Source organism: Salvelinus namaycush, unplaced genomic scaffold, assembly GCF_016432855.1.
Source record: "Salvelinus namaycush isolate Seneca unplaced genomic scaffold, SaNama_1.0 Scaffold419, whole genome shotgun sequence".
Lineage (NCBI taxonomy): Eukaryota > Metazoa > Chordata > Actinopteri > Salmoniformes > Salmonidae > Salvelinus > Salvelinus namaycush.
The window spans coordinates 55,393-199,571 of NW_024061108.1; the positions used below are offsets into that span (position 1 = coordinate 55,393).

The window sequence follows — 144,179 nt, forward strand, 5'->3', positions numbered from 1 at the left end:
CCGCATCGGCAGTAAAACGGGTCCGGATAGGTGATTGTAGCCCAGGAGTGGCTGATGGAACTCTTCAGCTGGCTAGCTCCGGAATAATTGATGTTTGCTCCGGGATCGACGTAAGCCAATAGTCACACGGGTAGCAGCTAGATAGCTGCGAAATCCAGGTGTAAATGTCCAGAGCTTGCAGTTGAAATCCGGGGATATGAAGAAAAATAGGTCCGGTATGTTCTGGTCTGAGTCGCGTTGTACAAAAGTGCCGATAGAGTTTCGAGCTAAAGGAATAGCTGATGACCACAAACCGTGGTTAGATTAAATACTAACGGATCACCACCTCAAGCTGAACCTCGGCAAGACGGAGCTGCTCTTCCTCCCGGGGAAGGACTGCCCGTTCCATGATCTCGCCATCACGGTTGACAACTCCATTGTGTCCTCCTCCCAGAGCGCTAAGAACCTTGGCGTGATCCTGGACAACACCCTGTCGTTCTCAACTCACATCAAGGCGGTGACCCGTTCCTGTAGGTTCATGCTCTACAACATTCGCAGAGTACGACCCTGCCTCACACAGGAAGCGGCGCAGGTCCTAATCCAGGCACTTGTCATCTCCCGTCTGGATTACTGCAACTCGCTGTTGGCTGGGCTCCCTGCCTGTGCCATTAAACCCCTACAACTCATCCAGAACGCCGCAGCCCGTCTGGTGTTCAACCTTCCCAAGTTCTCTCACGTCACCCCGCTCCTCCGCTCTCTCCACTGGCTTCCAGTTGAAGCTCGCATCCGCTACAAGACCATGGTGCTTGCCTACGGAGCTGTGAGGGGAACGGCACCTCCGTACCTTCAGGCTCTGATCAGGCCCTACACCCAAACAAGGGCACTGCGTTCATCCACCTCTGGCCTGCTCGCCTCCCTACCTCTGAGGAAGTACAGTTCCTGCTCAGCCCAGTCAAAACTGTTCGCTGCTCTGGCACCCCAATGGTGGAACAAACTCCCTCACGACGCCAGGTCAGCGGAGTCAATCACCACCTTCCGGAGACACCTGAAACCCCACCTCTTTAAGGAATACCTAGGATAGGATAAAGTAATCCTCCTAACCCCCCCCCTCCCCCTTAAAAGAGTTAGATGCACTATTGTAAAGTGGTTGTTCCACTGGATATCATAAGGTGAATGCACCAATTTGTAAGTCGCTCTGGATAAGAGCGTCTGCTAAATGACTTAAATGTAAATGTAAATGTACTAACGTTAGCCACTAAACTGGCTAGCTTCTGGTTAGCTTCTATTGTGGATTTCAGATTTGAGGTAAATAATAATAATACTTTTTTTTAATTGGCGGGTTGCAGGAAAGTGTTTTGAAGTTGAGTTTTTGGGAAAAGAAAATATATAAAAGATATGCAAAGAAAGGTGTAAATATATATACGTGTATATACGGGACACGACAAGACGAGGACAAAAGACGTCTGACTGCTATGCCATCTTGGACTAAGAAGAATCACAGACGTGTTTGAGGAATTTAAAATAGGCCCTAACTCTGTCATTGTGAAAGTAATTTCCCCGACCCCCTGACCCCCTCCTTGACTTTTCCTAAATAAGTGTTTATAACATCAGTGTTAGAATTTCAATATCACAAACTAAACATTTTATAAGGAATTTTGGTTAAAAAACATTCTGCCCTTCCTTCTCCCGACAGTTGCCTGCTCAGCCAATAGACACATTCTCCAGATGAGCCTTTACCTGTTGGTTAGAATGTTTACTGATATTCATTATTATACAACAGAAATGTGTATTTATACTACCACAGTACCCTCTGATATGTGTATTTATACTACCACAGTACCCTCTGATATGTGTATTTATACTACCACAGTACCCAACCATCTGATATGTGTATTTATATTACCACAGTACCGTCTGATATGTGTGTTTATACTACCACAGTACCCAACCATCTGATATGTGTATTTATAATACCACAGTACCCAACCCTCTGATATGTGTATTTATACTACCACAGTACCCTCTGATATGTGTATTTATACTACCACAGTACCCTCTGATATGTGTATTTATACTACCACAGTACCCAACCATCTGATATGTGTATTTATAATACCACAGTACCCAAACCTCTGATATGTGTATTTATACTACCACAGTACCCTCTGATATGTGTATTTATACTACCACAGTACCCTCTGATATGTGTATTTATACTACCACAGTACCCAACCATCTGATATGTGTATTTATAATACCACAGTACCCAAACCTCTGATATGTGTATTTATACTACCACAGTACCCTCTGATATGTGTATTTATACTACCACAGTACCCTCTGATATGTGTATTTATACTACCACAGTACCCTCTGATATGTGTATTTATACTACCACAGTACCCTCTGATATGTGTATTAATACTACCACAGTACCCTCTGATATGTGTATTTATACTACCACAGTACCCAACCCTCTGATATGTGTATTTATACTACCACAGTACCCAACCCTCTGATATGTGTATTTATACTACCACAGTACCCTCTGATGTGTGTATTTATAATACCACAGTACCCAACCCTCTGATATGTGTATTTATACTACCACAGTACCCAACCCTCTGATATGTGTATTTATACTACCACAGTACCCTCTGACATGTGTATTTATACTACCACAGTACCCTCTGATATGTGTATTTATACTACCACAGTACCCTCTGATATGTGTATTTATACTACCACAGTACCTTCTGATATGTGTATTTATACTACCACAATACCCTCTGATATGTGTATTTATACTACCACAGTACCCTCTGATATGTGTATTTATACTACCACAGTACCCTCTGATATGTGTATTTATACTACCACAGTACCCAAACCTCTGATATGTGTATTTATAATACCACAGTACCCAAACCTCTGATATGTGTATTTATACTACCACAGTACCCTCTGATATGTGTATTTATACTACCACAGTCCCCTCTGATATGTGTATTTATACTACCACAGTACCCTCTGATATGTGTATTTATACTACCACAGTACCCTCTGATATGTGTATTTATACTACCACAGTACCCTCTGATATGTGTATTTATACTACCACAGTACCCTCTGATATGTGTATTTATACTACCACAGTACCCTCTGATATGTGTATTTATACTATCACAGTACCCTCTGATATGTGTATTTATACTACCACAGTACCCTCTGATATGTGTATTTATACTACCACAGTACCCTCTGATATGTGTATTTATACTACCACAGTACCCAACCATATGATATGTGTATTTATAATACCACAGTACCCAATCCTCTGATATGTGTATTTATACTACCACAGTACCCTCTGATGTGTATTTATACTACCACAGTACCCTTTGATATGTGTATTTATACTACCATAGTACCCATCCATCTGATATGTGTATTTATACGACCACAATACCCTCTGATATGTGTATTTATACTACCACAGTACCCTCTGATATGTGTATTTATACTACCACAGTACCCAACCCTCTGATATGTGTATTTATACTACCACAGTACCCTCTGATATGTGTATTTATACTACCACAGTACTCTCTGATATGTGTATTTATACTACCACAGTACCCTCTGATATGTGTATTTATACTACCACAGTACCCTCTGATATGTGTATTTATACTACCACAGTACCCTCTGATATGTGTATTTATACTACCACAGTACCCTCTGATATGTGTATTTATACTACCACAGTACCCAACCCTCTGATATGTGTATTTATACTACCACAGTACCCTCTGATATGTGTATTTATACTACCACAGTACCCAACCCTCTGATATGTGTATTTATACTACCACAGTACCCTCTGATATGTGTATTTATACTACCACAGTACCCTCTGATATGTGTATTTATACTACCACAGTACCCAACCCTCTGATATGTGTATTTATTCTACCACAGTACCCAACCCTCTGATATGTGTATTTATACTACCACAGTACCCTCTGATATGTGTATTTATACTACCACAGTACCCTCTGATATGTGTATTTATACTACCACAGTACCCAACCATCTGATATGTGTATTTATAATACCACAGTACCCAACCCTCTGATATGTGTATTTATACTACCACAGTACCCTCTGATATGTGTATTTATACTACCACAGTACCCTCTGATATGTGTATTTATACTACCACAGTACCCTCTGATATGTGTATTTATACTACCACAGTACCCTCTGATATGTGTATTAATACTACCACAGTACCCTCTGATATGTGTATTTATACTACCACAGTACCCAACCCTCTGATATGTGTATTTATACTACCACAGTACCCAACCCTCTGATATGTGTATTTATACTACCACAGTACCCTCTGATGTGTGTATTTATACTACCACAGTACCCAACCCTCTGATATGTGTATTTATACTACCACAGTACCCAACCCTCTGATATGTGTATTTATACTACCACAGTACCCTCTGACATGTGTATTTATACTACCACAGTACCCTCTGATATGTGTATTTATACTACCACAGTACCCTCTGATATGTGTATTTATACTACCACAGTACCTTCTGATATGTGTATTTATACTACCACAATACCCTCTGATATGTGTATTTATACTACCACAGTACCCTCTGATATGTGTATTTATACTACCACAGTACCCTCTGATATGTGTATTTATACTACCACAGTACCCAAACCTCTGATATGTGTATTTATAATACCACAGTACCCAAACCTCTGATATGTGTATTTATACTACCACAGTACCCTCTGATATGTGTATTTATACTACCACAGTCCCCTCTGATATGTGTATTTATACTACCACAGTACCCTCTGATATGTGTATTTATACTACCACAGTACCCTCTGATATGTGTATTTATACTACCACAGTACCCTCTGATATGTGTATTTATACTACCACAGTACCCTCTGATATGTGTATTTATACTATCACAGTACCCTCTGATATGTGTATTTATACTACCACAGTACCCTCTGATATGTGTATTTATACTACCACAGTACCCTCTGATATGTGTATTTATACTACCACAGTACCCAACCATATGATATGTGTATTTATAATACCACAGTACCCAATCCTCTGATATGTGTATTTATACTACCACAGTACCCTCTGATGTGTATTTATACTACCACAGTACCCTTTGATATGTGTATTTATACTACCATAGTACCCATCCATCTGATATGTGTATTTATACGACCACAGTACCCTCTGATATGTGTATTTATACTACCACAGTACCCTCTGATATGTGTATTTATACTACCACAGTACCCTCTGATATGTGTATTTATACTACCACAGTACCCTCTGATATGTGTATTTATACTACCACAGTACCCAACCCTCTGATATGTGTATTTATACTACCACAGTACCCTCTGATATGTGTATTTATACTACCACAGTACCCAACCCTCTGATATGTGTATTTATACTACCACAGTACCCTCTGATATGTGTATTTATACTACCACAGTACCCTCTGATATGTGTATTTATACTACCACAGTACCCAACCCTCTGATATGTGTATTTATTCTACCACAGTACCCAACCCTCTGATATGTGTATTTATACTACCACAGTACCCTCTGATATGTGTATTTATACTACCACAGTACCCTCTGATATGTGTATTTATACTACCACAGTACCCAACCCTCTGATATGTGTATTTATAATACCACAGTACCCAACCCTCTGATATGTGTATTTATACTACCACAGTACCCTCTGATATGTGTATTTATACTACCACAGTACCCTCTGATATGTGTATTTATACTACCACAGTACCCTCTGATATGTGTATTTATACTACCACAGTACCCTCTGATATGTGTATTAATACTACCACAGTACCCTCTGATATGTGTATTTATACTACCACAGTACCCAACCCTCTGATATGTGTATTTATACTACCACAGTACCCAACCCTCTGATATGTGTATTTATACTACCACAGTACCCTCTGATGTGTGTATTTATACTACCACAGTACCCAACCCTCTGATATGTGTATTTATACTACCACAGTACCCAACCCTCTGATATGTGTATTTATACTACCACAGTACCCTCTGACATGTGTATTTATACTACCACAGTACCCTCTGATATGTGTATTTATACTACCACAGTACCCTCTGATATGTGTATTTATACTACCACAGTACCTTCTGATATGTGTATTTATACTACCACAATACCCTCTGATATGTGTATTTATACTACCACAGTACCCTCTGATATGTGTATTTATACTACCACAGTACCCTCTGATATGTGTATTTATACTACCACAGTACCCAAACCTCTGATATGTGTTTTTATAATACCACAGTACCCAAACCTCTGATATGTGTATTTATACTACCACAGTACCCTCTGATATGTGTATTTATACTACCACAGTCCCCTCTGATATGTGTATTTATACTACCACAGTACCCTCTGATATGTGTATTTATACTACCACAGTACCCTCTGATATGTGTATTTATACTACCACAGTACCCTCTGATATGTGTATTTATACTACCACAGTACCCTCTGATATGTGTATTTATACTACCACAGTACCCTCTGATATGTGTATTTATACTATCACAGTACCCTCTGATATGTGTATTTATACTACCACAGTACCCTCTGATATGTGTATTTATACTACCACAGTACCCTCTGATATGTGTATTTATACTACCACAGTACCCAACCATATGATATGTGTATTTATAATACCACAGTACCCAATCCTCTGATATGTGTATTTATACTACCACAGTACCCTCTGATGTGTATTTATACTACCACAGTACCCTTTGATATGTGTATTTATACTACCATAGTACCCATCCATCTGATATGTGTATTTATACGACCACAGTACCCTCTGATATGTGTATTTATACTACCACAGTACCCTCTGATATGTGTATTTATACTACCACAGTACCCAACCCTCTGATATGTGTATTTATACTACCACAGTACCCTCTGATATGTGTATTTATACTACCACAGTACTCTCTGATATGTGTATTTATACTACCACAGTACCCTCTGATATGTGTATTTATACTACCACAATACCCTCTGATATGTGTATTTATACTACCACAGTACCCTCTGATATGTGTATTTATACTACCACAGTACCCTCTGATATGTGTATTTATACTACCACAGTACCCAAACCTCTGATATGTGTATTTATAATACCACAGTACCCAAACCTCTGATATGTGTATTTATACTACCACAGTACCCTCTGATATGTGTATTTATACTACCACAGTCCCCTCTGATATGTGTATTTATACTACCACAGTACCCTCTGATATGTGTATTTATACTACCACAGTACCCTCTGATATGTGTATTTATACTACCACAGTACCCTCTGATATGTGTATTTATACTACCACAGTACCCTCTGATATGTGTATTTATACTACCACAGTACCCTCTGATATGTGTATTTATACTATCACAGTACCCTCTGATATGTGTATTTATACTACCACAGTACCCTCTGATATGTGTATTTATACTACCACAGTACCCAACCATATGATATGTGTATTTATAATACCACAGTACCCAATCCTCTGATATGTGTATTTATACTACCACAGTACCCTCTGATGTGTATTTATACTACCACAGTACCCTTTGATATGTGTATTTATACTACCATAGTACCCATCCATCTGATATGTGTATTTATACGACCACAGTACCCTCTGATATGTGTATTTATACTACCACAGTACCCTCTGATATGTGTATTTATACTACCACAGTACCCAACCCTCTATGTGTATTTATACTACCACAGTACCCTCTGATATGTGTATTTATACTACCACAGTACTCTCTGATATGTGTATTTATACTACCACAGTACCCTCTGATATGTGTATTTATACTACCACAGTACCCTCTGATATGTGTATTTATACTACCACAGTACCCTCTGATATGTGTATTTATACTACCACAGTACCCTCTGATATGTGTATTTATACTACCACAGTACCCAACCCTCTGATATGTGTATTTATACTACCACAGTACCCTCTGATATGTGTATTTATACTACCACAGTACCCAACCCTCTGATATGTGTATTTATACTACCACAGTACCCAACCCTCTGATATGTGTATTTATACTACCACAGTACCCTCTGATATGTGTATTTATACTACCACAGTACCCAACCCTCTGATATGTGTATTTATTCTACCACAGTACCCAACCCTCTGATATGTGTATGTATACTACCACAGTACCCTCTGATATGTGTATTTATACTACCACAGTACCCTCTGATATGTGTATTTATACTACCACAGTACCCTCTGATATGTGTATTTATACTACCACAGTACCCAACCCTCTGATATGTGTATTTATACTACCACAGTACCCTCTGATGTGTGTATTTATACTACCACAGTACCCTCTAATATGTTTTTTTATACTACCACAGTACCCTCTGATGTGTGTATTTATACTACCACAGTACCCTCTAATATGTGTATTTATACTACCACAGTACCCTTTTAATATGTGTATTTATACTACCACAGTACCCTCTGATATGTGTATTTATACTACCACAGTACCCTCTGATATGTGTATTTATACTACCACAGTACCTTCTGATTTGTGTAATTATTCTACCACAGTACCCAACCCTCTGATATGTGTATTTATACTACCACAGTACCCTCTAATATGTGTATTTATACTACCACAGTACCCAAACAGGAGCTGCCTACAGAGCTCACAGTTCATCACTGTCCCTGGTGGGGTGAAGACCAGAAGAGGGTGATGTCCTTCCTGTCTCAGAAAGTGCTGGGGTGAGTTTTTCCATATTAAATGAAAAGTTTAGAAATGGTAATTTAGTATTTTCTTCTCTCATGATCTATCAATGCCTCAATGTTCACCCAGTGGCGTCCTTTCTAACTAAATTGTTATATATTCTGTGATGATATCTGGGAGAAGATGTGTCCTGTCTGGTATAATTAGTGGTCAAGACTGGACAAGGAGGGTTGGATAAACTCCTCTCTATGAAGATGTGTCCTGTCTGGTATAATTAGTGGTCAAGACTGGACAAGGAGGGTTGGATAAACTCCTCTGTATGAAGATGAGTCCTGTCTGGTATAATTAGTGGTCAAGACTGGACAAGGAGGGTTGGATAAACTCCTCTGTATGAAGATGAGTCCTGTCTGGTATAATTAGTGGTCAAGACTGGACAAGGAGGGTTGGATAAACTCCTCTGTATGAAGATGAGTCCTGTCTGGTATAATTAGTGGTCAAGACTGGACAAGGAGGGTTGGATAAACTCCTCTGTATGTGGAACAGGTGTAACTATTTATCATGTGTAACAATCAAACCTCCCTATTGGCTGTGTGTTCCACATTCTAAAGTAGAACCATCATTTTACTTGCTGAAATATTGTCCAGAAATGACCTCATTGGACAGAAAGGGGAACTCCTCCCCACACGCATGTTGAACAAATATAATGTTTCCCTGAAACAAAGGATTCCTGTAGTTTCATGAAATAAGAAACTGATTCATAGTATATCATACGTTATACAAGCCAACATTCAAGGCAACACCAAATGTAAACAATTAGCAAATAAACATCCACACCTTTAAATCACAACTACAAACGTCATTTTACAAGAAGTGAAATAGAGTGACCTGCTTCATTTTAAAATGTTTTGAGGTTCTCAAGTAAATATACTTGCTGCTTCTCTTTTTGTTAAATTATTGACCTTTGGAACATTCACCTACTGGGTCAATTGTAACATTTAATTCCCTCCACTTTTGGTTGAATTGTAAATGACTGGTACGTCCTAGGCACATACTTAGTGTGTAATGGTAGCTGAGATATGTTTGTTTGCACAAAAATATAATTAATAAACTGAATTCTAAAAGTGTTAGTTTGTTCCCCAGTCTCCTCTACTCTTACTGAGAAAAGGCCTCAACTGAAGAATCTACAGCTGCTGAGTCTGAGGTGTTAAACAGTCCAGTGCTGCTCTGACCACAGTGTTGTTAGGAACCACATTTTCTAACTCTACATACACAGCCTTGTGTCAACTCTTACTGTGAACTACTTCAGTTACTGGAAATAAACTCAGCAGTGTTCAGACCACAATACATCAACATAAACAACACCAATAAAAGAAACCTCCACCCTCACAAAGTCTCCACCCTCACAAAGTTACAAGTTAACAGAGGATAGAGGGGGGGGGGGGGGGGGGGGGGTGCTGAGTTAAGTGTTAAGCCTTGTGGGATATTAATGAATGTGATCTCAGCAACCATAATTCCAGAACAATCCCACTGTTGTAATAGTGTGTTATACATGTAACCTTTTCTACCTGCAAATCAGTAATGAAGGAATAAAAAGGAGAGAGAGAAGGTGGAAGAGAGAGACGTGGAGAGATAAGGGGGAGAGAGGAGGTGAGGGAGAGAGATGGATGATAGATAAGGGGGGAGAGAGGAGTTGAGGGAGAGAGATGGATGATAGATAAGGGGGAGAGAGGAGTTGAGGGAGAGAGATGGATGATAGATAAGCGGGGAGAGAGGAGTTGAGGGAGAGAGATGGATGATAGATAAGGGGGGAGAGAGGAGTTGAGGGAGAGAGATGGATGATAGATAAGGGGGGAGAGAGGAGTTGAGGGAGAGAGATGGATGATAGATAAGGAGTTGAGGGAGAGAGATGGATGATAGATAGGGGGGAGAGAGGAGTTGAGGGAGAGAGATGGATGATAGATAAGGGGGGAGAGAGGAGTTGAGGGAGAGAGATGGGAGAGAGATGGATGATAGATAAGGGGGGAGAGAGGAGTTGAGGGAGAGAGATGGATGATAGATAAGGGGGGAGAGAGGAGTTGAGGGAGAGAGATGGGAGAGAGATGGATGATAGATAAGGGGGAGAGAGGAGTTGAGGGAGAGAGATGGATGATAGATAAGGGGGAGAGAGGAGTTGAGGGAGAGAGATGGATGATAGATAAGGGGGGAGAGGAGTTGAGGGAGAGAGATGGATGATAGATAAGGGGGAGAGAGGAGTTGAGGGAGAGAGATGGATGATAGATAAGGGGGGAGAGAGGAGTTGAGGGAGAGAGATGGATGATAGATAAGGGGGGAGAGGAGTTGAGGGAGAGAGATGGATGATAGATAAGGGGGAGAGAGGAGTTGAGGAAGAGAGATGGATGATAGATAAGGGGGGAGAGAGGAGTTGAGGGAGAGAGATGGATGATAGATAAGGGGGGAGAGAGGAGTTGAGGGAGAGAGATGGATGATAGATAAGGGGGAGAGAGATGGATGATAGATAAGGGGGAGAGAGGAGTTGAGGGAGAGAGATGGATGATAGATAAGGGGGAGAGAGGAGTTGAGGGAGAGAGATGGATGATAGATAAGGGGGGAGAGAGGAGTTGAGGGAGAGAGATGGATGATAGATAAGGGGGGAGAGAGGAGTTGAGGGAGAGAGATGGATGATAGATAAGGAGTTGAGGGAGAGAGATGGATGATAGATAGGGGGGAGAGAGGAGTTGAGGGAGAGAGATGGATGATAGATAGGGGGGAGAGAGGAGTTGAGGGAGAGAGATGGGAGAGAGATGGATGATAGATAAGGGGGAGAGAGGAGTTGAGGGAGAGATGGATAATAGATAAGGGGGGAGAGGAGTTGAGGGAGAGAGATGGATGATAGATAAGGGGGGAGAGAGGAGTTGAGGGAGAGAGATGGGAGAGAGATGGATGATAGATAAGGGGGAGAGAGGAGTTGAGGGAGAGAGATGGATAATAGATAAGGGGGGAGAGGAGTTGAGGGAGAGAGATGGATGATAGATAAGGGGGAGAGAGGAGTTGAGGGAGAGAGATGGGAGAGAGATGGATGATAGATAAGGGGGAGAGAGGAGTTGAGGGAGAGAGATGGATGATAGATAAGGGGGAGAGAGGAGTTGAGGGAGAGATGGGAGAGAGATGGATAATAGATAAGGGGGGAGAGAGGAGTTGAGGGAGAGAGATGGATGATAGATAAGGGGGAGAGAGGAGTTGAGGGAGAGAGATGGGAGAGAGATGGATGATAGATAAGGGGGAGAGAGGAGTTGAGGGAGAGAGATGGATAATAGATAAGGGGGGAGAGGAGTTGAGGGAGAGAGATGGATGATAGATAAGGGGGAGAGAGGAGTTGAGGGAGAGAGATAGATGATAGATAAGGGGGGAGAGAGGAGTTGAGGGAGAGAGATGGATGATAGATACGGGGGGAGAGGAGTTGAGGGAGAGAGATGGATGATAGATAAGGGGGAGAGAGGAGTTGAGGGAGAGAGATGGATGATAGATAAGGGGGGAGAGAGGAGTTGAGGGAGAGAGATGGATGATAGATGAGGAGTTGAGGGAGAGAGATGGATAATAGATAAGGGGGAGAGAGGAGTTGAGGGAGAGAGACGGATGATAGATAAGGGGGAGAGAGGAGTTTAGGGAGAGAGATGGATGATAGATAGGGGGAGAGAGGAGTTGAGGGAGAGAGATGGATGATGGATAAGGGGGAGAGAGGAGTTGAGGGAGAGAGACGGATGATAGATAGGGGGAGAGAGGTGTTGAGGGAGAGAGACGGATGATAGATAAGGGGGAGAGAGGAGTTGAGGGAGAGAGATGGATGATAGATAAGGGGGAGAGAGGAGTTGAGAGGTGGATGATAGATAAGGGGGGAGAGAGGAGTTGAGGGAGAGGGATGGATGATAGATAAGGGGGGAGAGAGGAGAGGAGTTGAGGGAGAGAGATGGATGATAGATAAGGGGGGAGAGAGGAGTTGAGGGAGAGAGATGGATGATAGATAAGGGGGGAGAGAGGAGTTGAGGGAGAGAGATGGATGATAGATAAGGGGGGAGAGAGGAGTTGAGGGAGAGAGATGGATGATAGATAAGGGGGGAGAGAGGAGTTGAGGGAGAGAGATGGATGATAGATAAGGGGGAGAGAGGAGTTGAGGGAGAGAGATGGATGATAGATAGGGGGGAGAGAGGAGTTGAGGGAGAGAGATGGATGATAGATAAGGGGGGAGAGAAGCGTTGAGGGAGAGAGATGGATGATAGATAGGGGGGAGAGAGATGGATGCTCGATAAGGGGCGAGAGAGGAGTTGAGGGAGAGAGATGGATGATAGATAAGGGGGAGAGAGGAGTTGAGGGAGAGAGATGGATGATAGATAGGGGGGAGAGAGGAGTTGAGGGAGAGAGATGGATGATAGATAAGGGGGGAGAGAGGAGTTGAGGGAGAGAGATGGATGATAGATAGGGGCTAGAGAGAAGGGGAGAAGGGGGGAAGAGGGAGAGAGATGGATGATAGACAGGGGCTAGAGAGGAGTGGGAGAAGGGGGGAAGAGGGAGAGAGATGGATGATAGATAAGGGGGGAGAGAGGAGTTGAGGGAGAGAGATGGATGATAGACATGGGGCTAGAGAGGAGTGGGAGAGGGGGGGAATAGGGATGGAGACATGGTTCTGACAGCTGTATTCTTCAATAATCTATAGATTTATCAGTAACTGAAATGACCGTCTAAATATTATTGTCAGGAAATACAATTCTTCAGGAAAGGCAATATGAACTAGAACTGGTGTGACAAATCACATGTAAACCTACTGTAGGTCTACTTCCTGGGACTGGTGTGACAAATCACATGTAAACCTACTGTAGGTCTACTTCCTGGGACTGGTGTGACAAATCACATGTAAACCTACTGTAGGTCTACTTCCTGGGACTGGTGTGACAAATCAAATGTAAACCTACTGTAGGTCTACTTCCTGGGACTGGTGTGACAAATCAAATGTAAACCTACTGTAGGTCTACTTCCTGGGACTGGTGTGACAAATCAAATGTAAACCTACTGTAGGTCTACTTCCTGGGACTGGTGTGACAAATCAAATGTAAACCTACTGTAGGTCTACTTCCTGGGACTGGTGTGACAAATCACATGTAAACCTACTGTAGGTCTACTACCTGGAACTGGTGTGACAAATCAAATGTAAACCACAATGACACATCTTCCTCCATTTCATCAAGTTGGACACGTCTTCCTCCGTTTCATTCAGTTGGACACATCTTCCTCTGTTTCATTCAGTTGGACACATCTTCCTCCGTTTCATTCAGTTGGACACATCTTCCTCTGTTTCATTCAGTTGGACACATTTTCCTCCGTTTCATTCAGTTGGACACATCTTCCTCTGTTTCATTCAGTTGGACACATCTTCCTCCGTTTCATTCAGTTGGACACATCTTCCTCCGTTTCATTCAGTTGGACACATCTTCCTCTGTTTCATTCAGTTGGACACATCTTCCTCCGTTTCATTCAGTTGGACACATCTTCCTCCGTTTCATTCAGTTGGACACATCTTCCTCCGTTTCATTCAGTTGGACACATCTTCCTCCGTTTCATTCAGTTGTAATCATATCTGTAATGTATGTTAATTATTTGAGACCTCATACTAAATATGTTGACTTGCTGGTCAAGGGAAATGCAAGTGTTACTTCTTTGAGTTGCTGACTAAGAGGCGCTAAGCCTTGTGGGATATTAATGAATGTGATCTCAGCAACCGTAATTCCAGAACAGTCCCACTGTTGTAATTGTGTGATGTGTATCTTCTGACAGACTCTATGCTGAGTAAAGTCATGTTTTTATCCTAAAACGTTGTTCTACCAGAACCAAAGTGTGGATGCAGTCACTATTTAGAGCAGTCTAATCTCATTCACCCAGAACTATAATCTTGTGTGATTAAGTTCTGGGTCCATACATGTTAGAAACTACAGGTGAGTCACATGTTATTTGTTACAGCAGTTTCCATGGAAACATACAGAGGGGTTTATGCAAATCAACCCTTTCTGTTTTGACATCTGAAGGAGGAGTCTCTGAAAACCTATTTAAATCAGTCTGTCCTGACTCAGCTCAACAGTCTCCAGTCTACCAACTGGTCTCTGAAATAACTATTTAAAGCAGTCTGTCCTGACTCAGATCAACAGTCTCCAGTCTACCAACTGGTCTCTGTAACTTCATCTTTGTCTCTGTGGAGTACAGTCTTCAGGTGATGATGGGGGTATTGAATCATCTCTCTACTCTCCTCCTTCTCTCTGTCCTTCCTCCTGCTCTCTCTCGTGTAGTGGAGAGGTTTGATCCAGAATGCAAGAAGTTCTTCATGAAGGGGACAACTCCAAATCTCCCAGGTATTTTGGTTGATGGGACAGTCCAGAACCAGGGCCAGAACCAGAACCGCTACAAGCCGATCTGCCAGTTGTTCAACAACATCTACAGGTTTGCAACTCTCTACGACACGTTCAACAGGATCCCTGTGTTCTCAGCCTACACCTTCACTGGTCCTCCTACAGACCCCAGACCAGATGAACCCTGGATGATCGAGCCCCAGGTAGGACTCATGTTTATTCATATAACATAACATGTGTATTTGTTTACTGGTATATATCACAGACAGTTATGTTACAGAATATAGATCTACCACTATGGAGGGTATAGAGACTTGATTGTCTTGATTGTGGATTGTGAACCCCCCCCCCTGAAAATAGAGGTTATTGTACAGAACTAGTGAATGAATGTATGACTGTTGTTTCCTGCAGCTCGAAGGGGAAAATAACAGCCCTATAATGCAGAAAATTGGAGGAGGCCAGTATGAACACCAGGCTGGGAACTACGACTATGGTAAATTAAAACGAAAGAACTCAAAAAATTATAACGCTGTGAACAGAGGTCACCTCTTCCCAAATTCACATGCTCATGACTTGGAAACTCAGGAGTCCACCTTTACCCTGACCAACATCGTTCCCCAGGTGGTGTCCTTCAACGATGGCAGCTGGAGAGAAATGGAGGAAAATGTCAGAAAAAAGCTGATGACGGACTGTTTTAGTGACAACAGGAATATAGAAGCCTATGTGGTGACTGGAGCGGTGCCCAGTAAGAGCAACACACTGAACAAACGAGTGAACATCCCACAGCTCCTGTGGACAGCCTTCTGCTGTTTGGACAAGAACAAGATTGACAACAAGACGAACAAGAAGAAAAAGTGGATGGCCAAAGCACACTGGGGGTGGAACAACAAGGTACAGAAGGAAACATTGAATCAACTAACCTTGGGAGAACTCGAAGAGAAGTTGAACGAATATCACACAGATCCTGTCAAGGTGTTCCCAGAAGATTGTCCAAGAGGTCCTAAACCTACCACTCCCCCCCCAACCCAGTTGGAAGAATTCCTTCCGTAGTGAGGAATCTTTACAATTCCATGAGAAATAGTTCTGGAAGGTTCTTTGGATGATCTGGGTACAGATGCTCTCACCATATCAACAAACTATCATTACTGTTAGACTAATGATTATCAGGGTTATAATGGTAATGAGGGTTGTAATGGTAATGAGGGTTATAATGGTAATGAGGGTTGTAATGGTAATGAAGGTTATAATGGTAATGAGGGTTATAATGGTAATGAGGGTCTATATACCTATAGTCTCTACTCTTCCCTTCTCTTCTATGTCTATATATATCTATAGTCTCTACTCTTCTCTTCCCTTCTCTTCTATGTCTATATATACCTATAGTCTCTACTCTTCTCTTCCCTTCTCTTCTATGTCTATATATATCTATAGTCTCTACTCTTCTCTTCCCTCTCTACCCATCTCTTCTATGTCTATATATATCTATAGTCTCTACTCTTCTCTTCCCTTCTCTTCTATGTCTATATATACCTATAGTCTCTACTCTTCCCTTCTCTTCTATGTCTATATATATCTATAGTCTCTACTCTTCTCTCCTCTCTCTACCCATCTCTTCTATGTCTATATATATCTATAGTCTCTTCTATTCCCTCTCTACCCATCTCTTCTATGTCTATATATACCTATAGTCTCTACTCTTCTCTTCCCTTCTCTTCTATGTCTATATATATCTATAGTCTCTACTCTTCTCTCCTCTCTCTACCCATCTCTTCTATGTCTATATATACCTATAGTCTCTACTCTTCTCTTCCCTTCTCTTCTATGTCTATATATATCTATAGTCTCTACTCTTCTCTCCTCTCTCTGTCCATCTCTTCTATGTCTATATATATCTATAGTCTATACTCTTCTCTCCCCTCTCTACCCATCTCTTCTATGTCTATATATATCTATAGTCTCTACTCTTCTCTCCCCTCTCTACCCATCTCTTCTATGTCTATATATATCTATAGTCTCTACTCTTCTCTCCCCATCTCTTCTATGTCTATATATATCTATAGTCTCTACTCTTCTCTCCCCTCTCTACCCATCTCTTCTATGTCTATATATATCTATAGTCTCTACTCTTCTCTCCCCATCTCTTCTATGTCTATATATATCTATAGTCTATACTCTTCTCTCCCCTCTCTACCCATCTCTTCTATGTCTATATATATCTATAGTCTCTTCTCTCCCCTCTCTGTCCAACTCTTCTATGTCTATATATATCTATATTCTATACTCTTCTCTTCTCTCTGTCCATCTCTTCTCTGTTTATATCAAATATAAAAAGTATGTAAGGGGACAGAATTCTATTTTAATAAATAAAATACAGTTTAATTCCTTGATGATGTGCTGCCATTACTCTTGTTAATGTTAAGAATTATGCTTACAGCAGGGTTGAGGTCAATTCCATTTCAATTCCAGTCAGTTCTAGAAGTACCCTGGAAATCCATTTCTCTGCAATGCTTTTCAATGAGGAACATTTGGAATTGAAATGGAATTAACCCCAACCCTGGCCTACAGTTAGTCAGGTTGTGACTTCCTTGTGACTGTTACCATGGAGATACTATTATATGTTCTGAGTGTAATTCTATCACTGTTACCATAGAGATACTATTATATGTTCTGAATGTAATTCTATCACTGTTACCATAGAGATACTATTATATGTTCTGAATGTAATTCTATCCCTGTATGTATCCATCTTCTTCCCATCTGAAGGAATAAACATCTATAATGAATGAAGCCTGTGAGAGTCTGGTGTTTTGTTCTCATGCTGTTTAAATGTAACCAAGTGACTCCAAAATGTTCCAATTCAACATTAAACCACATTATTTGAGCTAAAAATATAAATTATTGAACGTACTATTTTAGTTTTCAGTTATTCATTCAAACTTTGCCTTAACTATGTGTCCAACCAGTCCAGCATACCAGCTAGCTACCATGTCTCAAAACATACCTGGAGCTGGTCAAGAAGCTACCATGTCTCTAAACATACCTGGAGCTGGTCAAGAAGCTACCATGTCTCTAAACATACCTGGAGCTGGTCAAGAAGCTACCATGTCTCTAAACATACCTGGAGCTGGTCAAGAAGCTACCATGTCTCTAAACATACCTGGAGCTGGTCAAGAAGCTACCATGTCTCTAAACATACCTGGAGCTGGTCAAGAAGCTACCATGTCTCTAAACATACCTGGAGCTGGTCAAGAAGCTACCATGTCTCAAAACATACCTGGAGCTGGTCAAGAAGCTACCATGTCTCTAAACATAACTGGAGCTGGTCAAGAAGCTACCATGTCTCTAAACATACCTGGAGCTGATCAAGAAGCTACCATGTCTCTAAACATACCTGGAGCTGGTCAAGAAGCTACCATGTCTCTAAACATACCTGGAGCTGGTCAAGAAGATACCATGTCTCTAAACATACCTGGAGCTGGTCAAGAAGCTACCATGTCTCTAAACATACCTGGAGCTGGTCAAGAAGCTACCATGTCTCTAAACATACCTGGAGCTGGTCAAGAAGCTACCATGTCTCTAAACATACCTGGAGCTGGTCAAGAAGCTACCATGTCTCTAAACATACCTGGAGCTGGTCAAGAAGCTACCATGTCTCTAAACATACCTGGAGCTGGTCAAGAAGCTACCATGTCTCTAAACATACCTGGAGCTGGTCAAGAAGCTACCATGTCTCTAAACATACCTGGAGCTGGTCAAGAAGTTACCATGTCTCTAAACATACCTGGAGCTGGTCAAGAAGCTACCATGTCTCTAAACATACCTGGAGCTGGTCAAGAAGCTACCATGTCTCTAAACATACCTGGGGCTGGTCAAGAAGCTACCATGTCTCTAAACATACCTGGAGCTGGTCAAGAAGCTACCATGTCTCTAAACATACCTGGAGCTGGTCAAGAAGCTACCATGTCTCTAAACATACCTGGAGCTGGTCAAGAAGCTACCATGTCTCTAAACATACCTGGAGCTGGTCAAGAAGCTACCATGTCTCAAAACATACCTGGAGCTGGTCAAGAAGCTACCATGTCTCAAAACATACCTGGAGCTGGTCAAGAAGCTACCATGTCTCTAAACATACCTGGAGCTGGTCAAGAAGCTACCATGTCTCAAAACATACCTGGAGCTGGTCAAGAAGCTACCATGTCTCTAAACATACCTGGAGCTGGTCAAGAAGCTACCATGTCTCAAAACATACCTGGAGCTGGTCAAGAAGCTACCATGTCTCTAAACATACCTGGAGCTGGTCAAGAAGCTACCATGTCTCAAAACATACCTGGAGCTGGTCAAGAAGCTACCATGTCTCTAAACATACCTGGAGCTGGTCAAAATCCAGGCTGCATCACATCCTGCCGTGATTGGGAGTCCCACAGGATGGCGCACAATTGGCCCAGCATCGTCCAGGTTTGGCCGGGGTAGGCCGTCATTGTAAATAAGAATTTGTTCTTTACCGACTTGCCTAGTTAAATAAAGGTTTAATAAAAATGTTTAAAAATTAAAAATGATTTTCAAGCAGTGTTGTAGAATCATCTCACCAGCAGAGGTCAGCCTTGTTCCAGTTTTCAAACCTCCAATCAATGACCTCTGTGGACAGGACAGGTTTCATTTGATTGATTGATTGATTGATTGATAAATATATTTCCAATTAGTCTCCATCATTTGTGTTTTAGATCTATTATCCATATCATTGATAATTAGCATATTTGCATTCAGTTATGCTAAACCAGCAGACTATAAACAGATTGTCAGACTTTACATCCCTCTTTCAGCCATACTTGAACCAGGAAATGTTCCCCTTTTGTCCAAGTCCACAAACAATAAATACTATTATTTCTCATCAAAATGTCACTGGTTGAGCTGCTGTAAAAATAAATACCAAATGTTTCCCTCCATTCAGTGGAAGGCAACTAAAGACACACCTGACGCTGAGTATAGAGGGACAAACTGACCTGACGCTGAGGTAAGAGAGACAGACTGACCTGACGCTGAGGTAAGAGAGACAGACTGACCTGACACTGAGGTAAGAGAGACAGACTGACCTGACGCTGAGGTAAGAGAGACAGACTGACCTGACGCTGAGGTTAGAGAGACAGACTGACCTGACGCTGAGGTAAGAGAGACAGACTGACCTGAAGCTGAGGTAAGACAGACAGACTGACCTGACGCTGAGGTAAGAGAGACAGACTGACCTGACGCTGAGGTAAGAGAGACAGGCTGACCTGACGCTGAGGTAAGAGAGACAGACTGACCTGATGCTGAGGTTGGAGAGACAGACTGACCTGACGCTGAGGTCAGAGATACAGACTGACCTGACGCTGAGGTAAGAGAGACAGGCTGACCTGACGCTGAGGTAAGAGAGACAGACTGACCTGACGCTGAGGTAAGAGAGACAGACTGACCTGACGCTGAGGTAAGAGAGACAGACTGACCTGACGCTGAGGTAAGAGAGACAGACTGACCTGACGCTGAGGTAAGAGAGACAGACTGACCTGACGCTGAGGTCAGAGAGACAGACTGACCTGGCACTGAGGTAAGAGAGACAGACTGACCTGACGCTGAGGTAAGAGAGACTGACTGACCTGACGCTGAGGTAAGAGAGACTGACCTTGGGGGATGGAAGGAAAAGTGATTTAAGTAAAACCCTGTGAAATAAACAGCCCCTTCCATTTTACTCCCCAAATCTTTTGAATGGGCTTGAACTTTATATCATAACATTTGTGAAAACACAGTCATTTACGATATATATAAAACACATATTTTATTTTTGGATGAATTTACCTCTGCCCAGACCACTTTTATGGATTATTTGGCTTGAAGACCATTGCGATGCGTTTTTGCCCATTGAAGACCATTCAGTAAGACTACAAAAAACAACAATGCTACTTCCTGGAAAATTACGTGTCACTTTAGAAAATTACGTGTCACTTTACTCCTAGAGAGAGATGGAGGCAGAGATAGGCAGAGGTAGATAGAGGCAGAGAGAGTGATGCCGTATATTAATTTGAGACAATTTCACACAGCAAGAAAAGTACCTTGCATCAACAGGAAATTGATTTTGTTCTGTGGTTTATAATTAATTGAAATGTTTTGTAGTGGTTGTTAAAAAAATTGTTGGTTCAAATGGAGTCTGACATTTTAATGAAGAAATACAAACTTTAGAAGCCTTTTTAACCTGGAATGCATTACAAATTTGCATTTCATTCTGTGCAGGAAAATTCCTACAACAACAGGATGATCAAATTAAGATACGGCTCCTGTAGGTTTCACAGCAGTATTTCGTTCCAAGCAGGTTTAGCAGTTTTTGCAGCAAACAAAAAGAAAATACCCTTTTACAAAGTACAAAATACAAAAAGTATCATATCTGGTGTAAGAGATATGATGCAGAACGTATGTTCAGAGTGTCAAGATCCAGACGGGTTTGAGCGCTATCAGGAGTACCTTCCTTGGGTACCTAAATCTAGACAGAGTCACACAGACAGAATGACAGACAGACAGATGCACAGACATGTAGTGGTGAAGTTCAGTGACGTTGCAGACTGTGAGAAGTTCTTTATGGATAAGTTAACTCTTTAGAACCCTTGTCATGTTTTATCAGACCCAGCTCTGCCAGCTGAATTTAACAACACACCACTTATTGTATATAGGAGAGGTCGGGTAAATTTAAGAACCCACCACTTATTGTATATAGGAGAGGTCGGGTAAATTTAAGAACCCACCCGTATTGTATATAGGAGAGGTCGGGTAAATAGAAGAACCCACCCATATTGTATAAAGGAGAGGTCGCAATTTATGCAAGAAATTGGTCCATGCCAAACTTCCAGCCACAAAAGAAACCGAGCCAGGCTCTTTAACGCCCTCTTCTGATTGGTAGCTATAAATGCAGATGCTGAGCCCAGTGCAACAATATGATGAAGTGTGAACGTTTCTGCCACCCACATACAGGAGAACGGTTCCAATAAATGGCATTATTACGTGTTCCACCACCCATGTTATCTACATGATTAAATGTCCATGTGGGCTGTGTTATGTAGGTAAACACCACCCATGTTATCTACATGATTAAATGTCCATGTGGGTTGTGTTATGTAGGTAAACACCACCCATGTTATCTACATGATTAAATGTCCATGTGGGCTGTGTTATGTTGGTAAACACCACCCATGTTATCTACATGATTAAATGTCCACGTGGGCTGTGTTATGTAGGTAAACACCACCCATGTTATCTACATGATTAAATGTCCACGTGGGGTGTGTTATGTAGGTAAACACCACCCATGTTATCTACATGATTAAATGTCCATGTGGGTTGTGTTATGTAGGTAAACACCACCCATGTTATCTACATGATTAAATGTCCATGTGGGCTGTGTTATGTAGGTAAACACCACCCATGTTATCTACATGATTAAATGTCCATGTGGGTTGTGTTATGTAGGTAAACACCACCCATGTTATCTACATGATTACATGTCCATGTGGGATGTGTTATGTAGGTAAACACCACCCATGTTATCTACATGATTAAATGTCCATGTGGGCTGTGTTATGTAGGTAAACACCACCCATGTTATCTACATGATTAAATGTCCATGTGTGCTGTGTTATGTAGGTAAACACCACCCATGTTATCTACATGATTAAATGTCCATGTGGGTTGTGTTATGTAGGTAAACACCACCCATGTTATCTACATGATTAAATGTCCATGTGGGTTGTGTTATGTAGGTAAACACCACCCATGTTATCTACATGATTAAATGTCCACGTGAGCTGTGTTATGTAGGTAAACACCACCCATGTTATCTACATGATTAAATGTCCATGTGGGTTGTGTTATGTAGGTAAACACCACCCATGTTATCTACATGATTAAATGTCCATGTGGGCTGTGTTATGTAGGTAAACACCACCCATGTTATCTACATGATTAAATGTCCATGTGGGTTGTGTTATGTAGGTAAACACCACCCATGTTATCTACATGATTAAATGTCCATGTGGGTTGTGTTATGTAGGTAAACACCACCCATGTTATCTACATGATTAAATGTCCATGTGGGTTGTGTTATGTAGGTAAACACCACCCATGTTATCTACATGATTAAATGTCCATGTGGGTTGTGTTATGTAGGTAAACACCACCCATGTTATCTACATGATTAAATGTCCATGTGGGTTGTGTTATGTAGGTAAACACCACCCATGTTATCTACATGATTAAATGTCCATGTGGGTTGTGTTATGTAGGTAAACACCACCCATGTTATCGACATGATTAAATGTCCATGTGGGCTGTGTTATGTAGGTAAACACCACCCATGTTATCTACATGATTAAATGTCCATGTGGGTTGTGTTATGTAGGTATACACCACCCATGTTATCTATATGATTAAATGTCCATGTGGGCTGTGTTATGTAGGTAAACACCACCCATGTTATCTACATGATTAAATGTCCATATGGGCTGTGTTATGTAGGTAAACACCACCCATGTTATCTACATGATTAAATGTCCATGTGGGTTGTGTTATGTAGGTAAACACCACCCATGTTATCGACATGATTAAATGTCCATGTGGGCTGTGTTATGTAGGTAAACACCACCCATGTTATCTACATGATTAAATGTCCATGTGGGCTGTGTTATGTAGGTAAACACCACCCATGTTATCTACATGATTAAATGTCCATGTGAGCTGTGTTATGTAGGTAAACACCACCCATGTTATCTACATGATTAAATGTCCATGTGGGTTGTGTTATGTAGGTAAACACCACCCATGTTATCTACATGATTAAATGTCCATGGGGGTTCTGTTATGTAGGTAAACACCACCCATGTTATCTACATGATTAAATGTCCATGTGGGTTGTGTTATGTAGGTAAACACCACCCATGTTATCTACATGATTAAATGTCCATGTGGGCTGTGTTATGTAGGTAAACACCACCCATGTTATCTACATGATTAAATGTCCATGTGGGTTGTGTTATGTAGGTAAACACCACCCATGTTATCTACATGATTAAATGTCCATGTGGGCTGTGTTATGTAGGTAAACACCACCCATGTTATCTACATGATTAAATGTCCATGTGGGTTGTGTTATGTAGGTAAACACCACCCATGTTATCTACATGATTAAATGTCCATGTGGGTTGTGTTATGTAGGTAAACACCACCCATGTTATCTACATGATTAAATGTCCATGTGGGTTGTGTTATGTAGGTAAACACCACCCATGTTATCTACATGATTAAATGTTCATGTGGGTTGTGTTATGTAGGTAAACACCACCCATGTTATCTACATGATTAAATGTCCATGTGGGCTGTGTTATGTAGGTAAACACCACCCATGTTATCTACATGATTAAATGTCCATGTGGGCTGTGTTATGTAGGTAAACACCACCCATGTTATCCACATGATTATATGTCCACGTGGGTTGTGTTATGTAGGTAAACACCACCCATGTTATCTACATGATTAAATGTCCACGTGGGTTGTGTTATGTAGGTAAACACCACCCATGTTATCTACATGATTAAATGTCCACGTGGGCTGTGTTATGTAGGTAAACACCACCCATGTTATCTACATGATTAAATGTCCACGTGGGCTGTGTTATGTAGGTAAACACCACCCATGTTATCTACATGATGAAATGTCCATGTGGGTTGTGTTATGTAGGTAAACACCACCCATGTTATCTACATGATTAAATGTCCATGTGGGCTGTGTTATGTAGGTAAACACCACCCATGTTATCTACATGATTAAATGTCCATGTGGGTTGTGTTATGTAGGTAAACACCACCCATGTTATCTACATGATTAAATGTCCATGTGGGTTGTGTTATGTAGGTAAACACCACCCATGTTATCTACATGATTAAATGTCCATGTGGGTTGTGTTATGTAGGTAAACACCACCCATGTTATCTACTTGATTAAATGTCCATGTGGGTTGTGTTATGTAGGTAAACACCACCCATGTTATCTACATGATTAAATGTCCATGTGGGCTGTGTTATGTAGGTAAACACCACCCATGTTATCTACATGATTAAATGTCCACGTTAGCTGTTTTATGTAGGTAAACACCACCCATGTTATCTACATGATTAAATGTCCATGTGGGTTGTGTTATGTAGGTAAACACCACCCATGTTATCTACATGATTAAATGTCCATGTGGGCTGTGTTATGTAGGTAAACACCACCCATGTTATCTACATGATTAAATGTCCATGTGGGTTGTGTTATGTAGGTAAACACCACCCATGTTATCTACATGATTAAATGTCCATGTGGGCTGTGTTATGTAGGTAAACACCACCCATGTTATCTACATGATTAAATGTCCATGTGGGTTGTGTTATGTAGGTAAACACCACCCATGTTATCTACATGATTAAATGTCCATGTGGGTTGTGTTATGTAGGTAAACACCAACCATGTTATCTACATGATTAAATGTCCATGTGGGTTGTGTTATGTAGGTAAACACCACCCATGTTATCTACATGATTAAATGTCCATGTGGGTTGTGTTATGTAGGTAAACACCACCCATGTTATCGACATGATTAAATGTCCATGTGGGCTGTGTTATGTAGGTAAACACCACCCATGTTATCTACATGATTAAATGTCCATGTGGGTTGTGTTATGAAGGTAAACACCACCCATGTTATCTACATGATTAAATGTCCATGTGGGCTGTGTTATATAGGTAAACACCACCCATGTTATCTACATGATTAAATGTCCATATGGGCTGTGTTATGTAGGTAAACACCACCCATGTTATCTACATGATTAAATGTCCATGTGGGCTGTGTTATGTAGGTAAACACCACCCATGTTATCTACATGATTAAATGTCCATGTGAGCTGTGTTATGTAGGTAAACACCACCCATGTTATCTACATGATTAAATGTCCATGTGGGTTGTGTTATGTAGGTAAACACCACCCATGTTATCTACATGATTAAATGTCCATGTGAGCTGTGTTATGTAGGTAAACACCACCCATGTTATCTACATGATTAAATGTCCATGTGGGTTGTGTTATGTAGGTAAACACCACCCATGTTATCTACATGATTAAATGTCCATGGGGGTTCTGTTATGTAGGTAAACACCACCCATGTTATCTACATGATTAAATGTCCATGTGGGTTGTGTTATGTAGGTAAACACCACCCATGTTATCTACATGATTAAATGTCCATGTGGGCTGTGTTATGTAGGTAAACACCACCCATGTTATCTACATGATTAAATGTCCATGTGGGTTGTGTTATGTAGGTAAACACCACCCATGTTATCTACATGATTAAATGTCCATGTGGGTTGTGTTATGTAGGTAAACACCACCCATGTTATCTACATGATTAAATGTCCATGTGGGCTGTGTTATGTAGGTAAACACCACCCATGTTATCTACATGATTAAATGTCCATGTGGGTTGTGTTATGTAGGTAAACACCACCCATGTTATCTACATGATTAAATGTCCATGTGGGTTGTGTTATGTAGGTAAATACCACCCATGTTATCTACATGATTAAATGTCCATGTGGGTTGTGTTATGTAGGTAAACACCACCCATGTTATCTACATGATTAAATGTCCATGTGGGCTGTGTTATGTAGGTAAACACCACCCATGTTATCTACATGATTAAATGTCCATGTGGGCTGTGTTATGTAGGTAAACACCACCCATGTTATCTACATGATTATATGTCCACGTGGGTTGTGTTATGTAGGTAAACACCACCCATGTTATCTACATGATTATATGTCCACGTGGGTTGTGTTATGTAGGTAAACACCACCCATGTTATCTACATGATTAAATGTCCACGTGGGTTGTGTTATGTAGGTAAACACCACCCATGTTATCTACATGATTAAATGTCCACGTGGGCTGTGTTATGTAGGTAAACACCACCCATGTTATCTACATGATTAAATGTCCATGTTAGCTGTGTTATGTAGGTAAACACCACCCATGTTATCTACATGATTAAATGTCCATGTGGGTTGTGTTATGTAGGTAAACACCACCCATGTTATCTACATGATTAAATGTCCATGTGGGCTGTGTTATGTAGGTAAACACCACCCATGTTATCTACATGATTAAATGTCCATGTGGGTTGTGTTATGTAGGTAAACACCACCCATGTTATCTACATGATTAAATGTCCATGTGGGTTGTGTTATGTAGGTAAACACCAACCATGTTATCTACATGATTAAATGTCCATGTGGGTTGTGTTATGTAGGTAAACACCACCCATGTTATCTACATGATTAAATGTCCATGTGGGTTGTGTTATGTAGGTAAACACCACCCATGTTATCGACATGATTAAATGCCCATGTGGGCTGTGTTATGTAGGTAAACACCACCCATGTTATCTACATGATTAAATGTCCATGTGGGTTGTGTTATGAAGGTAAACACCACCCATGTTATCTACATGATTAAATGTCCATGGGGGTTCTGTTATGTAGGTAAACACCACCCATGTTATCTACATGATTAAATGTCCATGTGGGTTGTGTTATGTAGGTAAACACCACCCATGTTATCTACATGATTAAATGTCCATGTGGGCTGTGTTATGTAGGTAAACACCACCCATGTTATCTACATGATTAAATGTCCATGTGGGTTGTGTTATGTAGGTAAACACCACCCATGTTATCTACATGATTAAATGTCCATGTGGGTTGTGTTATGTAGGTAAACACCACCCATGTTATCTACATGATTAAATGTCCATGTGGGTTGTGTTATGTAGGTAAACACCACCCATGTTATCTACTTGATTAAATGTCCATGTGGGTTGTGTTATGTAGGTAAACACCACCCATGTTATCTACATGATTAAATGTCCATGTGGGCTGTGTTATGTAGGTAAACACCACCCATGTTATCTACATGATTAAATGTCCACGTTAGCTGTTTTATGTAGGTAAACACCACCCATGTTATCTACATGATTAAATGTCCATGTGGGTTGTGTTATGTAGGTAAACACCACCCATGTTATCTACATGATTAAATGTCCATGTGGGCTGTGTTATGTAGGTAAACACCACCCATGTTATCTACATGATTAAATGTCCATGTGGGTTGTGTTATGTAGGTAAACACCACCCATGTTATCTACATGATTAAATGTCCATGTGGGCTGTGTTATGTAGGTAAACACCACCCATGTTATCTACATGATTAAATGTCCATGTGGGTTGTGTTATGTAGGTAAACACCACCCATGTTATCTACATGATTAAATGTCCATGTGGGTTGTGTTATGTAGGTAAACACCAACCATGTTATCTACATGATTAAATGTCCATGTGGGTTGTGTTATGTAGGTAAACACCACCCATGTTATCTACATGATTAAATGTCCATGTGGGTTGTGTTATGTAGGTAAACACCACCCATGTTATCGACATGATTAAATGTCCATGTGGGCTGTGTTATGTAGGTAAACACCACCCATGTTATCTACATGATTAAATGTCCATGTGGGTTGTGTTATGAAGGTAAACACCACCCATGTTATCTACATGATTAAATGTCCATGTGGGCTGTGTTATATAGGTAAACACCACCCATGTTATCTACATGATTAAATGTCCATATGGGCTGTGTTATGTAGGTAAACACCACCCATGTTATCTACATGATTAAATGTCCATGTGGGCTGTGTTATGTAGGTAAACACCACCCATGTTATCTACATGATTAAATGTCCATGTGAGCTGTGTTATGTAGGTAAACACCACCCATGTTATCTACATGATTAAATGTCCATGTGGGTTGTGTTATGTAGGTAAACACCACCCATGTTATCTACATGATTAAATGTCCATGGGGGTTCTGTTATGTAGGTAAACACCACCCATGTTATCTACATGATTAAATGTCCATGTGGGTTGTGTTATGTAGGTAAACACCACCCATGTTATCTACATGATTAAATGTCCATGTGGGCTGTGTTATGTAGGTAAACACCACCCATGTTATCTACATGATTAAATGTCCATGTGGGTTGTGTTATGTAGGTAAACACCACCCATGTTATCTACATGATTAAATGTCCATGTGGGTTGTGTTATGTAGGTAAACACCACCCATGTTATCTACATGATTAAATGTCCATGTGGGCTGTGTTATGTAGGTAAACACCACCCATGTTATCTACATGATTAAATGTCCATGTGGGTTGTGTTATGTAGGTAAACACCACCCATGTTATCTACATGATTAAATGTCCATGTGGGTTGTGTTATGTAGGTAAATACCACCCATGTTATCTACATGATTAAATGTCCATGTGGGTTGTGTTATGTAGGTAAACACCACCCATGTTATCTACATGATTAAATGTCCATGTGGGCTGTGTTATGTAGGTAAACACCACCCATGTTATCTACATGATTAAATGTCCATGTGGGCTGTGTTATGTAGGTAAACACCACCCATGTTATCTACATGATTATATGTCCACGTGGGTTGTGTTATGTAGGTAAACACCACCCATGTTATCTACATGATTATATGTCCACGTGGGTTGTGTTATGTAGGTAAACACCACCCATGTTATCTACATGATTAAATGTCCACGTGGGTTGTGTTATGTAGGTAAACACCACCCATGTTATCTACATGATTAAATGTCCACGTGGGCTGTGTTATGTAGGTAAACACCACCCATGTTATCTACATGATTAAATGTCCATGTTAGCTGTGTTATGTAGGTAAACACCACCCATGTTATCTACATGATTAAATGTCCATGTGGGTTGTGTTATGTAGGTAAACACCACCCATGTTATCTACATGATTAAATGTCCATGTGGGCTGTGTTATGTAGGTAAACACCACCCATGTTATCTACATGATTAAATGTCCATGTGGGTTGTGTTATGTAGGTAAACACCACCCATGTTATCTACATGATTAAATGTCCATGTGGGTTGTGTTATGTAGGTAAACACCAACCATGTTATCTACATGATTAAATGTCCATGTGGGTTGTGTTATGTAGGTAAACACCACCCATGTTATCTACATGATTAAATGTCCATGTGGGTTGTGTTATGTAGGTAAACACCACCCATGTTATCGACATGATTAAATGCCCATGTGGGCTGTGTTATGTAGGTAAACACCACCCATGTTATCTACATGATTAAATGTCCATGTGGGTTGTGTTATGAAGGTAAACACCACCCATGTTATCTACATGATTAAATGTCCATGGGGGTTCTGTTATGTAGGTAAACACCACCCATGTTATCTACATGATTAAATGTCCATGTGGGTTGTGTTATGTAGGTAAACACCACCCATGTTATCTACATGATTAAATGTCCATGTGGGCTGTGTTATGTAGGTAAACACCACCCATGTTATCTACATGATTAAATGTCCATGTGGGTTGTGTTATGTAGGTAAACACCACCCATGTTATCTACATGATTAAATGTCCATGTGGGCTGTGTTATGTAGGTAAACACCACCCATGTTATCTACATGATTAAATGTCCATGTGGGTTGTGTTATGTAGGTAAACACCACCCATGTTATCTACATGATTAAATGTCCATGTGGGTTGTGTTATGTAGGTAAACACCACCCATGTTATCTACATGATTAAATGTCCATGGGGGTTCTGTTATGTAGGTAAACACCACCCATGTTATCTACATGATTAAATGTCCATGTGGGTTGTGTTATGTAGGTAAACACCACCCATGTTATCTACATGATTAAATGTCCATGTGGGCTGTGTTATGTAGGTAAACACCACCCATGTTATCTACATGATTAAATGTCCATGTGGGTTGTGTTATGTAGGTAAACACCACCCATGTTATCTACATGATTAAATGTCCATGTGGGTTGTGTTATGTAGGTAAACACCACCCATGTTATCTACATGATTAAATGTCCATGTGGGTTGTGTTATGTAGGTAAACACCACCCATGTTATCTACATGATTAAATGTCCATGTGGGTTGTGTTATGTAGGTAAACACCACCCATGTTATCGACATGATTAAATGTCCATGTGGGCTGTGTTATGTAGGTAAACACCACCCATGTTATCTACATGATTAAATGTCCATGTGGGTTGTGTTATATAGGTAAACACCACCCATGTTATCTACATGATTAAATGTCCATGTGGGCTGTGTTATGTAGGTAAACACCACCCATGTTATCTACATGATTAAATGTCCATGTGGGCTGTGTTATGTAGGTAAACACCACCCATGTTATCTACATGATTAAATGTCCATGTGAGCTGTGTTATGTAGGTAAACACCACCCATGTTATCTACATGATTAAATGTCCATGTGGGTTGTGTTATGTAGGTAAACACCACCCATGTTATCTACATGATTAAATGTCCATGTGGGCTGTGTTATGTAGGTAAACACCACCCATGTTATCTACATGATTAAATGTCCATGTGGGTTGTGTTATGTAGGTAAACACCACCCATGTTATCTACATGATTAAATGTCCATGTGGGTTGTGTTATGTAGGTAAACACCAACCATGTTATCTACATGATTAAATGTCCATGTGGGTTGTGTTATGTAGGTAAACACCACCCATGTTATCTACATGATTAAATGTCCATGTGGGTTGTGTTATGTAGGTAAACACCACCCATGTTATCGACATGATTAAATGTCCATGTGGGCTGTGTTATGTAGGTAAACACCACCCATGTTATCTACATGATTAAATGTCCATGTGGGTTGTGTTATGAAGGTAAACACCACCCATGTTATCTACATGATTAAATGTCCATGTGGGCTGTGTTATATAGGTAAACACCACCCATGTTATCTACATGATTAAATGTCCATATGGGCTGTGTTATGTAGGTAAACACCACCCATGTTATCTACATGATTAAATGTCCATGTGGGCTGTGTTATGTAGGTAAACACCACCCATGTTATCTACATGATTAAATGTCCATGTGAGCTGTGTTATGTAGGTAAACACCACCCATGTTATCTACATGATTAAATGTCCATGTGGGTTGTGTTATGTAGGTAAACACCACCCATGTTATCTACATGATTAAATGTCCATGGGGGTTCTGTTATGTAGGTAAACACCACCCATGTTATCTACATGATTAAATGTCCATGGGGGTTCTGTTATGTAGGTAAACACCACCCATGTTATCTACATGATTAAATGTCCATGTGGGTTGTGTTATGTAGGTAAACACCACCCATGTTATCTACATGATTAAATGTCCATGTGGGCTGTGTTATGTAGGTAAACACCACCCATGTTATCTACATGATTAAATGTCCATGTGGGTTGTGTTATGTAGGTAAACACCACCCATGTTATCTACATGATTAAATGTCCATGTGGGCTGTGTTATGTAGGTAAACACCACCCATGTTATCTACATGATTAAATGTCCATGTGGGTTGTGTTATGTAGGTAAACACCACCCATGTTATCTACATGATTAAATGTCCATGTGGGTTGTGTTATGTAGGTAAACACCACCCATGTTATCTACATGATTAAATGTCCATGTGGGTTGTGTTATGTAGGTAAATACCACCCATGTTATCTACATGATTAAATGTCCATGTGGGTTGTGTTATGTAGGTAAACACCACCCATGTTATCTACATGATTAAATGTCCATGTGGGTTGTGTTATGTAGGTAAACACCACCCATGTTATCTACATGATTAAATGTCCATGTGGGCTGTGTTATGTAGGTAAACACCACCCATGTTATCTACATGATTAAATGTCCATGTGGGCTGTGTTATGTAGGTAAACACCACCCATGTTATCTACATGATTATATGTCCACGTGGGTTGTGTTATGTAGGTAAACACCACCCATGTTATCTACATGATTATATGTCCACGTGGGTTGTGTTATGTAGGTAAACACCACCCATGTTATCTACATGATTAAATGTCCACGTGGGTTGTGTTATGTAGGTAAACACCACCCATGTTATCTACATGATTAAATGTCCACGTGGGCTGTGTTATGTAGGTAAACACCACCCATGTTATCTACATGATTAAATGTCCACGTGGGCTGTGTTATGTAGGTAAACACCACCCATGTTATCTACATGATTAAATGTCCATGTGGGTTGTGTTATGTAGGTAAACACCACCCATGTTATCTACATGATTAAATGTCCATGTGGGTTGTGTTATGTAGGTAAACACCACCCATGTTATCTACATGATTAAATGTCCATGTGGGTTGTGTTATGTAGGTAAACACCAACCATGTTATCTACATGATTAAATGTCCATGTGGGTTGTGTTATGTAGGTAAACACCACCCATGTTATCTACATGATTAAATGTCCATGTGGGTTGTGTTATGTAGGTAAACACCACCCATGTTATCGACATGATTAAATGTCCATGTGGGCTGTGTTATGTAGGTAAACACCACCCATGTTATCTACATGATTAAATGTCCATGTGGGTTGTGTTATGAAGGTAAACACCACCCATGTTATCTACATGATTAAATGTCCATGTGGGCTGTGTTATGTAGGTAAACACCACCCATGTTATCTACATGATTAAATGTCCATGTGGGCTGTGTTATGTAGGTAAACACCACCCATGTTATCTACATGATTAAATGTCCATGTGGGCTGTGATATGTACGTAAACACCACCCATGTTATCTACATGATTAAATGTCCATGTGAGCTGTGTTATGTAGGTAAACACCACCCATGTTATCTACATGATTAAATGTCCATGTGGGTTGTGTTATGTAGGTAAACACCACCCATGTTATCTACATGATTAAATGTCCATGGGGGTTCTGTTATGTAGGTAAACACCACCCATGTTATCTACATGATTAAATGTCCATGTGGGTTGTGTTATGTAGGTAAACACCACCCATGTTATCTACATGATTAAATGTCCATGTGGGTTGTGTTATGTAGGTAAACACCACCCATGTTATCGACATGATTAAATGTCCATGTGGGCTGTGTTATGTAGGTAAACACCACCCATGTTATCTACATGATTAAATGTCCATGTGGGTTGTGTTATGTAGGTAAACACCACCCATGTTATCTACATGATTAAATGTCCATGTGGGCTGTGTTATGTAGGTAAACGCCACCCATGTTATCTACATGATTAAATGTCCATGTGGGCTGTGTTATGTAGGTAAACGCCACCCATGTTATCTACATGATTAAATGTCCATGTGGGTTGTGTTATGGAGGTGAACACCACCCATGTTATATACATGATTAAATGTCCATGTGGGCTGTGTTATGTAGGTAAACACCACCCATGTTATCTACATGATTAAATGTCCATGTGGGTTGTGTTATGTAGGTAAACACCACCCATGTTATCTACATGATTAAATGTCCATGTGGGCTGTGTTATGTAGGTAAACACCACCCATGTTATCTACATGATTAAATGTCCATGTGGGTTGTGTTATATAGGTAAACACCACCCATGTTATCTACATGATTAAATGTCCATGTGGGTTGTGTTATGTAGGTAAACACCACCCATGTTATCTACATGATTAAATGTCCATGTGGGTTGTGTTATATAGGTAAACACCACCCATGTTATCTACATGATTAAATGTCCATGTGGGTTGTGTTATGTAGGTAAAACCTCTCGTTATCTCAGAGAATTAGTGAACATAACAGTTGAATCAGGAGTAACGACAGGGATTATCCAGTCGCAGTACATTGTAATGACCTACAACATGACATTAATACCTTTAGGTTGTGTGACAGAGAGAAAGTCAAGATATCAGACAGGGGAGGTGATATAACACTGAGCTAATGAGAATGTTTGGGGATTTTCACCCTCCAGAAATGATTCCCTAAAGGTCTTAATGATGAAATGTCCATGCATGTTATGTTGTAAATGTCAACATGAATTAATGCCTCCACTTCAGACTACTCTGACGTTTCTTCTTGAACGGAACCCAATGATTTATGAAAACTTACTTGATGTCCCCATTGTGGGTTTACAGACGTGATCAGGGCCAGCCCTCCCATTAGACCGTCGCCTATGGCAGCACCTGAATTTGAGACGATATTTTGACAATTGTCTGCCGCCCTCCGTCGCCCCTGTTCGGTCACTACACCGCCCGTGGCGCCCCTGTTCGGTCACTACACCGCCCGCGGCGCCCCAGCCACCAGCTCATAGTGCTGCTACAGTTCCCTCCCCCACCCCATTCCCCCTTCTCCCGAAGTTCACTCACACTATCCTTGGTAGCTATGGTGAGGTGTGTCTTTATATGGGATTATCCAATTGTTAAACATGAATAAATAAATCTGCCAAATAAATGATTGTATTTTTTTTTAAGTGTGTTTGTGAGAAAGACGATTCGTGATCAAGGCAGTAGCCTAACTAACCTGTTAACGTTAGTTACTAACCTGTTAACGTTAGTGATTAAGGCAGTAGCCTAACCTAACCTGTTAACGTTAGCTAGCTACAACTAGTGGATATCATTTTAGATAAAAGCAATCTATAGACATTTCAAATAATTTGCTACCATGTCTGACAGTCAAAAAATATCAGTAAGCAAATTTATTTTTTAAACAACGAGAAAAGAGGTACAATCTCTAAACCAAAGAAATTCTCTGGTGAAATGTATCAGTGTGCAGCAATGTCCATCAGCCGGTGTGGAGAATTACAAGCCTACGAGGACAGGACATTCATTCGCCGAGAACGACGAGCCCCCGTTAGCTGATTCTAGCAGCGAAGAGGACAAACCGGAGGAGTCCGAGCCATGCACTTCCACCGATGATGACAGCTCTCTGTCTGGACAAGAACAGGTGGTCGCACCAGACCTAGCTACACCTCCAAACAATGCCGGGGAAGACCCTACTATCTTGGACCCAGACTCAGATTCGTCGCTCCCCGTCCACGGTGACAGTGGTGGTGCTGCTGCTAAATCCGACTCTCAGACAAAAACATAGAAGATCCCGGTGAGTGGCCAGAATATATGAATGGATCTTTACGGGATATGTTAGCGCAGGATGGGCCACATCAGGATAAGGAGGGGAATTTACCAAGAGATGAGGGGCAACGAACGTTTTTGGTGGCCAACTACAATAGGAGGATGGCGAACGGGGAGAGAGTGGAGATACCAAGGCTTGTCTTTTCCAAGCAAAACGATGCAGACTTCTGTTTTTGTTGCAAACTTTTTTCACACGTGTGCAAACCTGCGCTGTTCAGGGATGGAACCAGGGACTGGAAGAATCAGTGTCACCTCCTCAGCCTCTCATGAGAAGTCACATGACCACCCAGATAGTTTCCAGAGGTGGAAGGAGCTGGAGATCAGGCTGGTGTCCAAGCAAACTCACATGATTTGATTTCAGGACCCTGGACAGCTACAGAGAGAAAACATCGCTGACTGCAATGCAGCACCACAGCAGAGGAAAGAGGCCACTACACAATAAATACATGATGATGTTGGACAATCACATTCAATATGGAAATAAACGAAAGTCGTTAAGGCCGGGTCATTGACAGAAAGCTTATTTTACACTGCTCCAGCGGAACGAGGCCCACCCATTTATAACGAGGCCCACCCATTTATAACGAGGCCCACCCATTTATAACGAGGCCCACCACCCATTTATAACGAGGCCCACCACCCATTTATAACGAGGCCCACCCATTTATAACGAGGCCCACCCATTTATAACGAGGCCCACCCATTTATAACGAGACCCACCCATTTATAACGAGGCCCACCCATTTATAACGAGGCCCACCATGCATTTATGAAAGCGCTTGTTTCCAAAGCTCAAATGATCTTACTGTGTTTTACAGTTCTACAGGAATATTAAAATATATGTTAAATATGTAATATAAAAGTGTTATTTTTATTGTAATTGTAACAATTATGGGGTCGTACCATGTGTGATAACAGGTGTGATATTATTAATTAGAAACTCGTTTTCCTACTGTAGGTAGTAGGTTACATAGTGACAGCAACATTGTAACTCTCCGATGCAGCGGTTAAAGTGAAACTCCCTTCTGCCTGGTCAGGAACCTCCTATATGTACACGCGTCCACCCAACATGTTAACGGTCAGAAACACACAATTACACAGATCATTGGAGCTTATTTCTTCATCCTCCAGTAAATAAGTGGTAAGACTTCCTGTTTGACGGACACAATTATCCTCCATAGATGTCGGTATAGACAAATACTACAATACTGTCGCATGTACTGATTAAATACCTCCGTGTCTGGGAAGGGCTTGGTGTGTTTGGTTCTGATTAAATACCTCCGTGTCTGGGAAGGGCTTGGTGTGTTCGGTTCTGATTAAATACCTCCGTGTCTGGGAAGGGCTTGGTGTGTTTGGTTCTGATTAAATACCTCCGTGTCTGGGAAGGGCTTGGTGTGTTTGGTTCTGATTAAATACCTCCGTGTCTGGGAAGGGCTTGGTGTGTTTGGTTCTGATTAAATACCTCCGTGTCTGGGAAGGGCTTGGTGTGTTTGGTTCTGATTAAATACCTCCGTGTCTGGGAAGGGCTTGGTGTGTTTGGTTCTGATTAAATACCTCCGTGTCTGGGAAGGGCTTGGTGTGTTTGGTTCTGATTAAATACCTCCGTGTCTGGGAAGGGCTTGGTGTGTTTGGTTCTGATTAAATACCTCCGTGTCTGGGAAGGGCTTGGTGTGTTTGGTTCTGATTAAATACCTCCGTGTCTGGGAAGGGCTTGGTGTGTTTGGTTCTGATTAAATACCTCCGTGTCTGGGAAGGGCTTGGTGTGTTTGGTTCTGATTAAATACCTCCGTGTCTGGGAAGGGCTTGGTGTGTTTGGTTCTGATTAAATACCTCCGTGTCTGGGAAGGGCTTGGTGTGTTTGGTTCTGATTAAATACCTCCGTGTCTGGGAAGGGCTTGGTGTGTTTGGTTCTGATTAAATACCTCCGTGTCTGGGAAGGGCTTGGTGTGTTTGGTTCTGATTAAATACCTCCGTGTCTGGGAAGGGCTTGGTGTGTTTGGTTCTGATTAAATACCTCCGTGTCTGGGAAGGGCTTGGTGTGTTTGGTTCTGATTAAATACCTCCGTGTCTGGGAAGGGCTTGGTGTGTTTGGTTCTGATTAAATACCTCCGTGTCTGGGAAGGGCTTGGTGTGTTTGGTTCTGATTAAATACCTCCGTGTCTGGGAAGGGCTTGGTGTGTTTGGTTCTGATTAAATACCTCCGTGTCTGGGAAGGGCTTGGTGTGTTTGGTTCTGATTAAATACCTCCGTGTCTGGGAAGGGCTTGGTGTGTTTGGTTCTGATTAAATACCTCCGTGTCTGAGAAGGGCTTGGTGTGTTTGGTTCTGATTAAATACCTCCGTGTCTGGGAAGGGCTTGGTGTGTTTGGTTCTGATTAAATACCTCCGTGTCTGGGAAGGGCTTGGTGTGTTTGGTTCTGATTAAATACCTCCGTGTCTGGGAAGGGCTTGGTGTGTTTGGTTCTGATTAAATACCTCCGTGTCTGGGAAGGGCTTGGTGTGTTTGGTTCTGATTAAATACCTCCGTGTCTGGGAAGGGCTTGGTGTGTTTGGTTCTGATTAAATACCTCCGTGTCTGGGAAGGGCTTGGTGTGTTTGGTTCTGATTAAATACCTCCGTGTCTGGGAAGGGCTTGGTGTGTTTGGTTCTGATTAAATACCTCCGTGTCTGGGAAGGGCTTGGTGTGTTTGGTTCTGATTAAATACCTCCGTGTCTGAGAAGGGCTTGGTGTGTTTGGTTCTGATTAAATACCTCCGTGTCTGGGAAGGGCTTGGTGTGTTTGGTTCTGATTAAATACCTCCGTGTCTGGGAAGGGCTTGGTGTGTTTGGTTCTGATTAAATACCTCCGTGTCTGGGAAGGGCTTGGTGTGTTTGGTTCTGATTAAATACCTCCGTGTCTGTGAAGGGCTTGGTGTGTTTGGTTCTGATTAAATACCTCCGTGTCTGAGAAGGGCTTGGTGTGTTTGGTTCTGATTAAATACCTCCGTGTCTGAGAAGGGCTTGGTGTGTTTGGTTCTGATTAAATACCTCCGTGTCTGGGAAGGGCTTGGTGTGTTTGGTTCTGATTAAATACCTCCGTGTCTGGGAAGGGCTTGGTGTGTTTGGTTCTGATTAAATACCTCCGTGTCTGGGAAGGGCTTGGTGTGTTTGGTTCTGATTAAATACCTCCGTGTCTGTGAAGGGCTTGGTGTGTTTGGTTCTGATTAAATACCTCCGTGTCTGGGAAGGGCTTGGTGTGTTTGGTTCTTATTAAATACCTCCGTGTCTGGGAAGGGCTTGGTGTGTTTGGTTCTGATTAAATACCTCCGTGTCTGGGAAGGGCTTGGTGTGTTTGGTTCTGATTAAATACCTCCGTGTCTGGGAAGGGCTTGGTGTGTTTGGTTCTGATTAAATACCTCCGTGTCTGGGAAGGGCTTGGTGTGTTTGGTTCTGATTAAATACCTCCGTGTCTGGGAAGGGCTTGGTGTGTTTGGTTCTGATTAAATACCTCCGTGTCTGGGAAGGGCTTGGTGTGTTTGGTTCTGATTAAATACCTCCGTGTCTGGGAAGGGCTTGGTGTGTTTGGTTCTGATTAAATACCTCCGTGTCTGGGAAGGGCTTGGTGTGTTTGGTTCTGATTAAATACCTCCGTGTCTGGGAAGGGCTTGGTGTGTTTGGTTCTGATTAAATACCTCCGTGTCTGGGAAGGGCTTGGTGTGTTTGGTTCTGATTAAATACCTCCGTGTCTGAGAAGGGCTTGGTGTGTTTGGTTCTGATTAAATACCTCCGTGTCTGGGAAGGGCTTGGTGTGTTTGGTTCTGATTAAATACCTCCGTGTCTGGGAAGGGCTTGGTGTGTTTGGTTCTGATTAAATACCTCCGTGTCTGGGAAGGGCTTGGTGTGTTTGGTTCTGATTAAATACCTCCGTGTCTGTGAAGGGCTTGGTGTGTTTGGTTCTGATTAAATACCTCCGTGTCTGAGAAGGGCTTGGTGTGTTTGGTTCTGATTAAATACCTCCGTGTCTGAGAAGGGCTTGGTGTGTTTGGTTCTGATTAAATACCTCCGTGTCTGGGAAGGGCTTGGTGTGTTTGGTTCTGATTAAATACCTCCGTGTCTGGGAAGGGCTTGGTGTGTTTGGTTCTGATTAAATACCTCCGTGTCTGGGAAGGGCTTGGTGTGTTTGGTTCTGATTAAATACCTCCGTGTCTGGGAAGGGCTTGGTGTGTTTGGTTCTGATTAAATACCTCCGTGTCTGGGAAGGGCTTGGTGTGTTTGGTTCTTATTAAATACCTCCGTGTCTGGGAAGGGCTTGGTGTGTTTGGTTCTGATTAAATACCTCCGTGTCTGGGAAGGGCTTGGTGTGTTTGGTTCTGATTAAATACCTCCGTGTCTGGGAAGGGCTTGGTGTGTTTGGTTCTGATTAAATACCTCCGTGTCTGTGAAGGGCTTGGTGTGTTTGGTTCTGATTAAATACCTCCGTGTCTGGGAAGGGCTTGGTGTGTTTGGTTCTGATTAAATACCTCCGTGTCTGGGAAGGGCTTGGTGTGTTTGGTTCTGATTAAATACCTCCGTGTCTGAGAAGGGCTTGGTGTATTCGGTTCTGATTAAATACCTCCGTGTCTGGGAAGGGCTTGGTGTGTTTGGTTCTGATTAAATACCTCCGTGTCTGGGAAGGGCTTGGTGTGTTTGGTTCTGATTAAATACCTCCGTGTCTGAGAAGGGCTTGGTGTGTTTGGTTCTGATTAAATACCTCCGTGTCTGAGAAGGGCTTGGTGTATTCGGTTCTGATTAAATACCTCCGTGTCTGGGAAGGGCTTGGTGTGTTTGGTTCTGATTAAATACCTCCGTGTCTGGGAAGGGCTTGGTGTGTTTGGTTCTGATTAAATACCTCCGTGTCTGGGAAGGGCTTGGTGTGTTTGGTTCTGATTAAATACCTCCGTGTCTGGGAAGGGCTTGGTGTGTTTGGTTCTGATTAAATACCTCCGTGTCTGGGAAGGGCTTGGTGTGTTTGGTTCTGATTAAATACCTCCGTGTCTGGGAAGGGCTTGGTGTGTTTGGTTCTGATTAAATACCTCCGTGTCTGGGAAGGGCTTGGTGTGTTTGGTTCTGATTAAATACCTCCGTGTCTGGGAAGGGCTTGGTGTGTTCGGTTCTGATTAAATACCTCCGTGTCTGGGAAGGGCTTGGTGTGTTCGGTTCTGATTAAATACCTCCGTGTCTGGGAAGGGCTTGGTGTGTTTGGTTCTGATTAAATACCTCCGTGTCTGGGAAGGGCTTGGTGTGTTTGGTTCTGATTAAATACCTCCGTGTCTGGGAAGGGCTTGGTGTGTTTGGTTCTGATTAAATACCTCCGTGTCTGGGAAGGGCTTGGTGTGTTTGGTTCTGATTAAATACCTCCGTGTCTGGGAAGGGCTTGGTGTGTTTGGTTCTGATTAAATACCTCCGTGTCTGGGAAGGGCTTGGTGTGTTTGGTTCTGATTTAATACCTCCGTGTCTGGGAAGGGCTTGGTGTGTTTGGTTCTGATTAAATACCTCCGTGTCTGGGAAGGGCTTGGTGTGTTTGTATGAAACCAGGGCTCGAATTGACTGAGGGTATCACGTATCACGTAGCAAAAATGATATCTATTGTTTTCTTAATATTTGTAAATAAATACATAAAACGTATCCAGATGATATCAAGCGTTCTAGAACAATGCTTAACTCTGTGACGTCTTATGGTAGAAACAAGCTCTGAAATGCCGAGAAAGACGGGACTCCGATGCACATGGAGATATATTGATTCCTCTCTATGACAATCTGAAGCTGAGCTGCAGCTTATAATATTCGAAGAGATACAAAAAAACTGACTCTACTATTCTGTCCCTATTAATTGATCTTTTCTCTTTCTGAAAAGAGAATATATTTGTTTAAACCCAGGCAGCTTTTAGTGAAGCACTTCTGTTGTTGGGTTTTACAAGGGACGAGAAGCCAGCGGTTGAAGCTTACAGTTTTCTGCGTCAGTGGAGCCTCTGTCTGGGTGGAAAGGTCACTTTTGAAAGTGCCAAGATTAGATCCATAAGGATGTCTAAGATGTAATTATAGTTTCTCGCCTAGGGTGGCAGAACAACCAGGCCACTGGTGATTTTATCAATGTAATCAGATTGAAAATACAAGGCTATTTTACTGACATTGAACTGATTATATACCCTAATAACCAGATGTGTTCAAAATTGTGTTTAATTTGTAGCAGAGGACTATTAATTGGGCTGCTATTATGTTCTGTTCCTCCGACGTTAAGCTGAGAAAAACATGTACCCAAACACATTGGGGGGGGGGGGGGGGGGCTGAACGTCCAGGTCCGGGGCAGAACGTGTTTAATACGTTTTATGTACACACTTTATTAGAAAACTTATGAAATGCACATTGTTATATTTGGTAACACATGTTTATATCCCCTCGACTCCAACCCCATTCGATGCAATGTCTACATAAGGGTGCAAACGACTAACACTCACAAAGCTCTGACGAAGGCCTTGAGGCCGATACGGAAAGCTGAATAAAGAGCAGTGATAATAGCAAGAGCAGTGTGCGGGTTTCTCCTTTTTTATCAGTTTAACAACGTATAAAATACAACATTATTCAGAATATCAGATAACAGGACTTATTATCCAGCTGTGTATTGTTAGGTAGCTCTGGTCCAGGGTGTTATATCCATCAAGACGGTTCAGCACCATCAAGATGCACGTCACACCCTGGACCAGAGCTAATCATTAGGAAGTAGTGCAACAACATATTACAGTTAGATATGTCCCTAATGGTCCCCTATTCCCTTTATAGTGCACTACAATAGGGTCCCATTTGGGACGGAAATAAGTTACTTCTTACAACAAAGAACCACTGGGGGGCGACAGACAACAGTAGACAACTCTGTACAACAGAAAATAAATACATAAATAAATTACATTATAATGCCAATCACTGCAGACAGTGTGTGTGTGTGTGTGTGTGTGTGTGTGTCAGTATGACTCCAGTTACAATGAAAATCACTTTGTTCAACAGACCTGGAGATATTTATTGGTTTCTGATGGATCAGCAAAGTGATTGGTGACAGATTGGTAACATGGCATGTTTTCTCCCAGGTCAGTGATGTATTGCTTCATCCCATATGGAACCCTATTCCCTACTTTAGACCAGGGCCTATTTGACCATTATTCCCTATGTAGTGCACTACTTTAGACCAGGGCCTATTTGACCATTATTTCCTATGTAGTGCACTACTTTAGACCAGGACCTATTTGACCATTATTCCCTATGTAGTGCACTACTTTAGACCAGGGCCTATTTGACCATTATTCCCTATGTAGTGCACTACTTTAGACCAGGACCTATTTGAACCCTATTCCCCATGTAGTGCACTACTTTAGACCAGGGCATATTTGACCATTATTCCCTATGTAGTGCACTACTTTAGACCAGGACCTGCACTACATAAGGAATAGGGTGCCATTTGGGACACAGATACTAAGAATGGTTATTATTCCAGACAATGCAGGGCTGCGTTCAGTACATTAAACTAAATAGTATGTTCAGTACATTAAACTAAATAGTATGTTCAGTACATTAAAACTAAATAGTATGTTCAGTACATTAAAACTAAATAGTATGTTCAGTACATTAAACTAAATAGTATGTTCAGTACATTAAAACTAAATAGTATGTTCAGTACATTAAACTAAATAGTATGTTCAGTACATTAAAACGTAATGGAGCGTTCAGTTGAATAGAAATGGTGCTGTACTGAATAACCAGCTGAAGAAACGGGGAGCGGTTGGGTCGTGGGGTCAAAATGCACCGTTTCCCTTTAAATACGTCCCTCAATGCTTCCAGCCACACCAGGCAGACTCCCTTTAAATACGTCCCTCAATGCTTCAAGCCACACCAGGCAGACTCCCTTTAAATACGTTATTCAATGCTTCAAGCCACACCAGGCAGACTCCCTTTAAATACGTTATTCAATGCTTCAAGCCACACCAGGCAGTCTCCTTTTAAATACGTCCCTCAATGCTTCAAGCCACACCAGGCAGTCTCCCTTTAAATACGTCCCTCAATGCTTCAAGCCACACCAGGCAGACTCCCTTTAAATACGTTATTCAATGCTTCAAGCCACACCAGGCAGTCTCCCTTTAAATACGTCCCTCAATGCTTCAAGCCACACCAGGCAGTCTCCCTTTAAATACGTCCCTCAATGCTTCAAGCCACACCAGGCAGTCTCCCTTTAAATACGTCCCTCAATGCTTCAAGCCACACCAGGCAGACTCCCTTTAAATACGTTATTCAATGCATCAAGCCACACCAGGCAGACTCCCTTTAAATACGTTATTCAATGCTTCAAGCCACACCAGGCAGACTCCCTTTAAATACGTTATTCAATGCTTCAAGCCACACCAGGCAGTCTCCTTTTAAATACGTCCCTCAATGCTTCAAGCCACACCAGGCAGTCTCCCTTTAAATACGTCCCTCAATGCTTCAAGCCACACCAGGCAGACTCCCTTTAAATACGTTATTCAATGCTTCAAGCCACACCAGGCAGTCTCCCTTTAAATACGTCCCTCAATGCTTCAAGCCACACCAGGCAGTCTCCCTTTAAATACGTCCCTCAATGCTTCAAGCCACACCAGGCAGTCTCCCTTTAAATACGTCCCTCAATGCTTCAAGCCACACCAGGCAGTCTCCCTTTAAATACGTCCCTCAATGCTTCAAGCCACACCAGGCAGTCTCCCTTTAAATACGTCCCTCAATGCTTCAAGCCACACCAGGCAGTCTCCCTTTAAATACGTCCCTCAATGCTTCAAGCCACACCAGGCAGACTCCCTTTAAATACGTTATTCAATGCATCAAGCCACACCAGGCAGACTCCCTTTAAATACGTTATTCAATGCTTCAAGCCACACCAGGCAGACTCCCTTTAAATACGTTATTCAATGCTTCAAGCCACACCAGGCAGTCTCCTTTTAAATACGTCCCTCAATGCTTCAAGCCACACCAGGCAGTCTCCCTTTAAATACGTCCCTCAATGCTTCAAGCCACACCAGGCAGACTCCCTTTAAATACGTTATTCAATGCTTCAAGCCACACCAGGCAGTCTCCCTTTAAATACGTCCCTCAATGCTTCAAGCCACACCAGGCAGTCTCCCTTTAAATACGTCCCTCAATGCTTCAAGCCACACCAGGCAGTCTCCCTTTAAATACGTCCCTCAATGCTTCAAGCCACACCAGGCAGTCTCCCTTTAAATACGTCCCTCAATGCTTCAAGCCACACCAGGCAGTCTCCCTTTAAATACGTCCCTCAATGCTTCAAGCCACACCAGGCAGTCTCCCTTTAAATACGTCCCTCAATGCTTCAAGCCACACCAGGCAGACCCACCGAACGGAGCAAATTTATCTCAAAGTCTGTTCAAGAAAGTACAAAAACATTGAGAAAACTCATTCCGCAACGTAGCAAACGTTCCAGCGAACTGAACGTACCCCTGGTGAGCTGTGTGAAGGACACTAGAGCTGCGTTTACACAGACAGACCAATTCTGATATTTTAAAAACACTATTTGGTATTTTGAACAATCAGATCAGCTCTCAAAAAGAGCAGATGTGAAAAGACCTGATGTGATTGGTCAAAAGATATCAGAATTGGGGTGCCTGTGTAAAAACAGCCCAATTTGACTGAGTGAAACCGAGAAAGAGAAAAGATTGAGTGAAATATAAAGACGGATGGGAAGCCAAAATTCTAACTTGCTTTGTCATTGCTGGTTTTTAACCTAAACATTCTTGAAATCTGATCATTACGTTCAATTGATTAGGGACCTGCTTTGTGTACTGAACAAGACTCATATTGTCTAACGATGATCACATTTTCAATCCCTGTTCAACCTCACTTGAACCAGGAAAAACACATTTTAATATTCCCCTTTTGTTCCAAGTCCAAAGACAAGAAAGAGCCCCAATTGTTGAGCTGCTGTCCACCAACAACTAAATTAAATAGATGTTTCTGCACTTCAGTGGAAGACATAAAGACAGAGCTGATCCTCACTACCAGGGTAGCAGGTTAATGTCCACTACCTGCTGCTGACAGAGCTGATCCTCACTACCAGGGTAGAAGGTTAATGTCCACTACCTGCTGCTGACAGAGCTGATCCTCACTACCAGGGTAGCAGGTTAATGTCCACTACCTGCTGCTGACAGAGCTGATCCTCACTACCAGGGTAGCAGGTTAATGTCCACTACCTGCTGCTGACAGAGCTGATCCTCACTACCAGGGTAGCAGGTTAATGTCCACTACCTGCTGCTGACAGAGCTGATCCTCATTACCAGGGTAGCAGAAGGTATATTCTCTTTTCACAACACATTCAAATGTTATTTACTTATTTTTAATAAGAAGGATGAAATATAAATGTTATAATAACATTGTAATCATATGCAAAGTGAGTCTAGGTTAAGCAGTAAATATTTCAGATATTTGTTTCAAAATACATTTTGTAGGAAGTTGATCCTGAGATTAACATGATATATGTTATTGAATTATCACGTATGATGTCGATCACAGCTTGAATTTCAGATCAGGTCAAATCTAATCTCAACACTCAAAACCAAATCAGCTACTGGGTTATATCTTTAAGAATCAATGGGTACAAATCATTCATTTAAAAGTCCAAATGGATACAACAATCACAGATTGACCCTTTAACAAGAGAAAAAGACTTACAAATAATATATCAAATCATCAAATCAAATCAAGTTTATTTTATATAGCCCTTCGTACATCAGCTAATATCTCGAAGTGCTGTACAGAAACCCAGCCTAAAACCCCAAACAGCAAGCAATGCAGGTGTAGAAGCAATATACAGAGTGAATCTACTGAAGCAGGTCAGTAGTCTACTAAAGCAGGTCAGTAGTCTACTAAAGCAGGCCAGGTCAGTAGTCTACTAAAGCAGGTCAGTAGTCTACTAAAGCAGGTCAGGTCAGTAGTCTACTAAAGCAGGTCAGGTCAGTAGTCTACTAAAGCAGGTCAGTAGTCTACTAAAGCAGGTCAGTAGTCTACTAAAGCAGGTCAGTAGTCTACTAAAGCAGGTCAGTAGTCTACTAAAGCAGGTCAGGTCAGTAGTCTACTAAAGCAGGTCAGTAGTCTACTAAAGCAGGTCAGGTCAGTAGTCTACTACAGCAGGTCAGTAGTCTACTAAAGCAGGTCAGTAGTCTACTAAAGCAGGTCAGGTCAGTAGTCTACTACAGCAGGTCAGTAGTCTACTAAAGCAGGTCAGGTCAGTAGTCTACTACAGCAGGTCAGGTCAGTAGTCTACTAAAGCAGGTCAGGTCAGTAGTCTACTACAGCAGGTCAGGTCAGTTGTCTACTACAGCAGGTCAGGTCAGTAGTCTACTAAAGCAGGTCAGGTCAGTAGTCTACTAAAGCAGGTCAGGTCAGTAGTCTACTAAAGCAGGTAAGGTTAGTAGTCTACTAAAGCAGGTCAGGTCAGTAGTCTACTAAAGCAGGTCAGTAGTCTACTAAAGCAGGTCAGTAGTCTACTAAAGCAGGTCAGGTCAGTAGTCTACTAAAGCAGGTCAGGTCAGTAGTCTACTAAAGCAGGTCAGGTCAGTAGTCTACTAAAGCAGGTCAGGTCAGTAGTCTACTAAAGCAGGTCAGTAGTCTACTAAAGCAGGTCAGTAGTCTACTAAAGCAGGTCAGGTCAGTAGTCTACTAAAGCAGGTCAGGTCAGTAGTCTACTAAAGCAGGTCAGGTCAGTAGTCTACTAAAGCAGGTCAGGTCAGTAGTCTACTAAAGCAGGTCAGGTCAGTAGTCTACTAAAGCAGGTCAGGTCAGTAGTCTACTGAAGCAGGTCAGGTCAGTAGTCTACTAAAGCAGGTCAGGTCAGTAGTCTACTACAGCAGGTCAGGTCAGTAGTCTACTAGAGCAGGTCAGGTCAGTAGTCTACTAAAGCAGGTCAGGTCAGTAGTCTACTAAAGCAGGTCAGGTCAGTAGTCTACTAGAGCAGGTCAGGTCAGTAGTCTACTAAAGCAGGTCAGGTCAGGTCAGTAGTTTACTAAAGCAGGTCAGGTCAGTAGTCTACTAAAGCAGGTCAGGTCAGTAGTCTACTAGAGCAGGTCAGGTCAGTAGTCTACTAAAGCAGGTCAGTAGTCTACTAAAGCAGGTCAGTAGTCTACTAAAGCAGGTCAGGTCAGTTGTCTACTAAAGCAGGTCAGTAGTCTACTAAAGCAGGTCAGTAGTCTACTAAAGCAGGTCAGGTCAGTAGTCTACTAAAGCAGGTCAGGTCAGTAGTCTACTAAAGCAGGTCAGGTCAGTAGTCTACTAAAGCAGGTCAGGTCAGTAGTCTACTAAAGCAGGTCAGGTCAGTAGTCTACTAAAGCAGGTCAGGTCAGTAGTCTACTAAAGCAGGTCAGGTCAGTAGTCTACTAAAGCAGGTCAGGTCAGTAGTCTACTGTGCTAATAGTTCAGAAAGTATTGTCATTAATAGTGAATGTTGATCACAGCGTGAATCTCAGGTCAGACTAAACCAGGTCCATTATTACCTGCTTGACCTGATGATGTCACAGGTTCCTGGTGGTTATGTCACTACATCATCATCACCAGCACAGAAACAAATACAACAGGTAGGTAATAACCTTTGACCCCCACAGAGGAACAGACACAGTCATCATCATAGACACAATGATCATGTTCATCCCCCCCAACCTTGAGGGGAAGCGCTCTCGGAGTATCAACATTTAGACACTGATCTGGGAACAGCTGGACACCACCACCATAACGCTCGTTCAGCATGTCATACAACCCTGCCAAGGTATTTGAGGTCTGATCTGGGATCACCTGGACACCATCACCATACTGCTTGTTCAGTTTGTCAAACAGTTCTGCCAAGGTTTTTGAGGTCTGATCTGGGAACAGCTGGACACCATCATCATAACCCTGGTTCAGCTTGTCAAACAGTTCTGCCAAGGTTTTTGATGGCAATGTTTTCTTCTGGTCCTCCTTTTGGTTCTCTCCCAGGTTGTATTCACAGCAGAAGGTTGTCCACAGGAGATCTGTGATGTTCACTCTGTGGTTCAGTTTGTTGTTGTTGTTGTTGTTGGGAACTGCTCCAGTCACCACATAGGCTTCTATATTCCCGTTGTTATTAATACAGTCCTTCATAAGAGCTTCTCTGACATTTCTCTCCATTTCCTTCCAGCTGCCATCGTTGAAGGACACCACCTGGGGAACGATGTTGGTCAGGGTAAAGGTGGACTTCTGAGTATCAAGGTCATGAGCATGTGAACGACGAGCCCCCGTTAGCTGATTCTAGCAGCGAAGAGGACAAACCGGAGGAGTCCGAGCCATGCACTTCCACCGATGATGACAGCTCTCTGTCTGGACAAGAACAGGTGGTCGCACCAGGCCTAGCTACACCTCCAAACAATGCCGGTGAAGACCCTACTATCTTGGACCCAGACTCAGATTCGTCGCTCCCCGTCCACGGTGACAGTGGTGGTGCTGCTGCTAAATCCGACTCTCAGACAAAAACATAGAAGATCCCGGTGAGTGGCCAGAATATATGAATGGATCTTTACGGGATATGTTAGCGCAGGATGGGCCACATCAGGATAAGGAGGGGAATTTACCAAGAGATGAGGGGCAACGAACGTTTTTGGTGGCCAACTACAATAGGAGGATGGCGAACGGGGAGAGAGTGGAGATACCAAGGCTTGTCTTTTCCAAGCAAAACGATGCAGACTTCTGTTTTTGTTGCAAACTTTTTTCACACGTGTGCAAACCTGCGCTGTTCAGGGATGGAACCAGGGACTGGAAGAATCAGTGTCACCTCCTCAGCCTCTCATGAGAAGTCACATGACCACCCAGATAGTTTCCAGAGGTGGAAGGAGCTGGAGATCAGGCTGGTGTCCAAGCAAACTCACATGATTTGATTTCAGGACCCTGGACAGCTACAGAGAGAAAACATCGCTGACTGCAATGCAGCACCACAGCAGAGGAAAGAGGCCACTACACAATAAATACATGATGATGTTGGACAATCACATTCAATATGGAAATAAACGAAAGTCGTTAAGGCTGGGTCATTGACAGAAAGCTTATTTTACACTGCTCCAGCGGAACGAGGCCCACCCATTTATAACGAGGCCCACCCATTTATAACGAGGCCCACCACCCATTTATAACGAGGCCCACCACCCATTTATAACGAGGCCCACCACCCATTTATAACGAGGCCCACCCATTTATAACGAGGCCCACCCATTTATAACGAGGCCCACCCATTTATAACGAGACCCACCCATTTATAACGAGGCCCACCCATTTATAACGAGGCCCACCCATTTATAACGAGGCCCACCCATTTATAACGAGGCCCACCATGCATTTATGAAAGCGCTTGTTTCCAAAGCTCAAATGATCTTACTGTGTTTTACAGTTCTACAGGAATATTAAAATATATGTTAAATATGTAATATAAAAGTGTTATTTTTATTGTAATTGTAACAATTATGGGGTCGTACCATGTGTGATAACAGGTGTGATATTATTAATTAGAAACTCGTTTTCCTACTGTAGGTAGTAGGTTACATAGTGACAGCAACATTGTAACTCTCCGATGCAGCGGTTAAAGTGAAACTCCCTTCTGCCTGGTCAGGAACCTCCTATATGTACACGCGTCCACCCAACATGTTAACGGTCAGAAACACACAATTACACAGATCATTGGAGCTTATTTCTTCATCCTCCAGTAAATAAGTGGTAAGACTTCCTGTTTGACGGACACAATTATCCTCCATAGATGTCGGTATAGACAAATACTAAAATACTGTCGCATGTACTGATTAAATACCTCCGTGTCTGGGAAGGGCTTGGTGTGTTTGGTTCTGATTAAATACCTCCGTGTCTGTGAAGGGCTTGGTGTGTTCGGTTCTGATTAAATACCTCCGTGTCTGGGAAGGGCTTGGTGTGTTTGGTTCTGATTAAATACCTCCGTGTCTGGGAAGGGCTTGGTGTGTTTGGTTCTGATTAAATACCTCCGTGTCTGGGAAGGGCTTGGTGTGTTTGGTTCTGATTAAATACCTCCGTGTCTGGGAAGGGCTTGGTGTGTTTGGTTCTGATTAAATACCTCCGTGTCTGGGAAGGGCTTGGTGTGTTTGGTTCTGATTAAATACCTCCGTGTCTGGGAAGGACTTGGTGTGTTTGGTTCTGATTAAATACCTCCGTGTCTGGGAAGGGCTTGGTGTGTTTGGTTCTGATTAAATACCTCCGTGTCTGGGAAGGGCTTGGTGTGTTTGGTTCTGATTAAATACCTCCGTGTCTGGGAAGGGCTTGGTGTGTTTGGTTCTGATTAAATACCTCCGTGTCTGGGAAGGGCTTGGTGTGTTTGGTTCTGATTAAATACCTCCGTGTCTGAGAAGGGCTTGGTGTGTTTGGTTCTGATTAAATACCTCCGTGTCTGTGAAGGGCTTGGTGTGTTTGGTTCTGATTAAATACCTCCGTGTCTGGGAAGGGCTTGGTGTGTTTGGTTCTGATTAAATACCTCCGTGTCTGGGAAGGGCTTGGTGTGTTTGGTTCTGATTAAATACCTCCGTGTCTGGGAAGGGCTTGGTGTGTTTGGTTCAGATTAAATACCTCCGTGTCTGGGAAGGGCTTGGTGTGTTTGGTTCTGATTAAATACCTCCGTGTCTGGGAAGGGCTTGGTGTGTTTGGTTCTGATTAAATACCTCCGTGTCTGGGAAGGGCTTGGTGTGTTTGGTTCTGATTAAATACCTCCGTGTCTGGGAAGGGCTTGGTGTGTTTGGTTCTGATTAAATACCTCCGTGTCTGGGAAGGGCTTGGTGTGTTTGGTTCTGATTAAATACCTCCGTGTCTGAGAAGGGCTTGGTGTGTTTGGTTCTGATTAAATACCTCCGTGTCTGGGAAGGGCTTGGTGTGTTTGGTTCTGATTAAATACCTCCGTGTCTGGGAAGGGCTTGGTGTGTTTGGTTCTGATTAAATACCTCCGTGTCTGGGAAGGGCTTGGTGTGTTTGGTTCTGATTAAATACCTCCGTGTCTGGGAAGGGCTTGGTGTGTTTGGTTCTGATTAAATACCTCCGTGTCTGGGAAGGGCTTGGTGTGTTTGGTTCTGATTAAATACCTCCGTGTCTGGGAAGGGCTTGGTGTGTTTGGTTCTGATTAAATACCTCCGTGTCTGGGAAGGGCTTGGTGTGTTTGGTTCTGATTAAATACCTCCGTGTCTGAGAAGGGCTTGGTGTGTTTGGTTCTGATTAAATACCTCCGTGTCTGTGAAGGGCTTGGTGTGTTTGGTTCTGATTAAATACCTCCGTGTCTGAGAAGGGCTTGGTGTGTTTGGTTCTGATTAAATACCTCCGTGTCTGAGAAGGGCTTGGTGTGTTTGGTTCTGATTAAATACCTCCGTGTCTGGGAAGGGCTTGGTGTGTTTGGTTCTGATTAAATACCTCCGTGTCTGGGAAGGGCTTGGTGTGTTTGGTTCTGATTAAATACCTCCGTGTCTGGGAAGGGCTTGGTGTGTTTGGTTCTGATTAAATACCTCCGTGTCTGTGAAGGGCTTGGTGTGTTTGGTTCTGATTAAATACCTCCGTGTCTGGGAAGGGCTTGGTGTGTTTGGTTCTTATTAAATACCTCCGTGTCTGGGAAGGGCTTGGTGTGTTTGGTTCTGATTAAATACCTCCGTGTCTGGGAAGGGCTTGGTGTGTTTGGTTCTGATTAAATACCTCCGTGTCTGGGAAGGGCTTGGTGTGTTTGGTTCTGATTAAATACCTCCGTGTCTGTGAAGGGCTTGGTGTGTTTGGTTCTGATTAAATACCTCCGTGTCTGGGAAGGGCTTGGTGTGTTTGGTTCTGATTAAATACCTCCGTGTCTGGGAAGGGCTTGGTGTGTTTGGTTCTGATTAAATACCTCCGTGTCTGAGAAGGGCTTGGTGTATTCGGTTCTGATTAAATACCTCCGTGTCTGGGAAGGGCTTGGTGTGTTTGGTTCTGATTAAATACCTCCGTGTCTGGGAAGGGCTTGGTGTGTTTGGTTCTGATTAAATACCTCCGTGTCTGAGAAGGGCTTGGTGTGTTTGGTTCTGATTAAATACCTCCGTGTCTGAGAAGGGCTTGGTGTATTCGGTTCTGATTAAATACCTCCGTGTCTGGGAAGGGCTTGGTGTGTTTGGTTCTGATTAAATACCTCCGTGTCTGGGAAGGGCTTGGTGTGTTTGGTTCTGATTAAATACCTCCGTGTCTGGGAAGGGCTTGGTGTGTTTGGTTCTGATTAAATACCTCCGTGTCTGGGAAGGGCTTGGTGTGTTTGGTTCTGATTAAATACCTCCGCGTCTGAGAAGGGCTTGGTGTGTTTGGTTCTGATTAAATACCTCCGTGTCTGGGAAGGGCTTGGTGTGTTTGGTTCTGATTAAATACCTCCGTGTCTGGGAAGGGCTTGGTGTGTTTGGTTCTGATTAAATACCTCCGTGTCTGGGAAGGGCTTGGTGTGTTTGGTTCTGATTAAATACCTCCGTGTCTGGGAAGGGCTTGGTGTGTTCGGTTCTGATTAAATACCTCCGTGTCTGGGAAGGGCTTGGTGTGTTCGGTTCTGATTAAATACCTCCGTGTCTGGGAAGGGCTTGGTGTGTTCGGTTCTGATTAAATACCTCCGTGTCTGGGAAGGGCTTGGTGTGTTTGGTTCTGATTAAATACCTCCGTGTCTGGGAAGGGCTTGGTGTGTTTGGTTCTGATTAAATACCTCCGTGTCTGGGAAGGGCTTGGTGTGTTTGGTTCTGATTAAATACCTCCGTGTCTGGGAAGGGCTTGGTGTGTTTGGTTCTGATTAAATACCTCCGTGTCTGAGAAGGGCTTGGTGTGTTTGGTTCTGATTAAATACCTCCGTGTCTGGGAAGGGCTTGGTGTGTTTGGTTCTGATTAAATACCTCCGTGTCTGAGAAGGGCTTGGTGTGTTTGGTTCTGGTTAAATACCTCCGTGTCTGAGAAGGGCTTGGTGTGTTTGGTTCTGATTAAATACCTCCGTGTCTGGGAAGGGCTTGGTGTGTTTGGTTCTGATTTAATACCTCCGTGTCTGGGAAGGGCTTGGTGTGTTTGGTTCTGATTAAATACCTCCGTGTCTGGGAAGGGCTTGGTGTGTTTGTATGAAACCAGGGCTCGAATTGACTGAGGGTATCACGTATCACGTAGCAAAAATGATATCTATTGTTTTCTTAATATTTGTAAATAAATACATAAAACGTATCCAGATGATATCAAGCGTTCTAGAACAATGCTTAACTCTGTGACGTCTTATGGTAGAAACAAGCTCTGAAATGCCGAGAAAGACGGGACTCCGATGCACATGGAGATATATTGATTCCTCTCTATGACAATCTGAAGCTGAGCTGCAGCTTATAATATTCGAAGAGATACAAAAAAACTGACTCTACTATTCTGTCCCTATTAATTGATCTTTTCTCTTTCTGAAAAGAGAATATATTTGTTTAAACCCAGGCAGCTTTTAGTGAAGCACTTCTGTTGTTGGGTTTTACAAGGGACGAGAAGCCAGCGGTTGAAGCTTACAGTTTTCTGCGTCAGTGGAGCCTCTGTCTGGGTGGAAAGGTCACTTTTGAAAGTGCCAAGATTAGATCCATAAGGATGTCTAAGATGTAATTATAGTTTCTCGCCTAGGGTGGCAGAACAACCAGGCCACTGGTGATTTTATCAATGTAATCAGATTGAAAATACAAGGCTATTTTACTGACATTGAACTGATTATATACCCTAATAACCAGATGTGTTCAAAATTGTGTTTAATTTGTAGCAGAGGACTATTAATTGGGCTGCTATTATGTTCTGTTCCTCCGACGTTAAGCTGAGAAAAACATGTACCCAAACACATTGGGGGGGGGGGGGGGGGGGGGGCTGAACGTCCAGGTCCGGGGCAGAACGTGTTTAATACGTTTTATGTACACACTTTATTAGAAAACTTATGAAATGCACATTGTTATATTTGGTAACACATGTTTATATCCCCTCGACTCCAACCCCATTCGATGCAATGTCTACATAAGGGTGCAAACGACTAACACTCACAAAGCTCTGACGAAGGCCTTGAGGCCGATACGGAAAGCTGAATAAAGAGCAGTGATACTAGCAAGAGCAGTGTGCGGGTTTCTCCTTTTTTATCAGTTTAACAACGTATAAAATACAACATTATTCAGAATATCAGATAACAGGACTTATTATCCAGCTGTGTATTGTTAGGTAGCTCTGGTCCAGGGTGTTATATCCATCAAGACGGTTCAGCACCATCAAGATGCACGTCACACCCTGGACCAGAGCTAATCATTAGGAAGTAGTGCAACAACATATTACAGTTAGATATGTCCCTAATGGTCCCCTATTCCCTTTATAGTGCACTACAATAGGGTCCCATTTGGGACGGAAATAAGTTACTTCTTACAACAAAGAACCACTGGGGGGCGACAGACAACAGTAGACAACTCTGTACAACAGAAAATAAATACATAAATAAATTACATTATAATGCCAATCACTGCAGACAGTGTGTGTGTGTGTGTGTGTGTGTGTGTGTGTGTCAGTATGACTCCAGTTACAATGAAAATCACTTTGTTCAACAGACCTGGAGATATTTATTGGTTTCTGATGGATCAGCAAAGTGATTGGTGACAGATTGGTAACATGGCATGTTTTCTCCCAGGTCAGTGATGTATTGCTTCATCCCATATGGAACCCTATTCCCTACTTTAGACCAGGGCCTATTTGACCATTATTCCCTATGTAGTGCACTACTTTAGACCAGGGCCTATTTGACCATTATTTCCTATGTAGTGCACTACTTTAGACCAGGACCTATTTGACCATTATTCCCTATGTAGTGCACTACTTTAGACCAGGGCCTATTTGACCATTATTCCCTATGTAGTGCACTACTTTAGACCAGGACCTATTTGAACCCTATTCCCCATGTAGTGCACTACTTTAGACCAGGGCATATTTGACCATTATTCCCTATGTAGTGCACTACTTTAGACCAGGACCTGCACTACATAAGGAATAGGGTGCCATTTGGGACACAGATACTAAGAATGGTTATTATTCCAGACAATGCAGGGCTGCGTTCAGTACATTAAACTAAATAGTATGTTCAGTACATTAAACTAAATAGTATGTTCAGTACATTAAAACTAAATAGTATGTTCAGTACATTAAAACTAAATAGTATGTTCAGTACATTAAACTAAATAGTATGTTCAGTACATTAAAACTAAATAGTATGTTCAGTACATTAAACTAAATAGTATGTTCAGTACATTAAAACGTAATGGAGCGTTCAGTTGAATAGAAATGGTGCTGTACTGAATAACCAGCTGAAGAAACGGGGAGCGGTTGGGTCGTGGGGTCAAAATGCACCGTTTCCCTTTAAATACGTCCCTCAATGCTTCCAGCCACACCAGGCAGACTCCCTTTAAATACGTCCCTCAATGCTTCAAGCCACACCAGGCAGACTCCCTTTAAATACGTTATTCAATGCTTCAAGCCACACCAGGCAGACTCCCTTTAAATATGTTATTCAATGCTTCAAGCCACACCAGGCAGTCTCCTTTTAAATACGTCCCTCAATGCTTCAAGCCACACCAGGCAGTCTCCCTTTAAATACGTCCCTCAATGCTTCAAGCCACACCAGGCAGACTCCCTTTAAATACGTTATTCAATGCTTCAAGCCACACCAGGCAGTCTCCCTTTAAATACGTCCCTCAATGCTTCAAGCCACACCAGGCAGTCTCCCTTTAAATACGTCCCTCAATGCTTCAAGCCACACCAGGCAGTCTCCCTTTAAATACGTCCCTCAATGCTTCAAGCCACACCAGGCAGACTCCCTTTAAATACGTTATTCAATGCATCAAGCCACACCAGGCAGACTCCCTTTAAATACGTTATTCAATGCTTCAAGCCACACCAGGCAGACTCCCTTTAAATACGTTATTCAATGCTTCAAGCCACACCAGGCAGTCTCCTTTTAAATACGTCCCTCAATGCTTCAAGCCACACCAGGCAGTCTCCCTTTAAATACGTCCCTCAATGCTTCAAGCCACACCAGGCAGACTCCCTTTAAATACGTTATTCAATGCTTCAAGCCACACCAGGCAGTCTCCCTTTAAATACGTCCCTCAATGCTTCAAGCCACACCAGGCAGTCTCCCTTTAAATACGTCCCTCAATGCTTCAAGCCACACCAGGCAGTCTCCCTTTAAATACGTCCCTCAATGCTTCAAGCCACACCAGGCAGTCTCCCTTTAAATACGTCCCTCAATGCTTCAAGCCACACCAGGCAGTCTCCCTTTAAATACGTCCCTCAATGCTTCAAGCCACACCAGGCAGTCTCCCTTTAAATACGTCCCTCAATGCTTCAAGCCACACCAGGCAGACTCCCTTTAAATACGTTATTCAATGCTTCAAGCCACACCAGGCAGACTCCCTTTAAATACGTTATTCAATGCTTCAAGCCACACCAGGCAGTCTCCTTTTAAATACGTCCCTCAATGCTTCAAGCCACACCAGGCAGTCTCCCTTTAAATACGTCCCTCAATGCTTCAAGCCACACCAGGCAGACTCCCTTTAAATACGTTATTCAATGCTTCAAGCCACACCAGGCAGTCTCCCTTTAAATACGTCCCTCAATGCTTCAAGCCACACCAGGCAGTCTCCCTTTAAATACGTCCCTCAATGCTTCAAGCCACACCAGGCAGTCTCCCTTTAAATACGTCCCTCAATGCTTCAAGCCACACCAGGCAGTCTCCCTTTAAATACGTCCCTCAATGCTTCAAGCCACACCAGGCAGTCTCCCTTTAAATACGTCCCTCAATGCTTCAAGCCACACCAGGCAGTCTCCCTTTAAATACGTCCCTCAATGCTTCAAGCCACACCAGGCAGACCCACCGAACGGAGCAAATTTATCTCAAAGTCTGTTCAAGAAAGTACAAAAACATTGAGAAAACTCATTCCGCAACGTAGCAAACGTTCCAGCGAACTGAACGTACCCCTGGTGAGCTGTGTGAAGGACACTAGAGCTGCGTTTACACAGACAGACCAATTCTGATATTTTAAAAACACTATTTGGTATTTTGAACAATCAGATCAGCTCTCAAAAAGAGCAGATGTGAAAAGACCTGATGTGATTGGTCAAAAGATATCAGAATTGGGGTGCCTGTGTAAAAACAGCCCAATTTGACTGAGTGAAACCGAGAAAGAGAAAAGATTGAGTGAAATATAAAGACGGATGGGAAGCCAAAATTCTAACTTGCTTTGTCATTGCTGGTTTTTAACCTAAACATTCTTGAAATCTGATCATTACGTTCAATTGATTAGGGACCTGCTTTGTGTACTGAACAAGACTCATATTGTCTAACGATGATCACATTTTCAATCCCTGTTCAACCTCACTTGAACCAGGAAAAACACATTTTAATATTCCCCTTTTGTTCCAAGTCCAAAGACAAGAAAGAGCCCCAATTGTTGAGCTGCTGTCCACCAACAACTAAATTAAATAGATGTTTCTGCACTTCAGTGGAAGACATAAAGACAGAGCTGATCCTCACTACCAGGGTAGCAGGTTAATGTCCACTACCTGCTGCTGACAGAGCTGATCCTCACTACCAGGGTAGCAGGTTAATGTCCACTACCTGCTGCTGACAGAGCTGATCCTCACTACCAGGGTAGCAGGTTAATGTCCACTACCTGCTGCTGACAGAGCTGATCCTCACTACCAGGGTAGAAGGTTAATGTCCACTACCTGCTGCTGACAGAGCTGATCCTCACTACCAGGGTAGCAGGTTAATGTCCACTACCTGCTGCTGACAGAGCTGATCCTCACTACCAGGGTAGCAGGTTAATGTCCACTACCTGCTGCTGACAGAGCTGATCCTCACTACCAGGGTAGCAGGTTAATGTCCACTACCTGCTGCTGACAGAGCTGATCCTCACTACCAGGGTAGCAGGTTAATGTCCACTACCTGCTGCTGACAGAGCTGATCCTCACTACCAGGGTAGCAGGTTAATGTCCACTACCTGCTGCTGACAGAGCTGATGCTCACTACCAGGGTAGCAGGTTAATGTCCACTACCTGCTGCTGACAGAGCTGATCCTCACTACCAGGGTAGCAGGTTAATGTCCACTACCTGCTGCTGACAGAGCTGATCCTCACTACCAGGGTAGCAGGTTAATGTCCACTACCTGCTGCTGACAGAGCTGATCCTCACTACCAGGGTAGCAGGTTAATGTCCACTACCTGCTGCTGACAGAGCTGATCCTCACTACCAGGGTAGCAGGTTAATGTCCACTACCTGCTGCTGACAGAGCTGATCCTCACTACCAGGGTAGCAGGTTAATGTCCACTACCTGCTGCTGACAGAGCTGATCCTCACTACCAGGGTAGCAGGTTAATGTCCACTACCTGCTGCTGACAGAGCTGATGCTCACTACCAGGGTAGCAGGTTAATGTCCACTACCTGCTGCTGACAGAGCTGATCCTCACTACCAGGGTAGCAGGTTAATGTCCACTACCTGCTGCTGACAGAGCTGATCCTCACTACCAGGGTAGCAGGTTAATGTCCACTACCTGCTGCTGACAGAGCTGATCCTCACTACCAGGGTAGCAGGTTAATGTCCACTACCTGCTGCTGACAGAGCTGATCCTCACTACCAGGGTAGCAGGTTAATGTCCACTACCTGCTGCTGACAGAGCTGATCCTCACTACCAGGGTAGCAGGTTAATGTCCACTACCTGCTGCTGACAGAGCTGATCCTCACTACCAGGGTAGCAGGTTAATGTCCACTACCTGCTGCTGACAGAGCTGATCCTCACTACCAGGGTAGCAGGTTAATGTCCACTACCTGCTGCTGACAGAGCTGATCCTCACTACCAGGGTAGCAGGTTAATGTCCACTACCTGCTGCTGACAGAGCTGATCCTCACTACCAGGGTAGCAGGTTAATGTCCACTACCTGCTGCTGACAGAGCTGGTCCTCACTACCAGGGTAGCTGGTTAATGTCCACTACCTGCTGCTGACAGAGCTGATCCTCACTACCAGGGTAGCAGGTTAATGTCCACTACCTGCTGCTGACAGAGCTGATCCTCACTACCAGGGTAGCAGGTTAATGTCCACTACCTGCTGCTGACAGAGCTGATCCTCACTGCCAGGGTAGCAGGTTAATGTCCACTACCTGCTGCTGACAGAGCTGATCCTCACTACCAGGGTAGCAGGTTAATGTCCACTACCTGCTGCTGACAGAGCTGATCCTCACTACCAGGGTAGCAGGTTAATGTCCACTACCTGCTGCTGACAGAGACGATCCTCACTACCAGGGTAGCAGGTTAATGTCCACTACCTGCTGCTGACAGAGACGATCCTCACTGCCAGGGTAGCAGGTTAATGTCCACTACCTGCTGCTGACAGAGCCGATCCTCACTACCAGGGTAGCAGGTTAATGTCCACTACCTGCTGCTGACAGAGCAGATCCTCACTACCAGGGTAGCATGTTAATATCCACTACCTGCTGCTGACAGAGCTGATCCTCACTACCAGGGTAGCAGGTTAATGTCCACTACCTGCTGCTGACAGAGCTGATCCTCATTACCAGGGTAGCAGAAGGTATATTCTCTTTTCACAACACATTCAAATGTTATTTACTTATTTTTAATAAGAAGGATGAAATATAAATGTTATAATAACATTGTAATCATATGCAAAGTGAGTCTAGGTTAAGCAGTAAATATTTCAGATATTTGTTTCAAAATACATTTTGTAGGAAGTTGATCCTGAGATTAACATGATATATGTTATTGAATTATCACGTATGATGTCGATCACAGCTTGAATTTCAGATCAGGTCAAATCTAATCTCAACACTCAAAACCAAATCAGCTACTGGGTTATATCTTTAAGAATCAATGGGTACAAATCATTCATTTAAAAGTCCAAATGGATACAACAATCACAGATTGACCCTTTAACAAGAGAAAAAGACTTACAAATAATATATCAAATCATCAAATCAAATCAAGTTTATTTTATATAGCCCTTCGTACATCAGCTAATATCTCGAAGTGCTGTACAGAAACCCAGCCTAAAACCCCAAACAGCAAGCAATGCAGGTGTAGAAGCAATATACAGAGTGAATCTACTGAAGCAGGTCAGTAGTCTACTAAAGCAGGTCAGTAGTCTACTAAAGCAGGCCAGGTCAGTAGTCTACTAAAGCAGGTCAGTAGTCTACTAAAGCAGGTCAGGTCAGTAGTCTACTAAAGCAGGTCAGGTCAGTAGTCTACTAAAGCAGGTCAGTAGTCTACTAAAGCAGGTCAGTAGTCTACTAAAGCAGGTCAGTAGTCTACTACAGCAGGTCAGTAGTCTACTAAAGCTGGTCAGTAGTCTACTAAAGCAGGTCAGGTCAGTAGTCTACTAAAGCAGGTCAGTAGTCTACTAAAGCAGGTCAGGTCAGTAGTCTACTACAGCAGGTCAGTAGTCTACTAAAGCAGGTCAGTAGTCTACTAAAGCAGGTCAGGTCAGTAGTCTACTACAGCAGGTCAGTAGTCTACTAAAGCAGGTCAGGTCAGTAGTCTACTACAGCAGGTCAGGTCAGTAGTCTACTAAAGCAGGTCAGGTCAGTAGTCTACTACAGCAGGTCAGGTCAGTTGTCTACTACAGCAGGTCAGGTCAGTAGTCTACTAAAGCAGGTCAGGTCAGTAGTCTACTAAAGCAGGTCAGGTCAGTAGTCTACTAAAGCAGGTAAGGTTAGTAGTCTACTAAAGCAGGTCAGGTCAGTAGTCTACTAAAGCAGGTCAGTAGTCTACTAAAGCAGGTCAGTAGTCTACTAAAGCAGGTCAGGTCAGTAGTCTACTAAAGCAGGTCAGGTCAGTAGTCTACTAAAGCAGGTCAGGTCAGTAGTCTACTAAAGCAGGTCAGGTCAGTAGTCTACTAAAGCAGGTCAGTAGTCTACTAAAGCAGGTCAGTAGTCTACTAAAGCAGGTCAGGTCAGTAGTCTACTAAAGCAGGTCAGGTCAGTAGTCTACTAAAGCAGGTCAGGTCAGTAGTCTACTAAAGCAGGTCAGGTCAGTAGTCTACTAAAGCAGGTCAGGTCAGTAGTCTACTAAAGCAGGTCAGGTCAGTAGTCTACTGAAGCAGGTCAGGTCAGTAGTCTACTAAAGCAGGTCAGGTCAGTAGTCTACTACAGCAGGTCAGGTCAGTAGTCTACTAGAGCAGGTCAGGTCAGTAGTCTACTAAAGCAGGTCAGGTCAGTAGTCTACTAAAGCAGGTCAGGTCAGTAGTCTACTAGAGCAGGTCAGGTCAGTAGTCTACTAAAGCAGGTCAGGTCAGGTCAGTAGTTTACTAAAGCAGGTCAGGTCAGTAGTCTACTAAAGCAGGTCAGGTCAGTAGTCTACTAGAGCAGGTCAGGTCAGTAGTCTACTAAAGCAGGTCAGTAGTCTACTAAAGCAGGTCAGTAGTCTACTAAAGCAGGTCAGGTCAGTTGTCTACTAAAGCAGGTCAGTAGTCTACTAAAGCAGGTCAGGTCAGTAGTCTACTAAAGCAGGTCAGGTCAGTAGTCTACTAAAGCAGGTCAGGTCAGTAGTCTACTAAAGCAGGTCAGGTCAGTAGTCTACTAAAGCAGGTCAGGTCAGTAGTCTACTAAAGCAGGTCAGGTCAGTAGTCTACTAAAGCAGGTCAGGTCAGTAGTCTACTAAAGCAGGTCAGGTCAGTAGTCTACTGTGCTAATAGTTCAGAAAGTATTGTCATTAATAGTGAATGTTGATCACAGCGTGAATCTCAGGTCAGACTAAACCAGGTCCATTATTACCTGCTTGACCTGATGATGTCACAGGTTCCTGGTGGTTATGTCACTACATCATCATCACCAGCACAGAAACAAATACAACAGGTAGGTAATAACCTTTGACCCCCACAGAGGAACAGACACAGTCATCATCATAGACACAATGATCATGTTCATCCCCCCCAACCTTGAGGGGAAGCGCTCTCGGAGTATCAACATTTAGACACTGATCTGGGAACAGCTGGACACCACCACCATAACGCTCGTTCAGCATGTCATACAACCCTGCCAAGGTATTTGAGGTCTGATCTGGGATCACCTGGACACCATCACCATACTGCTTGTTCAGTTTGTCAAACAGTTCTGCCAAGGTTTTTGAGGTCTGATCTGGGAACAGCTGGACACCATCATCATAACCCTGGTTCAGCTTGTCAAACAGTTCTGCCAAGGTTTTTGATGGCAATGTTTTCTTCTGGTCCTCCTTTTGGTTCTCTCCCAGGTTGTATTCACAGCAGAAGGTTGTCCACAGGAGATCTGTGATGTTCACTCTGTGGTTCAGTTTGTTGTTGTTGTTGTTGTTGTTGTTGTTGGGAACTGCTCCAGTCACCACATAGGCTTCTATATTCCCGTTGTTATTAATACAGTCCTTCATAAGAGCTTCTCTGACATTTCTCTCCATTGTCTTCCAGCTGCCATCGTTGAAGGACACCACCTGGGGAACGATGTTGGTCAGGGTAAAGGTGGACTTCTGAGTATCAAGGTCATGAGCATGTGAACTTGGGAAGAGGTGACTTCTGTTCACCCCTTTACTTGGTATTGAGTTATTATAGTCGGAGTTCCCAGCCTGGTATGGATGATCCACCTGCATTTCATGGTTGTTGTTGTTGTCGAGCTGAAGGAAACAACAGTCATATATTCATTAACAAGTTTTCTGTACAGTAACCTCTATTTTATTGGGGGGGGGGGGGGGGCGGGGGGTCACAATCCATTGTACTCCAGCTGCCCCCGTTGAAAGAACTTGCCTGGGGAACGGCGTTTGTCAGGGTGAAAGTGGACCTCATTGTATCATCGTCAGGTGCATACGAACATGGGAAAAGGTGGCCTCTGTCCAGACCCAGGTCGTTATTTATGTAGCCTGATGGTTGACTCCTATATCTATATTATTATTAAGCACCTTCACCTCATGTTGGGTTTCATCTCTTTTATATTCAAGCTGCAGAAACATCAGTCAGACATTACAACTCTTTAACTAGTTTAGACATTAAAACTCTTTAACTAGTTTAGACATTAAAACTCTTTAACTAGTTCAGACATGACAACTCTTTAACTAGTTTAGACATTACAACTCTTTAACAAGTTTAGACATTACAACTCTTTAACTAGTTTAGACATTAAAACTCTAACTAGTTTAGACATTAAAACTCTTTAACTTGTTTAGACATTACAACTCTTTAACTAGTTTAGACATTACAACTCTTTAACTAGTTTAGACATTACAACTCTAACTAGTTTAGACATTACAACTCTTTAACTAGTTTAGACATTACAACTCTTTAACTCGTTTAGACATTACAACTCTTTAACAAGTTCAGACATTAAAACTTTTTAACAAGTTTAGACATTACAACTCTTTAACTAGTTTAGACATTACAACTCTTTAACTAGTTTAGACATTACAACTCTTTAACTAGTTTAGACATTACAACTCTTTAACTAGTTTAGACATTACAACTCTTTAACTAGTTTAGACATTACAACTCTTTAACAAGTTTAGACATTACAACTCTTTAACTAGTTCAGACATTACAACTCTTTAACTAGTTTAGACATTACAACTCTTTAACTAGTTCAGACATTACAACTCTTTAACTAGTTTAGACATTACAACTCTTTAACTAGTTTAGACATTACAACTCTTTAACTAGTTTAGACATTACAACTCTTTAACTAGTTTAGACATTACAACTCTTTAACTAGTTTATACATTAAAACTCTTTAACAAGTTTTTTTTTTAAACAAGTTTATACATTAATAATCCAGACTTAAGCTCAAAGTGTTTGCACCAAAGGTACTGTATGTCTATAGCAGTAAATAAATACACATGTTGAATGAATAGAGATTAGAACTACCTGGGGCTCCATCATCCAGGACTGACTAGGTAACATAACTGTCTGTGATATATACCAGTAAACAAATACACATGTTATGTTATATGACAAACATTAGTCCTACCTGGGGCTCTATCATCCAGGACTGACTAGGTAACATAACTGTCTGTGATTTATACCAGTAAACAAATACACATGTTATGTTATATGACAAAACATTAGTCCTACCTGCAAGAACTCCTTGCACTGTGGAACGTCACTGAACTTCTCCACTACATGAGAGAGAGCAGGAGGAAGGAGAGAGAGAAGGAGGAGAGTAGAGAGATGATTCAATACCCCCATCATCACCTGAAGACTGTACTCCACAGAGACAAAGATGAAGTTACAGAGACCAGTATGTTTTCAGAGACCAGTTGGTAGACTGTAGATTGCTGAGCTGAGTCAGGACAGACTGATTTAAATAGTTATAACAGAGACCAGCTGGTAGACTGGAGACTGTTGAGCTGAGTCAGGACAGACTGCTTTAAATAGGTTTTCAGAGACTCCTCCTTCAGATGTCAAGACAGAAAGGGTTGATTTGCATAAACTCCTCTGTACGTTTCCATGGAAACTGCTGTAACAAATAACATGTGACTCACCTACTGTAGTTTCTAACACGTATGGACCCAGAACTTAATCACACAAGACTATAGTTCTGGGTTAATGAGATTAGACTGCTCTAAATAGTGACTGCATCCACACTTTGGTTCTGGTAGAACAACGTTTTAGGATAAAAACATGACTTTACTCAGCATAGAGTCTGTCAGAAGATACACATCACACAATTACAACAGTGGGACTGTTCTGGAATTACGGTTGCTGAGATCACATTCATTAATATCCCACAAGGCTTAGCGTCTCTGACTCAGCAACTCAATTAAGTAAACTTGCATTTCCCTTGACCAGCAAGTCAACGTATTTAGTATGAAGTCTCAAAGGCCTCACATACATTACAGATATGATTACAACTGAATGAAACGGAGGAAGATGTGTCCAACTGAATGAAACGGAGGAAGATGTGTCCAACTGAATATAATGGAGGAAGATGTGTCCAACTGAATGAAACGGAGGAAGATGTGTCCAACTGAATGAAACGGAGGAAGATGTGTCCAACTGAATGAAACGGAGGAAGATGTGTCCAACTGAATGAAACGGAGGAAGAGGTGTCCAACTGAATGAAACGGAGGAAAATGTGTCCAACGGAATGAAACGGAGGAAGATGTGTCCAACTGAATGAAACGGAGGAAGATGTGTCCAACTGAATGAAATGGAGGAAGATGTGTCCAACTAAATGAAATGGAGGAAGATGTGTCCAACTGAATGAAACGGAGGAAGATGTGTCCAACGGAATGAAATGGAGGAAGATGTGTCCAACTAAATGAAATGGAGGAAGATGTGTCCAACTGAATGAAATGGAGGAAGATGTGTCCAACTGAATGAAACGGAGGAAGATGTGTCCAACTGAATGAAACGGAGGAAAATGTGTCCAACTGAATGAAACGGAGGAAGATATCAAATGTCAATCACATTTCCACCTCTGATTTGGCCTCTAACACATTTAATGGAAACCAGAAGATGGCAATAATGGATGTTTCATTTATTGGTGTTTATGTTGGTGTAGGTTTGGTTTCTGAGCTGTAATTATTAGGAATCATTAGGTATAATGGAGGCATGAGGGGAGCCATAATGATGCTTGGGAGGGGCTGAATGCAGGGAAACATGGTCACATGAGGCAGTACTGATAAGGGGAGGAACCGTTTAAGGCTCATATCACTCAGCTCCCTGCCTAGAAATAATGATGTAATGTGTAGTGATGAGGAGGAGACTCCACCCAGAATGGGGTATACAGTTGTGGCCAAAAGTTTTGAGAATGACACAAATATTAATTGTCACAAAGTCTGCTGCCTCAGCTTGTATACATTTACATATTACATTTTAGTCATTTAGCAGACGCTCTTATCCAGAGCGACTTACAGTAGAGTGCATACATTTTATTACATTTTTTACATACTGAGACAAGGATATCCCTACCGGCCAAACCCTCCCTACCGGCCAAACCCTCCCTAACCCGGACGACGCTATGCCAATTGTGCGTCGCCCCACGGATCTCCCGGTTGCGGCCGGCTGCGACAGAGCCTGGGCGCGAACCCAGCCCAGCCTGGGCGCGAACCCAGAGACTCTGGTGGCCACTAGACCACTGCGCCACCCGCCACCTATGTAAAAAGGTTTTGCTACAGCATGCCCTAATGAACAGTACCCAGTAGCCTACTTCCCTGTTTCAGAAGGTGCGCTGAAATGGTCCTGGCTGGCTGCTGAAGGCAGGTCACAGGAAGTGTATTCCTGTGATAATGGTGCATTTCCTGTGGCTCTGTTCTATTGCTGTGGTGCCCTGACACACTGGGCCAATTAGAGCACATCAAAGACCCTCTGCATGACTCCACACACACATACACTAGTATGACAGTGGAAACACTTCAAACAGTGACAAGCTTTATTGGAGAAGAGTGTTGGTTTTTCTATGGAAAACCACACACACACACACACACGCACAACCCCCACAAACGGAGTGTTGGTTTTCCAATGGAACAAAACTAAGGAAGGACCTCGCCCAGGAGGGCAGCAAGGAGTCAATGCAGTGAACACAAACACACTCACTCTCTCTGGTGGAAACACACACACGGGCAACTGCAGGTCAAGGTTTCTCCATAGTACCTGGTACCGTTTGACTCACTTTGGCACAATGGCCAGGACCTGGGTCAATGAAGTGTGTGGAGTACAGTAGGTGAGAATCCCTCTCTTACCATTATTACCTTTTGCACTGCAGGGCATGCTGACAACTGGAGGGCCAGCACGCGCACACACAGACTAGTGTTCTCTATCTTGGGATTTACTGTATTACCAGCTTAGTATAAACCCATTGGGTGTCTATCAGAATGTTAACAAAATTAGCACATGTAATAGCGAATTTGTATGATGGCAATTTGCATATACTCCAGAATGTTATGAAGAGTGATCAGATGAATTGCAATTATTTGCAAAGTCCCTCTTTGCCATGCAAACGAACTGATTCCTCAAAAAACATTTCCACTGCATTTCAGCCCTGCCACAAAAGGACCAGCTGACATCATGTCAGTGATTCTCTCATTAACATGGGTGTGAGTGTTGACGAGGACAAGGCTGGAGATCACTCTGTCATGCTGATTGAGTTTGAATAACAGACGAAGATTCAAAAGGAGGGTGGTGCTTGGAATCATTGTTCTTCCTCTGTCAACCATGGTTACCTGCAAGGAAACACGTGCCGTCATCATTGCTTTGCACAAAAAGGGCTTCACGGGCAAGGATATTGTCACGCCCTGACCATAGTTTGCTTTGTATGTATCTATGTTTTGTTTGGTCATGGTGTGATCTGAGTGGGCATTCTATGTTGTATGTCTAGTTTGTCTGTTTCTGTGTTTGGCCTGATATGGTTCTCAATCAGAGGCAGGTGTTAGTCGTTGTCTCTGATTGGGAACCATATTTAGGTAGCCTGTTTTGTATTGTGGGTTGTGGGTGATTGTTCCTGTTTCTGTGTCTTTGTGTATGTCACCATACGGGACTGTTGCGTTTTCGTTCGCTTGTCCGTTTATTGTTTTGTATGGTTATTCAGTGTTATTCGTTAATAAAAGTAACCATGTATTCATATCACGCTGCGCATTGGTCCTCCGATCCTTCTTACTACTCATCCTCAGATGAGGAGGACGACGGACGTGACAGATATTGCTGCCAGTAAGATTGCACCTAAATCAACCATTTATCGGATCATCAAGAACTTCAAGGAGAGCGGTTCAATTGTTGTGAAGAAGGCTTCAGGGCGCCCAAGAAAGTCCAGCAAGCGCCAGGACCATCTTCTAAAGTTGATTCAGCTGCGGGATCGGGGCACCACCAGTACAGAGCTTGCTCAGGAATGGCAGCAGGCAGGTGTGAGTGCATCTGCACGCGCAGTGAAGCGAAGACTTTTGGAGGATGGCCTGGTGTCAAGAAGGGCAGCAAAGAAGCCACTTCTCTCCTGGAAAAACATCGGGGACAGACTGATATTCTGCAAAAGGTACAGGGATTGGACTGCTGAGGACTGGGGTAAAGTCATTTTCTCTGATGAATCCCCTTTCCGATTGTTTGGGGCATCCGGACAAAAGCTTGTCCGGAGAAGACAAGGTGAGCGCTACCATCAGTCCTGTGTCATGCCAACAGTAAAGCATCCTGAGACCATTCATGTGTGGGGTTGCTTCCCAGCCAAGGGAGTGGGCTCACTCACAATTTTGCCTAAGAACACAGCCATGAATAAAGAATGGTACCAACACATCCTCCGATAGCAACTTCTCCCAACCATCCAGGAACAGTTTGGTGATGAACAATGCCTTTTCCAGCATGATGGAGCACCTTGCCATAAGGCAAAAGTGATAACTGAGTGGCTCGGGGAACAAAACATCGATATTTTGGGTCCATGGCCAGGAAACTCCCCAGACCTTAATCCCACTAAGAATTTGTGGTCAATCCTCAAGAGGCGGGTGGACAAACAAAAACCCACAAATTCTGACAAACTCCAAGCATTGATTATCCAAGAATGGCCCAGAAGTTAACTGACAGCATGTCAGGGCAGATTGCAGAGGTCTTGAAAAAAAGGGTCAAATATTGCAAATATTGACTCTTTGCATCAACTTCATGTAATTGTCAATAAAAGCCTTTGACACTAATGAAATGCTTGTAATTATACTTCATTATTCCATAGTAACATCTGACAACAATATCTAAAGACACTGAAGCAGCAAACCTTGTGGAAATTAATATTTGTGTCATTCCCAAAACATTTGGCCAAGACTGTATACTACCCCAGGGGAAACCATGTCTGTGTCTAATGCAGCTGGTTTGACCCTCTGGGAAGAATAAACTTGGTTTGGTTCAAGTTCTCACTCTAGTAATAGAACCTAACAGCATATTCTGTGGTCTGACCACTGCTGAGTTTATTTCCAGTAACTAAAGTAGGTCACAGTAAGAGCTGACACAAGGCTGTGTATGTAGAGTTAGAAAATGTGGTTCCTAACAACACTGTGGTCAGAGCAGCACTGGACTGATTAACACCTCAGACTCAGCAGCTGTAGATTCTTCAGTTGAGGCCTTTTCTCAGTAAGAGTAGAGGAGACTGGGGAACAAACTAACACTTTTAGACTTTAGTTTATTAGGGAAATATTATTTAAGTTAGATTAATAATATTTTTATACAAACAACATATCTCAGCTACCATTACACACTAAGTATGTTCCTAGGAAGTACCAGTCATTTACAATTCAACCAAGTGGTGGGAATTAAATGTTACAATTGACCCAGTAGGTGAATGTTCCACAGGTCAATAATTTAACAAAAAGAGAAGCAGCAAGTATATTTACTTCAGGGCCTCAAAACCCTTTTTCTTCTTCAATAAAACTAAAAGTCATCAATGGATTTAAACAAAACCTCTTGGTCATGTAGAGACACTAACCAACCATTATTACATTGAATAAGAGATTTTTACCTGGTTTCTAATTGGACTAATTTATCTGTTACAACTGACCCTGTGTTACTTTGTTCCCCAGTCTACCTTACCTTCATGGATAATATTTAAAATGACTGCTTCACTTCAGTAAAACATTTCTAACTTCTTCAATCACCATAAAAATGTTAAACAGCTGAAGCAGGTCACACAATTTTACTTAATTACTATTTACTTCATGTAAAATGACCTTTGTAGTTGTGATTTAAAGGTGTGGACGTTTATTTGCTAACTGTTTACATGTAGTGTTGCCTTGAATGTTGGCTTGTATGACATATGATATACTATGAATCAGTTTCATATTTCATGAAACTACAGGAATCCTTTGTTTCAGGGAAACATTATATTTGTTCAACATGCGTGTGGGGAGGAGTTCCCCTTTCTGTCCAATGAGGTCATTTCTGGACAATATTTCAGCAAGTAAAATGATGGTTCTACTTTAGAATGTGGAACACACAGCCAATAGGGAGGTTTGATTGTTACACATGATAAATAGTCACACCTGTTCCACATACAGAGGAGTTTATCCAACCCTCCTTTTCCTGTCTTGACCACTAATTACACCAGACAGGACTCATCTTCATACAGAGGAGTTTATCCAACCCTCCTTGTCCAGTCTTGACCACTAATTATACCAGACAGGACTCATCTTCATACAGAGGAGTTTATCCAACCCTCCTTGTCCAGTCTTGACCACTATTATACCAGACAGGACTAACTCTAGGCCAGTTCCTCTGATTACTTCAGACACATCTTCTTCCACATATCATCACAGAAAAGTTAATCAGTTAGATAATGTTTACCCAGTGGCATCCTGAGGTATTGATAGATCATGAGAGAAGAAAATATTAAATGACCATTTCTAAGCTGCTCATTTATTATAGAAAAACTCACCCCAGCACATTCTGAGGCAAGCCTTGGAGACAGGAAGGACATCACCCTCTTCTGGTCTTCACCCCACCAGGGAAAGGACAGCGATGAACTGTGAGCTCTGTAGGAGGCTCCTGGTAAACAGCGTCTGGTCAATCCACTGCTGCTTCTTGTTGAGAGATGCCCGCCGGCTCTCTGGAATCACCAGCTGCATTTAAGGGAGAGAGAGAGAGAGGCAGGAAGGACATCACCCTCTTCTGGTCTTCACCCCACGGGGGCAAGTTCAGAAGCCTGGGGTGGATACAAGGGGGCCTGGGGTAGATCACCAGGGACAGGGGCCGAACGTGAGGCAGGAGGGAGCGCTGGAGGTACCTGTATGTCCAAGGGTTCATACCTAATACATACAGAGAATACATAAGTGACAGATACAGTACTAAGCATTCTCAGCACCATGAGAGCAGATCTACAGCATGAAAGGTACGTGACAGATACTAGATTTAGTTGTGTAACTAAAGGACAAAGAATGCATAGGCCTTTATGACAGATACAGGAAGGGAGTGTCATAATGGAAGGGGTTTCATCTGTAAAAAGTCCACACTGCATTTATGGAAAGCTGTGTATCATTCAATACATGGACAAATAGTAAGATTAACACAATGCATATCTTCCATTATTGTAAAGTATTCATGCTTACAGAATGCCAAGGGAATTGAGTAGCCTACCTAACATTGCAATACATTGCAGAACCATATTCATGTGTAGATTGAATTGTAAGGCAAATATCCCGATTATCACACCATTAAACTAGATAACATAATACATGTATTAGCTAATCCATGACTGATACATGTTGAATAAAACTGTTATACACTGGAACCGAAAATAAACTACTGTACAGTAGCATGCTAAAGTTACTGTACTGTAGCCTGCATCACGTAAACACTATTTCACAACTTCAAAGACGTCTTACAACTTACAACAAAGCACGAATCTAAGCGTAGCATTAAAATAGCTACGATTGTAAAAATAGTATTGAAAATGCAGACAAGTGGCCGCTGATTGTACCGGTAGTTACCGATACCAAACCAATGCTACGGGTATCATAGGTAGATGACTGCAGAGATAGAACTGTATAATGTTTTCAATTCACTTTTCCATTCTTCTTACAACTTCACAGATGTAGCAATAAGATTACAATCCATTTCATTCAACCTTATAAAAGATACTTACTCTGTAACTCTCCTTGTGATTTAAACAATGATCCGATGAGGGGAAAGTGTCTTCTTCTTCGATGGAGTTTAACGGCGGTTGACATCCAATGTTAAGGTGCATTACCGCCACCAGCTGGACGAGGTATTAAAAAAGAAACGTAAACAAAATATTCCGGATAAGAGGTAAAACGATATCATACAAAATAAAACACGTCAACTAAAAAAACCATCATACGTCTTCAATCACAGTCCAGTCCAAAATACATCCCTACACCGGCTCAGGGGCCTGTGATGGGGCTACATTCACCGACAGGATTTCTTGCACCGAGGAAATCAGGAAGACCCCCAAAAACGTTCAGCTGCATTCACAATGATTCCAATGTTCTTAGACTTCTTCTCTGCTTGTGTTGTACACTTTATGACCATTGTATTATTTATGCCATTTCCCACCTGGACAAAATGAACAGCTGTGTGATAATGCTGTTTGTTGACTACAGCTCGGCGTTCAACTCCATAGGGCCCTCAAAGATCATCAATAAGCTTAGGACCCTGGGACTAAACACCTCCCACCGCAACTGGATCCTGGACTTCCTGACGGGCTGCCCCCAGGTGGTAAGGGTAGGTAACAACACATCCGCCACGCTGATCCTCAACACGGGGCGCCTCAGGGGTGTGTGCTCAGTCACCTCCTGTTCACTCATGACTGCACGGCCAGGCACAACTCCAACCCCATCATTACGTTTGCAGACGACACAACAGTGGTAGGCCTGATCACCGACAACGATGAGACAGCCTATAGGGAGGAGGTCAGAGACCTGGCCGGGTGGTGCCAGGATAATAACCTCTCCCCCAACATGATCCAGACAAAGGAGATGATTGTGGACTATAGGAAAAGGAGCACCGAGCACGCCCCCATTCTCATCGACAGGGCTGTAGTGGAGCAGGTTGAGAGCTTCAAGTTCCTTGATGTTCACATCACCAACAAACTATCATGGTCCAAAACACACCAAGACAGTCGTGAAGAGGGCAAGACAAAGCCTATTCCCCCTCAGGAGACTGAAAAGATTTGGCGTGGGTCCTCAGATCCTCAAAATGTTCTACAGCTGCACCATCGAGAGCATCCTGACGGGTTGCATCACTGCCTGGTATGGCAACTGCTTGGCCTCCGACCGCAAGGCACAACAGAGGGTTGTGCGTACGGTCCAGGTTTCCTGCCGTCCAGGACCTCTATGCCAGACAGTGTCAGAGGAAGGCCCTACAAATTGTCAAAGACTCCAGCCACCCCAGTCATAGACTGTTCGTTCTGCTACCACATGGCAAGCGGTACCGGAGCACCAAGTTTAGGTCCAAGAGGCTTCTTAACAGCTTCTACCCCCAAGCCATAAGACTCCTGAACATCTAGTCAAATAGCTACCCAGACTATTTGCATTGTCCCCCTTCTATGCTGCTCTTGTTATTTACTGCTGCTCTTTAATTATTTTTATTAAATAAAGGTAAATACATTTAATTTGTGGCTTTGCCTTTGATTTGATAGCCTTCACATGCCCCACAGGGCTCAAACTGTTTGAATCAATGTTGTTTTCTGCGCATTAACTTAGCTAGCCAACGTTGCCATGACATCGCCTAGAAGTGTGATCGGGGATTTCTATTGGACAGTTTCTATACATCTTTATACTTGTTGCGAGATGTCGCCACTAGATGGCGCTGCTGTTCTGTGTATCTGAGTGTGATACTATATAGTACTAGTGAGCCAAGTTAGGCATGACTTACTATGCGCTGAATGGAGCTGTATGCGTACTACAGAGTTATGCTGAAGTAAAGACTAACTAATCAACATTACCTTGCTCTTGTATAGAATAAACACCGTGCAAAACAATACTAAACCATCTTTGGAATAACTGACAACTAAAAGAGAGCTTTCAATAATCACTATTTTTAGCTAAAATACATTTCTCGAATGTTGAATTGTCTCATATGGGAATCACTTGGCTAAATTTACAAGCCATACGTACAAAAAAACAGACTTTCAAATGCTTTATTACAGATATTTTATTCCTTCCAAGAAGAAGATTGATCACATTTAGAAAATATAGTTACAGTGATAAAACAAACAGAACCTGACATACCGATAAGGGAAATAAGGGAAACCTAGTCAGTTGAAGGAATTCATCCCAAATGTGTTTTCCACATCTAACCCAAGCCCTCTGAATCCTAGAGGTGGGGGGACGGCCTTAATCAACATCCACGGCACCCAGGGAACAGTAACTGTTGTTGGGGGTTAAATGCCTTGCTCAAGGGCAGAACGGCAGATGTTTCCACCTTGCCTTCTCGGGGACTAGAACAAGCAACCTATCAGTTACTGTCACAACGTTCTAACCTCTAGACTACCTACAGTATACAGGGGCAACATGCAGCTCAAACAATAACACATTGTCTCACCCCGTCACTGTTTGGGTTAACAGCTGAGGGAAAAGGGCTGGAGAAATGTAATCACTCTCAAATTCATAGACAGAGCTTCTGATGCAATGACTGACAATCCATGATATCAAAATTATAGTTTTAACCATGTTTTGAGGGTATACAATGTTTGTTTACAACTAATACAGCTGTCTACTACAGCAGGTCAGGTCAGTAGTCTACTAAAGCAGGTCAGTAGTCTACTACAGCAGGTCAGGTCAGTAGTCTACTAAAGCAGGTCAGGTCAGTAGTCTACTAAAGCAGGTCAGTAGTCTACTAAAGCAGGTCAGGTCAGTAGTCTACTAAAGCAGGTCAGTAGTCTACTAAAGCAGGTCAGGTCAGTAGTCTACTACAGCAGGTCAGGTCAGTAGTCTACTAAAGCAGGTCAGGTCAGTAGTCTTCTAAAGCAGGTCAGGTCAGTAGTCTACTAAAGCAGGTCAGGTCAGTAGTCTTCTAAAGCAGGTCAGGTCAGTAGTCTACTAAAGCAGGTCAGTAGTCTACTAAAGCAGGTCAGGTCAGTAGTCTACTAAAGCAGGTCAGTAGTCTACTAAAGCAGGTCAGGTCAGTAGTCTACTACAGCAGGTCAGGTCAGTAGTCTACTAAAGCAGGTCAGGTCAGTAGTCTTCTAAAGCAGGTCAGGTCAGTAGTCTACTAAAGCAGGTCAGGTCAGTAGTCTACTGAAGCAGGTCAGTACAGTAGTCTACTAAAGCAGGTCAGGTCAGTAGTCTATTAAAGCAGGTCAGTAGTCTACTAAAGCAGGTCAGGTCAGTAGTCTACTGAAGCAGGTCAGTACAGTAGTCTACTAAAGCAGGTCAGGTCAGTAGTCTACTAAAGCAGGTCAGGTCAGTAGTCTACTGTGCTAATAGTTCAGAAAGTATTGTCATTAATAGTGAATGTTGATCACAGCGTGAAACTCAGGTCAGACTAAACCAGGTCCATTATTACCTGCTTGACCTGATGATGTCACAGGTTCCTGGTGGTTATGTCACTACATCATCATCACCAGCACAGAAACAAATACAACAGGTAGGTAATAACCTTTGACCCCAACAGAGACACAGTCATCATCATAAACACAATGATCACGTACATCCCGATCCTTGAGGAGAAGCGCTCTCGGAATATCCCCTTTTGGACACTGATCTGGGGGGTTATGGGTTAGTGGTAGGGTTAGGGGGTAGGGGTAGGGTTAGGGGGTAGGGAGTAGGGGTAGGGTTAGGGGGTAGGGGTAGGGTTAGGGGGTAGTGGTAGGGAGTAGGGGGTAGTGGTAGGGAGTAGGGGGTAGGGGTAGGGTTAGGGGTTAGTGGTAGGGTTAGGGGGTAGTGGTAGGGTTAGTGGTAGGGTTAGGGGGTAGTGGTAGGGTTAGGGGTTAGTGGTAGGGTTAGGGGTTAGTGGTAGGGTTAGGGGTTAGGGGTTAGTGGTAGGGTTAGGGGGTAGGGGTAGGGAGTAGGGGTAGGGTTAGGGGTTAGTGGTAGGGAGTAGGGGTTAGTGGTAGGGTTAGGGGGTAGTGGTAGGGTTAGGGGTTAGTGGTAGGGTTAGGGGGTAGTGGTAGGGTTAGGGGTTAGTGGTAGGGTTAGGGGGTAGGGGTAGGGAGTAGTGGTAGGGTTAGGGGTTAGTGGTAGGGTTAGGGGGTAGTGGTAGGGTTAGGGGTTAGTGGTAGGGTTAGGGGTTAGTGGTAGGGTTAGGGGTTAGCGGTAGGGTTAGGGGTTAGTGGTAGGGTTAGGGGTTAGTGGTAGAGAGTAGGGGGTAGTGGTAGGGTTAGGGGTTAGTGGTAGGGTTAGGGGTTAGTGGTAGGGTTAGGGGGTAGTGGTAGGGTTAGGGGGTAGTGGTAGGGTTAGGGGGTAGTGGTAGGGTTAGGGGTTAGTGGTAGGGTTAGGGGGTAGTGGTAGGGTTAGGGGTTAGTGGTAGGGAGTAGGGGTTAGTGGTAGGGAGTAGGGGTTAGTGGTAGGGTTAGGGGTTAGTGGTAGGGTTAGGGGTTAGTGGTAGGGTTATGGGGTAGTGGTAGGGTTAGGGGTTAGTGGTAGGGTTAGGGGTTAGTGGTAGGGTTAGGGGTTAGTGGTAGGGAGTAGGGGGTAGTGGTAGGGTTAGGGGGTAGTGGTAGGGTTAGGGGTTAGTGGTAGGGAGTAGGGGTAGGGGGTAGTGGTAGGGTTAGGGGTTAGTGGTAGGGTTATGGGGTAGTGGTAGGGTTAGGGGTTAGTGGTAGGGTTAGGGGTTAGTGGTAGGGAGTAGGGGTTAGTGGTAGGGAGTAGGGGTTAGTGGTAGGGTTAGGGGTTAGTGGTAGGGTTAGGGGGTAGTGGTAGGGTTAGGGGTTAGGGGTTAGTGGTAGGGAGTAGGGGGTAGTGGTAGGGAGTAGGGGTTAGTGGTAGGGTTAGGGGTTAGTGGTAGGGTTATGGGGTAGTGGTAGGGTTAGGGGTTAGTGGTAGGGTTAGGGGGTAGTGGTAGGGGGTAGTGGTAGGGTTAGGGGTTAGTGGTAGGGTTAGGGGGTAGTGGTAGGGTTAGGGGTTAGTGGTAGGGTTAGGGGGTAGTGGTAGGGAGTAGGGGGTAGTGGTAGGGTTAGGGGGTAGTGGTAGGGTTAGGGGGTAGTGGTAGGGTTAGGGGGTAGTGGTAGGGTTAGGGGTTAGTGGTAGGGTTAGGGGGTAGTGGTAGGGAGTAGGGGGTAGTGGTAGGGTTAGGGGGTAGTGGTAGGGTTAGGGGGTAGTGGTAGGGTTAGGGGGTAGTGGTAGGGTTAGGGGGTAGTGGTAGGGTTAGTGGTTAGTGGTAGGGTTAGGGGTTAGTGGTAGGGTTAGGGGTTAGTGGTAGGGAGTAGGGGTTAGTGGTAGGGTTAGGGGTTAGGGGGTAGTGGTAGGGTTAGGGGGTAGTGGTAGGGAGTAGGGGTTAGTGGTAGGGTTAGGGGTTAGTGGTAGGGTTAGGGGGTAGGGTTAGGGGGTAGTGGTAGGGTTAGGGGTTAGTGGTAGGGTTAGGGGTTAGTGGTAGGGTTAAGGGGTAGGGTTAGGGGGTAGTGGTAGGGTTAGGGGGTAGTGGTAGGGTTAGGGGTTAGTGGTAGGGTTAGGGGGTAGTGGTAGGGTTAGGGGGTAGTGGTAGGGGTTAGGGGGTAGTGGTAGGGTTAGGGGTTAGTGGTAGGGTTAGGGGTTAGTGGTAGGGTTAGGGGTTAGTGGTAGGGTTAGGGGTTAGTGGTAGGGAGTAGGGGGTAGTGGTAGGGGTTAGGGGGTAGTGGTAGGGTTAGGGGTTAGTGGTAGGGTTAGGGGGTAGTGGTAGGGAGTAGGGGTTAGTGGTAGGGTTAGGGGGTAGTGGTAGGGAGTAGGGGGTAGTGGTAGGGTTAGGGTTAGGGGGTAGTGGTAGGGTTAGGGGCTAGTGGTAGGGAGTAGGGGGTAGTGGTAGGGTTAGGGGTAGTGGTAGGGTTAAGGGTAGTGGTAGGGTTAGGGGTAGTGGTAGGGTTAGGGGTAGTGGTAGGGTTAGGGGTAGTGGTAGGGTTAGGGGTAGTGGTAGGGTTAAGGGTAGTGGTAGGGTTAGGGGGTAGTTGTAGGGTTAGGGGTTAGTGGTAGGGTTAGTGGTAGGGTTAGGGAGTAGGGGGTAGTGGTAGGGTTAGCGGTTAGTGGTAGGGTTAGGGGTTAGTGGTAGGGTTAGGGGGTAGTGGTAGGGTTAGGGGGTAGTGGTAGGGTTAGGGGGTAGTGGTAGGGTTAGGGGTTAGTGGTAGGGTTAGGGGTTAGTGGTAGGGTTAGGGGTTAGTGGTAGGGAGTAGGGGGTAGTGGTAGGGAGTAGGGGTTAGTGGTAGGGTTAGGGGTTAGTGGTAGGGTAGGGGTTAGTGGTAGGGTACTAGGGTTATAGGGGTTAGTGGTAGGGTACTAGGGTTATAGGGGTTAGTGGTAGGGTACTAGGGTTATAGGGGTTAGTGGTAGGGTACTGGGGTTAGTGGTAGGGTACTAGGGGTTATAGGGGTTAGTGGTAGGGTACTAGGGGTTAGGGGTTAGTGGTAGGGTTAGGGGTTAGTGGTAGGGAGTAGGGGTTAGTGGTAGGGTTAGGGGGTAGTGGTAGGGTTAGGGGTTAGTGGTAGGGTTAGGGGGTAGTGGTAGGGTTAGGGGTTAGTGGTAGGGTTAGGGGTTAGTGGTAGGGAGTAGGGGGTAGTGGTAGGGAGTAGGGGTTGGTGGTAGGGTTAGGGGTTAGTGGTAGGGTTAGGGGTTAGTGGTAGGATTAGGGGGTAGTGGTAGGGTTAGGGGTTAGTGGTAGGGTTAGTGGTAGGGTTAGGGGTTAGTGGTAGGGTTAGGGGTTAGTGGTAGGGTTAGGGGTTAGTGGTAGGGTTAGGGGTTAGTGGTAGGGTTAGGGGGTAGTGGTAGGGTTAGGGGTTAGTGGTAGGGTTATGGGTTAGTGGTAGGGTTAGGGGTTAGTGGTAGGGGTTAGTGGTAGGGAGTAGGGGTTAGTGGTAGGGTTAGGGGTTAGTGGTAGGGTTAGGGGGTAGTGGTAGGGAGTAGGGGGTAGTGGTAGTGGTAGGGGTGGACTGGACACCCCCACCATAATGATGGTTCAGCATGTTATTCAGGCTGTCCACAGGAGATCTGGGACTCTGTTGTTCAGATCGTTGTTGATGTTGTTGAGAACTGCTCCAGTCACCATAGACTGTTGTCTGGTCGTTAGCATCCTTACAGTTCTTCACAAGAGCTTCTCTGACTCTCCATTTTACACCATCTGCCTCGGTTGAAGGATCTTTCCTGTGGGGACCGGCGTTTGTCAGGGTGAACGTGGACTTCTTGGTATCATCATCATGTACTAACATGGGAAAAGGTGACCTCTGTCCATATCCATGTTGTTTTATTGTAGTCTGCATCCGCAGCCTGGTGGTCAACTCTTACACCTTTATAATCTACCTCCATGTCACGTTGACTCTTACACCTTTATAATCTACCTCCATGTCACGTTGACTCTTACACCTTTATAATCTACCTCCATGTCACGTTGACTCTTACACCTTTATAATCTACCTCCATGTCACGTTGACTCTTACACCTTTATAATCTACCTCCATGTCACGTTGACTCTTACACCTTTATAATCTACCTCCATGTCACGTTGACTCTTACACCTTTATAATCTACCTCCATGTCACGTTGACTCTTACACCTTTATAATCTACCTCCATGTCACGTTGACTCTTACACCTTTATAATCTACCTCCATGTCACGTTGACTCTTACACCTTTATAATCTACCTCCATGTCACGTTGGGCATTTATATCTTCAAGCTGCAGAAACATCAGTCAGACATTAAAACTCTTTTTAAAGTTCATACGTTTAACTCACACAAAAAGTCACAATTTCACAATCCAGACTTAAGATGTGTTTCAAAAAGGAGTGTCTATATTTGACAAAGCGGTTTTATGCGCTGACAGAACGGAAGATGATAATTAGGAGTTTTAAAATTATGAGTCCTCAATGTCCGACGCCGAGTCAAGACCGAGACACTCAAATTGTGGTCTCGATACTGGACTCCGAGTACTACAACACTGGCTTGCACTAAACAAGGAAATGCAGTTATCAGGAGAATGTTATTGAATTGTGACTAGAAAAACACATTTTTCTAGGTTTTCACTTATACAAAGTGCACTTATCAGGAGTCGACTGTAGATCATCACCTCCCAAAATATTCCAACATCACGAATGAGTAGAAATAGATGAGAATGGATGAGAAACACTCTTGGACAGATGGAAGCAAATGTATCCGACACCAAGACACTCATTATGTGGTCTGGAGACGGAACTGGAGTCCTACATCACTGCTTCATCACAATGTAAGCTAAATGTGTTGGATACGAAACAAACCCTGGCATATTATAAAGGAGAACATGTCCAAATTAATTATATGCATGCATATCAAACAGGAATATATATTAAATGAATACATTATGTGGTAAAACCGTGTTGTGTTTGTGTGCACAGAGACAGAATCTCCCTATCAGAAAACACCTTTACTTGACATCATAAAATAAACATAACAAAATAACTTAGGGTTGTCTCGATCCTTCTTCAGGGCCGCCTCCTCGTATTCGGTTCCGTACCCCGGGAGCTTCTCGCCCTCCTCTCTTTTCCTCCCCCGCAGCGGTCCATTTAGGCGGCCTGCACGGCTGGTTGGTACTCTCCCCTAATTGCTGCCATCAGCGTCTCCATTCCGGGTACTCCCAGCAGAGGGAGCCAACGTCACGGCACGTACCTCCCCTCTATCACCAACCCCCGGGGTAGACCTCCCAGGATACCACAATTATTGTGTTTCTCCTTGCAGGGGATTAGACAGATGAACTGCATCCTGTCCAAGCCTCCAAACCAGAACCGTGGGGAGACATCAGCACCGGTCATTTTTAATAATATAAACTCTTATTGGTTTCCTGTATCTGTGCATGAACCCTTGGAACACAGTCCATTGTAGAAAATAAGTCATCCCCAAGTGAGGGACATCAAGGAGATGAACCTCCAACACTCGAAAGCTTGTTGGGTACATGAAGGCTCATGACAGTTACGTATTCTTTGTTCCAGACCCTTTCTGACCTCATTCAACTAATTGTGATCTACATTGAGGACCATGAATAGTTGAACAAGGTGTTTGTGCTGGGCTGGCAGGAAAGAAAACGTGTACACAGTGCAGTACCCTGGGACAGAAATCACCCACATCTGTATTTTACAATGAGCTTTATAAGTCATAATGAGCGGACAATTCTGCATGATAGAGAACAATGTGTGGATCTACGTCCATCTAACCACAGTGATGCTGCTGATTAAACTCCTAACTAACTCCTGGGAGAGGGTGATGTTCCTGTTGGACCGGAGGTTCCCAACTTCTTTACATATGTCTGGGTGATGGGGAGGGATGTGCTTCAACCTGAGGAGAACAGAAACATAAAGGGGGGAATTAACCTCACTGCTCAAATGTCAGTGTTGGTTCAAGTTGCTGAGAACCTCCAACTACCTTTATTAATGTGCAATGGTTTTGTAAACAGTTTTGCATATTCATAGGCTTGATCAAGTTGTAGTCATTGTATGCAATCAGCTATACACTCGTGGTGGTGGAAAACGGTGTTTCATAAAGTAGGCATATCTTTCCGTTTTTATCCGCCTTCGATATAAAATCGAGTTCTGTAGAAAACCGACGCCTTGCAGCAGAATGTTTTCACGTACGAACCGGTCCACGGGGAATAGGAATATAGACGGCTGCATGCAATGCCTTTGGGCGGTAAGATGAAACAACTATATCACCATCTGTATTGACTGATCATGTAATAATGTACAAATAACTTGGCTAGCTAACATGCCTAGATTGAACAGAGTACAGCTGGTTAGCTGCATTTCCAACGTTTTTAAATCACATGTGATGAAGAGGTGTGAAATGAACACATTAGTTGCCATCTTTAGTCTCTGAATTATTTTTTATAGATTTGCTACATTTGTCATTAGCTGACCAGCAAGTTCCTCAATTCAGGGTTAAAAAATGTCTGGGTCTTCACAATAGGTAGTATATATATATATATATAATACATTTCACAAAGTTATTCGCTATTCCTCTGGAACATTTTCTCCCAACCGGGGACTTTGTCCGCCATTAATTCAGACATTTTGTTTTATTATTTCCGCTACTTGTCGCAAGGTGTTATGGGATAGCCTCTCCGGTGAAGGATACATCGACGAGGCCTTCAAAATTAATAAAATAACGACACCTTAGTCAGCAGTTTAATTGGGATTAAAACACGCCAATTCTGACATATTGCCTTGAAATTCTGCCTGTTGTCGATTGGGACACAGTGTGTGACTTGATTTAGGTTTAGTTCAGCCGTCCTGTTGCACTTATCCAACATGACACTATAGGGCAGCGAACATCCACAGAAGTCCCTGTTTTCTCCACCACAGTAAACTAAGTTTTAGGTCTAAAAAAAACAGGGGAGGGACAAAATAAGGATGCTTCACGAATTTGCTATAATCTTTTGCACATTATTTTCCTGTTTAAGGCCAACCGGATGTCTAGCCAGTCTCAACTAGCGATAATCCACCAATGGCAATGCGAGAAAGTCGCAAAAAACCGTATCCAACCACGTATGGTCCAATCATATTCGCCCTTTGACCTTAGCTCCGCCCCAAAAGCAAACGGCGGCCATGACACTTTCCCCTCATCGGATCATTGTTTACATCAAACGGAGAGTTACAGAGGAAGTATCTTTTATAAGGTTGAATGAAATGGATTGTAATCTTATTGCTACATCTGTGAAGTTGTAAGAAGAATGGAAAAGTGAATTGAAAACATTATACAGTTCTATCTCTGCAGTCATCTACCTATGATACCCGTAGCATTGGTTTGGTATCGGTAACTACCGGTACAATCAGCGGCCACTTGTCTGCATTTTCAATACTATTTTTACAATCGTAGCTATTTTAATGCATACTATCGCTTATATTCGTGCTTTGTTGTATGGTGTAAGACGTCTGTGAAGTTGTGAAATAGTGTTTACGTGATGCAGGCTACAGTACAGTAACTTTAGCATGCTACTGTACAGTAGTTTATTTTCGGTTCCAGTGTATAACAGTTGTATTCAACATGTATCAGTCATGGATTAGCTAATACATGTATTATGTTATCTAGTTTAATGGCGTAGAAGTCGTGATATTTTCTGTTACGTACGTCTCTTGGAGGAGGGAACGCAACACCCTGCTACAACTCAACTCCCCGTGGAGTGAAAAAGGTATGTGATCGTAGGTGCGGGGAAGGACGGCAGGGAAAAATACCGTTTACAGGGAATCTAATTCTTCCTTAAACACGTTAAGGTGGGGAAACTGGGATGGACCGAACCAAAGCAAAGAAAGTAAAAGTCCCCTCTCCTACCTTACCTGCCTTCCCACAGTTTACCTAACCTTTAGCACCAACTGGCGGCTAACCAAAATACAGGAGGTGATCCGCCCAGGTCTTACCTAGTGTGCATAGACAGATTCAATACTACGGGTTATGTATGCCCGCAGGCCTCTTGCCTAAACACTCCCAATGTGCCTTCCCCTTCCCCTCTGGGAACAAATGAAACATAATAATTCAAACTTAGTGAACAATTTCAATAACCCCAAAACACTCAGTCCTATGGCATACACATACCTCTGCAGGAGAGGCTACAAAATACTTTCAACAACTTTTACAGACCAACAGCCAACACAGGACGCCATTTCCTGAAACACACACAAACCCACAACAACACAGAAACTGTGGAACGTAACATTTGCCTTGCATTTCAATCTACACATGAATATGGTTCTGCAATGTATTGCAATGTTAGGTAGGCTATTCAATTCCCTTGGCATTCTGCAAGCATGAATACTTTACAATAATGGAAGATATGCATTGTGTTAATCTTACTATTTGTCCATGTATTGAATGCTACACAGCTTTCCATAAATGCAGTGTGGACTTTTTACAGATGAAACCCCTTCCATTATGACACTCCCTTCCTGTATCTGTCATAAAGGCCTATTCATTCTTTGTCCTTTATTTACACAACTAAATCTAGTATCTGTCACTTACCTTTCATGCTGTAGATCTGCTGTCATGGTGCTGAGAATGCTTAGTACTGTATCTGTCACTTATGTATTCTCTGTATGTATTAGGTATGAACCCTTGGACGTACAGGTACCTCCAGCGCTCCCTCCTGCCTCACGTTCGGCCCCTGTCCCTGGTGATCTACCCCAGACCCACTTGTATCCACCCCAGGCTTCTGAACTTGCCCCAGTGGGGTGAAGACCAGAAGAGGGTGATGTCCTTCCTGCCTCTCTCTCTCTCTCCCTTAAATGCAGCTGGTGATTCCAGAGAGCCGGCGGGCATCTCTCAACAAGAAGAAGCAGCAGTGGATTGACCGGATGCTGTTTACCAGGAGCCTCCTACAGAGCTCATAGTTCATCACTGTCCTTTCCCTGGTGGGGTGAAGACCAGAAGAGGGTGATGTCCTTCCTGCCTCAGAATGTGCTGGGGTGAGTTTTTCTATAATAAATGAGCAGCTTAGAAATGGTCATTTAATATTTTATTCTCTCATGATCTATAAATGTCTCAGGATGCCACTGGGTAAACATTATCTTACTGAATGATGAACCTGGAAATAAAGGATTTCTATTGTTTCCTGAAATAAGAAATTATTGATAGTATATAATGTCATATAAGCCAACATTCAAGGCTACACTTTATGTAAACAATTATCAAATAAACGTCCACATCTTTAAATCACAACTACAAAGGTACATTTACAAGAAGTAAAATTGTGTGACCTGCTTCAGCTGTTTAACATTTTTATGGTCATTGAAGTATTTTTTATTTTTTTTTACTTAAGAGAAGCAGACATTTTAAATATTATACATGAAGGTAGGGTAGACTGGGGAACAAAGTAACACAGGGTCAGTTGTAACAGATAAATAAGTCCAATTAGAAACCAGGTAGAAAGCTCTTATTCAATGTGATAATGGTTGGTTAGTGTCTCTACATGACCAAGAGGTTTTGTTTAAATCCATTGATGACTTTTCGTTTTATTGAAGAAGAAAAAATGTTTTGAGGCTTCTCTTTTTGTTAAATTATTGACCTGTGGAACATTCACCTACTGGGTCAATTGTAACATTTAATATCCGCCACTCGGTTGAATTGTAAACGACAGGTACGTCCTAGGAACATACTTAGTGTGTAATGGTAGCTGAGATATGTTGTTTGTATAAAAATATTCATAATAAACTAAAGTCTAAAGTGTTAGTTTGTTCCCCAGTCTCCTCTACTCTTACTGAGAAAAGGCCTCAACTGAAGAATCTACAGCTGCTGAGTCTGAGGTGTTAAACAGTCCAGTGCTGCTCTGACCACAGTGTTGTTAGGAACCACATTTTCTAACACTACAGACACAGCCTTGTGTCAACTCTTACTGTGAACTACTTCAGTTACTGGAAATATACTCAGCAGTTCTGAGTTCTGCCTCAGAAGGTGCTGGGGTGAGTTTTTACATAATAAATGAGGAGCTTAGAAATGCTATTTTAATATATTCTTCTCTCATGATCTATCAATGCCTCAGGATGCCACTGGGTAAACATTATCTAACTGATTAACTTTTCTGAACTTTTCTGTGATGATATGTGGAAGAAGATGAGTTCTGTCTGGTATAATTAGTGGTCAAGACTGGACAAGGAGGGTTGGATAAACTCCTCTATATGAAGATGAGTCCTGTCTGGTATAATTAGTGGTCAAGACTGGACAAGGAGGGTTGGATAAACTCCTCTATATGAAGATGAGTCCTGTCTGGTATAATTAGTGGTCAAGACTGGACAAGGAGGGTTGGATAAACTCCTCTATATGAAGATGAGTCCTGTCTGGTATAATTAGTGGTCAAGACTGGACAAGGAGGGTTGGATAAACTCCTCTGTATGAAGATGAGTCCTGTCTGGTATAATTAGTGGTCAAGACTGGACAAGGAGGGTTGGATAAACTCCTCACTATGAAGATGAGTCCTGTCTGGTATAATTAGTGGTCAAGACTGGACAAGGAGGGTTGGATAAACTCCTCTGTATGAAGATGAGTTCTGTCTGGTATAATTAGTGGTCAAGACTGGACAAGGAGGGTTGGATAAACTCCTCTCTATGAAGATGAGTCCTGTCTGGTATAATTAGTGGTCAAGACTGGACAAGGAGGGTTGGATAAACTCCTCTGTATGAAGATGAGTCCTGTCTGGTATAATTAGTGGTCAAGACTGGACAAGGAGGGTTGGATAAACTCCTCTCTATGAAGATGAGTCCTGTCTGGTATAATTAGTGGTCAAGACTGGACAAGGAGGGTTGGATAAACTCCTCTCTATGAAGATGAGTCCTGTCTGGTATAATTAGTGGTCAAGACTGGACAAGGAGGGTTGGATAAACTCCTCTCTATGAAGATGAGTCCTGTCTGGTATAATTAGTGGTCAAGACTGGACAAGGAGGGTTGGATAAACTCCTCTGTATGAAGATGAGTCCTGTCTGGTATAATTAGTGGTCAAGACTGGACAAGGAGGGTTGGATAAACTCCTCTCTATGAAGATGAGTCCTGTCTGGTATAATTAGTGGTCAAGACTGGACAAGGAGGGTTGGATAAACTCCTCTGTATGAAGATGAGTCCTGTCTGGTATAATTAGTGGTCAAGACTGGACAAGGAGGGTTGGATAAACTCCTCTGTATGAAGATGAGTCCTGTCTGGTATAATTAGTGGTCAAGACTGGACAAGGAGGGTTGGATAAACTCCTCTGTATGAAGATGAGTCCTGTCTGGTATAATTAGTGGTCAAGACTGGACAAGGAGGGTTGGATAAACTCCTCACTATGAAGATGAGTCCTGTCTGGTATAATTAGTGGTCAAGACTGGACAAGGAGGGTTGGATAAACTCCTCACTATGAAGATGAGTCCTGTCTGGTATAATTAGTGGTCAAGACTGGACAAGGAGGGTTGGATAAACTCCTCTCTATGAAGATGAGTCCTGTCTGGTATAATTAGTGGTCAAGACTGGACAAGGAGGGTTGGATAAACTCCTCTCTATGAAGATGAGTCCTGTCTGGTATAATTAGTGGTCAAGACTGGACAAGGAGGGTTGGATAAACTCCTCTGTATGAAGATGAGTCCTGTCTGGTATAATTAGTGGTCAAGACTGGACAAGGAGGGTTGGATAAACTCCTCTCTATGAAGATGAGTCCTGTCTGGTATAATTAGTGGTCAAGACTGGACAAGGAGGGTTGGATAAACTCCTTTCTATGAAGATGAGTCCTGTCTGGTATAATTAGTGGTCAAGACTGGACAAGGAGGGTTGGATAAACTCCTCTCTATGAAGATGAGTCCTGTCTGGTATAATTAGTGGTCAAGACTGGACAAGGAGGGTTGGATAAACTCCTCTGTATGAAGATGAGTCCTGTCTGGTATAATTAGTGGTCAAGACTGGACAAGGAGGGTTGGATAAACTCCTCTGTATGAAGATGAGTCCTGTCTGGTATAATTAGTGGTCAAGACTGGACAAGGAGGGTTGGATAAACTCCTCTGTATGAAGATGAGTCCTGTCTGGTATAATTAGTGGTCAAGACTGGACAAGGAGGGTTGGATAAAGACCGTCAATATATTTTTGTCAGGAAATACAATTCTTCAGGAAAGGGAATATGAACTAGAACTGGTGTGACAAATCAAATGTAAACCTGCTATAGGTCTACTTCCTGGGACTGGTGTGACAAATCAAATGTAAACCTGCTGTCGCCCTACTTCCTGGAACTGGTGTGACAAATCAAATGTAAACCTGCTGTCGCCCTACTTCCTGGAACTGGTGTGACAAATCAAATGTAAACCTGCTGTCGCCCTACTTCCTGGAACTGGTGTGACAAATCAAATGTAAACCTGCTGTCGCCCTACTTCCTGGAACTGGTGTGACAAATCAAATGTAAACCTGCTGTCGTCCTACTTCCTGGAACTGGTGTGACAAATCAAATGTAAACCTGCTTTCGTCCTACTTCCTGGAACTGGTGGTGATCAGACCTCCAGGCCTTTTAACAAGAACCATCACAGACGTGTTTGAGGATTTTAAAATAGGCCCTAACTCTGTCATTGTAAAAGTATTTTCCCGACCCCATTTCTCCGACCCCATGCCCCCCTATTATACAACAGAAATGTGCACTTCTACTACCACAGTACCCAACCTTCTGATATGTGTATTTATACTACCACAGTACCCTCTGATATGTGTATTTATACTACCACAGTACCCAACCCTCTGATATGTGTATTTATACTACCACAGTACCCAACCCTCTGATAAGTGTGTATTTATACTACCACAGTACCCAACCCTCTGATAAGTGTATTTATACTACCACAGTACCCAACCCTCTGATAAGTGTGTATTTATACTACCACAGTACCCTCTGATATGTGTATTTATACTACCACAGTACCCTCTGATATGTGTATTTATACTACCACAGTACCCAACCCTCTGATATGTGTATTTATACTACCACAGTACCCAACCCTCTGATGTGTATTTATACTACCACAGTACCCTCTGATATGTGTATTTATACTACCACAGTACCCTTTGATATGTGTATTTATACTACCACAGTACCCTCTGATATGTGTATTTATACTACCACAGTACCCAACCCTCTGATATGTGTATTTATACTACCACAGTACCCTCTGATATGTGTATTTATACCACCACAGAACCCAACCCTCTGATATGTGTATTTATACTACCACAGTATCCAACCCTCTGATATGTGTATTTATACTACCACAGTACCCTCTGATATGTGTATTTATACTACCACAGTACCCTCTGATATGTGTATTATTACTACCACAGTACCCAACCCTCTGATATGTGTATTTATACTACCACAGTACCCTCTGATATGTGTATTTATACTACCACAGTACCTTCTGATATGTGTATTTATACTACCACAGTACCCTCTGATATGTGTATTTATACTACCACAGTACCCAACCCTCTGATATGTGTATTATTACTACCACAGTACCCAACCCTCTGATATGTGTATTTATACTACCAAAGTACCCTCTGATATGTGTATTTATACTACCACAGTACTTTCTGATATGTGTATTTATACTACCACAGTACCCTCTGATATGTGCACTTCTACTACCACAGTACCCAACCCTCTGATATGTGTATTTATACTACCTCAGTACTCTCTGATATGTGTATTTATACTACCACAGTACCCAACCCTCTGATATGTGTATTTATACTACCTCAGTACTCTCTGATATGTGTATTTATACTACCACAGTACCCAACCAGGAGCCTCATACAGAGCTCACAGTTCATCACTGTCATTTCCCTGGTAGGGAGAAGTTCTGCCTCAAAATGTGCTGGGGTGAGTTTTTACACAATAAATGAGAAGCTTAGAAATGGTATTTTAATATTTTATTCTCTCATGATCTATAAATGTCTCAGGATGCCACTGGGTAAACATTATCTTACTGAATGATGAACCTTGAAATAAAGGATTTCTATTGTTTCATGAAATAAGAAATTGATTGATAGTATATCATGTCATACAAGCCAACATTCAAGGCAACACTTTATGTAAACAATTAGCAAAGAAACGTCCACATCTTTAAATCAAAACTACAAAAGGAAATTTTACAAGAACTAAAATTGTGTGACCTGCTTCAGCTGTTTAACATTTTTATGGTCATTGAAGTATTTTTTTTTTTTTACTTAAGAGAAGCAGACATTTTAAATGTTATACATGAAGGTAGAGTAGACTGGGGAACAAAGTAACACAGGGTCAGTTGTAACAGATAAATAAGTCCAATTAGAAACCAGGTAGAAAGCTCTTATTCAATGTGATAATGGTTGGTCTCTACATGACCAAGAGGTTTTGTTTAAATCCATTGATGACTTTTAGTTTTATTGAAGAAGAAAAAGGGTTTTGAGACCCTAAAGTAAATATACTTGCTGCTTCTCTTTTTGTTAAATTATTGACCTGTGGAACATTCACCTACTGGGTCAATTGTAACATTTAATATCCGCCACTCGGTTGAATTGTAAATGACTGGTACGTCCTAGGAACATACTTAGTGTGTAATGGTAGCTGAGATATGTTGTTTGTATAAAAATATTCATAATAAACTAAAGTCTAAAGTGTTAGTTTGTTCCCCAGTCTCCTCTACTCTTACTGAGAAAAGGCCTCAACTGAAGAATCTACAGCTGCTGAGTCTGAGGTGTTAAACAGTCCAGTGCTGCTCTGACCACAGTGTTGTTAGGAACCACATTTTCTAACTCTACATACACAGCCTTGTGTCAACTCTTACTGTGAACTACTTCAGTTACTGGAAATAAACTCAGCAGTGGTCAGACTATAGATACATAAACAACATCAATAAATGAAACCATTATTGCCATCTTCTGGTTTCCATTAAGTGTGTTAGAGGCCAGAAAAAGTTGATTGACGTTTGATTGCTTCCTCCATTTCATTGATGGACACATCTTCCTCCGTTTCATTCAGTTGGACACATCTTCCTCCGTTTCATTCAGTTGGACACATCTTCCTCCGTTTCATTCAGTTGGACACATCTTCCTCCGTTTCATTCAGTTGGACACATCTTCCTCCGTTTCATTCAGTTGGACACATCTTCCTCCATTTCATTCAGTTGGACACATCTTCCTCCGTTTCATTCAGTTGGACACATCTTCCTCCGTTTCATTCAGTTGGACACATCTTCCTCTGTTTCATTCAGTTGGACACATCTTCCTCTGTTTCATTCAGTTGGACACATCTTCCTCCGTTTCATTCAGTTGGACACATCTTCCTCCGTTTCATTCAGTTGGACACATCTTCCTCTGTTTCATTCAGTTGTCCTCATCTTCCTCTGTTTCATTCAGTTGTCCTCATCTTCCTCTGTTTCATTCAGTTGTCCTCATCTTCCTCCATTTCATTCAGTTGGACACCTCTTCCTCTGTTTCATTCAGTTGGACACATCTTCCTCCAGTTCATTCAGTTGGACACATCTTCCTCTGTTTCATTCAGTTGGACACATCTTCCTCCAGTTCATTCAGTTGGACACATCTTCCTCCGTTTCATTCAGTTGGACACATCTTCCTCCGTTTCATTCAGTTGGACACCTCTTCCTCTGTTTCATTCAGTTGGACACATCTTCCTCTGTTTCATTCAGTTGGACACATCTTCCTCCATTTCATTCAGTTGGACACATCTTCCTCCATTTCATTCAGTTGGACACATCTTCCTCCAGTTCATTCAGTTGGACACATCTTCCTCCGTTTCATTCAGTTGGACACATCTTCCTCCGTTTCATTCAGTTGGACACATCTTCCTCCGTTTCATTCAGTTGGACACATCTTCCTCCGTTTCATTCAGTTGGACACCTCTTCCTCCGTTTCATTCAGTTGGACACATCTTCCTCCGTTTCATTCAGTTGGACACATCTTCCTCCGTTTCATTCAGTTGGACACCTCTTCCTCCGTTTCATTCAGTTGGACACCTCTTCCTCCGTTTCATTCAGTTGGACACATCTTCCTCCGTTTCATTCAGTTGGACACATCTTCCTCCGTTTCATTCAGTTGGACACATCTTCCTCCGTTTCATTCAGTTGGAAACATCTTCCTCCGTTTCATTCAGTTGTACACATCTTCCTCCGTTTCATTCAGTTGGACACATCTTCCTCCGTTTCATTCAGTATATTACATATCTGTAATTGAGTCAGAGTCGCTAAGCCTTGTGGGATATTAATGAATGTGAACTCAGCAACCGTAATTCCAGAACAGTCCCACTGTTGTAATAGTGTGATGTGTATCTTCTGACAGACTCTATGCTGAGTAAAGTCATGTTTTTATCCTAAAACGTTGTTCTACCAGAACCAAAGTGTGGATGCAGTCACTATTTAGAGCAGTCTAATCTCATTAACCCAGAACTATAATCTTGTGTGATTAAGTTCTGGGTCCATACGTGTTAGAAACTACAGGAGGTGAGTCACATGTTATTTGTTACAGCAGTTTCCATGGAAACATACAGAGGAGTTTATGCAAATCAACCCTTTCTGTCTTGACACATGAAGGCGGAGTCTCTGAAAACCTATTTAAATCAGTCTGTCCTGACTCAGCTCAACAGTCTCCAGTCTACCAACTGGTCTCTGAAATAACTATTTAAAGCAGTCTGTCCTGACTCAGATCAACAGTCTCCAGTCTACCAACTGGTCTCTGTTATAACTATTTAAATCAGTCTGTCCTGACTCAGCTCAACAGTCTCCAGTCTACCAACTGGTCTCTGTAACTTCATCTTTGTCTCTGTGATGAACAGTCTTCAGGTGATGATGGGGGTATTGAATCATCTCTCTACTCTCCTCCTTCTCTCTCTCCTTCCTCCTGCTCTCTCTCATGTAGTGAATAAGTTCAGTGATGTTCCAGATTGTGAGAAGTTCTTCCTGGATGGGCAAACTCCAAATCTCCCAGGTATTTTGGATGGTGGGACAGTCCAGAACCAGAACCGCTACAAGCCGATTTGCCAGAAGTACAAAACAATCTACAGGTTTGCAACTCTCTACGACACGACCAACAGGATCCCTGTGTTCTCAGCCTACAACTTCACTGGTCCTGGGTGCAACAGAACAAGTCAGACCTGGATGATAGAGCCCCAGGTAGGACTAATGTTTGTCATATAACATAACATGTGTATTTGTTTACTGGTATATATCACAGACAGTTATGTTACCTAGTCAGTCCTGGATGATGGAGCCCCAGGTAGGACTAATGTTTGTCATATAACATAACATGTGTATTTGTTTACTGGTATATATCACAGACAGTTATGTTACCTAGTCAGCCCTGGATGATAGAGCCCCAGGTAGGACTAATGTTTTGTCATATAACATGTGTATTTATTTACTGCTATAGACAAACAGTTTCTTTGAGACACGAATGTGTTGCAACCATTTTCAGCTTAAGTCTGGATTGCTATATTATGACTTTTTTTACGAGTTAATGTCTAAACTAGTTAAAGAGTTGTAATGTCTGACTGATGTTTCTGCAGCTTGAAAATTTTAATATAAAAGAGATGAAAACCCAACAAGAGTTGAAGGTGCTTAATAATAAAACAGACATAAGAGTCGACCATCAGGCTGCAGACGCAGACTACAGTGCAACAATAAGTAGCATGGATCTGGACAGAGGTCACCTGTTCCCATGTAAAGCCACACCTGATGATGATACCGTGAGGTCCACCTTCACCCTGACAAACGTCGTTCCCCAGGAAAGAGGCTTCAACCGAGGCAGATGGTGTAAAATGGAGGGCAGATTCAGAGTAGCTCTTATGAACTGTAAGAATAACAACAACCAGATAGAAGCCTATGTGGTGACTGGAGCAGTTCCCAACGACAACAACGTAATACTGAACAACAGAGTGAACATCCCAGATCTCATGTGGACAGCCTTCTGCTGTTACAACAACAAGATCAAGAAGTGGATGGCCGGAGCATACTGGGGGGAGAACAAAAAGGACAATGGTAAAATATTGAACCTGGAAACCTTGGGAGCACTCGAAGTCAAGTTGAAGAAAAGCTACAATGTTGATATCAAGGTGTTTCACGATAAATGTCCAAGAAAAGTTAATGTACAACAGGTTGAGCATGTAGATGAGGTTGAGCCGGGGAAAAAGACGGAAGGGAGCGGAGAGGGGAGTAATAAGATGGAGAGAACATCAGGGGAGTTAAAGGAATGTGATGACGAGGATGGATGTGATTGTGACTGTGATGAAAAGTAATGAGTTTTGTCCAGTGGTAATTCCCACAACTATTGAGTACACATTGGTTAAGTAATAAGGGTTAAATGGTTATAATAGGGTTATAATGGTTATAATAAGGGTTATAATGGTTATAATAAGGGTTAAAATGGTTATAATAAGGGTTAAAATGGTTATAATAAGGGTTATAATGGTTATAATAAGGGTTATAATGGTTATAATAAGGGTTATAGTGGTTATAATAAGGATTATAGTGGTTATAATAAGGGTTATAGTGGTTATAATAAGGGTTATAGTGGTTATAATAAGGGTTATAATGGTTATAATAAGGGTTATAATGGTTATAATAAGGGTTAAAATGGTTATAATAAGGGTTAAAATGGTTATAATAAGGGTTAAAATGGTTATAATAAGGGTTAAAATGGTTATAATAAGGGTTATACTGGTTATAATAAGGGTTAAAATGGTTATAATAAGGGTTAAAATGGTTATAATAAGGGTTATAGTGGTTATAATAAGGGTTAAAATGGTTATAATAAGGGTTATAATGGTTATAATAAGGGTTATAATGGTTATAATAAGGGTTATAATGGTTATAATAAGGGTTATAATGGTTATAATAAGGGTTATAATGGTTATAATTAAACAAGTTTAAGGGTTATAAACATTAAAGACAAGCTCTGTTACTTTGGCGACTAAGAAAGTATATTTTAAACCTCCCACTTTGTGCTGGATGTATCAATGTGTCGTTCATACAAATAGAAACTATGAGCAGAATTACTGTTTCCCTACATTTCACCCCCCCTAGCAAATTGAGTCTTAGCCAATGAGCATCAGCCCCTCACATGTGAGTGAAAACTAGTGTGGTGGCAGAATTTGTGTTGAACTGTTGTAACTTCTCAAGGGACATGTTCTGTGTTGGACTGTGATGCCTTTCATAGAGTCCTGGTGTGTCTGTACCTTAAACACAAGGCCATTGTGTTCTGGAACTGTTGCTGGTATAAATAACTGTAACAATCTGATGGTATTATCACCTCCCACTATATAAGGGACATGGAACCATTTACTCAGGGGGTTCTTCCCTGTGAAATCACAATCATCTCCTCTGCAGCTGCTTGATTAAAGATCTTTCTATTCAATTAAAAAGTCTCTGCCTTCATCTTTGGATCTAATCTTCTACAACATTTGGTGCCGTGACCCAGATGGACTCAGACATCGCTCTGGCCACAACTTAAAGAAGGTAAGAGACCTTATTAAAAAATCTCTGTGAAATATCTCGTGGAAAATCATTTCAAATACAACGCTTTCAAGAACTTTTAAAATCAAACATGCTTTTTATTACAATTGTATAGCCAACTGGCATGTCCCCGCGGAACACACACACACACCGCTTCCCAGCCCCGGCTGCAACATTTATACACAAAATAGCATATGGGTCCACCCCATATGCAAATAAGCATACTTCCCCTAATTCTTCCTGCCATCATTATCTTTTTAGTTCAGGCTTCCTGCTTGTTCACGCCTACTATCTGCTTTCAGTTAAATTATAATAGTGGCCAGACCCGTACTTGTCTTAAAAATAATATATGTCCATCTATCCTATAGGCCTATGACTCAACCCTGTATTTAACTCAGTGCCCCAACATGTTCTCTGGTATGTGTCATTATTGGAATCGGCAGACTGTGTGTCTCTTCTAACATTAGTGTGTCCAGTTGCCCTAGGTGCATATTTCTCTGGTAGTGGAATTGTCAGACTCTGTGTCTCTTCTAACATTAGTGTGTCCAGTTGCCCTAGGTGCATATTTCTCTGGTAGTGGAATTGTCAGACTCTGTGTCTCTTCTAACATTAGTGTGTCCAGTTGCCCTAGGTGCATATTTCTCTGGTAGTGGAATTGTCAGACTCTGTGTCTCTTCTAACATTAGTGTGTCCAGTTGCCCTAGGTGCATATTTCTCTGGTAGTGGAATTGTCAGACTCTGTGTCTCTTCTAACATTAGTGTGTCCAGTTGCCCTAGGTGCATATTTCTCTGGTAGTGGAATCTCGAGTGGAATCAGCAGACTATGTGTCTCTTCTCTTCATGTGGTCTGGTTTTTTAATGTTCAGCTGTCTTATGTCTTTATATTTCTTGAGAATACAGGGGGTGCTATTTTCGCATTAGCATATTTGCTCTACAGATTAAACTGCCTCTTATTCAATTATTGCTCTTACTATATGCATATAAATAATACCATTGGAAAGAAAACAATCTCTAGTTTCTAAAACCGTTTCAATTTTGTCTCTGAGTGATACAGAAGTCATTTCACAGCACTTTCCATGACCAAGAACATAAAATCAAGATGTGTTATGCTGGCTTCAAAGCTCTGTCTATATATGGTCGTGCCCCCTATGACCCGAAACACAACTCACTGGCCTTCCTCTGGATGACAAGAGGACGTCAGAGGAAAAATTTCTTGTCTATCTGGGACTGACGTGAAATGAGAGCAAAATCTTTGGCATGACCGACAACTTCCGGTTCTCTGTTGCATGGAAATTGTAGCTACGTTTGTCTTCTGTTGTACGGCCATTATTATCTCCGTGTCGAAGTTTGTTTGATACATGTGACCAGATCATCGTAACGTATGTTTTTTCAATATAGTTTAATCAGATTATTTGAATTTTTTAGGGAGTTTTGCGGTGTTACGTTGTCTGATTTTAGTATCGTTTGAGAAATCCGTGCCACTCGACCGGTACCTGTGCTAAATGGAGTGGGAAAGGAAGGATTCTGAACGGAACCAACGACTCATCTTGACAATGGACACTTTGATCAACATTCTGATGAAAGATCAGCCAAAGTAAGACCCAATTTACGATGTTATATCATATCTGTTTTGCATGTGAACTTGCCGTGGGCGCCCAGCCGAATCTGCCTGGTATAGCTATGCTAATTTAGCGCTACATTTTGTTTTCGTTATAAAACATTTAATAAATCTGAAATATTGTTTGGATTCACCAGATGTTGGGCTTTCAATATCTGTACGCTGTGTATTTTTCTGAAATGTTTTAAAATGAGTAATTAGTTATATGACGTTGGTCTCTGTAATTGTTCTGGCTTGGTCGGCACCTTTTCAGATTGCAGCTGCAATGTAGAACTGTGATTTATACCTGAAAAATGCACATTTAAAAAAAAAAACTATGCTATACCATAAATATGTTATCAGACTGTCATCTTATGAATTTGTTTCTTGGTTAGTGGCTATATATATTTTTATTTAGTCGAATTAGTGATAGCTACTGACGCAGGGAAAAACTGTTGGGAGTGAAAAAATCCTCTCCTTTGCTAACGTGGTTAGCTAATAGATTTACATATTGTGTCTTCCCTGTAAAACATTTTAAAAATCTGAAATGGTGGCTTTATTCACAAGACCTGTATCTTTCATCTGGTGTCTTGGACTTGTGATTTAATGATATTTAGATGCTACAAGTTACTTGTGACGCTATGCTAGCTATGCTACTCAGGGTGGGGGTGGTGGGGGGTGCTCCCGGAACAGGGTTGGTGACTCGTGAAAGGTTATGTTACTACTACAAGGACTGTCTGTTGTCCAGCCGAGCATTAATGGTGAAAGACCTCTTGTCCTCCTCAGCCACAAAATGTTGGTGTTCAATTTGGCAGAACTATTTATTCCCTATAACAATGAATCTAACCGGTTAACATTAATCAATGGGAGCACAGTGGTGTCTCCAATAGTAGGGATTGGTTTACCTATAATCACCTGAAATATACTGTTGGACCAGTATATTAGGAGGGATTGGTTTACCTATAATCACCTGAAATATACTGTTGGACCAGAATATTAGGAGGGATTGGTTTACCTATAATCACCTGAAATATACTGATGGACCAGTATATTAGGAGGGATTGGATAGCCTGCAGGTAGGAAGTGTATAGCCTGTAAGCAGGAAGTGGATAGCCTGCAGGTAGGAAGTGGATAGCCTGCAGGTAGGAAGTGGATAGCCTGCAGGTAGGAAGTGGATAGCCTGCAGGTAGGAAGTGGATAGCCTACAGGTAGGAAGTGGATAGCCTGCAGGTAGGAAGTGGATAGCCTACAGGTAGGAAGTGGATAGCCTGCAGGTAGGAAGTGGATAGCCTGCAGGTAGGAAGTGGATAGCCTGCAGGTAGGAAGTGGATAGCCTGCAGGTAGGAAGTGGATAGCCTGTAAGCAGGAAGTGGATAGCCTGCAGGTAGGAAGTGGATAGCCTGCAGGTAGGAAGTGGATAGCCTGCAGGTAGGAAGTGGATAGCCTGCAGGTAGGAAGTGGATAGCCTACAGGTAGGAAGTGGATAGCCTGCAGGTAGGAAGTGGATAGCCTACAGGTAGGAAGTGGATAGCCTACAGGTAGGAAGTGGATAGCCTGCAGGTAGGAAGTGGATAGCCTGCAGGTAGGAAGTGGATAGCCTGCAGGTAGGAAGTGGATAGCCTGTAAGCAGGAAGTGGATAGCCTGCAGGTAGGAAGTGGATAGCCTACAGTATTATAATACTGTATAGATAATCAGTTTGCAAACACAAGGGTTACCAAGTTGTATGTGTGTATAATGGGTTATTAGAGATGTGATGTCATTATACGGGTCTAAGAAGACTATTAGATAATACGGGTCTAAGAAGACTATTAGATAATACGGGTCTAAGAAGACTATTAGATAATACGGGTCTAAGAAGACTATTACAATCAGGCCCACGAGGACTGGAGTTGTCCAGGCCTGGTCTATCCTGTCTCAGGTGACTCATAATGGACAGAGCACTCCAATGACAGTGGACTGATAGGCAGTGCCAGCCCAGTTATAATACATGTTGATCCTAGAAAGAAACTAGTCTTGAGAACTACAATACCTTAAATGAGATGCTGCCATCTGGTGTTCGGGTTAAAGATAAGCTTGCTGTGGACCCATTGATAAGACACCAGTGAAAGTGAGTGGTATTCACTGAACTCAGGCTGTAAAGGACACATTGATAAGCCACCAGTGAAAGTGAGTGGTATTCACTGAACTCAGGCTGTAAAGGACACATTGATAAGCCACCAGTGAAAGTGAGTGGTATTCACTGAACTCAGGCTGTAAAGGACACAGTGGGAACATTTGGAACAGAGGTATGAATAATTGAAAAAGACAAGTTTTTGACGATTACCAATCACTATGTCTTAACTTGATAGTGTGAATAACACCAGTGACTTAAGGATGAAGGTAATGTCATCTAAAACAATAATCTGTTTCCAGTATGTGGAACACTGTCCAAAATGTAAACAGATCCCAGTAAACGTTCTGAGGACCAGGACTATAAAAAAAGGAACAAGCTGATAAGCCAGCAGCAACTTTTTGAAAGACCGAGTGAATTTGTTAAGTGACTAAGATACTGTAGAAGAGTGTTGAAAACAGTATATACATATGAGATGAGTAATTCCAGATATATGTAAACATTATTAAAGTGGCCAGTGATTCATAATCTATGTCTATAGGCAGCAGCCTCTAATGTGCTAGTGATGGCTGTTTAACAGTCTGATGGCCTTGAGATAATCTGTTTTTCAGTCTCTTGGTCCCAGCTTGATGCACCTGTACTGACCTCGCCTTCTGGATGGTAGCGGGGTGAAGAGGCAGTGGCTCGGGTGGTTGATGTTTTGTTGACGTTGGGTGAGAGGTTGTTTCCCAGGCATCACACTCCCAGAGCCCTCACCTCCTCCCTGTAGGCCGTCTCATCATCGTTGGTAATCAAGCCTACTACTGTTGTGTCATCTGCAAACTTGATGATTGAGTTGGAGGCGTGCTTGGCCACGCAGTCATGGGTGAACAGGGAGTACAGGAGGGGGCTGAGCACGCACCCTTGTGGTACCCCAGTGTTGAAGATCAGCGGAGTGGAGGTGATGTTTCCTACCTTCACCACCTGGGGACGGCCCGTCAGGAAGTCCTCCAAGCGTGCAAAGAATGTGTTTATCCTGTCCGGAAGCAAGACGTCAGTCTCGGTGACGTTACTGGTTGTCCTTTTTTAGTCCGTGATTGTCTGTAGTCCCTGCTCATGTCTGAGACGTTGAATTGCGACTCCACTTTATCTCTATAATGACGTTTAGCTGGGTTTGATTGCCTTGTGAAGTGAATAACTGCACTGTTTATACTCTGCCATATTACCAGTCTCCTTGCCATGGTTAAATGTGGTGGTTCGGGCTTTCAGTTTCACCCAACCGCTCCCCGTTTCTTCAGCTGGTTGTTCAGTACAGCACCATTTCTATTCAACTGAACGCTCCATTACGTTTTAATGTACTGAACATACTATTTAGTTTAATGTACTGAGCATACTATTTAGTTTTAATGTACTGAACATACTATTTAGTTTAATGTACTGAACATACTATTTAGTTTAATGTACTGAAAATACTATTTAGTTTTAATGTACTGAACATACTATTTAGTTTAATGTACTGAACATACTATTTAGTTTAATGTACTGAACATACTATTTAGTTTAATGTACTGAACATACTATTTAGTTTAATGTACTGAACATACTATTTAGTTTAATGTACTGAACATACTATTTAGTTTAATGTACTGAACATACTATTTAGTTTAATGTACTGAACATACTATTTCGTTTTAATATACTGAACATACTATTTAGTTTTAATGTACTGAACATACTATTTAGTTAAATGTACTGAACATACTATTTAGTTTAATGTACTGAACATACTATTTAGTTTAATGTACTGAACATACTATTTAGTTTCATGTACTGAACATACTATTTAGTTTCATGTACTGAACATACTATTTAGTTTCATGTACTGAACATACTATTTAGTTTCATGTACTGAACATACTATTTAGTTTAATGTACTGAACATACTATTTAGTTATGTACTGAACATACTATTTAGTTTAATGTACTGAACATACTATTTAGTTTAATGTACTGAACATACTATTTAGTTTTAATGTACTGAACATACTATTTAGTTTAATGTACTGAACATACTATTTAGTTTAATGTACTGAACATACTATTTAGTTTAATGTACTGAACATACTATTTAGTTTAATGTACTGAACATACTATTTAGTTTAATGTACTGAACATACTATTTCGTTTTAATGTACTGAACATACTATTCAGTTTAATGTACTGAACATACTATTTAGTTTAATGTACTGAACATACTATTCAGTTTAATGTACTGAACATACTATTTAGTTTAATGTACTGAACATACTATTTAGTTTAATGTACTGAACATACTAATTAGTTTAATGTACTGAACATACTATTTAGTTTAATGTACTGAACATACTATTTAGTTTTAATGTACTGAACATACTATTTAGTTTAATGTACTGAACATACTATTTAGATTTAATGTACTGAACATACTATTTAGTTTAATGTACTGAACATACTATTTAGTTTAATGTACTGAACATACTATTCAGTTTAATGTACTGAACATACTATTTAGTTTTAATGTACTGAACATACTATTCAGTTTAATGAACTGAACATACTATTTAGTTTAATGTACTGAACATACTATTTAGTTTTAATGTACTGAACATACTATTTAGTTTAATGTACTGAACATACTATTTAGTTTAATGTACTGAACATACTATTTAGTTTAATGTACTGAACATACTATTTAGTTTAATATACTGAACATACTATTTAGTTTAATGTACTGAACATACTATTTAGTTTTAATGTACTGAACATACTATTTAGTTTAATGTACTGAACATACTATTTAGTTTTAATGTACTGAACATACTATTTAGTTTAATGTACTGAACATACTATTTAGTTTAATATACTGAACATACTATTTAGTTTAATGTACTGAACATACTATTTAGTTTAATGTACTGAACATACTATTTAGTTTAATGTACTGAACGCAGCCCTGCATTGTCTGGAATTATAACCATTCTTAGTGTCTGTGTCCCAAATGGCACCCTATTCCTTATGTAGTGCAGGTCCTGGTCTAAAGTAGTGCACTACATAGGGAATAATGGTCAAATAGGCCCTGGTCTAAAGAAGTGCACTACATAGGGAATAGGGTTCCATTTGGGACGAAGCAATACATCACTGACCTGGGAGAAAACATGGAGAACCCTGTACTCACCATGTTACCAATCTGTCACCAATCACTTTGCTGATCCATCAGAAACCAATAAATATCTACAGGTCTGTTGAACAAAGGGATTTTCATTGTAACTGGGGTCATACAGACAGACAGACAGACAGACAGACAGACAGACAGACAGACAGACAGACAGACAGACAGACAGACAGACAGACAGACAGACAGACAGACAGACAGACAGACAGACAGACAGACAGACAGACAGACAGACTGACTGACTGACTGACTGACTGACTGACTGACTGACTGACTGACTGACTGACTGACTGACTGACTGACTGACTGACTGACTGACTGACTGACTGACTGACTGACTGACTGACTGACTGACTGACTGACTGACTGACTGACTGACTGACTGACTGACTGACTGACTGACTGACTGACTGACTGACTGACTGACTGACTGACTGACTGACTGACTGACTGACTGACTGACTGACTGACTGACTGACTGACTGACTGACTGACTGACTGACTGACTGACTGACTGACTGACTGACTGACTGACTGACTGACTGACTGACTGACTGACTGACTGACTGACTGACTGACTGACTGACTGACTGACTGACTGACTGACTGACTGACTGACTGACTGACTGACTGACTGACTGACTGACTGACTGACTGACTGACTGACTGACTGACTGACTATTGTACAGAGTTGTCTACTGTTGTCTGTCGCCCCCCAGTGGTTCTTTGTTGTAAGAACGAACCTATATCCGTCCCAAATAGGACCCTATTGTAGTGCACTATAAAGGGAATAGGGGACCATTAGGGACGTATCTAACTGGAATATGTTGTTGCACTACGTCCTAATGATTAGCTCTGGTCCAGGGTGTGACGTGCATCTTGATGGTGCTGAACCGTCTTGATGGATATAACACCCTGGACCAGAGCTACCTAACAATACACAGCTGGATAATAAGTCCTGTTATCTGATATTCTGAATAATGTTGTATTTTATACGTTGTTAAACTGATAAAAAAGGAGAAACCCGCACACTGCTCTTGCTAGTATCACTGCTCTTTATTCAGCTTTCCGTATCGGCCTCAAGGCCTTCGTCAGAGCTTTGTGAGTGTTAGTCGTTTGCACCCTTATGTAGACATTGCATCGAATGGGGTTGGAGTCGAGGGGAAATAAACATGTGTTACCCAATATAACAATGTGCATTTCATAAGTATTCTAATAAAGTGTGTACATAAAACGTATTAAACACGTCCAGGTCCGGTCCTGGACGTTCTGCCCCGGACCTGGACGTTCTGCCCCCCCCCCCAATGTGTTTGGGTCCATTTTTTTCTCAGCTTAACGTCGGAGGAACAGAACATAATAGAAGCCCAATTAATAGTCCTCTGCTACAAATTAAACACCATTTTAACACATCTAGTTAGTAGGGTATATAATCAGTTCAATGTCAGTAAAATAGCCTTGTATTTTTAATCTGATTACATTGATAAAATCACCAGTGGCCTGGTTGTTCTGACGCCCAGGATGAGACAAAAATAATGACATCTTAGACATCCTTATGGATCTGACCTTGGCACTTTCAAAAGTGACCTTTCCACCCAGACAGAGGATCTACTGATGCAGAAAACTGTAAGCTTCAACCGCTGGCTTCTCGTCCCTTGTAAAACCCAACAACAGAAGTGCTTCACTAAAAGCTGCCTGGGTTTAAACAAATATATTCTCTTTTCAGAAAGAGAAAAGCTCAATTAAAAGGGACAGAATAGTAGAGTCAGTTTTTTTGTATCTCTTCGAATATTATAGGCTGCAGCTCAGCTTCAGATTGTCATAGAGAGGAATCAATATATCTCCATATGCATCGGAGTCCCGTCTTTCTCGGGCATTTCAGAGCTTGTTTCTACCATAAGACGTCACAGAGTTAAGCATTGTTATAGAACGCTTGATATCATCTGGATACGTTTTATGTATTTATTTAAAATATAAAGAAAACAATATATATATAATTTTTGCTATTTTCTTTAACAAAGGATACGTGATACCCTCAGTCAATTCAAGCCCTGGTTTTAGTCCAACACACCAAGCCCTTCCCAGACACGGAGGTATTTAATCAGAACCAAACACACCAAGTCCTTCTCAGACACGGAGGTATTTAATCAGAACCAAACACACCAAGCCCTTCCCAGACACGGAGGTATTTAATCAGAACCAAACACACCAAGCCCTTCTCAGACACGGAGGTATTTAATCAGAACCAAATACACCAAGCCCTTCCCAGACACGGAGGTATTTAATCAGAACCAAACACACCAAGCCCTTCTCAGACACGGAGGTATTTAATCAGAACCAAACACACCAAGCCCTTCCCAGACACGGAGGTATTTAACCAGAACCAAACACACCAAGCCCTTCCCAGACACGGAGGTATTTAATCAGAACCAAACACACCAAGCCCTTCCCAGACACGGAGGTATTTAATCAGGTTCCTGACCAGGCAGAAGGGAGTTTCACTTTAACCGCTGCATCAGAGAGTTACAATGTTGCTGTCACTATGTAACCTACTACCTACAGTAGGAAAACGAGTTTCTAATTAATAATATCACACCTGTTATCACACATGGTACGACCCCATAATTGTTACAATTACAATAAAAATAACACTTTTATATAACATATTTAACATATATTTTAATATTCCTGTAGAACTGTAAAACACAGTAAGATCATTTGAGCTTTGGAAACAAGCGCTTTCACAAATGCATGTTGGGCCTCGTTATAAATGCATGGTGGGCCTCGTTATAAATGGGTGGGCCTCTTTATAAATGGGTGGGCCTCGTTATAAATGGGTGGGCCTCGTTATAAATGGGTGGGCCTCGTTATAAATGCATGGTGGGCCTCGTTATAAATGCATGGTGGGCCTCGTTATAAATGCATGGTGGGCCTCGTTATAAATGCATGGTGGGCCTCGTTATAAATGCATGGTGGGCCTCGTTATAAATGCAGGGTGGGCCTCGTTATAAATGGGTGGGCCTCTTTATAAATGCTTGACGAGCCTCGTCATGAATGCATGGCGGTCTCGTTCCGCTGGAGCATTGTAAAATAAGCTTTCTGTCAATGACCCAGCCTTAACGAATTTGGTTTATTTCCATATTGAATGTGATTGTCCAACATCATCATGTATTTATTGTGTAGAGTGACCTCTTTCCTCTGCTGTGGTGCTGCATTGCAGTCAGCGATGTTTTCTCTCGGTAGCTGTCCAGGGTCCTGAAATCAAATCATGTGAATTTGCTTGGACACCAGCCTGATCTCCAGCTCCTTCCACCTCTGGAAACTATCTGTGTGGTCATGTGACTTCTCATGAGAGGCTGAGGAGGTGACACTGATTCTTCCAGTCCCTGGTTCCATCCCTGACCAGCGCAGATTTGCACAGGTGTGAAAAAAGTTTGCATCAAAAACAGAAGTCTGCATCGTTTTGCTTGGAAAAGACAAGCCTTGGTTTCTCCACTCTCTCCCCGTTCGCCATCCTCCTATTGTAGTTAGCCACCGAAAACGTTCGTTGCCCCTCATCTCTTGGTAAATTCCCCTCCTTATCCTGATGTGGCCCAGCCTGCACTAACATATCCCGTAAAAACCCATTCATATATTCTGGCCACTCACCGGGATCTTCTATGTTTTTGTCTGGGAGTCGGATTTAGCAGCAGCACCACCACTGTCACCGGGGACGGGGAGCAACGAATCTGAGTCTGGATCCAAGATAGTAGGGTCTTCACCGGCATTGTTTGGAGGTGTAGCTAGGCCTGGTGCGACCACCTGTTCTTGTCCAGCCAGAGAGCTGTCATCATCGGTGGAAGTGCATGGCCCGGACTCCTCCGGTTTGTCCTCTTCGCTGCTAGAATCAGCTAACGGGGGCTCGTCGTTCTCGGCGAATGAATGTCCTGTCCTCGTAGGCTTGTAATTCTCCACACCGGCTGATGGACATTGCTGCACACTGATACATTTCACCAGAGAATGTCTTTGGTTTAGAGATTGTGTCCTCACACAGACACTTAAACAAAATACAATCATTTATTTGGCAGATTTATTTATTCATGTTTCACAATAGTATAATCCCATATAAAGACACACCTCACCATTCCTACCAAGGATAGTGTGAGTGAACTTCGGGAGAAGGAGGAATGGGGTGGGGAGGGAACTGTAGCAGCACTATGAGCTGGTGGCTGGGGCGCCGCGGGCGGTGTAGTGACCGAACAAGGGCGCCGCGGGCGGTGTAGTGACCGAACAGGGGCTCCGCGGGCGGTGTAGTGACCGAACAGGGGCGACGGAGGGCGGTGTAGTGACCGAACAGGGGCGACGGAGGGCGGTGTAGTGACCGAACAGGGGCGCCGGAGGGCGGTGTAGTGACCGAACAGGGGCACCGCGGGCGGTGTAGTGACCGAACAGGGGCGACGGAGGGCGGTGTAGTGACCGAACAGGGGCGCCGCGGGCGGTGTAGTGACCGAACAGGGGCGCCGCGGGCGGTGTAGTGACCGAACAGGGGCGCCGCGGGCGGTGTAGTGACCGAACAGGGGCGCCGCGGGCGGTGTAGTGACCGAACAGGGGCGACGGAGGGCGGTGTAGTGACCGAACAGGGGCGCCGGAGGGCGGTGTAGTGACCGAACAGGGGCACCGCGGGCGGTGTAGTGACCGAACAGGGGCGACGGAGGGCGGTGTAGTGACCGAACAGGGGCACTGCGGGCAGTGTAGTGACCGAACAGGGGCGCCGCGGGCGGTGTAGTGACCGAACAGGGGCTCCGCGGGCAGTGTAGTGACCGAACAGGGGCGCCGCGGGCGATGTAGTGACCGAACAAGGGCGACGGAGGGCGGTGTAGTGACCGAACAGGGGCGACGGAGGGCGGTGTAGTGAGCGAACAGGGGCGACGGAGGGCGGTGTAGTGACCGAACAGGGGCGACGGAGGGCGGTGTAGTGACCGAACAGGGGCGCCGCGGGCGGTGTAGTGACCGAACAGGGGCGACGGAGGGCGACAGACAGTTGTCAAAATATTGCCTCAAATTCAAGTGCTGCCATAGGCGACGGCCTAATGGGAGGGCTGGCCCTGAACATGTCTGTAAAACCACAATGAGGACATCAAGTAAGTTTTCATAAATCATTGGGTTCCGTTCAAGAAGAAACGTCAGAGTAGTCTGAAGTGGAGGCATTAATTCACGTTGACATTTACAACATAACATGCATGGACATTTCATCATTAAGACCTTTAGGGAATCATGTCTGGAGGGTGAAAATCCCCAAACATTCTCATTAGCTCAGTGTTATATCACCTCCCCTGTCTGATATCTTGACTTTCTCTCTGTCACACAACCTAAAGGTATTACTGTCATGTTGTAGGTCATTACAATGTACTGCGACTGGATAATCCCTGTCTTTACTCCTGATTGAACTTTTATGTTCACTAATTCTCTAAGATAACGAGAGGTTTTACCTCCATAACACAACCCACATGGACATTTAATCATGTAGATAACATGGGTGGTGTTTACCTACATAACACAACCCACATGGACATTTAATCATGTAGATAACATGGGTGGTGTTTACCTACATAACACAACCCACATGGACATTTAATCATGTAGATAACATGGGTGGTGTTTACCTACATAACACAACCCACATGGACATTTAATCATGTAGATAACATGGGTGGTGTTTACCTACATAACACAACCCACATGGACATTTAATCATGTAGATAACATGGGTGGTGTTTACCTACATAACACAACCCACATGGACATTTAATCATGTAGATAACATGGGTGGTGTTTACCTACATAACACAACCCACATGGACATTTAATCATGTAGATAACATGGGTGGTGTTTACCTACATAACACAGCCCACATGGACATTTAATCATGTAGATAACATGGGTGGTGTTTACCTACATAACACAACCCACATGGACATTTAATCATGTAGATAACATGGGTGGTGTTTACCTACATAACACAGCCCACATGGACATTTAATCATGTAGATAACATGGGTGGTGTTTACCTACATAACACAGCCCACATGGACATTTAATCATGTAGATAACATGGGTGGTGTTTACCTACATAACACAACCCACATGGACATTTAATCATGTAGATAACATGGGTGGTGTTTACCTACATAACACAACCCACATGGACATTTAATCATGTAGATAACATGGGTGGTGTTTACCTACATAACACAACCCACATGGACATTTAATCATGTAGATAACATGGGTGGTGTTTACCTACATAACACAGCCCACATGGACATTTAATCATGTAGATAACATGGGTGGTGGAGCACGTAATGATGTCATTTATTTGGAACCGTTCTCCTGTATGTGGGTGGCAGAAACGTTCACACTTCATCATATTGTTGCACTGGGCTCAGCATCTGCATTTATAGCTACCAATCAGAAGAGGGCGTAAAAGAGCCTGGCTCGTTTTCTTTTGTGGCTGGAAGTTTGGCATGGACCAATTTGTCGCGTTACTACGGGATGGGTTTTTAAATTTACCCGACCTCTCCTATAAACAATACGGGTGGGTTCTTCAATTTACCCGACCTCTCCTATATACAATATGGATGGGTTCTTCAATTTAAGCTGGCAATTCAGGGTCCGATGATAAAACATGACAATGGTTCTTGACAGCATCTCCCTCTTTGTGCGAGTTCCAAGTCTATGTGGTGGCAGCGGCCACGGGTAGGTTTGATCTCAGGCCCCAAAACGTTATTATTATTATTATTAAATATACAGTATTATTTGTATTTATTTTATTACATGTTTAAAATAAATGAGTGTGAGATTTATTTTCTATGGGTCATTTTAATATAATGTAACAAGGAAATAGTCCGCGACAATCACGTTGGCTTCCGACTATTGGTTAAAAAAAATGTTTAAATCATACGGTGGTTTACCTGAACAACGTCACGTGGATAAACTTTGTAGTGCAGAAACTAGCAAGCCCTACCGCGCTAGTTTACTGGAAGTGACTCACAAGCTAAGGTGATTTAGTAGTTCTAGCAATGGCAAACCAAATGTCGATCCCTAGGTTTTTCCAAAAAATAGACGTCTGGAGGAAAAAGAGTGTGTGCCAGAAAATAATATGGATCAATCTACCGATAGTTTCCACTAGAATGAGACATTAACAGGTGGGGCCAGGATAGTTTCCACTAGAATGAGACATTAACAGGTGGCGCCAGGATAGTTTCCACTAGAATGAGACATTAACAGGTGGGGCCAGGATAGTTTCCACTAGAATGAGACATTAACAGGTGGGGCCAGGATAGTTTCCACTAGAATGAGACATTAACAGGTGGGGCCAGGATAGTTTCCACTAGAATGAGACATTAACAGGTGGCGCCAGGATAGTTTCCACTAGAATGAGACATTAACAGGTGGGGCCAGGATAGTTTCCACTAGAATGAGACATTAACAGGTGGGGCCAGGATAGTTTCCACTAGAATGAGACATTAACAGGTGGGGCCAGGATAGTTTCCACTAGAATGAGACATTAACAGGTGGGGCCAGGATAGTTTCCACTAGAATGAGACATTAACAGGTGGGGCCAGGATAGTTTCCACTAGAATGAGACATTAACAGGTTGGGCCAGGATAGTTTCCACTAGAATGAGACATTAACAGGTGGGGCCAGGATAGTTTCCACTAGAATGAGACATTAACAGGTGGGGCCAGGATAGTTTCCACTAGAATGAGACATTAACAGGTGGCGCCAGGATAGTTTCCACTAGAATGAGACATTAACAGGTGGGGCCAGGATAGTTTCCACTAGAATGAGACATTAACAGGTGGGGCCAGGATAGTTTCCACTAGAATGAGACATTAACAGGTGGGGCCAGGATAGTTTCCACTAGAATGAGACATTAACAGGTGGGGCCAGGATAGTTTCCACTAGAATGAGACATTAACAGGTGACGCCAGGATAGTTTCCACTAGAATGAGACATTAACAGGTGGGGCCAGGATAGTTTCCACTAGAATGAGACATTAACAGGTGGGGCCAGGATAGTTTCCACTAGAATGAGACATTAACAGGTGGCGCCAGGATAGTTTCCACTAGAATGAGACATTAACAGGTGGGGCCAGGATAGTTTCCACTAGAATGAGACATTAACAGGTGGGGCCAGGATAGTTTCCACTAGAATGAGACATTAACAGGTGGGGCCAGGATAGTTTCCACTAGAATGAGACATTAACAGGTGGGGCCAGGATAGTTTCCACGAGAATGAGACATTAACAGGTGACGCCAGGATAGTTTCCACTAGAATGAGACATTAACAGGTGGGGCCAGGATAGTTTCCACGAGAATGAGACATTAACAGGTGACGCCAGGATAGTTTCCACTAGAATGAGACATTAACAGGTGGGGCCAGGATAGTTTCCACGAGAATGAGACATTAACAGGTGACGCCAGGATAGTTTCCACTAGAATGAGACATTAACAGGTGGGGCCAGGATAGTTTCCACTAGAATGAGACATTAACAGGTGGGGCCAGGATAGTTTCCACTAGAATGAGACATTAACAGGTGGGGCCAGGATAGTTTCCACTAGAATGAGACATTAACAGGTGGCGCCAGGATAGTTTCCACTAGAATGAGACATTAACAGGTGGGGCCAGGATAGTTTCCACTAGAATGAGACATTAACAGGTGGGGCCAGGATAGTTTCCACTAGAATGAGACATTAACAGGTGGGGCCAGGATAGTTTCCACTAGAATGAGACATTAACAGGTGGGGCCAGGATAGTTTCCACTAGAATGAGACATTAACAGGTGGGGCCAGGATAGTTTCCACTAGAATGAGACATTAACAGGTGGGGCCAGGATAGTTTCCACTAGAATGAGACATTAACAGGTGGGGCCAGGATAGTTTCCACTAGAATGAGACATTAACAGGTTGGGCCAGGATAGTTTCCACTAGAATGAGACATTAACAGGTGGGGCCAGGATAGTTTCCACTAGAATGAGACATTAACAGGTGGGGCCAGGATAGTTTCCACTAGAATGAGACATTAACAGGTGGGGCCAGGATAGTTTCCACTAGAATGAGACATTAACAGGTGGCGCCAGGATAGTTTCCACTAGAATGAGACATTAACAGGTGGCGCCAGGATAGTTTCCACTAGAATGAGACATTAACAGGTGGCGCCAGGATAGTTTCCACTAGAATGAGACATTAACAGGTGGGGCCAGGATAGTTTCCACTAGAATGAGACATTAACAGGTGGCGCCAGGATAGTTTCCACTAGAATGAGACATTAACAGGTGGCGCCAGGATAGTTTCCACTAGAATGAGACATTAACAGGTGGGGCCAGGATAGTTTCCACTAGAATGAGACATTAACAGGTGGGGCCAGGATAGTTTCCACTAGAATGAGACATTAACAGGTGGGGCCAGGATAGTTTCCACTAGAATGAGACATTAACAGGTGGAGCCAGGATAGTTTCCACTAGAATGAGACATTAACAGGTGGCGCCAGGATAGAAACAACCGCAATCACCATCACAACCGCCAATGCCACGTTGAGCCAGACAGGCCTCCCCCACCCAGATAACTCAGGGGGAGACTTTGATAAATGTCTCAAGCTAACTGAAGAGATGATGATTAAGCATGATATTAGTCATTGGGATGTGAGCGCATCACGGCAGCGAAAACTGCCTGTAAAATTGGCAGACGGTGTAGTCACAACTTCATTAGGGGAAACATCCAGCATTAAGAATGACAGTGACCTGAGGCAACTTTGGAACAATATTCTAGACAGACAGATTACTGAGTTAAACTCCAGGTTTCAACAAGACACAAATGGGATCATGCAAGCGGCAGCCTCCTTTTCCAAAGAATCCCAAACCTGCGGCCTTCAAGAGCAGCTGAAGACCACATGGGACCGTTAATATCAATTGAGGATGCTGAATTCACTGTTTTTATTCAGCAGTTGAGTCGCAAAATGAACATGGGAAAGAGTGACTTTTCCCTTTTCCCTTCGCACATCAATGACAAGCGGCCGGCTGAACCACTTCGGTTCTCTGTCTTTAGAGCGTGAACTGACAGACACATTGGATGAAGTATGAAATCATCACCATATTCAACTCAAAGCCTCGCCGTCTGCACCTTGTGATGTAGGTCACGCCTTATTGATACGTCTACTAAAGGTAAGGTACCTTTTTATAGTACTACTGTCCGCCGTGGTATAAATGGTCACATCAAACATAGGCTTGTTTGCCCATTGAGATTAAAGTGCGCCTGAAGATGAGTTTTATGGTGTTGGCAACTGGTCTAAAGTTACTATCTTATTTTAATATGCTGGGATAAGTCATTATTTGTATATGTAACGAGGTTGCTCCTAGTACTATGCACTAGAATAAAACGATTGTATTACGAAATAATATTCGGTGCACATCGCAAAATATATCTAATAAACAAGTAGAAGAAATGCCTATCCACATTTTTCTAGGCCTCCCCCCCAAAACAATCTGGCTACTATGTGGTGGTGAACATTACAGAGTTCTTTACCTCCAGTGGCTCTTTGTTGTAGCAGTTCATCTGGTGTTTCCCCTAATGCCACATTAAGAGCTTCATCCACACATTGTGGAGAGGAGCCTCTTAGAAACACATTGTGGAGAGGAGCCTCTTAGAAACACATTGTGGAGAGGAGCCTCTTAGAAACACATTGTGGAGAGGAGCCTCTTAGAAACACATTGTGGAGAGGAGCCTCTTAGAAACACATTGTGGAGAGGAGCCTCTTAGAAACACATTGTGGAGAGGAGCCTCTTAGAAACACATTGTGGAGAGGAACCTCTTAGAAACACATTGTGGAGAGGGGCCTCTTAGAAACACATTGTGGAGAGGAGCCTCTTAGAAACACATTGTGGAGAGGAGCCTCTTAGAAACACATTGTGGAGAGGAGCCTCTTAGAAACACATTGTGGAGAGGAGCCTCTTAGAAACACATTGTGGAGAGGAGCCTCTTAGAAACACATTGTGGAGAGGAGCCTCTTAGAAACACATTGTGGAGAGGAGCCTCTTAGAAACACATTGTGGAGAGGAGCCTCTTAGAAACACATTGTGGAGAGGAGCCTCTTAGAAACACATTGTGGAGAGGAGCCTCTTAGAAACACATTGTGGAGAGGAGCCTCTTAGAAACACATTGTGGAGAGGAGCCTCTTAGAAACACATTGTGGAGAGGAGCCTCTTAGAAACACATTGTGGAGAGGAGCCTCTTAGAAACACATTGTGGAGAGGAGCCTCTTAGAAACACATTGTGGAGAGGAACCTCTTAGAAACACATTGTGGAGAGGAGCCTCTTAGAAACACATTGTGGAGAGGAGCCTCTTAGAAACACATTGTGGAGAGGAGCCTCTTAGAAACACATTGCACATCTCAGCTGCTGTTTCTACAGAGTCCTCTGTGGAGTGACATATACCACGCAGTCTGAAACACTGGCTTCTTGGAAGTTCTCTTTTTAATGTCTCAGGGTGGAATCTGTCTCCCTGTAATAAAGTATTGTCTCAGGGTGGAATCTGTCTCCCTGTAATATAGTATTGTCTCAGGGTGGAATCTGTCTCCCTGTAATAGAGTATTGTCTCAGGGTGGAATCTGTCTCCCTGTAATAGAGTATTGTCTCAGGGTGGAATCTGTCTCCCTGTAATAGAGTATTGTCTCAGGGTGGAATCTGTCTCCCTGTAATATAGTATTGTCTCAGGGTGGAATCTGTCTCCCTGTAATATAGTATTGTCTCAGGGTGGAATCTGTCTCCCTGTAATATAGTATTGTCTCAGGGTGGAATCTGTCTCCCTGTAATATAGTATTGTCTCAGGGTGGAATCTGTCTCCCTGTAATATAGTATTGTCTCAGGGTGGAATCTGTCTCCCTGTAATATAGTATTGTCTCAGGGTGGAATCTGTCTCCCTGTAATATAGTATTGTCTCAGGGTGGAATCTGTCTCCCTGTAATATAGTATTGTCTCAGGGTGGAATCTGTCTCCCTGTAATATAGTATTGTCTCAGGGTGGAATCTGTCTCCCTGTAATATAGTATTGTCTCAGAGTGGAATCTGTCTCCCTGTAATAGAGTATTGTCTCAGGGTGGAATCTGTCTCCCTGTAATATAGTATTGTCTCAGGGTGGAATCTGTCTCCCTGTAATATTGTATATCTGTCCGTTTGTTTTCTATACAAAGTTGACAGAGTTTCACATGTGCAAAAAAATGTCCTCAACATATCAATACAACTTCCAGGTTTAATTCAATAATGGATTTTCATTTTCATTGTTAACAAAATGTTCTTCAAAATTATATAAATAATACTATATTTTCTACAGCACCTAAAGGTTAGTATTGATTGGAGCGAATGTGGAGCCCATCCATGTTCCATTCGTTTGGAGTGTCACGATGTGCGCAACTGGTTGAAGGGAAGTCAGGTGCAGGAGAGCACAGTGATAACAGGCGAACTTTATTCACGCCCAAGGAACACAGTGATCACGCCCAAAGTACCCAAACGGTACAATAAACAAAACACACGGGTCAAACACATACCCGGCGCAAACCAGCCTGATGCGAACCACACGTAACAAACAAACAATTCCACACACAGACATGGGGGGAACAGAGGCTAATATATATTTAGTCAGATGAGGGAATGTGAACCAGGTGTGCGGAAAACCAAGACAAAACAAATGGAAAATGAAAGGTGGAGCGGCGATGGCTAGTAGACCGGTGACGACGACCGCCAAGCGCCGCCCGAACAGAGAGAGGGGCCACCTTCGGTGGAAGTCGTGACAGTGTGTGTGTACACTACCTGTGGTTACATTTAAACACCATGCAGACAAACCTTTAAACTATCAAAGGCTTCATTCATTACAGTTGTTTTATTCCTTCAGTTGGGAAGAAGGTTGATACATAAAGTGATATAATTACATTCAGAACAACAATATAAACGCAACATGTAAAGTCCCATGTTTCATCAGCTGAAATAAAAGATCCCAGAAATGTTGCATACACACAAAAATATTATTTATCTCAAATGTTGTGCACAAATTGGTTTACATCGCTGTTAGTGAGGATTTCTACTTTGCCAAGATAATCCATCCACCTGACAGGTGTGGCATATCAAGAAGCTGATTAAACAGCATGATCATTACACAGGTGCACCTTGTGCTGGGGACAATAAAAGGCCACTCTAAAATGTGCAGTTTTCTCACACAACACGATGAAACAGATGTCTCAAGTTTTGAGGGAATGTACTAGTAGGATTTCACGTCACAATAAGTTGAAAGAAATATGATAATGACCAGATCAGAGATGTCCTGTATGTAAGCAATCCCCTATACATTACTGTAGTACCTTAATATGTGTGATTTATATCCAATGTAACAGTGAGTCCACACATTTTGGTGTGTGACCCCCGTGGAAATAGAACCCACCACTCTGGTGTTGCTAGTGCCATGCTCTTACTAACTGAGCCTCACAGGACCACTACAATACATGATTACAATACAGTACTGTAAAATACAATACAGGATTACAGTACAATACTGTAAAATACAATACATGATTACAATATAGTACTGTAAAATACAGGATTACAGTACAGTACTGTAAAATACAATACATGATTACAATATAGTACTGTAAAATACAATACATGATTACAATACAGTACTGTAAAATACAATACATGATTACAATACAGTACTGTAAAATACAGGATTACAGTACAGTACTGTAAAATACAATACATGATTACAATACAGTACTGTAAAATACAGGATTACAATACAGTACTGTAAAATACAATATATGATTACAATACATTACTGTACAATACATTACTGTACAATACATGATTACAATATAGTACTGTACAATACACGATTACAATACAGTACTGTAAAATACAATACATGATTACAATACAGTACTGTAAAATACAATACATGATTAAAATACATGATTACAATACATTACTGTAAAATACAATACATGATTACAATACATTACTGTAAAATACAATACATGATTACAATACATTACTGTAAAATACAATACATGATTACAATACAGTACATATTACATTCAGAGAGCAATTTAGAAAGATGTATCATGTTTTGTTGTTGGATTGACATCTAAATTGATAAGATATTATGATGCTGTGTTTTGGTTTAAATCAATGTCCTCATGGTCCACTGTAGACACAGCAGTATGTGGACACCCCTTCAAATTAGTGGATTCGGCTATTTCAGCCACATCCATTGCTGACAGGTGTATAAAATTGAGCACACAGCCATGCAATATCCATAGACAAACATTGGCAGTAGAATAGCCTTATTGAAGAGCTCAGTGACCTTCAACATGGCACCGTCATAGGACACCACCTTTCCAACAAGTCAGTTTGTCAAATTTCTGCCCTGCTATAGAGCTGCGCCGGTCAACTGTAAGTGCTGTTGTTGTGAAGTGGAAACATCTAGGAGCAAAAATGGCTCAGCCGCGAAGTGGTAGGCTACACAAGCTCACAGAACGGGACTACTGAGTGCTAAAGCGCGAAGCATGTAAAAAAAAGTCTGTCCTCCTTTGTGACACTCACTACCGAGTTCCAAACTGTCTCTGGAAGCAACGTAAGCACAAAAACTGTTCGTCGGGAATTTAATGAAATGGGTTTCCATGGCTGAGCAGCCGCACACAAGCCTAAGATCACCATGCGCAATGCCAAGCGTCGGCTGGAGTGGTGTAAAGCTTGTCGCCATTGGACTCTGGAGCAGTGGAAACACGTTCTCTGGAGTGATGAATCCCACTTCACCAAATGGCAGTCTGATGGACGAATCTGGGTTTGGCAGATTCCGGGAGAACGGTACCTGCCCCAATGCATAGTGTCAACTGTGAAGTTTGGTGGAGGAGGAATAATGGTCTGGGGCTGTGTGACGTAGAAGTCCATCACTGGCCGCGGGCAGCATTTGGTTCTTTAACGCATACACACATTCATCACTCCTCCCTGCGCCATTATAAGATAAGTTAACAATGTGGGTCGACACACAAATTAACTTCTGTCTTAGTGCATACATTTCACACTTATGTCAATGTTCATATTTGAGAGATACAATAATTATTATACTTATCAATGTTGTGGATGAGTGCATTGTTTGTTTGTTCTGTTCCTCTCTCTCTCCATCTCTGTAGCCTCCGGGTATGCTGGAAAAGGACCCGAACTAAGGGATTGGGCTGACTTTATAGTGCCTGTCCCAAATGGCTCATTAATGCATATGGGCATATTGAAAGATATTGTCAGTAGTGATGTAATGTTGTAAATGTTATGTTGTGATATTGTTTAAAACCGTGTTGCAATGTATATCCTTTAGTATGTTTATTTAATGGAAAATGTAGGTTTGTATAGTTAATGGCTTAATTAATTAGGGTTAATTGTTCTGAGGGGAGGGGCTAGCTAGCCCTACAAAAGGAGCCTCTCTTTCAGTCATGGGGAGGCATTTTGGATCGAGCTGTGGATGGGGCAGCATTGTTTTTAAGCTGTCCCATAAGGTAGACGTTGATGGCAGTACTGTTGTTTTTTGTTCCGGAATCACTTGTAAATAAACACCTTTGCACAGAAGAACTTTTGTGGCTCCGCCATCTTTTTATTTTGATAGAGGTTAGGTAATCCAGTTTAGCCTGTTTTTCATGGTTCAGGCTTGGCCCCTTAGTGAAGGGAAATCTTAACGCTACAGCATACAATGACATTCTAGAAGATTCTGTGCTTTCAACTTTGTGGCAAAAGTTTGGGGAAGGCCCTTTCCTGTTTCAGCATGTCAATGCCCTCGTGCACAAAGCGAGGTCCATACAGAAATGGTTTGTTGAGATCGGTGTAGAAGAACTTGACTGGCCTGACCTGACCTCAACCCCATCTAACACCTTTGGGATGAATTGGAACACCGACTGCGAGCCAGGCCTAATCGCCTAAAATCAGTGCCCAACCTCGTTAATGCTCTTGTGGCTGAATGGAAGCAAGTCCCCGCAGCAATGTTCCAACATCTAGTGGAAAGCCTTCCCAGAAGAGTGGAGGCTGTTATAGCAGCAATGTTCCAACATCTAGTGGAAAGCCTTCCCAGAAGAGTGGAGGCTGTTATAGCAGCAATGTTCCAACATCTAGTGGAAAGCCTTCCCAGAAGAGTGGAGGCTGTTATAGCAGCCAAGGGGGGACCAGCTCCATATTAATGCCCATTATTTTGGAATGAGATGTTCGACCAGCAGTCACACACTTTTGGTCATGTAGTGTATTTCACACTAAACTTATATTTAGGATGAAAGATGTCTCAGAACACAAGGAATGCACAATAAAAAGGTTTTGAAAATAAGACTCTGCGTTATGAGTATTACCAGTTTGAGTTTTATAAATTCACCCATACATATATATATATACATATATACACAGTTGAAGTCAGAAGTTTACATACACCTTAGCCAAATACCTTTAAAATCATTTTTTCACAATTCCTGACATTTAATCTTAGTAAAAATGCCCTGTCTTAGGTCAGTTAGGTCACCACCTTATTTTAATGAATGTGAAATGTCAGAATAATAGTAGAGAGATTGATTTATTTCAGCTTTTATTCCTTTCATCACATTCCCAGTGGGTCAGAAGACTACATACACTCAATTAGTATTTGGTAGCATTGCCTTTAAATTGTTTAACTTGGGTCAAACATTTTGGGTAGCCTTCCACAAGCATCCCACAATAAGTTGGGTGAATTTTGGCCCATTCCTCCTGACAGAGCTGGTGTAACTGAGTCAGGTTTGTAGGCCTCCTTGCTCGCCCACGCTTTTTCAGTTCTGCCCACACATTTTCTATAGGATTGAGGTCAGAGCTTTGTGATGGCCACTCCAATACCTTGACTTTGTTGTCCTTAAGCCATTTTGCCACAACTTTGGAAGTATTCTTGGAGTCACTGTCCATTTGGAAGACCCATTTGCAACCAAGCTTTAACTTCCTGACTGATGTCTTGAGATGTTGCTTCAATATATCCACACAATTTTCAATCCTCATGATGCCATCTATTTTGTGAAGTTCACCAGTCCCTCCTGCAGAAAAGCACCCCCACAACATGATGCTGCCACCCCCGTGCTTCACGGTTGGGATGGTGTTCTTCGGCTTGCAAGCCTCCCCCTTTTTCCTCCAAACATAACGGTGGTCATTATGGCCAAACAGTTCTATTTTTGTGTCATCAGACCAGAGGACATTTCTCCAAAAAGTACGATGTTTGTCCCCATGTGCAGTTGCAAACCGTAGTCATGCTTTTTTATGGCGGTTTTGGAGCAGTGGCTTCTTCCTTGCTGGGCGGGCTTTCAGGTTATGTCGATATAGGACTCGTTTTAGTGTGGATATAGATACTGTTGTACCTGTTTCGTCCAGCATCTTCACAAGGTCCTTTGCTGTTGTTTTGGGATTGATTTGCACTTTGCGGTCAACGTCACCGGTCTTCTAGCCATCATTGATCCATTTTTCATTTTCCAGTGGTTTGTCTTGTCTTCCTACACACCTGGTTCCAATCCCATTCATTACCTGTTTTGCATTTCACCCTCTGTTTCCCCTCATGTCCTTGTCAGAGATTGTTTGTTTCTCGTGAAGTTTGTATTGGTGCGCGACAAATCCTCGTACCCACTTTGCTTTTATTATATACTATGGTTTTGGAGCTGTGTTTTTTTAAGTTATTAAACTACTTCATTTATACCAAGTTCGATTCTCCTTCACCTGACTTCCCTGCCACCTATACACACGACGTGACAAGCAGTATGATGGCTGCGTGGTCCCATGGTGTTAATACTTGCGTACTATTGTTTGTACAGATGAACGTGGTACCTTCAGGCGTTTGGAAATTGCTCCCAAGGATGAACCAGACTTGTGGAGGTCTTGGCTGATTTCTTTTGATTTTCCCATGATGTCAAGCAACGAGGCACTGAGTTTGAAGGTAGGTCTTGAAATACATCCACAGGTACACCTCCAATAGACTCAAATTATGTCAATTAGCCTATCAGAAGATTCTACAGCCATGACATAATTTTCTGTAATTTTCCAAGCTGTTTAAAGGCACAGTCAACTTAGCGTATGTAAACTTCTGACCCACTGGAATTGTGATACAATGAATTATAAGTTAAATAATCTGTCTGTAAACAATTGTTGGAAAGATTACTTGAGTCATGCACATAATAGATGTCCTAACCAACTTGCCAAAACTATAGTTTGTTAACAAGAAATTTGTGGAGTGCATTCATCCTCCCTCCCTCCCTCCCTCCCTCGTAGTTGAAAAACGAGTTTTAATGACTCCAACCTAAGTGTATGTAAACTTCCCACTTCAACTGTGTATACAGTTGACAGACACAATGTATATACAGTATGTGCAGATACGAGCACCAGGTCTTTCTACTCACTCACTCACTCACTCACTCACTCACTCACTCACTCACTCACTCACTCACTCACTCACTCACTCACTCACTCACTGAGCTATTGGGCCCACCCTGCAACCTCATTGGATAATGCTGGGCAGGCCTCTTGCTGGTGTTGTGGAAAATTAGATCTAAAGAGCAAGACAGAGACTTTTAAATTGAATAGAAAGATCTTTAATCAAGCAGCTGCAGGGGAGATGATTGTGATTTCACAGGGAAGAACCCCCTGAGTAAATGGTTCCATGTCCCTTATATAGTGGGAGGTGATAATACCATCAGATTGTTACAGTTATTTATACCAGCAACAGTTCCAGAACACAATGGCCTTGTGTTTAAGGTCCAGACACACCAGGACTCTATGAAAGGCATCACAGTCCAACACAGAACATGTCCCTTGAGAAGTTACAACAGTTCAACACAAATTCTGCCACCACACTAGTTTTCACTCACATGTGAGGGGCTGATGCTCATTGGCTAAGACTCAATTTGCTAGGGGGGGTGAAATGTAGGGAAACAGTAATTCTGCTCATAGATTCTATATGTTTGAACGACACATTGATACATCAAGCACAAAGTGGGAGGTTTAAAATATACTTTCTTAGTCGCCAAAATAACAGAGCTTGTCTTCATAACGCTTAAACTTGTTTAATTATAACCATGGCTTATAACACTTATTACTTAACCCTTATAACAATTATAACCCTTATAATGCTGGATAATAACCCTTATTATTTAACCCTTATAACCATTATTATTTAACCCTTATAACCATTATAACCACTATAACCATTATAACCCTTGTAACTAAACCCTTATAACCATTATAACCATTATAACTTAACCCTTATAACCATTATTATTTAACCCTTATAACCATTATAACTTAACCCTTATAACCATTATAACTTAACCCTTATAACCATTATAACCACTATAACCATTATAACCCTTGTAACTAAACCCTTATAACCATTATAACCATTATAACTTAACCCTTATAACCATTATTATTTAACCCTTATAACCATTATTATTTAACCCTTATAACCATTATTATTTAACCCTTATAACCATTAAACCCTTATAACCCTTGTAACGAAGGGAATGTGTACTCAATAGTTGTGGGAATGACCACTGGACAAAACTCATCACTTTTCATCACAGTCACAATCACATCCATCCTCCTCATCACATCCCCTGTTGCTTTCACCATCTTTATGCTCAGCTCCCCGCTCCTCTTTTCCCCTGTCTCATCCTCTTCTACACTCTCTAAGTCCCTCCCTGTCTCATCCTGTTCTACACTCTCTAAGTCCCTCCCTGTCTCACCCTGTTCTACTCTCTCTGTTCCTCCCTGTCTCATCCTGTTCTATTCTCTCTGTTCCTCCCTGTCTCATCCTGTTCTACTCTCTCTCTCTGTTCCTCCCTGTCTCATCCTGTTCTACTCTCTCTCTCTGTTCCTCCCTGTCTCATCCTGTTCTACTCTCTCTCTGTTCCTCCCTGTCTCATCCTGTTCTACTCTCTCTCTGTTCCTCCTTGTCTCATCCTGTTCTACTCTCTCTCTCTGTTCCTCCCTGTCTCATCCTGTTCTATTCTCTCTGTTCCTCCCTGTCTCATCCTGTTCTACTCTCTCTCTCTGTTCCTCCCTGTCTCATCCTGTTCTACTCTCTCTCTCTGTTCCTCCCTGTCTCATCCTGTTCTACTCTCTCTCTGTTCCTCCCTGTCTCATCCTGTTCTACTCTCTCTCTGTTCCTCCTTGTCTCATCCTGTTCTACTCTCTCTCTCTGTTCCTCCCTGTCTCATCCTGTTCTACTCTCTCTCTCTGTTCCTCCCTGTCTCATCCTGTTCTACTCTCTCTGTTCCTCCCTGTCTCATCCTGTTCTACTCTCTCTCTGTTCCTCCTTGTCTCATCCTGTTCTACTCTCTCTCTCTGTTCCTCCCTGTTTCATCCTGTTCTACTCTCTCTCTCTGTTCCTCCCTGTCCTTCCTGTTCTACTCTCTCTCTGTTCCTCCTTGTCTCATCCTGTTCTACTCTCTCTCTCTGTTCCTCCCTGTCTCATCCTGTTCTACTCTCTCTCTCTGTTCCTCCCTGTCTTATCCTCTTCTACACTCTCTAAGTCCCTCCCTGTCTCATCCTCTTCTACTCTCTCTGTTCCTCCCTGTCTCATCCTGTTCTACTCTCTCTCTCTGTTCCTCCTGTCTCATCCTCTTCTACACTCTCTAAGTCCCTCCCTGTCTCATCCTGTTCTACTCTCTCTCTCTGTTCCTCCTTGTCTCATCCTGTTCTACTCTCTCTCTGTTCCTCCCTGTCTCATCCTGTTCTATTCTCTCTCTTCCTCCCTGTCTCATCCTGTTCTACTCTCTCTCTCTGTTCCTCCCTGTCTCATCCTGTTCTACTCTCTCTCTGTTCCTCCCTGTCTCATCCTGTTCTACTCTCTCTCTGTTCCTCCTTGTCTCATCCTGTTCTACTCTCTCTCTCTGTTCCTCCCTGTCTCATCATGTTCTACTCTCTCTCTCTGTTCCTCCCTGTCTCATCCTGTTCTACTCTCTCTCTCTGTTCCTCCCTGTCTCATCCTGTTCTACTCTCTCTGTTCCTCCCTGTCTCATCCTGTTCTACTCTCTCTCTGTTCCTCCCTGTCTCATCCTGTTCTACTCTCTCTCTCTGTTCCTCCCTGTCTCATCCTGTTCTACTCTCTCTCTGTTCCTCCCTGTCTCATCCTGTTCTACTCTCTCTCTGTTCCTCCTTGTCTCATCCTGTTCTACTCTCTCTCTCTGTTCCTCCCTGTCTCATCCTGTTCTACTCTCTCTCTCTCTGTTCCTCCCTGTCTCATCCTGTTCTACTCTCTCTCTCTGTTCCTCCCTGTCTCATCCTGTTCTACTCTCTCTCTCTGTTCCTCCCTGTCTCATCCTGTTCTACTCTCTCTCTGTTCCTCCCTGTCTCATCCTGTTCTACTCTCTCTCTGTTCCTCCCTGTCTCATCCTGTTCTACTCTCTCTCTCTGTTCCTCCCTGTCTCATCCTGTTCTACACTCTCTAAGTCCCTCCCTGTCTCGTCCTCTAATACACTCAGAATAACGGTTCTTGGACATTTTTTTGTGAACACATTGACTTTGTCATTGTAGCTGTTCTTCAACTTGTGTTCGATTTCTCCCAAGGTTTCCAGGTTCAATGTTTTCCCCTTGGTGTCCGGTCCGTTCTCCCCCCAGTGTGCTTGGGCCATCCACTCTTTGTTCTTGTTGTTGTAACAGCAGTAGGCTGTCCACAGGAGATCTGGGATGTTCACTCGCTTCTTCAGTTTGTTGTTGCTGGGCACTGCTCCAGTCACCACATAGGCCTTTATCTTGTTGTTGTTATCCTTTACCTAACTTAAATAATATTTTCATAATAAACTAAAGTCTAAAAGTGTTAGTTTGTTCCCCAGTCTCATCTACTCTTACTGAGAAAAGGCCTCAACTGAAGAATCTACAGCTGCTGAGTCTGAGGTGTTAAACAGTCCAGTGCTGCTCTGACCACAGTGTTGTTAGGAACCACATTTTCTAACTCTACATACACAGCCTTGTGTCAACTCTTACTGTGAACTACTTCAGTTACTGGAAATAAACTCAGCATATGTGTATTTATACTACCACAGTACCCTCTGATATGTGTATTTATACTACCACAGTACCCTCTGATATGTGTATTTATACTACCACAGTACCCTCTGATATGTGTATTTATAGTACCACAGTACCCAACCCTCTGATATGTGTATTTATACTACCACAGTACCCAACCCTCTGATATGTGTATTTATACTACCACAGTACCCAACCCTCTGATATGTGTATTTATACTACCACAGTACCCAACCCTCTGATATGTGTATTTATACTACCAAAGTACCCTCTGATGTGTGTATTTATACTACCACAGTACCCTCTGATATGTGTATTTATACCACCACAGTACCCTCTGATATGTGTATTTATACTACCACAGTACCCTCTGATATGTGTATTTATACTACCACAGTACCCTCTGATATGTGTATTTATACTACCACAGTACCCAACATTCTGATATATGTATTTATACTACCACAGTACCCTCTGATATGTGTATTTATTCTACCACAGTATCCTCTGATATGTGTATTTATACCACCACAGTACCCTCTGATATGTGTATTTATACTACCACAGTACCCCCTGATATGTGTATTTATACTACCACAGTACCCTCTGATATGTGTATTTATACTACCACAGTACCCAACCCTCTGATATGTGTATTTATACTACCACAGTACCCACTGATATGTGTATTTATACTACCACAGTACCCTCTGATATGTGTATTTATACTACCACAGTACCCTCTGATATGTGTATTTATACTACCACAGTACCCAACCCTTTGATATGTGTATTTATACTACCACAGTACCCACTGATATGTGTAGTTATACTACCACAGGACCCTCTGATGTGTGTATTTATACTACCACAGTACCCAACCCTCTGATATGTGTATTTATACTACCACAGTACCCACTGATATGTGTATTTATACTACCACAGTACCCAACCCTCTGATATGTGTATTTATACTACCACAGTACCCACTGATATGTGTATTTATACTACCACAGTACCCTCTGATATGTGTATTTATACTACCACAGTACCCTCTGATATGTGTATTTATACTACCACAGTACCCAACCCTCTGATATGTGTATTTATACTACCACAGTACCCTCTGATATGTGTATTTATACTACCACAGTACCCAACCCTCTGATATGTGTATTTATACTACCACAGTACCCAACCCTCTGATATGTGTATTTATACTACCACAGTACCCCCTGATATGTGTATTTATACTACCACAGTACCCTCTGTTATGTATATTTATACTACCACAGTACCCAACCCTCTGATATGTGTATTTATACTACCACAGTACCCACTGATATGTGTATTTATACTACCACAGTACCCTCTGATATGTGTATTTATACTACCACAGTACCCTCTGATATGTGTATTTATACTACCACAGGACCCTCTGATGTGTGTATTTATACTACCACAGTACCCACTGATATGTGTATTTATACTACCACAGTACCCTCTGGTATGTGTATTTATACTACCACAGTACCCAACCTCTGCTGTTATATTCATATAAAAGATGGAAGCAGAACAGGGTCAGAGGTCATCAGTTAGTCATTACTTTGAGAGTTGCTTTTCTCAGGATCTATCAATGTCTCAGGATGCCACTGGGTAAACATTATCTAACTAAATTATTAACTTTTATGTGATGATTTGTGGAAGAAGATGTGTCTGAAGTAATCAGAGGAACTGGCCTCGAGTTAGTCCTGTCTGGTATAATTAGTGGTCAAGACTGGACAAGGAGGGTTGGATAAACTCCTCTCTATGAAGATGAGTCCTGTCTGGTATAATTAGTGGTCAAGACTGGACAAGGAGGGTTGGATCAACCCCTCTGTATGAAGATGAGTCCTGTCTGGTATAATTAGTGGTCAAGACTGGACAAGGAGGGTTGGATAAACTCCTCTGTATGTGGAACAGGTGTGACTATTTATCATGTGTAACAATCAAACCTCCCTATTGGCTGTGTGTTCCACATTCTAAAGTAGAACCATCATTTTACTTGCTGAAATATTGTCCAGAAATGACCTCATTGGACAGAAAGGGGAACTCCTCCCCACACGCATGTTGAACAAATATAATGTTTTCCTGAAATAAAGGATTTCAAGAACATACTTAGTGTGTAATGGTAGCCGACATATGTTTGCATAAAAATTTTACTAATGTCTTAAATAATATTTTCATAATAAACTAAAGTCTAAAAGTGTTAGTTTGTTCCCCAGTCTCCTCTACTCTTACTGAGAAAAGGCCTCAACTGAAGAATCTACAGCTGCTGAGTCTGAGGTGTTAAACAGTCCAGTGCTGCTCTGACCACAGTGTTGTTAGGAACCACATTTTCTAACACTACATACACAGCCTTGTGTCAACTCTTACTGTGACCTACTTTATTTACTGGAAATAAACTCAGCAGTGGTCAGACCACAGAATACACCAACATAAACAACACCTATAAATGAAACCATTAATAACATCTTCTGGTTTCCATTAAGTGTGTTAGAGGCCAAAAGAAGTTGATTGATATTTGATTGCTTCCTCTGTTTCATTCAGTTGGACACATCTTCCTCCGTTTCATTCAGTTGGACACATCTTCCTCCGTTTCATTCAGTTGTTCACATCTTCCTCCATTTCATTCAGTTGTACACATCTTCCTCCATTTCATTCAGTTGTACACATCTTCCTCCATTTCATTCAGTTGTTCACATCTTCCTCCATTTCATTCAGTTGTTCATATCTTCCTCCGTTTCATTCAGTTGTTCACATCTTCCCCCGTTTCATTCAGTTGGACACATCTTCCTCCGTTTCATTCAGTTGGACACATCTTCCTCCGTTTCATTCAGTTGGACACATCTTCCTCCGTTTCATTCAGTTGGACACATCTTCCTCCGTTTCATTCAGTTGGACACATCTTCCTCCGTTTTATTCAGTATATTACATATCTGTAATTGAGTCAGAGTCGCTAAGCCTTGTGGGATATTAATGAATGTGAACTCAGCAACCGTAATCCCAGAACAGTCCCACTGTTGTAATAGTGGGATGTGTATCTTCTGACAGACTCTATGCTGAGTAAAGTCATGTTTTTATCCTAAAACGTTTTTCTACCAGAACCAAAGTGTGGATGCAGTCACTATTTAGAGCAGTCTAATCTCATTAACCCAGAACTATAATCTTGTGTGATTAAGTTCTGGGTCCATACGTGTTAGAAACTACAGGAGGTGAGTCACATGTTATTTGTTACAGCAGTTTCCATGGAAACATACAGAGGGGTTTATGCAAATCAACCCTTTCTGTCTTGACACATGAAGGAGGAGTCTCTGAAAACCTATTTAAATCAGTCTGTCCTGACTCAGCTCAGCAGTCTCCAGTCTACCAACTGGTCTCTGTAATAACTATTTAAATCAGTCTGTCCTGACTCAGATCAACAGTCTCCAGTCTACCAACTGGTCTCTGTAACTTCATCTTTGTCTCTGTGGTGTACAGTCTTCAGGTGATGATGGGGGTATTGAATCATCTCTCTACTCTCCTCCTTCTCTCTCTCCTTCCTCCTGCTCTCTCTCATGTAGTGGAGAAGTTCAGTGATGTTCCAGAGTGCACAGAGTTCTTCCTGGGGGGAACAACTCCAAATCTCCCAGGTATTTTGGATGGTGGGACAGTCCGGGACCAGAACCGCTACAAGCCGATCTGTCAGTTGTTCAACAACATCTACAGGTTTGCAACTCTCTACGACACGACCAACAGGATCCCTGTGTTCTCAGCCTAAACCTTCTCTGGTCCTCCTACAAACTGCAGACCAAAAAATCAACGCTGGATGATAGAGCCCCAGGTTGGATCATATTACATAACATGTGTATTTGTTTACTGCTGTATATCACAAACAGTTATGTTACAGAATATACAACTACCACTATGGAGGGTATAGAGACTTGATTGTGGATTGTGAACCTCCCCCCTGAAAAGAGGGTTTATTGAACAGAAAACTTGTGAATTAATTCATGTATGACTGTTGTTTCCTGCAGCTCAACGGGGTGAACAACCCTGAAATGCAAAAGGACAGTAAAGAGATTGAATACCAACACCAGGCTGGGAACTACGACTATAAGAACTCGATACCAAATAAAGGGGTGAACAGAGGTCACCTCTTCCCATGTTCACATGCGTGTGACAATGATACTCAGAAGTCCACCTTTACCCTGACCAACATCGTTCCCCAGGTGGTGTCCTTCAACGGGGGAAGCTGGAATGATATGGAGGAAAATGTCAGAGAAAAGCTGATGACGGACTGTTTTAGTAACAACAGGAAGATAAAGGCCTATGTGGTGACTGGAGCAGTTCCCAGTAAGAGCAACACACTGAACAACAGAGTGAACATCCCAGATATCCTGTGGACAGCCTACTGCTGTTACAACAACAACCTGAGACAGTGGATGGCTGAAGCACACTGGGGGGAGAACAAAAAGGAGGACAAGGGGAAAAAAATGCCCTCATATACCTTGGCAGAGCTGTATGACAAGTTGAACCCGAACCCAAACCCGAACCCAAACTTCTCAGGTGGTGGTGTCCAGGTGTTCCCAAAGCAGTGTCCAACTGGTGTCAACCCTACCCCTACCCCTACCCCTAACCCTACCATTACCCCTACCAATACCCCTACCATTACCCCTACCCCTAACCCTACCATTACCCCTACCCCTAACCCTACCATTACCCCTACCCCTAACCCTACCATTACCCCTACCCCTAACCCTACCATTACCCCTACCCCCAACCCTACCATTACCCCTACCCCTACCATTACCATTACCCCTACCCCTAACCCTACCATTACCCCTAATCCTAACCCTAACCCTAACCCTACCACTACCCAAAATGCTACTCCACCCCCTAACCCCTGTAGGAAGTATCTTGAAATCAGTGAGGAATGAGGATCTTTACAAATCATTAATAAATAGTTCTGGATGGATCTTTGGATGATCTGGGTCCAGATGCTCTCACCATATCAACAAACTGTCAACTACACTCTGGTAATAATGGCAATAATGGTTATGAGGGTAATAATGGTTATGAGGGTAATAATGGTAATAATGGTTATAATGGTTATGAGGGTACTAATGGTAATAATGGTAATACTGGTAATAATGGTTATAAGGGTTATAACCCAGTTGGAAGAATTTCTTCTGGAGTGAGGAATCTTTACAATTCCATGAGAAATAGTTCTGGAAGGTTCTTTGGATGATCTGGGTACAGATGCTCTCACCATATCAACAAACTATCATTACTGTTAGACTAATGATTATCAGGGTTATAATGGTAATGAGGGTTGTAATGGTAATGAGGGTTGTAATGGTAGTGAGGGTTGTAATGGTAATGAGAGTTGTAATGGTAGTGAGGGTTGTAATGGTAGTGAGGGTTGTAATGGTAATGAGGGTTATAATGGTAATGAGGGTTATAATGGTAGTGAGGGTTGTAATGGTAATGAGGGTTATAATGGTAATGAGAGTTGTAATGGTAATGAGGGTTGTAATGGTAATGAGAGTCGTAATGGTAGTGAGGGTTGTTATGGTAATGAGGGTTGTAATGGTAGTGAGGGTTGTAATGGTAATGAGGGTTATAATGGTAGTGAGGGTTATAATGGTAATGAGGGTTGTAATGGTAATGAGGGTTATAATGGTAGTGAGGGTTGTAATGGTAATGAGAGTTGTAATGGTAGTGAGGGTTGTAATGGTAATGAGGGTTATAATGGTAGTGAGGGTTATACTGGTAATGAGGGTTATAATGGTAGTGAGGGTTATAATGGTAATGAGGGTTGTAATGGTAATGAGGGTTATAATGGTAATGAGGGTTGTAATGGTAATGAGGGTTATAATGGTAGTGAGGGTTATAATGGTAATGAGGGTTGTAATGGTAATGAGGGTTGTAATGGTAGTGAGGGTTATAATGGTAATGAGAGTTGTAATGGTAATGAGGGTTGTAATGGTAATGAGAGTCGTAATGGTAGTGAGGGTTGTTATGGTAATGAGGGTTGTAATGGTAGTGAGGGTTATAATGGTAATGAGGGTTGTAATGGTAATGAGGGTTATAATGGAAATGAGGGTTGTAATGGTAATGAGGGTTATAATGGTAATTTGGGTTGTAATGGTAACGAGGGTTGTAATGGTAATGATGGTTGTAATGGTAATGAGGGTTGTAATGGTAGTGAGGGTTATAATGGTAATGAGGGTTATAATGGTAGTGAGGGTTGTAATGGTAATGAGGGTTATAATGGTAATGATGGTTGTAATGGTAATGAGGGTTGTAATGGTAGTGAGGGTTATAATGGTAATGAGGGTTATAATGGTAGTGAGGGTTGTAATGGTAATGAGGGTTATAATGGTAATGAGAGTTGTAATGGTAATGAGGGTTGTAATGGTAGTGAGGGTTATAATGGTAATGAGGGTTGTAATGGTAATGAGGGTTATAATGGTAATGAGAGTTGTAATGGTTGTAATGATAATGAGGGTTGTAATGGTAATGAGGGTTGAAATGGTAGTGAGGGTTATAATGGTAATGAGGGTTATAATGGTAATGAGGGTTATAATGGTAGTGAGAGTTGTAATGGTAATGAGGGTTGTAATGGTAGTGAGGGTTGTAATGGTAATGAGGGTTGTAATGGTAGTGAGGGTTGTAATGGTAATGAGGGTTATAATGGTAGTGAGGGTTATAATGGTTACATGTCAACATATGTACACTTTCACTTGTAATACTTTTCTATGTCTATATATACCTATATACTCTTCTCTGAATTACATTTACATTTTACATTTAAGTCATTTAGCAGACGCTCTTATCCAGAGCGACTTACAAATTGGAAAGTTCATACATATTCATCCTGGTCCCCCCGTGGGGAATGAACCCACAACCCTGGCGTTGCAAGCGTATGTTACCATAGAGATACTATTATATGTTCTGAATGTAATTCTATCACTGTTACCATAGAGATACTATTATATGTTCTGAATGTAATTCTATCACTGTTACCATAGAGATACTATTATATGTTCTGAATGTAATTATATCACTGTTACCATAGAGATACTATTATATGTTCTGAATGTAATTCTATCACTGTTACCATAGAGATACTATTATATGTTCTGAATGTAATTCTATCACTGTTACCATAGAGATACTATTATATGTTCTGAATGTAATTCTATCACTGTTACCATAGAGATACTATTATATGTTCTGAATGTAATTCTATCACTGTTACCATAGAGATACTATTATATGTTCTGAATGTAATTCTATCACTGTTACCATAGAGATACTATTATATGTTCTGAATGTAATTCTATCACTGTTACCATGGAGATATTATTATATGTTCTGAATGTAATTCTATCACTGTTACCATAGAGATACTATTATATGTTCTGAATGTAATTCTATCACTGTTACCATAGAGATACTATTATATGTTCTGAATGTAATTCTATCACTGTTACCATAGAGATACTATTATATGTTCTGAATGTAATTCTATCACTGTTACCATAGAGATACTATTATATGTTCTGAATGTAATTCTATCACTGTTACCATAGAGATACTATTATATGTTCTGAATGTAATTCTATCACTGTTACCATAGAGATACTATTATATGTTCTGAATGTAATTCTATCACTGTTACCATAGAGATATTATTATATGTTCTGAATGTAATTCTATCACTGTTACCATAGAGATACTATTATATGTTCTGAATGTAATTCTATCACTGTTACCATAGAGATACTATTATATGTTCTGAATGTAATTCTATCACTGTTACCATAGAGATACTATTATATGTTCTGAATGTAATTCTATCACTGTTACCATAGAGATACTATTATATGTTCTGAATGTAATTCTATCACTGTTACCATAGAGATACTATTATATGTTCTGAATGTCATTCTATCACTGTTACCATAGAGATACTATTATATGTTCTGAATGTCATTCTATCACTGTTACCATAGAGATACTATTATATGTTCTGAATGTCATTCTATCACTGTTACCATAGAGATACTATTATATGTTCTGAATGTCATTCTATCACTGTTACCATAGAGATACTATTATATGTTCTGAATGTCATTCTATCACTGTTACCATAGAGATACTATTATATGTTCTGAATGTCATTCTATCACTGTTACCATAGAGATACTATTATATGTTCTGAATGTCATTCTATCACTGTTACCATAGAGATACTATTATATGTTCTGAATGTAATTCTATCACTGTTACCATAGAGATACTATTATATGTTCTGAATGTAATTCTATCACTGTTACCATAGAGATACTATTATATGTTCTGAATGTCATTCTATCACTGTTACCATAGAGATACTATTATATGTTCTGAATGTCATTCTATCACTGTTACCATAGAGATACTATTATATGTTCTGAATGTCATTCTATCACTGTTACCATAGAGATACTATTATATGTTCTGAATGTAATTCTATCACTGTTACCATAGAGATACTATTATATGTTCTGAATGTAATTATATCACTGTTACCATAGAGATACTATTATATGTTCTGAATGTAATTCTATCACTGTTACCATAGAGATACTATTATATGTTCTGAATGTAATTCTATCACTGTTACCATAGAGATACTATTATATGTTCTGAATGTAATTCTATCACTGTTACCATAGAGATACTATTATATGTTCTGAATGTAATTCTATCACTGTTACCATGGAGATACTATTATATGTTCTGAATGTAATTCTATCACTGTTACCATAGAGATACTATTATATGTTCTGAATGTAATTCTATCACTGTTACCATAGAGATACTATTATATGTTCTGAATGTAATTCTATCACTGTTACCATAGAGATATTATTATATGTTCTGAATGTAATTCTATCACTGTTACCATAGAGATACTATTATATGTTCTGAATGTAATTCTATCACTGTTACCATAGAGATATTATTATATGTTCTGAATGTAATTCTATCACTGTTACCATAGAGATACTATTATATGTTCTGAATGTAATTCTATCACTGTTACCATAGAGATACTATTATATGTTCTGAATGTAATTCTATCACTGTTACCATGGAGATACTATTATATGTTCTGAATGTAATTCTATCACTGTTACCATAGAGATACTATTATATGTTCTGAATGTAATTCTATCACTGTTACCATAGAGATACTATTATATGTTCTGAATGTAATTCTATCACTGTTACCATAGAGATATTATTATATGTTCTGAATGTAATTCTATCACTGTTACCATAGAGATACTATTATATGTTCTGAATGTAATTCTATCACTGTTACCATAGAGATACTATTATATGTTCTGAATGTAATTATATCACTGTTACCATAGAGATACTATTATATGTTCTGAATGTAATTCTATCACTGTTACCATAGAGATACTATTATATGTTCTGAATGTAATTCTATCACTGTTACCATAGAGATACTATTATATGTTCTGAATGTAATTCTATCACTGTTACCATAGAGATACTATTATATGTTCTGAATGTAATTCTATCACTGTTACCATGGAGATACTATTATATGTTCTGAATGTAATTCTATCACTTTTACCATAGAGATACTATTATATGTTCTGAATGTAATTCTATCACTGTTACCATAGAGATACTATTATATGTTCTGAATGTAATTCTATCACTGTTACCATAGAGATATTATTATATGTTCTGAATGTAATTCTATCACTGTTACCATAGAGATACTATTATATGTTCTGAATGTAATTCTATCACTGTTACCATAGAGATATTATTATATGTTCTGAATGTAATTCTATCACTGTTACCATAGAGATACTATTATATGTTCTGAATGTAATTCTATCACTGTTACCATAGAGATACTATTATATGTTCTGAATGTAATTCTATCACTGTTACCATGGAGATACTATTATATGTTCTGAATGTAATTCTATCACTGTTACCATAGAGATACTATTATATGTTCTGAATGTAATTCTATCACTGTTACCATAGAGATACTATTATATGTTCTGAATGTAATTCTATCACTGTTACCATAGAGATATTATTATATGTTCTGAATGTAATTCTATCACTGTTACCATAGAGATACTATTATATGTTCTGAATGTAATTCTATCACTGTATGTATCCATCTTCTTCCCATCTGAAGGAATAAACATCTATAATGAATGAAGCCTGTGAGAGTCTGGTGTTTTGTTCTCATGATGTTTAAATGTAACCATGTGACTCCAAAATGTTCCATTTCAACATTAAACCACATTATTTGAGCTAAAAATATAAATTATTGAAAGCACTATTTTAGTTGTCAGTTATTCATTCAAACTTTTCCATAACTACATGTCCAACCAGCCATGGCCCAGCATACAAGAAGCTACCATGTCTCTAAACATACCTGGAGCTGGTCAAGAAGCTACCATGTCTCTAAACATACCAGGAGCTGGTTAAGAAGCTACCATGTCTCTAAACATACCTGGAGCTGGTCAAGAAGCTACCATGTCTCTAAACATACCTGGAGCTGGTCAAGAAGCTACCATGTCTCTAAACATACCTGGAGCTGGTCAAGAAGCTACCATGTCTCTAAACATACCTGGAGCTGGTCAAGAAGCTACCATTTCTCAAAACATACCTGGAGCTGGTCAAGAAGCTACCATGTCTCAAAACATACCTGGAGCTGGTCAAGAAGCTACCATGTCTCTAAACATACCTGGAGCTGGTCGAGAAGCTACCATGTCTCAAAACATACTTGGAGCTGGTCAAGAAGCTACCATGTCTCAAAACATACCTGGAGCTGGTCAAGAAGCTACCATGTCTCAAAACATACCTGGAGCTGGTCAAGAAGCTACCATGTCTCTAAAGACACCTGGAGCTGATCAAGAAGCTACCATGTCTCAAAACATACCTGGAGCTGATCAAGAACCTACCATGTCTCTAAACATACCTGGAGCTGGTCAAGAAGCTACCATGTCTCTAAACATACCTGGAGCTGGTCAAGAAGCTACCATGTCTCAAAACATACCTGGAGCTGGTCAAGAAGCTACCATGTCTCTAAACATACCTGGAGCTGGTCAAGAAGCTACCATGTCTCTAAACATACCTGGAGCTGGTCAAGAAGCTACCATGTCTCAAAACATACCTGGAGCTGGTCAAGAACCTACCATGTCTCTAAACATACCTGGAGCTGGTCAAGAAGCTACCATGTCTCAAAACATACCTGGAGCTGATCAAGAACCTACCATGTCTCTAAACATACCTGGAGCTGGTCAATAAGCTACCATGTCTCAAAACATACCTGGAGCTGATCAAGAACCTACCATGTCTCTAAACATACCTGGAGCTGGTCAAGAAGCTACCATGTCTAAACATACCTGGAGCTGGTCAAGAAGCTACCATGTCTCTAAACATACCTGGAGCTAGTCAAGAAGCTACCATTTCTCTAAACATACCTGGACCTGGTCAAGAAGCTACCATGTCTCTAAACATACCTGGAGCTGGTCAAGAAGCTACCATGTCTCTAAACATACCTGGAGCTGGTCAAGAAGCTACCATGTCTCAAAACATACCTGGAGCTGGTCAAGAAGCTACCATGTCTCTAAACATACCTGGAGCTGGTCAAGAAGCTACCATGTCTCAAAACATACCTGGAGCTGGTCAAGAAGCTACCATGTCTCAAAACATACCTGGAGCTGGTCAAGAAGCTACCATGTCTCTAAACATACCTGGAGCTGGTCAAGAAGGATTTTCAAACAGTGTTCTAGAATCATCATTGATTGATGATCATGACCGTGATTGGGAGTCCCACAGGGTGGCGCACAATTGGCCCAGCGCCGTCCAGGTTTGGCCGGGGTAGGCCGTCATTGTAAATAAGAATTTGTTCTTTACTGACTTGCCTAGTTAAATAAAGGTTAAAATAAAAAGACACACCTGATGCTGAGGCAAGAGAGACAGACTGACCTGACGCTGAGGTAAGAGAGACAGACTGACCTGACGCTGAGGTAAGAGAGACAGACTGACCTGACGCTGAGGTAAGACAGACAGACTGACCTGACGCTGAGGAAGGAGAGACAGACTGACCTGACGCTGAGGTAAGAGAGACAGGCTGACCTGACGCTGAGGTAAGAGAGACAGACTGACCTGACGCTGAGGCAAGAGAGACAGGCTGACCTGACGCTGAGGCAAGAGAGACAGGCTGACCTGACGCTGAGGTAAGAGAGACAGGCTGACAGACTGAGTTGTATTGATATATTGAGGACATTTTTTGCACATGGGGAGGGAACGGAGAATATCTGTCAGACTTCATGGCATTTCACAATGACATTGACCCCAATCTTAATTTCACTATTGAATGTGCCACTAGACGTGTTCATTACCTCGATATGGAGAGGTCGGAGAGGTATAGGTAAATAGGAGAGGTCGGGTAAATTTAAGAACCCACCCCGTATTGTATATAGGAGAGGTCGGTTAAATTGAAGAACCCACCCGTATTGTATAAAGGAGAGGTCGGGTAAATTGAAGAACCCACCCGTATTGTATATAGGAGAGGTCGGGTAAATTGAAGAACCCATCCGTATTGTATATAGGAGAGGTCGCGATTTATGCAACAAATTGGTCCATGCCAAACTTCCAGCCACAAAAGAAAACGAGCCAGGCTCTTTTACGCCCTCTTCTGATTGGTAGCTATAAATGCAGATGCTGAGCCCAGTGCAACAATATGATGAAGTGTGAACGTTTCTGCCACCCACATACAGGAGAACGGTTCCAAATAAATGACATTATTACGTACTCCACCACCCATGTTATCTACATGATTAAATGTCCATGTGGGTTGTGTTATGTAGGTAAACACCACCCATGTTATCTACATGATTAAATGTCCATGTGGGTTGTGTTATGTAGGTAAACACCACCCATGTTATCTACATGATTAAATGTCCATGTGGGTTGTGTTATGTAGGTAAACACCACCCATGTTATCTACATGATTTAATGTCCATGTGGGCTGTGTTATGTAGGTAAACACCACCCATGTTATCTACATGATTAAATGTCCATGTGGGTTGTGTTATGTAGGTAAACACCACCCATGTTATCTACATGATTAAATGTCCATGTGGGCTGTGTTATGTAGGTAAACACCACCCATGTTATCTACATGATTAAATGTCCATGTGGGTTGTGTTATGTAGGTAAACACCACCCATGTTATCTACATGATTAAATGTCCATGTGGGCTGTGTTATGTAGGTAAACACCACCCATGTTATCTACATGATTAAATGTCAATGTGGGTTGTGTTATGTAGGTAAACACCACCCATGTTATCTACATGATTAAATGTCCATGTGGGTTGTGTTATGTAGGTAAACACCACCCATGTTATCTACATGATTAAATGTCCATGTGGGCTGTGTTATGTAGGTAACACCACCCATGTTATCTACATGATTAAATGTCCATCTGGGTTGTGTTATGTAGGTAAAACCTCTCGTTATCTCAGAGAATTAGTGAACATAAAAGTTCAATAAGGAGTAACGACAGGGATTATCCAGTCGCAGTACATTGTAATGACCTACAACATGACATTTCTACCTTTAGGTTGTGTGACAGAGAGAAAGTCAAGATATCAGACAGGGGAGGTGATATAACACTGAGCTAATGAGAATGTTTGGGGATTTTCACCCTCCAGACATGATTCTCTAAAGGTCTTAATGATGAAATGTCCATGCATGTTATGTTGTAAATGTCAACATGAATTAATGCCTCCACTTCAGACTACTCTGACGTTTCTTCTTGAACGGAACCCAATGATTTATGAAAACTTACTTGATGTCCTCATTGTGGGTTAACAGACGTGTTCAGGGCCAGCCCTCCCATTAGGCCGTCGCCTATGGCAGCACTTGAATTTGAGGCAATATTTTGACAATTGTCTGTCGCCCTCCGTCGCCCCTGTTCGGTCACTACACCGCCCGCGGCGCCCCAGCCACCAGCTCATAGTGCTGCTACAGTTCCCTCCCCCACCCCATTCCCCCTTCTCCCGAAGTTCACTCACACTATCCTTGGTAGCTATGGTGATGTGTGTCTTTATATGGGATTATACTATTGCGAAACATTAGTAAATGAATCTGCCAAATAAATGATTGTATTTTTGCTTAAGTGTTTGTGAGGAAGATGATTAGTGATCAAGGCAGTAGCCTAACTAACCTGTTATCGTTAGTGATTAAGGCAGTAGCCTAACTAACCTGTTATCGTTAGTGATTAAGACAGTAGCCTAACTAACCTGTTAAAGTTAGTGATTAAGACAGTAGCCTAACCTAAGGAGGGGAATTTCCCAAGAGATGAGGGGCAACGAAAGTTTTCGGTAGCCAACTACAATAGGAGGATGGCGGGGAGAGAGTGGAGAAACCAAGACTTGTCTATTACAAGGAAAGAAGAAAGAGATTTCAGGACCCTGGACAGCTACCGAGAGAAAACATCGCTGACTGCAATGCAGCACCACAGCAGAGGAAAGAGACCACTACGAAATAAATACATGACGAGGCCCACCATGCATTTATAACGAGGCCCACCATGCATTTATAACCAGGCCCACCATGCATTTATAACGAGGCCCACCATGCATTTATAACGAGGCCCACCATGCATTTATAACGAGGCCCACCATGCATTTATAACCAGGCCCACCATGCATTTATAACGAGGCCCACCATGCATTTATAACCAGGCCCACCATGCATTTATAACGAGGCCCACCATGCATTTATAACCAGGCCCACCATGCATTTATAACCAGGCCCACCATGCATTTATGACGAGGCCCACCATGCATTTATAACGAGGCCCACCATGCATTTATAACGAGGCCCACCCATTTATAACGAGGCCCACCATGCATTTATAACCAGGCCCACCATGCATTTATGACGAGGCACACCATGCATTTATAACGAGGCCCACCATGCATTTATAACGAGGCCCACCCATTTATAACGAGGCCCACCATGCATTTATAACGAGGCCCACCATGCATTTATAAAGAGGCCCACCATGCATTTATAACGAGGCCCACCATGCATTTATAACGAGGCCCACCCATTTATAACGAGGCCCACCATGCATTTATAAACGCGCTTGTTTCCAAAGCTCAAATGATCTTACTGTGTTTTACAGTTCTACAGGAATATTAAAATATATGTTAAATATGTAATATAAAAGTGTTATTTCTATTGTAATTGTAACAATTATGGGGTCGTACCATGTGTGATAACAGGTGTGATATTATTAATTAGAAACTCGTTTTCCTACTGTAGGTAGTAGGTTACATAGTGACAGCAACATTGTAACTCTCCGATGCAGCGGTTAAAGTGAAACTCCCTTCTGCCTGGTCAGGAACCTCCTATATGTACACGCGTCCACCCAACATGTTAACGGTCAGAAACACACAATTAAATCAAATCAAATCAAATCAAATTTTATTAGTCACATACACATGGTTAGCAGATGTTAATGCGAGTGTAGCGAAATGCTTGTGCTTCTAGTTCCGACAATGCAGTAATAACCAACAGTAATCTAACCTAACAATTCCACAACTACTACCTTACACACACACACAAGTGTAAAGGGATAAGAATATGTACATAAAGATATATGAATGAGTGGTGGTACAGAACGGCATGGCAGATGCAGTAGATGGTATAGAGTACGGTATATACATATGAGATGAGTACTGTAGGGTATGTAAACATAAAGTGGCATAGTTTAAAGTGGCTAGTGGTACATGTATTACATAAAGATGGCAAGATGCAGTAGATGATATAGAGTACAGTATATACATATGAGATGGGTAATGTAGGGTATGTAACATTGTATTAAGTGGCATTGTTTAAAGTGGCTAGTGGTACATTTTTACATAATTTCCATCAATTCCCATTTTTAAAGTGGCTGGAGTTGAGTCAGTATGTTGGCAGCGGCCGCTAATGTTAGTGGTGGCTGTTTAACAGTCTGATGGCCTTGAGATAGAAGCTGTTTTTCAGTCTCTCGGTCCCTGCTTTGATGCACCTGTACTGACCTCGCCTTCTGGATGATAGCGGGGTGAACAGGCAGTGGCTTGGGTGGTTGTTGTCCTTGATGATCTTTATGGCCTTCCTGTGACATCGGGTGGTGTAGGTGTCCTGGAGGGCAGGTAGTTTGCCCCTGGTGATGCGTTCTGCAGACCTCACTACCCTCTGGAGAGCCTTACGGTTGTGGGCGGAGCAGTTGCCGTACCAGGCGGTGATACAGCCCGACAGGATGCTCTCGATTGTGCATCTGTAGAAGTTTGTGAGTGCTTTTGGTGACAAGCCGAATTTCTTCAGCCTCCTGAGGTTGAAGAGGCGCTGCTGCGCCTTCTTCACAACGCTGTCTGTGTGGGTGGACCAATTCAGTTTGTCCGTGATGTGTACACCGAGGAACTTAAAACTTTCCACCTTCTCCACTACTGACCCGTCGATGTGGATAGGGGGGTGCTCCCTCTGCTGTTTCCTGAAGTCCACAATCATCTCCTTTGTTTTGTTGACGTTGAGTGTGAGGTTATTTTCCTGACACCACACTCCGAGGGCCCTCACCTCCTCCCTGTAGGCCGTCTCGTCGTTGTTGGTAATCAAGCCTACCACTGTAGTGTCATCCGCAAACTTGATGATTGAGTTGGAGGCGTGCATGGCCACGCAGTCGTGGGTGAACAGGGAGTACAGGAGAGGGCTCAGAACGCACCCTTGTGGGGCCCCAGTGTTGAGGATCAGCGGGGTGGAGATGTTGTTACCTACCCTCACCACCTGGGGGCGGCCCGTCAGGAAGTCCAGGACCCAGTTGCACAGGGCGGGGTCGAGACCCAGGGTCTCGAGCTTGATGACGAGTTTGGAGGGTACTATGGTGTTAAATGCTGAGCTGTAATCGATGAACAGCATTCTCACATGGGTATTCCTCTTGTCCAGATGGGTTAGGGCAGTGTGCAGTGTGGTTGCGATTGCGTCGTCTGTGGACCTATTGGGTCGGTAAGCAAATTGGAGTGGGTCTAGGGTGTCCGGTAGGGTGGAGGTGATATGGTCCTTGACTAGTCTCTCAAAGCACTTCATGATGACGGAAGTGAGTGCTACGGGGCGGTAGTCGTTTAGCTCAGTTACCTTAGCTTTCTTGGGAACAGGAACAATGGTGGTTTCTTGAAGCATGTGGGAACAGCAGACTGGGATAAGGATTGATTGAATATGTCCGTAAACACACCAGCCAGCTGGTCTGCGCATGCTCTGAGGACGCGGCTGGGAATGCCGTCTGGGCCTGCAGCCTTGCGAGGGTTAACACGTTTAAATGTTTTACTCACCTCGGCTGCAGTGAAGGAGAGCCCGCAGGTTTTGGTAGGGGGCCGTGTCAGTGGCACTGTATTGTCCTCAAAGCGGGCAAAAAAGTTGTTTAGCCTGTCTGGGAGCAAGACATCCTGGTCCGCGACGGGGCTGGTTTTCTTTTTGTAATCCGTGATTGACTGTAGACCCTGCCACATACCTCTTGTGTCTGAGCTGTTGAATTGCGACTCGATTTTGTCTCTGTACTGAGACTTAGCCTGTTTGATTGCCTTGCGGAGAGAATAGCTTCACTGTTTGTATTCGGTCATGCTTCCGGTCACCTTGCCCTGGTTAAAAGCAGTGGTTCGCGCTTTCAGTTTCACGCGAATGCTGCCGTCAATCCACGGTTTCTGGTTTGGGAATGTTTTTATCGTTGCTGTGGGTACGACATCGTCAATGCACTTCCTAATGAACTCGCTCACCGAATCAGCATATTCGTCAATATTGTTGTTGGACGCGATGCGGAACATATTCCAATCCGCGTGATCGAAGCAGTCTTGAAGCGTGGATTCAGATTGGTCGGACCAGCGTTGAACAGACCTGAGCGCGGGAGCTTGTTGTTTGAGTTTCTGTTTGTAGGCTGGAATCAACAAAATGGAGTCGTGGTCAGCTTTTCCGAAAGGGGGGCGGGGGAGGGCCTTATAAGCGTCGCGGAAATTAGTATAACAATGGTCTAGTGTTTTTCCAGCCCTGGTAGCACAATCGATATGCTGATAGAATTTAGGGAGTTTTGTTTTTAGATTAGCCTTGTTAAAATCCCCAGCTACGATGAATGCAGCCTCAGGGTGTGTGGTTTCCAGTTTACAAAGAGTCAGATAAAGTTCGTTCAGGGCCATCGATGTGTCTGCTTGGGGGGGAATATATACGGCTGTGATTATGATAGAAGAGAATTCCCTTGGTAGATAATGCGGTCGACATTTGATTGTGAGGAGTTCTAGATCAGGTGAACAGAATGACTTGAGTTCTTGTGTGTTGTTATGATGATCACACCACTTCTCGTTAATCATAAGGCATACCCCCCCGCCCCTCTTCTTACCGGAAAGATGTTTGTTTCTGTCGGCGCGATGCATGAAGAAACCAGCTGGCTGCACCGACTCCGTTAGCGTCCCTTGAGTTAGCCATGTTTCCGTGAAGCAGAGCACGTTGCAATCCCTGATGTCTCTCTGGAATGCTACCCGTGCTCGGATTTCATCAACCTTATTGTCAAGAGACTGGACATTGGCGAGTAGTATGCTAGGGAGTGGAGCGCGATGTGCCCGTCTCCGAAGCCTGACCACGAGACCGCCTCGTTTTCCCCTTTTTCGGCGTCGCACAGGGTCGCCGGCTGGGATCAGATCCATTGTATTGGGTGGAAGGCAAAACACTGGATCCGTTTCGGGAAAGTCATATTCCTGGTAGGAACGATGATGAGTTGAGTTAATCGTATATTCAGTAGTTCCTCCCGACTGTATGTAATGAAACCTAAGATTACCTGGGGTACCGATGTAAGAAATAACACGTAAAAAAACAAAATACTGCATATTTTCCAAGGAACGCGAAGCGAGGCGGCCATCTCTTTTCGGCGCCGGAAGTTGAAATTACACAGCTTATTTCTTCATCCTCCAATAAATAAGTGGTAAGACTTCCTGTTTGACGGACACAATTATCCTCCATAGATGTCGGTATAGACATATACTACAATACTG

The 144,179-nt window shown here is 42.3% G+C and overlaps 3 protein-coding genes across 11 annotated transcripts; 2 read left to right on the top strand and 1 right to left on the bottom strand.

The window, feature by feature from the left end:
- Window positions 1-8,886: 8,886 nt before the first annotated feature.
- Window positions 8,887-16,615, top strand: LOC120041218 (endonuclease domain-containing 1 protein-like). The gene is made up of 3 exons (XM_038986147.1): window positions 8,887-8,946; window positions 15,238-15,500; window positions 15,709-16,615. The coding sequence occupies exons 2-3, from the start codon at window positions 15,273-15,275 to the stop codon at window positions 16,345-16,347; spliced, it is 867 nt and encodes a 288-aa protein (XP_038842075.1). The 5' UTR covers window positions 8,887-8,946; window positions 15,238-15,272; the 3' UTR covers window positions 16,348-16,615.
- Window positions 16,616-48,793: 32,178 nt separating this feature from the next.
- Window positions 48,794-73,204, bottom strand: LOC120041219 (uncharacterized protein DDB_G0274353-like). Of its 5 annotated transcripts, XM_038986153.1 has the most exons (4): window positions 73,080-73,204; window positions 71,874-72,243; window positions 65,606-65,649; window positions 63,110-64,161 (listed from the first exon to the last, which is right to left on the bottom strand). In XM_038986153.1, exons 2-4 carry the CDS (start codon window positions 71,881-71,883, stop codon window positions 63,337-63,339), a joined length of 879 nt encoding a protein of 292 aa, XP_038842081.1. In that variant the 5' UTR covers window positions 71,884-72,243; window positions 73,080-73,204; the 3' UTR covers window positions 63,110-63,336. The 5 variants fall into 5 exon arrangements, with proteins under 5 accessions (XP_038842079.1, XP_038842078.1, XP_038842081.1 ...); XM_038986151.1 differs by lacking the exons at window positions 71,874-72,243; window positions 73,080-73,204 and adding an exon at window positions 48,794-49,715 and having other exon boundaries at window positions 64,041-64,161; window positions 65,606-66,004; XM_038986150.1 differs by lacking the exons at window positions 71,874-72,243; window positions 73,080-73,204 and adding an exon at window positions 48,794-49,487 and having other exon boundaries at window positions 63,804-64,161; window positions 65,606-65,998.
- A 10,432-nt stretch (window positions 73,205-83,636) lies between these two features.
- Window positions 83,637-94,955, top strand: LOC120041216 (endonuclease domain-containing 1 protein-like). Of its 5 annotated transcripts, XM_038986142.1 has the most exons (6): window positions 83,637-83,715; window positions 84,129-84,228; window positions 85,136-85,495; window positions 90,319-90,405; window positions 93,435-93,688; window positions 94,081-94,955. In XM_038986142.1, exons 3-6 carry the CDS (start codon window positions 85,486-85,488, stop codon window positions 94,807-94,809), a joined length of 1,080 nt encoding a protein of 359 aa, XP_038842070.1. In that variant the 5' UTR covers window positions 83,637-83,715; window positions 84,129-84,228; window positions 85,136-85,485; the 3' UTR covers window positions 94,810-94,955. The 5 variants fall into 5 exon arrangements, 4 of the variants coding, with proteins under 4 accessions (XP_038842070.1, XP_038842069.1, XP_038842071.1 ...); XM_038986141.1 differs by having other exon boundaries at window positions 83,643-84,228; XM_038986143.1 differs by having other exon boundaries at window positions 83,643-84,228; window positions 85,322-85,495.
- Window positions 94,956-144,179: the final 49,224 nt, after the last annotated feature.

Excerpts from the sequence above, each read along its gene's own strand:
- LOC120041219 (XM_038986150.1), bottom strand. The coding sequence starts at position 65,722 with ATGATGGGGGTATTGAATCATCTCTCTACTCTCCTCCTTCTCTCTCTC. Across the intron at positions 64,162-65,605 it reads AGTGCAAGGAGTTCTTGCAG|CTCGACAACAACAACAACCA; the intron begins GTAGGACTAATG and ends TGTTTCCTTCAG. Across the intron at positions 49,488-63,803 it reads CCACAGAGTGAACATCACAG|ATCTCCTGTGGACAACCTTC; the intron begins ATCTCCTGTGGA and ends TGAACATCACAG.
- LOC120041216 (XM_038986142.1), top strand. Across the intron at positions 90,406-93,434 it reads CTGCCTCAAAATGTGCTGGG|TGAATAAGTTCAGTGATGTT; the intron begins GTGAGTTTTTAC and ends TCTCTCATGTAG. Across the intron at positions 93,689-94,080 it reads CCTGGATGATAGAGCCCCAG|CTTGAAAATTTTAATATAAA; the intron begins GTAGGACTAATG and ends ATGTTTCTGCAG.
- LOC120041218 (XM_038986147.1), top strand. The coding sequence starts at position 15,273 with ATGAAGGGGACAACTCCAAATCTCCCAGGTATTTTGGTTGATGGGACA. Across the intron at positions 15,501-15,708 it reads CCTGGATGATCGAGCCCCAG|CTCGAAGGGGAAAATAACAG; the intron begins GTAGGACTCATG and ends TGTTTCCTGCAG.